Source organism: Blennius ocellaris, assembly GCF_963422515.1.
Source record: "Blennius ocellaris genome assembly, chromosome: 8".
NCBI classification, from domain to species: domain Eukaryota; kingdom Metazoa; phylum Chordata; class Actinopteri; order Blenniiformes; family Blenniidae; genus Blennius; species Blennius ocellaris.
The window spans coordinates 29,244,038-29,367,242 of NC_137657.1; the positions used below are offsets into that span (position 1 = coordinate 29,244,038).

The 123,205-nt window shown below is 46.9% G+C and overlaps 1 protein-coding gene across 1 annotated transcript; it reads right to left on the minus strand.

Moving 5' to 3' along the window:
- Positions 1 to 4,780: 4,780 nt before the first annotated feature.
- Positions 4,781 to 82,996, minus strand: LOC308133301 (activating signal cointegrator 1 complex subunit 3-like; the record flags this gene model as incomplete). The annotated part of the gene is made up of 12 exons (XM_080500604.1): positions 82,955 to 82,996; positions 82,196 to 82,320; positions 77,030 to 77,180; positions 71,831 to 72,402; positions 59,949 to 60,060; positions 45,183 to 45,384; positions 44,575 to 44,710; positions 40,781 to 40,906; positions 21,196 to 21,399; positions 17,845 to 17,985; positions 4,870 to 5,034; positions 4,781 to 4,786 (listed from the first exon to the last, which is right to left on the minus strand). Exons 2-12 carry the CDS (start codon positions 82,283 to 82,285, stop codon positions 4,781 to 4,783), a joined length of 1,905 nt encoding a protein of 634 aa, XP_080356730.1. The 5' UTR covers positions 82,286 to 82,320; positions 82,955 to 82,996.
- Between the last annotated feature and the right edge of the window lie 40,209 nt (positions 82,997 to 123,205).

The following is a 123,205-nucleotide window of genomic DNA, read 5'->3' on the forward strand; positions in this document are numbered from 1 at the left end:
GGAGAGGTTGTGAGGAGAGGTTGTGAGGAGAGGTGGTATGAATCAGCCTCTGTGGTACGGATCTGGGACTACCTGAGACCAGGAACCTGGACGAGACCTGGAACTGTGTTGTGTAACTGAAATCCTGCTGAATGTTATTTATCTATACAACCTATTTCTCATCGTCCTGAATGAGGCCTCTACCACGAGGAAACACTGAGAAGTGGTCTTATAGGATTAAAGTAATTACAGTTATATAATATCCAGGACTTGCTGGTTCTCACGGTTCAGCCTGCAGGCAAGAAGACGCTTTGTGAAAATGTGACGTTTCCACAAACAAGTGTCGGGAGTGGAGATCCAATCAGAACACTGAAGACTGAAGACGCTGGATAAACAGGGTCCTGCTGAACCAGGGACTGAACCAGGGACCGAACCAGGGACTGAACCAGGGACTGAACCAGGGACCGAACCGGGGACCGAACCAGGGACTGCTTCATGTCCATCCTCATCCTGAACACCGTCCAGACACACTGGTCTCCATGGTAACAAGCCCTCTTCAACACTTCCTGGTAAACCTGGATATGGAGTCACGTGATCATGTCATTATGATGACGGATCCAGAGGCTCGGTGGGGGGAGGGGCCGCCGGTCAGTCGGGGTGCTGCAGGTTTGATTCCCCATGTGGGCGGATGCAGCGCCGGCCAATGGGCTGTGGATGTGTGAATGTGACGAAGAGTCTAAAGTTCTCTGGGGACGTGAACTGTCTTTACCAAACCTTCACCCACTGGCTGGAGAGGAAGAGATGCTCATGAACCTGATCGCTTGATTCAGCCTGAAACTCTCAATCACAACCAATGTAAATCAAACTGCTATGCTACGCTACGATGCGCTACGCTACGCTATGCTACGCTACGCTACGCTACGATAAGGTAAGCCTTTATTGATCACAAAGGAGAAATGTACTTGTTCCATTCTGCTCTAAGGACTCTTGAGTAGGAAGACAAGAAATGTGCAAAGAATAGAGGAATCTTATATACAATGACTATCAAGAACTCTAAGGGCCAAAAGTATTTACAGTAGAAGTAATAATTAGTAAAACTAAATAAAATAGGACTAAGATAATAAGATAAAAATCACAGACTATAATAAAGTATAATAAGTTCTAAGGGGAGCAAAGTTTACGGTAAGAAAGGGACGATGGAACCGCAGCTCTCGTCTCTCCGTCTTGTGGACGGACGTCTCGTCACACAGTCCTTCAAACGAAGTCCGTCTGTGGATCTTCGTCAGGAGAACAACGGTGTGTTTGTGCACACTGGTCAGCGTTCAGGCCGACAGGCAGCCGGTCGTCACGTCGACGGTCGTCACGTCGACGGTCGTCACGCCAGCTGGAGAAACACACTGATGTCTGGGAACGTTTGTCTTCTGATGTTCCTGAACAAGAACCGGTGACTTTCCAACGGGACCAAGTCTTTCCAAACGGGTGACGCCACCGGCGGCAACGGCGCCGGCTGACGACAGGATGACGATAGGATGATCCCACCAGGGCAAGATGGCCGAACGCCCGCCGCTCGCTGATGCAACACCGTCACATGTGGGTTTCTATCCTGGCCTCTCAGATCTTAACACGTGTGAATTTATCTTCCACCTCAGACATCTCGCCTCGTTTCCTCCGCTGGAGCGCGACCTGCAAACTCCGCAGAGCAAGATCGTCTAATTTAACTGCGTTTGATTTTGAAATGACGGCATTTCTCTGCTGGGCTTCTTTCTCTCATCTACAACTCAAGCAGTTTGTAAACTCGTTCGATATAACCGAGGAATCTTTATTTATGACCACGGCGGCGTCTTGCAGTGATGATGAGATATTACCGTGGACGATGCTTTACGGGTCAGGTGGTGAGTTATTAACTCTGAGAGGAGCTATAAATAAACGCTAAAGAACGGGGGCGTCGTGGGTAGGGACGGCTGCTCTCGCCTTATTGCCCATGTGATTTACACTCCATCACGTCAACTATTACATCCCGGCTTCGCCGCCGCGCTCCGGGGGGGAAGCAGGGCCGAGTGTTCACGTGTGAGTTCATGTTCAATCTCACAGACTCTCCAAACACGAAGCGTCCAGACGGAGTCGCGTCGCACCGAGGACGACGACCACGACGCCGTTCAGCAGCGACGGAGGAGGATTGAAGCGTCAGAACGTGAGCTGCAGAGCGGCGCCGGGTTCCGTCACGTCATGCATTCTGAAAACAGCCATTTGCATCTCCTAATGCCGCCCGGCTTTATTAATTTCCCTCCGCAGAGCGGCGCGCGACACGGCGGCTCCTTCCCTCCACTCGCCAGGACGAATCTACATAATCACTCGGGAAGCGCTCGCCTCCTGCGCAGACACATGCCAGTCATCATCACGGCCAATCAGCTGGGAGGACAGCGCACTGATTATTTCCCTACTTCCAGCAGAAAGGTGCCGCTGGGACATTATGAAGGCGATGATAAGGAACTGAATGAAAATCCGACATTCTGATTATCGTGGACAGAATTATCACAGTTCCTAGGACGGCCTGGTTCAACTGGTAGGTGCTGGAGGAGTGGGTGACGGAGGAGTGGGTGACGGAGGAGTGGGTGACGGAGGAGTGAATCAAAGCTACTTTACAGGCCTGCAGATACAGGCCTGCAGTTACAGGCCTGCAGTTACAGGCCTGCAGTTACAGGCCAGCAGTTACAGGCCTGCAGTTACAGGCCTGCAGATACAGGCCTGCTGTTACAGGCCTGCAGATACAGGCCTGCTGTTACAGGCCTGCAGATACAGGCCCACCTGAAAGAACATCCAAACAACTCTCTATTAAAAGACGGTCCCGTTTAAACGACAACATTTTACAGAGAAAACGGAAAACTTTGTTTGTGTCAAAACGAAGCGTCTTCAGTAGAAGCCACTGAAGACGCCATTTTTTGAAACGGCTTTCAAGGTGGAAGTTTTCCAAAACACTCCCACCCCGTTTTCATGTAAACACAAGTTCAGAGTGAAGAAGTGACGTCTTTGTCACGTCTCACGTGTTACAAATTCAGGCCGACTTGCAATTAACAAGCTGCGTTCCTCCCGCTGCAGCCTCAGCGTGCCTCCTCCCTCCTCCCGCTGCAGCCTCAATGTGCCTCCTCCCTCCTCCCGCTGCAGCCTCAATGTGCCTCCTCCCTCCTCCCGCTGCAGCCTCAGCGTGCCTCCTCCCTCCTCCCGCTGCAGCCTCAGCGTGCCTCCTCCCTCCTCCCGCTGCAGCCTCAGCGTGCCTCCTCCCTCCTCCCGCTGCAGCCTCAATGTGCCTCCTCCCTCCTCCCGCTGCAGCCTCAGCGTGCCTCCTCCCTCCTCCCTCTGCAGCCTCAATGTGCCTCCTCCCGCTGCAGCTTCCTCCCGCTGCAGCCTCAGCGTGCCTCCTACCTCCTCCCGCTGCAGCCTCAGCGTGCCTCCTCCCTCCTCCCGCTGCAGCCTCAATGTGCCTCCTCCCTCCTCCCTCTGCAGCCTCAATGTGCCTCCTCCCGCTGCAGCCTCCTGCCGCTGCAGCCTCCTGCCGCTGCAGCCTCCTGCCGCTGCAGCCTCAATGTGCCTCCTCCCTCCTCCCGCTGCAGCCTCAATGTGCCTCCTCCCTCCTCCCGCTGCAGCCTCAGCGTGCCTCCTCCCTCCTCCCTCTGCAGCCTCAATGTGCCTCCTCCCGCTGCAGCTTCCTCCCGCTGCAGCCTCCTGCTGCTGCAGCCTCCTCCCGCTGCAGCCTCAGCGTGCCTCCTCCCCTCCTCCCGCTGCAGCCTCAGCGTGCCTCCTCCCTCCTCCCCGCTGCAGCCTCAATGTGCCTCCTCCCGCTGCAGCTTCCTCCCGCTGCAGCCTCAGCGTGCCTCCTCCCTCCTCCCTCTGCAGCCTCAATGTGCCTCCTCCCGCTGCAGCCTCCTGCCGCTGCAGCCTCCTGCCGCTGCAGCCTCAATGTGCCTCCTCCCTCCTCCCTCTGCAGCCTCAGTGTGACTCCTCCCTCCTCCCTCTGCAGCCTCAGCGTGCCTCCTGCCACTGCAGCCTCCTCCCGCTGCAGCCTCCTGCTGCTGCAGCCTCCGCCCGCTGCAGCCTCCTGCTGCTGCAGCCTCAGCGTGCCTCCTCCCTCCTCCCGCTGCAGCCTCCTGCTGCTGCAGCCTCCTCCCGCTGCAGCCTCCTGCCGCTGCAGCCTCCTGCCGCTGCAGCCTCGGCGGAGGGTTTACCACAGCAGCTGGGACGTTTGGGGGATAAATGTGGGTAAACGTGGACTCTGACGTGCACAGCTGATGCAGCGACGTGCTGCTGTCTGGGAGCCGCTCGGTTTTCGCTCTGAAATGTTATTTGTTGCAGCAAGAATGAAGAAAAAGTGCAATTTGGCAGAAAGGCACTGGGGCCGAGGGGAAAACAAGCATCTTCAGCACATCAGTCTGAGCGGCGAGGAAAACGTACTCTCAATGTGTTGGGAACGCTTTAAATGTAAACTTTGCTTCCAAAAATGCTCAATACTGATGTGAACATCAGCTTTGTACTGTGAGGTCAATCAATACAGTGAGTCTATAGATAGAATAACAACTTTGCATCTCTGAGACGGTGTGGCGTCTGCACGATGTTGGTACAACCGACACGTTCGTCCTGTAACGACTCAGTAGTGTTGATCTTACCGGCACGTGTGAGTTAACGGATGTTATTCCTCAGTGTGGACCAACACTGCACATTATTCACCAAACCTGCACCACCACGCCATGTTGGCAGAATTCACTGGGCAAAACCTCTAAAATCCTCAAATCCAAGTGTTGGAGTCTCGTCACAGCTGGAATGAGCGCTGAACTACTTGGGGATGAAAATGTGAAAAGTGCGTGGCCAGGACAGTTTAGAAAATAAAGTCAAACCGACCTGTCGGATGGTTCTGGCCACCAGGCTCTCCAGGACCGGCCCCCGGTCCTCATGCAGCAGGTGGACCTCGTCCAGGATCAGCAGGCGGACGATCTGGGAGAGCGCCACGTCGCCCACGCTCTTCCTGGTCACCACGTCCCACTTCTCTGGAGTCGTCACCAACATCTGGAGTCAAACATCGACAAACAAACTTCTCAATCCTCAAACGCCGTCTCGACTTCCTCGAACGTCACGAGCTGCTGGGAAGACGTTTATATAAAGCAGAGTTTCTCAACCGCTGGTGTTTCCTCCAGATCGTCAGCTGAGCCGAGGGAAATTATCACATTTCACATTTTATTCTATAAAAACATTCACTCACAGCGACAGTGTGTTGCAGAGTAATCCTGTATAAATACTCTTCACCACTAGAGGGCAGCACAGAACTTTGCCGGTGAAATGTAAAGTGACAGACGTCAGTGTGGTTCATCTCCACCTCCTGCTACCATCTTGTATCAAAGTACTGTGTCAGTGACAGTGATGGAGAAGTTTTTGAAAACCAGGATCTCAGCTCTTCATCCATCAGGTCCAGGTTTCACACTGAGGGAGGCACTATTAAAAAAAGTCCTTGTTTCTGGATTTACTGGATTCCTGTTGATAAAACTGTGATGAGAAAGACTTTATATTGTTAATAGAGGCTACAGAGTTTAACATTTTCGGGTGGAGGTGTGCCTCCAGATGTTTCCAAAGAAAAAAATGTGTCTTGGCTGAAAAAGGTTGAAAAAGACTGATATGAAGGACGACTACAAGTATGAGCAGCAGCCTTTCGCTCCTCGGTGATACCGTGGAGGTGAGAGGGGGGCGGAGTCACGTCTCTCACGCAGTACAGCGTCTTAAAGGGACAGACTCCCTGGACACTCATAACCAACGTTTCTTTTTCTTTTTTAAACAGTGAAAATACCGACATGGACAAAATGACCTCGGTGATTTTCAAAAATGTTGGTGTCGGTAAATTTTCGGTTTGTTGCTCAGACCTACAACATCGAGCGAACAGCTGGTCCAGATGTTCGCTGAAGCTGCTGCTGAGGAAGTTGCTGTTCGTGGTCATTCGTTTACCTGCCAGGAAGTCAAACGGAACGAAGTTCTCGCCGAGTCTTTATCAAGCTAAACATGCAGGATCGGACTCAGAACCCTACACTGGTATCGGCGTGTCACTTCAAAATAAAGCTCCCAGAAGCAGTCGTGGAATCCAATCACTGATGACATCACTGATGACATCACTGGGACGAAGGGATCATAAAAACTGCAAAGAAATCAAATGTCTTCCAAGACATCATTCGTCCACTCGTCCCGATTCAACCGCTTTGATTCACCAAAAGGACTTTTCTTTTAATGAGCGCCGCTGGTCCCGGGGTCATCGTCTCAAACAGAGAGGAAGAGTCACGACGCGAGTCTCAGAACCAACAACGCGACTCGTTTGTCACCACGATAAGAGGAACCGGGGAGAAACATGAAGCCAGTTAAAGTAAAGTGACACGTGTTGAAGGAGGAGTTCTGTCCTCCCAGTGGAAACACCGGGTGCCATCGATCCACCCCCCCCCCCCCCCCCCCCCCCTAGGAAACCACCTCACCGGGGGGGGGGTGGATCAGGATGAGTCCTGTAAATCGTAGAGTAAACAAATGAATGGAGTCTTATCTGGCGGTGGGGATTAGAGCCAGGAGCTCGCTGGTTGTTGGAAACGTTGACGGATGCTGGAGTTTCTCTGTGAAAAACCAGCGACTGCAGCTTTTAGGCCTCAGTCCCTCCTTCAGCTCTTCAGATGTAGGAAATCAAGGTGATAATGACGTCTCTGAATTGGATGCGTCGCCACAATTAGAGACACTCCAGGCCTCCTGGAGGACAAAGTGTGGGGAAGGACGAGCTCAGCAGGGAAGCTTTTCAGCTGAAAACCCAAACCCTTGGTGGATTGAGGCTGTTTACGACACAACGCTGCTCAGAGTGACTGAAGATGGTGGAACTGTTTTAATAAAACGTTCCTTTGTTGGCCTTCGTGGCTGTCTTCATCCACTCACTTTGACGTAAATGTAAAAATATATTAGAAGAATAAATCTGATAATCTGATAATCAACCTCAGTCCTGGTCAAAAACTGACAAATATTACTATTATTATTATTTTTTTTAATTAACTCTTTAAATGCCAATTTAGAAGAAGAGTTCACGGATTTTGGGAGGTGAAAAACACGAAATTACCTTTTTTCAATATAATAAATGATCAGAGACAAGACATGTATTACATGTTATTACAGTCTTGGTTATGTCAAAGGTTAGTTATGTAATTGACTTTGAAGCACATTCGGTTTTTGTGGAGCATCAGATTTAAAAAACAAAACAAAAACGTCCCTTTGGTGGCGTCGTTCCCGTTTTCATCCAATAACTTTGCAGCTGAAAAATACATTTTTTTTTCACATTTGTTTGCATAAATATGTTAATCCACCTCAGTCCTGATCAAAATTTACCAAAAATCAAACTTTTGTAAAACTAAATTAACAATTTAAATGCCAATTTAGACGAGTTAGTGGATGAAAACGGCCTCTAGCGCCACCAAAGGGAGGACATTTGCTGACAGTGTATTATTGACCGAGCGAACATTTTGAAATCAAGTTTTTAAATTGAATGTAAACGTAAACTTCCTCCGCATAAATCCTCCCATTTGAGCCAATATGGTGAAAGTTAAATATGGTGAAAGTTAAATATGGTGAAAGTTAAATATGGTGAAAGTTAAATATGGTGAAAGTTAAATATGGTGAAAGTTAAATATGGTGAAAGTTAAATATGGTGAAAGTTAAATATGGTGAAAGTTAAATATGGTGAAAGTTAAATATGGTGAAAGTTAAATATGGTGAAAGTTAAATATGGTGAAAGTTAAATATGGTGAAAGTTAAATATGGTGAAAGTTAAATATGGTGAAAGTTAAATATGGTGAAAGTTAAATATGGTGAAAGTTAAATATGGTGAAAGTTAAATATGGTGAAAGTTAAATATGGTGAAAGTTAAATATGGTGAAAGTTAAATATGGTGAAAGTTAAATATGGTGAAAGTTAAATATGGTGAAAGTTAAATATGGTGAAAGTTAAATATGGTGAAAGTTAAATATGGTGAAAGTTAAATATGGTGAAAGTTAAATATGGTGAAAGTTAAATATGGTGAAAGTTAAATATGGTGAAAGTTAAATATGGTGAAAGTTAAATATGGTGAAAGTTAAATATGGTGAAAGTTAAATATGGTGAAAGTTAAATATGGTGAAAGTTAAATATGGTGAAAGTTAAATATGGTGAAAGTTAAATATGGTGAAAGTTAAATATGGTGAAAGTTAAATATGGTGAAAGTTAAATATGGTGAAAGTTAAATATGGTGAAAGTTAAATATGGTGAAAGTTAAATATGGTGAAAGTTAAATATGGTGAAAGTTAAATATGGTGAAAGTTAAATATGGTGAAAGTTAAATATGGTGAAAGTTAAATATGGTGAAAGTTAAATATGGTGAAAGTTAAATATGGTGAAAGTTACGGCAAAATCAGGAGGAAAAAGTGACGTTTTTGCCCCGAATGCCAGAAAGATTGGAATAAACTTCACCAACAGACGTGCAACTTTCCTTAAATGTCATGTTTTCACACACACACACACACACACACACACACACACACACACACACACACACACACACACACACACACACACACACACACACACACACACACACACACCCACACACCCACACACCCACACACCCACACACCCACACACCCACACACCCACACACCCACACACACACACACACACACACCAACAGGCCCAGATCACTTCCAGGAAAGTTGTTTATTTTGACTGAGTGTGGTTTCCTGGTCACGACGTCTGCGTTTGCTTTGCCGTTCGCCTCGCAGTAATTAGATGCAACAATATGAACACGTCTCATCTCCATCAAATGTCAGCAGACGGCTTCTTTGCACGTCGCGTCGCGCTTTTGATTATCGAGAGGTTTTCACTCCATCTTTTCCAGAATGGAAAGAAAAAAAGCAAGCAGGCATAATTAATGGCGTGTGAACTGCTCGGCAACCTGTCCAAGAGTGCGCAAATTCCTATTAAACTCCTCCTGTAAAAGCAGTTCATTAAATCCTCTCTAGTTTGCATTTAAATCAATCCGTGCAGCCATTAGAGACGGCGCGCTCGCAGAAAGGGAAACGTCTGCCCCTAATTGGAACGACTGGTTAATCTAAGTGGAAGCTCCGGCGAACGGAGCGCCGGCCAAAGTGCTTTTTTTAATTGCTTCACAAATACACACAAGGAGGTGTGGAGAAAACACGCCATTGTTTGGCTGAATGCTGCTATTTAGCTTATTTATCAATGGATCGCAGCGGGACTGAAATCAATCCGGCGAGTCCACGGATCCTCGGCGCTGCAGAGAAAGAAACGCGAGCTAATGCATCCGAAAGGTGATCATTTAATCACATTAGAGCTCAATACACCTGAAAACCAGTGACGAATACACTATTAAAACTATTACGCTTAAAACGTGGCAGATTAATTAAAGAGCACCAGGCAAAATGAAAACCTGATGACTTGTACATGTCTATCTAGAAGAATCAGTAATAACTCATTCATTTGAGTAAATGTATATTTCTGTTATTTATATCAGTGCCATGTAATGGGAGGTAAGGCAAGGGGTGGTATGGGAGGTAAGGCAAGGGGTGGTATGGGAGGTAAGGCCAGGGGTGGTACGGAAGGTAAGGCCAGGGGTGGTATGGGAGGTAAGGCAAGGGGTGGTATGGGAGGTAAGGCCAGGGGTGGTATGGGAGGTAAGGCAAGGGGTGGTATGGGAGGTAAGGCCAGGGGTGGTATGGGAGGTAAGGCAAGGGGTGGTATGGGAGGTAAGGCCAGGGGTGGTATGGGAGGTAAGGCCAGGGGTGGTATGGGAGGTAAGGCCAGGGGTGGTATGGGAGGTAAGGCCAGGGGTGGTATGGGAGGTAAGGCAAGGGGTGGTATGGGAGGTAAGGCCAGGGGTGGTATGGGAGGTAAGGCAAGGGGTGGTATGGGAGGTAAGGCAAGGGGTGGTATGGGAGGTAAGGCCAGGGGTGGTATGGGAGGTAAGGCAAGGGGTGGTATGGGAGGTAAGGCCAGGGGTGGTATGGGAGGTAAGGCAAGGGGTGGTATGGGAGGTAAGGCCAGGGGTGGTATGGGAGGTAAGGCCAGGGGTGGTATGGGAGGTAAGGCAAGGGGTGGTATGGGAGGTAAGGCAAGGGGTGGTATGGGAGGTAAGGCAAAGGGTGGTATGGGAGGTAAGGCCAGGGGTGGTATGGGAGGTAAGGCCAGGGGTGGTATGGGAGGCAAAGGCCACCCAGAGCGCAGTCCCTACAAAGAGTAGGGTAAAATGTAGGGTCGTGAACGACGCAGCGACGTGACATCATTACAACAATAAAGGATGAAGAACGTAGAATTGCGGCTCAACTGGTGTCTGAAGCTGGGAGCTTCCTGTACCTTTCACAGTAAAAGCCCACAGTTCCAGGAGGTTCATTCCAGACTTGTTGAGAGTGACGGAACATTCTAGTGAATTCCACAACAACTACAGGACATTAAAGACACACCATCACACTCATGGTTCTAACAATCCAGATCTCCCACATTTATCTTCCATTTTAATAATGTGGAGCGATAAAGGAGCTGAGAGCTGCAATGCATTATGGGAGCTTCTGTTTGTGGTGTTTTAAATGTAATTATTGGGGGTTATGTTAGGTTTGTAGTGTCGGTAGTAGTTGTGTTTTTGTTGCTTAGTTCATGTAGTTTAGTTTATTAGTTGTAAGTCGTCAACCAGCAGTGAAGAAGGTTTTGTGTGTCGTGTCCTCCTGGCATGGTCTTCCTGTGGGACTGTCAAAATAAAATACGTGCGGCTCTCTGGGTGTTGCGTTCAGTGTTAACTGGGACCAAATGGCTCTTTGAGCATTAAAGGTCGTCGACCCCTGGTCTAGACAATCTCGATCGTCTTTACAGACCCCAGCTGACCAGAGTCATCGAAGGAACCTGAACTTTTACCAACATTTCAGAAACATAAAGTGCGTTGGGTGACTTCCAGAAGTCTTTTTGAACTAATCAAGTATTGCAGTGAAAATAAACCAAAAGGCTCCTCTGTGGCGAGGAACTGTTAGAGTTTGTGCTTCACTTGGTTTCAGTCCGAGTTGAAAGGTCACCAGTGGGCAACGAGTCATCCTGTCCTGCGGGGGGAGCTAGCTAGCTAGCTAGCGCCGCGGGGAGGCGCCCGCAGGGCGAGTTCTAAAAATAGTCCTCAGCACTGCAAACAGCCTGATTTCAAACTTTGATTATGCAGGAAGTTGGTAACAAGCTGCCGTCGGCCTCAAGCAGCTTGATGATCTCGGATATATTCTCATCTCAACAAAACTCTTCTGTACTGGATTTGCAGTTTAAAGTGTTGTGATTAAAATTTCAAGCATTTGCATCAGTTCAAATTCAGAGTTCAGGACTTGTTGATCTGCAGAGGAAAGTCTCTCCTCCTCAGTGAACCGCGAATATCTTAACTTGATTAATTCAACATCCAGGTTACAAACCATTTGAAGCCGGCAAATTGAGAGGATTTTCAAACGTAACTGAGTAATTATTTCAAACTCCGCCGTTGTTGCCCCCCCCCGGCCAACTCCGGCTCTCGCATGTTTGTGATTCCTGGACTTTGCCGGTGAGCCACTTCCACTGACGGACAACTTCTCGTCTAACGAGCGGAGTGGGAGTGACGGCTCGCCAATTAAATGCTGATGACTTATGTTGCTGGGAGACCGTCTGGTAAAGTGATCAACGCTTTGAACTGGAGCGACGTGTACAGTCAGAGCAACGGCGCCACACCGCGTGGCGTCTCCACACCGCGTGGCGTCTCCACACCGCGTGGCGTCTCCATAGTGACTTTTAGCTCCTTTCTGCTTGCATTTGGTGTTTTTTTGTCCGTCGCCGACGGCGTCTTGCTCCTCGGTGTTCTTTTTCCAATCCAATCTAAGAAGGGTGAAAATTGGCCGAAAAACATCTGCGGCTATTTCATTTTCCCTGCGTGCGACTCCGCATTACTGACAGACCCCGACGCGTCGGCGCCGCATCCCGCCCGCTGCATCCCGCCCGCCGCGTCCTGCCCGCCGCGTCCCGCCCGCTCCGCTAGCGAGGCGTCTTTGTCTTGGATGCCATTAACTGATACTTCCTCTCTGGACGGAGACGGAAGACGGCCTGGAAGTCCCCGGACGCCGCCCGCCCCCACACTGGCATCCGCACGGGAGCATCCCTCCAAAAGCCTTTCTGTTTCCATGGCAACCATCGCAGCCGCGGCGCGAGGAGGTTGCGAGTGGATGTGGTGGGCGGGAGGAGAGACGGAGCGGGGAGGATAGAAAGAGACGTTGGCCGGATGGCGATATGTTAACGACTCACAGCCCGTCGAGGAAATCGGTAACGAGAAGCTGCTCGCCGCTGCGTCGTTTTGTCTGTCGGTTCCCCGGAGAACCGGAGAACCCGCTCACGACCAGACAGACGTGAGAACGCCTGGTTGCGGAGACGACGTGTTAAAGAGCAGGAGGCGTAACGGAGTTTGGTGAAGCGGCAGGAAGTTCACCGATGCGATCAACAGACTGTCGGCTCCGGCAGAACGTCGACCCTCCACTCACACATGCAAAACTCTGATTTAATCAGACGGCTGCAGCACGTGGAGGAGGACCGATCGGGGTTCATCGCTCAGAGCCGCTACAATATTTAAACTTCAAAACGTTTGTGAATAAAGTTCCTCCCCCCCGAGGCTCCTGGACGCTCATGAAATCACTTTGCAAAGTCGCCACGCGTTTGTACATTTGCATGTACACATGGAGAAAAAACAATCACGTAACAATACAGACAGTCACAACCTCATACACTTGGAAAAAAAAAATAGAAATTAAAAAAAGGAGAACATATAACAGCAACAAGCGTTTTCTTTTAAAAATGTCTTGCGTTCATGTGCTTGTTGCTGAAAAAACACATTTTCCTCAAGCCAACAAACGCATCAATTATAAATGGTGACTCAGCAGCCAGACGATCTCCGGGTGACGCAGCAGAGTGAGGCAGGTGCTAAATGACGACTGCGTCTGGGGGCCTGTCAGTGTTGAGGGGATCCTGGCCGTTTCTTGAAGGTGTAAATTCTGTGTGGAACAAATGGGCCCCCAGTAAAAACTCCAGCATGAGGAATTCTAGAGTTTTTCCTGTAATTCAGGTGAAGTTTCACGTTTCTATTGAAGTGTGACGACCATCAGACTGCAGTGTGAGCCGGATTAACAACATCAATACACACAACTCACGTTTGCATGTGTGTTTATCAATAGTTGGACGGAAATGAGGGAATGATGAGAAGAAGATGGCGCCCAGTCTGTCCACTGAGAGCAGCTGGAGGTTCAGTGCCTTGCTCAAGGACACTTGGACATGTGGAACCGAACCAGAGTTTCAACAGTTCTTTTACTATCTTCTGGGAAGAATTGCGTCACTTCAGCTTGTTTGTAAAACATCAGACGTTTCACACCGCGGTGCTGAAAAACACGTGTGAAAGTGAAAAAGTGAGTCTGGACCTTGAACGCAGCCTGATACTCTCTTCTCATTGGCCGATTCACAGCGACACATCTTGACCCTGGAGGAAGCCTCGAGACAAAAGCAGCAGTCTTAAGGTCTTCAGGTTATTCAGTGGAATATGCATTACCCCCCACCCCCCCCCCCCGAGCGCTGAAGGCCGGTTCCACGGTCAACATCAAAAGAAAAGATGAAAGAAGAGTTGAGGACGGTGACTGAGAGCAGAAGACAAAGCCTGGCGTCGCTCCGGCCTCAACGCACCAGTGTGTGTAAAGGTACGACGCCAATCAGCCCAATGGAGGGATCAGGGGGAGGACGAGAGGACGTCTGAGGGAAAGGGGGGGGGGGGGAGTGGGGGGGTCCTCGGAGCTGCACTGAATCTGACTGATCAGTCTCATTGTCAAATCTTTTCAAAGAACCTGATTGAAATGCAACTTTAATACGTCTTCAGATTAGCTGGAAGTGGCCTCATTTCTCACACACACACACACACACACACACACACACACACACACACACACACACACACACACACACACACACACACACACACACACACACACACACACACACACACACACACACCTTCCCTTTTTGTCTTGTTAAGTCCCACGAGGCTTATAAACTTGCACTCTAAGCTGTGACTCTCCAAGCCTCGTCTTTGGGACTGAACAGATATGAAGCTCCGCAGCCTTTCAGGTGGGATCCACTTCCCTCCCTGCTGCTTCATATTCTCACTGCAATCACATTTTTTCATCCCACTTTGTTTGGCTCGATGTCGCGACAAATCCGTCTGCATGCCAGAGGAAAGAGATTCCCGGGGAGGAGGAGGAGGAGGAGGAGGAGGAGGAGGAGGAGCTCTAATGTTCCTCCTGCAAACACCTGAACCTGCACAATGATTCAACTTGAGGGGAAAGTTTGGTTTGAGATTGTAAAGCTCTGGAAGAGTCAAATTACTTTCTAGTGGCTCAGTTCTCAAGAGGTTGAACCGTTTCTCCGGCGTCTCGGGGGGTTTGGGCGTAACTTCGTGGGATCTGAGTGACATCGGGTTTTTTCCTTTTATTTTTAAGAAAGGTGATAAAAAAGAAACAAGCTTAGCAGAAGACTTGTTGTACGGACTGGGAGTCGTGACGCGAGGGAGGAAACAAGCCTCTGATAGGACAAGCTGCAGTGTGACTGCACGGTAGCTGCGTTTCCCCAGTTTACATGGAGATGTAGCGTTTTCAAAAAGTTGTGTTTTCAGAGGCTCTGGACGTCAAAAGCAGTGTCATTGTGTGAAAATACAAGTGCTACGTGAAATGTGTGGCGTTCAGGGCCGCAGAGGACTGGACTGTGTTGTGTTTGCTGCTATACACTATAAATAAAGTTGAATTGAAAGAGATCAAAGAGCGTCCTCTAAACTGGCGTCTGGCGACGACGGCGACGCGGAGAAACACGGGGGTTTGGATTCACACGCGTACAAAGCAGCTCTAACGAGACAGGCTAGTTGTTGTCTTTGCTCCTCCAGCCGCCGACAGCAAAAACATCAAACCTCCGTCTGCGTTAGCGACAAGAACACAATCCGCCTGATGAAACGCAGCGCCAGGCGAGGCCACAGGTTTGCCGCCGTCTCACTTTTGCAAATGCGGCGATTCTGTCAGTCTGGGCGGGAGACGACGGCGTCGCGCTCGGCGCTCCCAAGTGGTTTGTAATCGTCACGACGGTTTAATAAACGTCTGCAGACGGATCGGTGGAACGTAAGAGCGAGGAAGTAAAGCGAAGGGGAGATTCTCCAGTCTCACTGAACACCACCTGGGTGCCACTCTCAAAACCAGCCGTCCCTCCGCCTCTCACACCGACAGCCTTACAATCAGACGCCAATATTTGATTTCCATCCCGGCTGGACTTGTAACTATGGCAACGGATATAGTAAGGGCAAGCGCAAGTGGCGCTTTGAACTTCCTGCATGATGAATGAGTGCGTGTGGGAAAAGTAAAGTTGTGCGACTACTTTACTTCCCGTCCTGCATTATGCACGAGGTCGTCCGTCACAAAGAGACGATATGATTGGAGGACGATATGAGGAAAGTAAAGCTCGGGGTTTATGGTCCAGGAGAACCTCTCCATGCCGCGGTTCAACTCCCTGAGCAGCGGAATGAAAAGCTCTCCGTCGTTCTGCTCTGAGCTCTACGCTCCGGCGTTCCAACGATCAGCCGCCGCTTCTTTCTCTCTTCAACGTTCAGGCTGGGGAACGAATTGTGAATTCATCGTCGTCGCACAAGACTGACACCACGGGGGAATGGAGTGGAGCGGGTTAAAAGGCTGACACGGCGAAACACGGGGGGGGGGTTAGGGTTCTGCCTCACCACGCTCTGCCTCACCACGCTCTTCCTCTCCACGCTCTGCCTCGCCACGCTCTGCCTCGCCACGCTCCTCCTCGCCACGCTCCTCCTCGCCACGCTCCTCCTCGCCACGCTCCTCCTCGCCACGCTCTTCCTCTCCTCGCTCTTCCTCTCCTCGCTCTTCCTCACCTCGCTCTTCCTCACCTCGCTCTTCCTCTCCACGCTCTTCCTCTCCACGCTCTTCCTCTCCACGCTCTTCCTCTCCACGCTCTTCCTCTCCACGCTCTGCCTCACCACGCTCTTCCTCATCACGCTCCTCCTCATCACGCTCCTCCTCACCCCGCACTTCCTCACCACGCTCTGCCTCACCACGCTCTTCCTCACCACGCTCTTCCTCACCACACTCTTCCTCTCCACGCTCTGCCTCACCACGCTCTTCCTCACCACGCTCTTCCTCTCCACGCTCTGCCTCACCACACTCTTCCTCACCACGCTCTTCCTCATCACGCTCCTCCTCACCCCGCACTTCCTCTCCCCGCACTTCCTCACCACGCTCTGCCTCACCACGCTCTGCCTCACCACGCTCTTCCTCACTACGCTCTGCCTCACCACGCTCTTCCTCTCCATGCTCTGCCTCACCACGCACTTCCTCTCCACGCTCTTCCTCACCACGCTCTTTCTCACCACGCTCTGCCTCACCACGCTCTGCCTCACCACGCTCTTCCTCTCCTCGCTCTGCCTCACCACGCTCTTCCTCACCACGCTCTGCCTCACCACGCTCTGCCTCACCACGCTCTTCCTCTCCTCGCTCTGCCTCACCACGCTCTTCCTCACCACGCTCTTCCTCACCACGCTCTTCCTCACCACGCTCTTCCTCACCACGCTCTTCCTCTCCACGCTCTGCCTCACCACGCACTTCCTCACCACGCTCTTCCTCACCATGCTCTTCCTCACCTCGCTCTGCCTCACCACGCTCTTCCTCACCTCGCTCTGCCTCACCACGCTCTGCCTCACCACGCTCTTCCTGGCAGGTGCAGACCAGCCTTCAGTCCAGACCCTCGCAGGGGAAATTCTCCTTTGTAACGACGGCTGATAGATGAACTGACGTCTTCAGAGCAGAATACGGAGCTACAATAATGTTTGCGATGAAGAGAAAGCTGTGGCCACAGTTCAGTGTGGGAAATATCCTCTGATGTAATAGGAGCATAATGGGATTCACTTCATGACCTCGCTCAATAATCTAAATAAGACAACAATGCGGAAATCCTCTAATTATTCAGTGAATATCGGAATAATCTCTATTGGAAACCTCGGCGTCACAGCAGGTGGCGGCTGTCTGTCCCAGCCCATTTATTTCTAAATATTCGCATAAACTTCCATTTTCCATCAATTAAAGCGGCTCGTAAACCTCCAGCAGCAGCATGTGGTCGGCGTGTTCTTCTGCATTTAGGAGAATCGCCCATTCGTGTCACCCTGAGTGTTTCTTTAGAGATGAATTCAGCCTGAAAAGGTCTGCAGGAGGGCGTGTGAGCCGTGAGTGGGGGGGCACAGGGCTGCACAACATATCCCAGCTATCACCAGGGACATTCAAAGGGACACTTCCTACAGGTTTTCCTGGACCTGCAGTAAGAACCGTCCCCACACTGGGAATGTCCCTCCGGAAGTGGCGAAAGTCGCCTCTTGTCCTCTGGCGTGTTTAATTGTTTCTGTTTCAACGTCGTACAAACACGTTCTGGAAATTATGTTTTCTGCTCTGGCAAACGGTTTGTGCAGCAAAAGTACTTTGAACGCCGTTTGGCATTTCAGTTTTGTTTTGCTTTCCACATAATAATCAAAATGTTTAAGTGGACAAGGTCCTTAACTTGAAGACGTTTATTTTCAATAACTAAAGGACTGGTGTGTCTCTAGAACCTTACTGGTGGTTCTAGTTGCTCTTTTTAGCAACAATCCAATCCACACGGGGGCGCTAGAGAACACTCCTGACAACTCCATTCTGACTGTGTGTGTGTGTGTGTGTGTGTGTGTGTGTGTGTGTGTGTGTGTGTGTGTACCTGGGTACGCAGGATCTCTCCCTTGGTGAGCTGCATGTCTCCGGTGAGTTCCTTGACAGCGATGCCCAGTGGCTCCAAACGCTTACTGAAGTAATTAGTCATCTCTGCTGCCAGGGCCTTCATCGGAGCTACATACACTATCTGGAGGGGGGGGGGGGGGGGGGAGGGAGGGGGGGGTGGGGGGAGGGAGGGGAGAGGGAGAGAACCATGAAATAAAGAGTGTAAAGAAGAAGGAGATGGAAAGGTAGTGGATGGAGGGAGGCTTTTGGGGGCAGCAGGGAGGAGGAGGAGGAGGAGGAGGAGGAGGAGCAGGAGGGGGAGGAGGAGGAGGAGGAGGAGGGGGAAGAGGAGGAGGAGCAGGAGGAGGAGCAGGAGAAGGGGGGAACTGGAAGGACACTGTGGTGATAAATGAGGAAACAGAGGCAGGATCATTTGTTCCCTGGCAACCAGAAAAAAAAAAAAATCACAATTTATTGAGAAATATGATTCCGGCGACGAGCGACGAGGTAAAGTTTAGCGGCGAAGCGTGAAGAAGTGGCCGACACGGCGGCTCAGACGTCCACGGTGGACGAGGAACCTCAGGGTGGAAGAGGAACCTCGCGGTGGACGAGGAACCTCAGGGTGGACGAGGAACCTCAGGGTGGACGAGGAACCTCAGGGTGGACGAGGAACCTCAGGGTGGAAGAGGAACCTCAGGGTGGACGAGGAACCTCGCGGTGGACGAGGAACCTCAGGGTGGAAGAGGAACCTCAGGGTGGAAGAGGAACCTCGCGGTGGACGAGGAACCTCAGGGTGGACGAGGAACCTCAGGGTGGACGAGGAACCTCAGGGTGGACGAGGAACCTCTGGGTGGACGAGGAACCTCAGGGTGGACGAGGAACCTCAGGGTGGAAGAGGAACCTCAGGGTGGACGAGGAACCTCAGGGTGGACGAGGAACCTCGCGGTGGACGAGGAACCTCAGGGTGGAAGAGGAACCTCGCGGTGGACGAGGAACCTCAGGGTGGACGAGGAACCTCAGGGTGGACGAGGAACCTCGCGGTGGACGAGGAACCTCAGGGTGGACGAGGAACCTCAGGGTGGAAGAGGAACCTCGCGGTGGACGAGGAACCTCAGGGTGGACGAGGAACCTCGCGGTGGACGAGGAACCTCGCGGTGGACGAGGAACCTCGCGGTGGACGAGGAACCTCAGGGTGGACGAGGAACCTCAGGGTGGAAGAGGAACCTCGCGGTGGACGAGGAACCTCGCGGTGGACGAGGAACCTCGCGGTGGACGAGGAACCTCGCGGTGGACGAGGAACCTCGCGGTGGACGAGGAACCTCGCGGTGGACGAGGAACCTCAGGGTGGACGAGGAACCTCGCGGTGGACGAGGAACCTCAGGGTGGACGAGGAACCTCAGGGTGGACGAGGAACCTCGCGGTGGACGAGGAACCTCAGGGTGGACGAGGAACCTCGCGGTGGACGAGGAACCTCCCGGTGGACGAGGAACCTCGCGGTGGACGAGGAACCTCGCGGTGGACGAGGAACCTCGCGGTGGACGAGGAACCTCGCGGTGGACGAGGAACCTCGCGGTGGACGAGGAACCTCGCGGTGGACGAGGAACCTCGCGGTGGACGAGGAACCTCAGGGTGGAAGAGGAACCTCGCGGTGGACGAGGAACCTCAGGGTGGACGAGGAACCTCAGGGTGGACGAGGAACCTCAGGGTGGAAGAGGAACCTCAGGGTGGAAGAGGAACCTCAGGGTGGAAGAGGAACCTCAGGTTGGACGAGGAACCTCGCGGTGGACGAGGAACCTCGCGGTGGAAGAGGAACCTCGCGGTGGACGAGGAACCTCAGGGTGGAAGAGGAACCTCGCGGTGGACGAGGAACCTCAGGGTGGACGAGGAACCTCGCGGTGGACGAGGAACCTCAGGGTGGACGAGGAACCTCGCGGTGGACGAGGAACCTCGCGGTGCCTCAGTTCAGATCTACTTTTCCTCTTGGCCAATCTGTGTAATGTAACAAGTACATTTCTCCATTGTGAGATCAATAAAGGCTTATCTTATCTTATCTTATCTTATCTTATCTTATCTTATCTAAATATCCTGCAGGCTTTGGTCGCTTCTTTCTCATGATGACAGACAGAAGAAGGTCTGTAGACGTCTGACTTCGTCTGCCGTGATGCTTGACGTCAGAGAGGATCGTTCACGTGTCCCAACAGACACGACGCCTCCACGGCGTTTCACAGGTTGAGCTCACGAGTCGGACGGCGAGTCTTTTCCTCCGCAGACCCGAGTCTCTTCGTCAGGCTGCTAAAGGTCAGTCTTGGTCTCAACGGGCCACAGAACCTCGGCTCTGCGCTCGCTAAATCCCAAACTTGTCTTCTTGCTAATTATTGCTTTGCGTCTTGTGCCGAGGCCGAGACTTTATTCATGAAGTCAATCGCAAACAGTAGATTGTGAGACCTTCATTAACCTTTTGTCTCGTATCGATTCCTTCACGTCCAACTCAGATGTTTTCGGTCTACAGGTAAAAATAAAGGGACTGACTGTTGATTCACTGTTCCAATACTGTGGAGGGAAGTATTACGTCCAGAGGAAGGTGAGGGGTATTAGATAGATAGATAGATAGATAAATACTTTAATGATCTCCAAGAGAAATTCACAGTTCCAGCAGCAGCAATATGGAAACACAGGGGCATGCAGGGTTAAAAAAAAAAGCAATAGATAAAATAGAAGAAATATAACTTCAGTATAAACAATAATTAAGCAAATAATTAAGCAATAAACAAATAATTAAGATAAGTAGTGTGTGTGTGTGTATTATATATATATATATATATATTTTGCTTTTTCTCAGGGCAATTTAACATCACAGTTTTCACTTCAAAAAAAAAATATAATTTTGGATACTTCCAGGTGTAAAAACAACGGCGTGAGGAAGAGTTTTTACCGTCACTGCACTGATAGAAAAGGTAATAATCGTCTGATAAACATATATTCAGTGGTTTAACAAGCACGGATCACGGTTGTATTGGAGTCCTGAGAACAGCAGAGCCGATTAAGCCCTTTGGAGAAAAGAGTGTTTTGATCAATCCAGTTGTCCTTGACCGGCCAACATCCCAAAGCCTCTGCTGGATCCCAGCTGCTGAACCTCTGCAGCGGCTGTTTGAGTTCCAGCAGAGCACATTTGGTTTTCATGAGGCTGCAGACTGAAACAACAGCCGGCAGTTACCGAGTCCTCAGAGGTACAGCAGCTCTTTAAAACATGCTACAGGAGCTGTGTGTGTGTGTGTGTGTGTGTGTGTGTGTGTGTGTGTGTGTGTGTGTGTGTGTGTGTGTGTGTGTGTGTGTGTGTGTGTGTGTGTCGCACCTTGAACTCGTCCTTCTTGATGACCCCCCCAGGCTGCAGATGCTGGCGGATCTCGTGGAGAACGGTGAGCATGGCGATGTTGGTCTTGCCGGCGCCGGTGGGGGCGCAGATGAGGAGGTTCTCGTTGGTGTTGTACGCCGTCTCAAACACCAGCGACTGGATCCGGTTCAGACGCTTCAGCCCCTTGAAGACCAGCTGGCCGACCTGAGGCAGCGAGGCGAGGGCGGGAGGAGGGAAAGGAAAGAACAAACATCCATGTGAGGAGGACGACAAAAAGCGAACGTCTCAACCAGAGACATTGGGAAAGGGAACCATCCAGGGAGAACATGGGAACCAGAACTGTGAGGGTGCAGGAAGTCCAAACTGGGACAAAAAAAAAGATTCAAAATATGGAAGTCAAACTGTGCCGTCAGATTCTGAATTCGAATTTCTAACTCTGAATTTTTTTACCATGGAAATCAGACTTGGAATTTTAAAAGTTGTCGAATTTCAAGTACGTATCATTTTTTGGCTTCTGATTTTTTTTTGAACATCGAAAAATATTCAGTGTGTAAAAATTCAATGTGTCTAAATATTCAGCTGCAAACAAATTCAACCGCAAAAATAAATTCAGCTGCAAAAAATTCATCTGCAAAAACAAATTCAGCTACGAAAAAAATTCAGCTACGAAAAAAAATTCAGCTGTGAAAAAAATTCAGCTGTGAAAAAAATTCAGCTGTGAAAAAAATTGTGCTGCAAAAAAATTCAGCTGCAAAAAAATTCAGCTGCAAAAAAATTCAGCTGCAAAAAAAATTCAGCTGCAAAAAAATTGTGCTGCAAAAAAAATTCAGCTGCAAAAAAATTCAGCTGCAAAAAAAATTCAGCTGCAAAAAAAATTCAGCTGCAAAAAAATTCAGCTGCAAAAAAAATTCAGCTGCAAAAAAATTCAGCTGCAAAAAAAATTCAGCTGCAAAAAAATTCAGCTGCAAAAAAAATTCAGCTGCAAAAAATTCAGCTGCAAAAAAATTCAGCTGCAAAAGAGCCAGAATCTCTGTGTCATCAGGACGATCAATCGATTCCTGTCTCCTTCACCCAACATCCAATCAGCTGAATTTTTTTTCCGGTTGAATTTTTTTACAGCTGAATTTTTAGACACATTGAATTTTTACACACTGAATATTTTTAGATGTTGAAAAAAAAATCGGAAGCAAAAAAAGATACGTACTTGAAATTCGACAGCTTTTAAAATTCAAAGTCTGATTTCCATGGTAAAAAAAATTCACAGTTAGAAATTGGAATTCAGAATCTGACGGCACAGGTTCACCTCCATACAAAACATCTAAAATGACCCCAAAACACCTTTTTAAATCCTAAGACAGCATTAATCAACCACACTGGTCCTCATTAGTACATATAAGGAGTAAGTCCGGGGTTTGTATCTGTGATGCAAATCATATAATTGTTGCTGAGGAAATAATTAGGCTGCATTATCACGATCACACCAGAAGTCAAATTATCAACGAGCAGCATTCATTATCTTCAGTTTGTCCATGAACAGATGAAACCCAAAAAGCACCGCGACTCTCATGTCAGAAAAAAAGCGGAACAAGAAAATGATGAGTCAAGATTCTGGTCACGACCAAACGTCTGTTCAGGGAATAATTGTGCAGGTGAGGAGGCCCGAGTGTTTCAGTTCTGCTTATTTCCATCTGATTGAGGACTGAGGTAATGTCATCTGAAATGACTCCACAAAAATAACAACAAAACAAAGAAAACAAACCCTAAGATGAAGCCACTCATGTCACGATTGTACCGATCTCTCTGTGAGAAGAGGATTTTCACCAGGAAAGAAGAACGTCAGCGGCTGTTTGCTGTGGGTCGGTTTGCTCAGTTCAGAAGACTCGAGTCAAACATCAGAGCAAGACTTCAAAGACAAAAGAAGTCAGACGTGGACAAACCGCTACGTGTGGGACGAGAAGACCACGTCCGACGAGATTCATGACAACCACTGGAGGCGCAACAAACTTCCTCCGTCGACGATGTGATTCGACTTCACGATGCTAAATATGTGTTGAATCCACGATTCTCCTCATAACTGTTGTTTTCTCATGATTTACACTTTGACCCCTTCAGACAAGAATAACCGGCGTGAAAACGATCAACTTCCTGTCCTGATTTCAGAATAATGGCCCATTCATAGTGTTTTAATGACACTTGCCACAGAACCGGAGACGCCACACACTGAAAGTGCTGCAGTTTGCATGCCAGGCCACTAGATGGTGCTCTGTAATGAAACCACACACACAAGCATGCCGAGAACAGTTCACACTCTTGTTAAGCTGTCCTTTCAAAAAGTGTCTCCACGTATGCAGATGATGGTGTAGTTAAGAGTAACTATACACTCCGTTAGAGAAGTGTGGTTACATTTTTATTTCCCCATTCAGAAGAAGAAAAGGACCGACACTGCCGACTCGTGGCCTCACATGGAAACTGCATCGTCTTCAGCAGTTCTGCCGTTTCCATGTAAAGAGAAATCCTTTTTACAACGTCGCCGGGGAAGCATGAAACTTTCCTGACCCTACAATGCAGAAACGATGCTTTTAAGTTGAAATGTCGGGTGACCCGGGACTCAGAACCTCCTCATGTTGAGACGAGCACAACGACTTTTCAAAACAGTTTTCTGAGACGTGCAAACACTCAAGTCATCGAAACAAAAAAGCAACACGTTGGGCGAGAACATCTTTTCTGCCGTGAAACATTGTGAGAGCAGAGCCTCGGTCCGTCTCTCCTCAGAGGTCAAAGGTCGATATTGAAGGGAGGGTGGAGCAGAGGGGGAACGACACGTCCCCGAGGCTTCCACCGACCGTCGCTGCTTTTTCAGCCCGTGATGGCGAGCTGCGGCTGCACGGCGAGCGGCATGGTGAGTAGCGGCCGCATGGCGAGTAGCGGCCGCACGGCGAGTAGCGGCTGCACGGCGAGTAGCGGTCGCACGGCGAGCAGCGGTCGCACGGCGAGCGGCACGGCGAGTAGCGGCCGCACGGCGAGTAGCGGTCGCACGGCGAGCGGCACGGCGAGTAGCGGTCGCACGGCGAGCGGCACGGCGAGTAGCGGCCGCACGGCGAGCGGCGGCGGCTGTAGAGGAGGTGTGAAGGAGGAGAAACGTGTGTGGCAGGATCAGCTGTCACTCAAGCTGCCCTCCGTCTGCCTTCGCCATGGCAACAGAGTGGCTGATGGCCCTCAATCTCACTGTGCTGCTGATAAGCTGAGAGACGGTCACTGTGAAGGACAGCAGGACACACACACACACACACACACACACACACACACACACACACACACACACACACACACACACACACACACACACACACACACACACACACACACACACACACACACACACACACACACACACACACACACACACACACACACACACACACACACACACACACACACACACACACACACAGGTGACTCACTCTCCTCCTGAATGTGTCCAGAAAACACCAGAGCACACAAACATCTTGATTTCATTCCGCCTGTGGCTTCAGTGGAAAACGTGGAGGCGGAAGCTTCGAGCATCAAAATGTCTTCTTTCAAGATTCACACAAAAAACCATGTGTATTTGGATTATGAAAGTGATCTATTAAACACACAATCCACACGCCGCCGTACGTCTCCACTCTGAAATCAGACGGTAGTGAAATGCAGATGAGCTGCTGGTGATTCTGCCGGCGTCCCTACAGGTAATCACATGTTTTCCGGCGTCCCTACAGGTAATCACATGTTTGCCGGCGTCCCTACAGGTAATCACATGTTTGCTGGCGTCCCTACAGGTAATCACATGTTTTCCGGCGTCCCTACAGGTAATCACATGTTTGCCGGCGTCCCTACAAGCAATCACATGTTTGCCGGCGTCCCTACAAGCAATCACATGTTTGCCGGCGTCCCTACAAGCAATCACATGTTTGCCGGCGTCCCTACAGGTAATCACATGTTTTCCGGCGTCCCTACAGGTAATCACATGTTTTGCGGCGTCCCTACAGGTAATCACATGTTTTGCGGCGTCCCTACAGGTAATCGCATGTTTGCCGGCGTCCCTACAGGTAATCACATGTTTTGCGGCGTCCCTACAGGTAATCACATGTTTTGCGGCGTCCCTACAGGTAATCACATGTTTGCCGGCGTCCCTACAGGTAATCACATGTTTGCCGGCGTCCCTACAGGTAATCACATGTTTTCCGGCGTCCCTACAGGTAATCACATGTTTGCCGGCGTCCCTACAGGTAATCACATGTTTGCCGGCGTCCCTACAAGCAATCACATGTTTGCCGGCGTCCCTACAAGCAATCACATGTTTGCCGGCGTCCCTACAAGCAATCACATGTTTGCCGGCGTCCCTACAAGCAATCACATGTTTGCTGGCGTCCCTACAGGTAATCACATGTTTTCCGGCGTCCCTACAGGTAATCACATGTTTTGCGGCGTCCCTACAGGTAATCACATGTTTTGCGGCGTCCCTACAGGTAATCGCATGTTTGCCGGCGTCCCTACAGGTAATCACATGTTTTCCGGCGTCCCTACAGGTAATCACATGTTTTGCGGCGTCCCTACAGGTAATCACATGTTTGCCGGCGTCCCTACAGGTAATCACATGTTTGCCGGCGTCCCTACAAGCAATCACATGTTTGCTGGCGTCCCTACAGGTAATCACATGTTTTCCGGCGTCCCTACAGGTAATCACATGTTTTGCGGCGTCCCTACAGGTAATCACATGTTTTGCGGCGTCCCTACAGGTAATCGCATGTTTGCCGGCGTCCCTACAGGTAATCACATGTTTGCTGGCGTCCCTACAGGTAATCACATGTTTGCTGGCGTCCCTACAGGTAATCACATGTTTTCCGGCGTCCCTACAGGTAATCACATGTTGGAACAATTAAGTGGTAAAACCACATTGACTATTAAATCTTCAGAGGGGTTTTTCCGTTTTGGGATTCCTGTCAAGCTTGAATTGTTTTCCTACAAAACTCAGGTGCATGTGACCAGGGACATGGCGGTCCTGGTCTGCACGGTCTGCAGACTGAAGCTCCAGGCTGGAGTCGGTCTGCAGGTTCTCCAGGTTCTCCACGAGCTCTTTGGAAGGTTTTCCCTCGTTTCCTTTCGCCCTTTTAACACGTGATGGAGTGACTGCTGACTTCTGGAGGTGCAGTGGTGGACGTGCCAAACACCATGGGACCCTTCAAGACCTTCAGGCCTTCAAGACCTTCAGACCTTCAAGACCTTCAGACCTTTGTTGACTTTCAAGACCTTCAGACCTTCAAGACCTTCAGACCTTTGTTGAGCTTCCAGACCTTCAAGACCTTCCAGACCTTCGTTGACCTTCCAGACCTTCAAGACCTTCCAGACCTTCGTTGACCTTCCAGACCTTCAGACCTTCGTTGATCTATCCAGCCAACACGGCAACCTTTGCTGCTCTGCTGTTCATTTCACGGCACCAACATCTTTATATTCTGATCAGAACTTTGCTTTGGGAGAAGCCTGGTGGTCTGCCGTCCCACTGCTGAGTCAGGCCGATGGCGACCAGTTGTGTTGGGCTGAACCCCAGTGGGACCACCACACAGTGACTCCAGGTGTGCTCTCTACCTCCGTCACTTCTCCCCCTCGCTCCTTCACTTAATCCACCGCCTGCTTTCCCCCGTGTTCCACCTCTTTGCTGCCTAACGGCGGTTCAGGGTGCCTAAAGCTTAGACAGCACTTTTATTTATTCAACAGTTCATTAGAAGTATGTCATCACTTTCCTCTTCCTCCCTTCGTCTCGCTCCGACACTCGGAGAAAGAAATAATTCAAGCTTGTATGTCAGGCAGGGATTGGCCGGGCGCTGCTGGGGAGTCGGCCCCGCAGCCCGGCGGGGAGGAAGACGTTATTAATGCATCAAAGAGCAACTTCATTAGAGTCCACTTCAGCTCCGGGGGGGGGTCCAGAGGTTCCTGCTGAACAGCTGCATGTACATGTGGACATGACGACTTGGTCAGTCCGTGTCCTCTGAGGACGGAAAATCACAGCAACACACGTCTTTCTTCCCCCACGTCTGCCGGTTGACCTGTCGAACAACAAGCTGATGATTAAGGTTTCCACTTACAGGCAATATTGCTGAAACGCTGTTTTCCCATTTCTTAATGGCCGAACGACTGAAACATTATAAAGCTCATTTACAGGTTTCTCGTTCATATACACACTGTGTTTGCTGACAATGTTGTTAATTAAACCCTGGAAACTTTCTTTACCCCAACAAAAGCAGCATGATCAGGTGAATTAGCTTGTTGCGTTAATAATTGAACTCATCTTCCTGACTTTAACTTCAGGTCGTGACCGATCCAAGCAAACTCATTATTTTAGTACAAGTTGTTCTTTATGGGATCCACACTGCTGCTATGTGACAGGATTTCTTCTCCTGAAGTCAAATTATGGATCATCCATCATCCATCCGTCCATCCATCCATCCATCCATCCATCCGTCCATCACCAACACGTGGTGTCATAAACCTTCTATCACTAAATATGAACGTAGAGCAAAGAGAAGGCTAAAGGACTTAGTTGCATAATTAACCTGAAAACAAACGTTACGTCAGTGAATCACTTCCTCCATCAATCACTGGAACATTTATTTATAAAACCCTTTCCAGCGCTCAAGCTGACCAAAGTGCTGTCCAGTAAAAACGGACGGCAAAATGAGAAAGAGAAGAATTAAAAGTGAACCAGAGTAAAAACGTATGTTTGAGTAAAATCCCGGCGGGGGTGAATTGTGATTTGAACAAATGATCCCAAAGTTTCACCTGCTGATGAAGGCAGCCTCTCTTCTCCTCCCACTGTTTACTTGTGACTAATGCCACCTAATTACTTATTGATGGCTCATTTACAAAACCTGATCTATTGCTTCCAGCTCTATCTGGAGCCGGTCAAACTCCGCCGCCGCCGCCACACCCAGCCTTGCTAACGAGGACCAGGTTAGAGGCAGCACACAGCGAACAGGCCGTCCCTGGTGGTTGCTGCTGGGGCACGACAGCTGCGGGGCTGCGGGGCTGCGGGGGCTGCAGAGCTGCGGGGCTGCAGGGCTGCAGAGCTGCAGGGCCACGCTGATCCCAGTCACCGACGGCAGGTGACTGGGATCAGCATGGCCCAGTCACATAATTGGGCCGACGGCAGGTGACTGGGATCAGCATGGCCCAGTCACATAATTGGGCCGACGGCAGGTGAGCATGGCCCTGCAGCTGAGCATGGCCCTGCAGCCCTGCAGCAGAGCATGGCCCTGCAGCTCTGCAGCCCTGCAGCCCTAGGCTGCAGGGCTGCAGAGCTGCAGGGCCACGCTGATCCCAGTCACTGACGGCAGGTGACTGGGATCAGCATGGCCCAGTCACATAATTGGGCCGACGGCAGGTGACTGGGATCAGCGTGGCCCTGCAGCTCTGCAGCCCTGCAGCCCTAGGCTGCAGGGCTGCAGAGCTGCAGGGCCACGCTGATCCCAGTCACCTGCCGTCGGCCCAATTATTTCCCCCCAAGCCCAAGTCCACCCAGCGCTCACTTATAAATATTCATTTTGGATTTTGGACTTACGGAGCGCTGAGCTCCGTCCAGGCGTCGCCAGGCTGCTGCACCGAGCCCCGTCTTGATTTATCGACTTCGCCCGTTTGTTACGAAACGCCGGCGTCCCGCTACTTCTTAAACATGCTAATCAATGCAAATGCATGCCTGCCCCGGTGTTCACCTTGAGGTAACGCATACATGTCGTAAATAGAACGTCGTCATCATTTAATGATCTTTGGAAATCTTCAAGCAGTGTTTTTGTTTGATGCTCTCTGTGAAGCTTCTCCAGCTTCATTGTTATGCTAATGGCTGCACACGCGTCTTCCGGTTGGAGAATCCAGCTGCGGCTGCCAAAACGTCTCTCAAGGGTGTGATGTCCGTGTGGCGGGGAGGTACTTACTGTGCTGCGACGGACGTTACGCAGCTCTTAACGTATGGAGGAAGCGCCGCTAAACCGTCGCTCATCAGGAATGAGCACGGGAACAGAGGTGAGCGGCGAACGTCCAGCTGCACCTCGTCTGGACGACACAAATGTCCCTCCTACATTATGCAGGTGAGTGGGGCTCATTACCCACCGGCTTGTTCTTCGCCATTTATCCATTTTGAACAATGAAATTAACGTAAATCAAACCAACCACGAGAGGGAAATATCAAACTGGAAAAACACCATTAGCCGCATCTATTTTTGATGAGAACTTAAAGGGAATGTGGCAAATTAGAAGCTAATTTGACGATGAATGCTCTTTGGAAAAGCCAAACTCGGCTTGAGCTGGACACAAAACTTGCTACAGGAAATTCTCGCACACAAACTTTTCTCTGGTGGCGACAAAACAAGACTTGCTGTAAAATATTATAATTATTTATAGTTTTTTCAAAGTTAATGTCTTCGCAGCAGAACAAGGTAAATGTCAGGACTTGACCAGGACTGAATTGTAATGTCTTAATGATCGGCTGCGGGCGTCTCTAACGCAGCTCTGGCGGAATCTCTCCAGCCTGGAAAGGTTAGTATTGATCAAGTCGGACAAAGGGAGGAAAAAGCGGCGAACCAGCAACAGGGTGAAGGGTTGATACACAGGAGGAGAGGACGATGGCCCAGCAGAACACAGGGCGGCAGGTTGCCTTATTGGGGTTCCACTCCACAGAGCATCCGTGTAAAAACACCCACGACGGGCAGGTGAAGGTCACAGCTGGACCGCGGAGCAACAGAAGAAGGGGGTCTCATCTGGGTATTCAGGTGTCCATTAAAGTCCAGGGATTGGGTAAAGAGGGAATGTGTCTCTGGGGAAACGTCCTGGGAAACCTTGGCCACTGCCACTCCGGCGGATCTTTGTCCGCCACGTCTTCCCCACATCAGCGCCGCTGCAGCCATGTTGGCTCTGAGTAAAAGAAGACAACTGTCCCTGAAGCCTGCAGTGGAGCCCAGATGGTTCCAGCACCGTTGGAGGAACAGCCACTTCCTGACCTCTGCTTCCATTAAGGCTCAATCCACTGCAGTATGTGGGACATGTCCGACCAGGGGGGGTCCAGCCTCGGTCCTCCGGGGCCCCTTGTCCTGCAGGGTTTAGCTCCTCCCACTTCAACACACCTGATCGCAACGAGGGGCTCCATATTGGATCTTTTTCACTGCCTTGGTCATGACATTTTTGATTTTATGACATTTTGCACTGCTGTTATTTTATTTTATTCTATTTTCTTGTGTTTATACTTATTTATTTATGTATGTCAGCACCAGGGCAGACGGCAAATTTCATTTCACTGTGAAACCTGGCTTTTACTGTTGAAATGACAAATAAAACACCTTGAACCTTGACATCATCATTAGACTCAGGTCTGCTGAAGCAGGGACAGACTAAAACCTGGAGGACGCCGTCCCTCCAGGACCGGTTTGGACGTCCCTGTGCGAGACAAACCAATCTGAACAACCTCCGGGACATAAACTGCACGTCTTAGTGCCACACAAAACCTCCAGGTGTAAAACGGGTCAAGTCTGTTATGGCGGCCACCATTTCTGCTACTTCACAATATAAATTGGCCATTTTTAAAAATGTTTCCACCAAAATTTCCACCAGAAGCTTTTTTCTGACCAGGGCTCTAGAACACTTTAATCACACCTCAGATAACAAACTGCCCATCTGATCAATCAGCCGCTGACTGAAGCTCATCACGCCGACATTAAGCCGCGGTGATGACACAGACGGCAGAGCCAAGTCCAATTGGCATCATCAGGAGAGACGCCAAGTTAATTAAGCTGACAGGAGTTGAGAAGACTTTATCAAGTGGAAATGGAAAGAAAACACATTTACAGCCAACAAGCTCATTTATTCTCTTTTCCCCAAACTGCACCCGGTAGTACAGGACGCCCTGCAGCCGGGAATTCTCACCAACAGTCACATTGTCGAGGTCAGAGGGAGGACAAGCTCCGTCACCACCACCAACTCACGACTCAGACTGCACTGGCCTGAAAGCAGCTTCATTTAAAAATATATTCTGCACACATATATATACGTTAGGACCTCGTACATCTGCAGTCAACCCTTTAGCATGGGGGTTAAATAAAGTTTGTAATGAGAGCAGCTGTTAAGGGGGGGGGGGGGGGGGGGGGGGCAGCCGCCTCCAGCAGGACTCAACAGTTTCTTCCTTACGAGGATCCTCAGGCACTGAGCCTTCTCTGGCTTCACCGGAAACATCTTGCTGAAAGTTTCTGTATAAAGAGACGGATTGATTGAGTGGGTGACTCACATAAAGCCATCATTCTGGTGTGTGTGTGGGTGTGTGTGTGTGTGTGTGTGTGTGTGTGTGTGTGTGTGTTTGCTACCCATAAGCCCATCTTGGTCCAATGCTGAGTGGGATAGAAACTGACAGGCTCATTAACACAGCGGATCCACAGCCTACGGCCATATGGGCAAACTGGGAGGACTGGGAATACCCCACCAATCCACCAGCCACTTAAAATACACTAATTGGTCCAAGATAGATTGCAGTAAATGATTCAGCGGCTGCAGTTTAACACCAGTGTCGTCCACATCTATTGGCGTCCTGTGTATGTGGGCTGAGCTCTGAAACTGAGACTGACAGTCTGTGTGTGCATGGAAAGCCTCCGCTGCCATATTTATTCATTTATTGATATTTTTGCGGGCTGTCTTTGCAGTTTGTGTGACTGCGTGTTTACTGTAGGAATCACTATATGCGCGCCTAAACTAATTAAATTCCTCTGTGCGTCGGCAATGGGAGGCTAACAGATATAATTGTTGTCGTTTTCACGCCGTCCTTTTAATTACTTTCTGGTTCCATTTCATTCCATTTGAATTGACAGCCTGATCAACTTTTAATTGCCAGTTTTTTGCAAAACGGCTTATCGGCCTGTTCCAAACCTGCATGCGGAGAACGGAGTGACCCGGCCAAACACACTCAGGAACACACACACACACACACACACACACACGCACACGTCCATCCCAGGACCTATGGATTCCCGTGCACGTGCACGTGCACGGTGGCTCCCACCGCCCTGCAACAGATGCACGGTGGAGTTTGACAGAGTGAGAGTCGGATGCAGCAAACAGGAGGCACATTCATTTCCCTACTGAACAGCAGCAGGAGGAGGAGGAGGAGGAGGAGGGGGAGGAGGGGGAGGGGGGGGGGAGCCGGGAGGACGACGGAGATAGCGAGGAGTGAGGTAATCCATCACTTCATCCGTAAGCACCTGCTGAAGTAGCAGAGAGTCTTGGGAGGCCGAGACCAGGGAGAAACAAGGAAGCGTCCGCCTCACAGCCAATTATTCAGATTTCACAGCGAGTCACAAGTAGTGCTGGGAGAGTGAACCCATGAAGCAAACACCATGTGATGTGATGAATCTGTGCCGGGGAAAAGAAGTTTGCTTTGCGGCGGCTGTGGCCCAGTCCCCACGAGGGGAAGGGACTGCCCTACGTGTACTACAGGCTCGGCAGTATAGAACCTGCAGAAACTGCAGAACGTCTTGCAGAACGTCTTCAGCCCCTGAGCCTCGTTCAGCAGTTTCTTCCTGTTAAAGCCACGTTTTTATCCGTTCCACAGTCTTTTCTGCTGCGGAGTTGTTGGCAACGTGCCAAGAAGTGACTGAGCCACATAAGAGCCACGTAAGACGGTCGGCCCATCGCTCAAGCCAGGCTGTGTGACAAACGTATAAAAGAAATGTTTAACTTTCTATTCAAAATTTGGAAAAAAAACAAACATTTGGTAGGGAAGAAGAGAATTAAGACAAAAGTCACTAGTTTAGTCAGTGAAGGAGCTAAAATAGTAAAAAAAGGTGGTAATAGTACAGTTTTGTATGGAAAACCTTGCTGGACATACAAAAGAGATGAGAATGAAGCAATAGTGACGTTGCAGCAGCTTTACACGTCGATGACATCAGATTTCACAAGGTTTTGATTTGTCGTGTCTGATGAACAGCCAAACGTTAGAATCTCCTCCAAGGCCCTCAGTCACGAGTCTCTACAAACCGAACGACACTTTCTCTGAAGTTTAGCAGCAACGACAGCCGACTGTCACACGTCGGCGTCTTCAGCAGCATCAACATGCAACTGGTTGAAGAAGAGAGGAAGAAAGAAGAGAAGAGAGCAGCAGAGAAACTCAAGCTGAACTCCGTCCAAATCTCCTAATTAAGACTTTAATCAGAAACAGCTCATTAAACCTGCAGGTGACACTTTTGCCTCCCGTGGCCTCGAGGGGCGTCGGTGATAATGAGGAGAGGCAGAGCGACGCCTGTCAGACGGAATATTTACCTCCGTTTAAACAACAACAAAGAATTGTTCAGGGCTCCACTGCACTCGTGACGATGCAACGACTCACTCTGAAGATTCAGAGCGTGAATAAGAATTATGAAAGAACTGCAGCAAACCTGCCTTGGAGAAAAACTAAATGTTGTGGAGGAGCGGCGAAAACAAACAGCGCCCACTAGTGGCCACACGGAAGAACCAAACAAAATGTCGAAGAAAGGTCAACGCGATCTCAAGTTGTGAAGATAACTTGGCATCAATACCAACATTTGAATATCTCATCATGATGCTGTCCAACATGAAAGTGTTTTTTTGTTTTCTCAGGAAAACTCAAACATTGAATGTTGAACTGCCATAATAAAGCACAACTAAAATACAATAATTGTTATTAGATATTCTTTTGTCTGTCAATTAATCAAAATGTATATGTAACAGTCAAAACCTTAATATATAACTAAATAAAGAAACTAAACAATGAAAATGCACAGCAGGTATATTTCTATGTGTGTGTCATTTGAGTGTATTTTCACATACAAACGTAAGATTTATTGACTTATCGACTATTGATTTAATCACTTTTAAATTGCATTGGGAACCTTGAATACAGGCAGTTTGTGTTTAGTGAGTCCAGGCATGTGTATGTATAGTGTGTGTGTAGTGGGGGGGGGGGGGGGGGGTACGTCAAACCTGGATTAGGAAATGCAATCAAGGTGGATTAATTATGGATGGAGGGCTGTTCACTTCTGCCTCATCTTTGCTTTCCGCGGAGGGAGGAAGAGGGGGGGGGGGGGGGGCAGCTGTCAGCAGCCTGGAGAATCAAAGGCTGCTGAGCCACGGAACAATCTGGAAACCAGGCCTGCTCACCTGTTGGCATCAGGACTTCCCCTGATTGGACACGGCGCTATTCTCTACATTTAGATTTTAATCACTGCACTTTGGACTTCAGGCCGTCAGAACAGCTTCAGGAAGTGGAGGAGGACGAGCTTCACTCCTGAACCTTCACCCAACTCGTGCTAGCAAGCGCACGACGCCAGTCAGAGTTCCACGTGGAGGCCGGATGTGTCTGGGCCGTTCAGAGGAGGTTCTTCAAAACAAGGTGAGCTCAACACAGCCCGCCAGCAGCCTGATGCTCTGAGCCCCTCACATCCCGTCAAACTCCTCATGAAGCTCAACACCAAATAAATGTGTTCCGTTTCAATCTTCCCAGCAGTTCGGAGTTGAAATTCCAGCTTCTGGCGATCAGTGCATGACGGGAATGTCAAACTGAACGCCTCTACGATCGCGTACGACAATTCTGTTTGATCAACGTCTTTAAATTAAAGTCAATTTCTTTACTTTTCCACAGAACAAAAGAAGGTTTTGACGGTTCTCTGTAGCAGATTCAAGGACAGTCAGGCTGTTTGTTTGGAAAAGCACTCAGAACCCAGACAGTGATTGAAGATGTGCTCAGAAAGTGAACAAACACAGACACAGGCCACGCCGGCCATGTGTGAATGCTGTCCGTGGACTTCAGTTCAGCATTCAGCTCCATGATGGCCACTGGGACTCACCTCCTCCCAGTGCAGGAGGGGCCACAGCAGGGGGTCAAACTGGTTCCAGTTGAGGAGCCACATCCACCTGATCTGACCTCTGACCTCTGGAGGCCGACGAGTCCAACGTAACACGTTAAACTGCAGATCTGGACAAATGCAAAGTCTTTCCTTCTTTTCATCCTTTTGTAACTGCAGGAATTTGCCTATTTGTCTATTCTGAAATTTACATATTAAAGTTAATGTGATATTATTATATTTGCAAAAAAAAACAACCCTCAGTCACCTAATCTGGACGTCATATTTTTATTCAGGATTAAAACAATTTGTCATCATCTGGAAACATTTTTGGAGTTTACATGTCTAAAGTATCACTTCACATGTCTTATCCATTCACTCACTGGGGGGGGGGGGGGGGGGGGAGGGGCTCAGGGTTTGTCCATCTTCTTGTGATGTTTTTCTTTGCTGCTGTTACCATTAATCTAAATAAATACTTTTTAAAAGAAAGTTTTCAAATGATTAGGCGGCTTAGTGTTAAACATTTCTTACATTATCTGTAGCTTTTGCATTTTGTGTCTTTTGAGAGTTGAGGCATTAACATTAGTGATGTGGTTTTACTGATCCTTGTTTTAATCTTTATTTGTTCTCTTGCATTCGTGTCAAAGGGTAAACACTCATGTTGCTTTTATATCCGTTGTAGGAATTTGCATTTGTGTTGTACTATTTGCATTCCGTCATGACTTATGTATTTTTCTTGTAGCTTTTGCATTCATGCTGTGGATTCTATATTCATGTTGTGGATTTGACATCCATGCTGGGGCTTGTGCAGCGTGGTGAAGAGCTCCGGAACGCCCCGAGGGAGGGATGCAAGTAAAAGATAATTTAGAAACAAAAACATAAAACAACTTTTGATGAATCATACGGTCCCCGTTTATAAAATCCCGTTGAAAAAGGCTCCGCGTTTCCAGATCTCTGAGTGTCAAGCTGCAGATATTCCCGCACAAAGTGGGAGGGAAGAGTCATTCATTATTTCTGCCTTTCAAGCAGCCCACGCACGCCGAGGCTCTCCTGTAGCTGCTAAAGAGCAAAGCTCTCTGTGTTCCTTAATCCCCCCCCCCCCCCCCCTCCGCAAACCCCTTCTCGCTGGAAATGTGTCACTTCTCGCACCGCGTTCGCAGCCTGAGTGGTTCCTATCAATTAGCATCGCGGTTCAGACGCGGTGCAGTGGCGTGTTTGCCGTCAACGCCGCCGTCTCTATGTGAGCTCCGGCGCCCGTCGGGCTGCGAGGAGCAGGAAGTACATCACCGAGGAGACGCAGCGGCTCCGTTTTGATCCATCAGAACCACCGAGGAGTTCCACTCGCTCCCGCACGGCAACACGTCTATTTGGTGGAATTAGGGAGGCTTTTACCAACGTGGCGAGAGCCGGACGCCCGCACCCCGACTCATTAGTTAAAAAGCATCTAATAAATTCCCCACTTTTAATGTTTGGCAGTGCTATTAAAGACCCGTTTCCCTTTCAAGCTTTCAATAAATGACAATCGGCACTCAGTGTAAACGGAAGGGAGGGGGAGGGGGGGGGAGGGGGGGGGAGGGGGGGGGGGGTGTCAGACTTTGCAGGCTGCCTTTCAAAGCCCTCCTAATAGCACGTAAAGACTTATTAGGTATTGTGCGTTGGCGCTTCGGAGGAGCGAGGCACTTTGTTCCAGAGATGCCCAGGCTTAAGCTAATGAATAGAGCCGCTGCTCGACTGGAGCGAATTCACATCGCTCAGCAAGAAGAGGCTCCATATCAATCTAGATCAGTTACACTGGAACTCTCAGAGATGAAGGGGGAGGCTAGCAGTGGGCTGGGGAGAAACTCTGCAAAGAGAGAGAGAGAGAGAGAGAGAGAGAGATGGGCCTTTCACAAAGTGAGAGAAGACAGAGATGGAGCGTCAGATCATTTACTCCAGCCTCCTCTCGTCCGCCTCGCCTCGGAAGTCGTTGCAGGATCTGCAGAGGCAGGGATCCGGCGACGTGGGAACGTCTGACTGACAGCACACACACCGACTGACGGACAACTTCATGCGGAAAAATAAACAACTTCATGGTTTGTTTTCCTTCCAGGAAATGATTTCTTCTTCCACTGCAAAGACGCCGGTCCAGAATCAACCAGTGAGGTTGAGATATAAGTCAGAGGGCCAAATGCAGTGAAATAGGTGAGAAAACGTCAAGCTTTTGTATTGAAGACAGTAAAAATATCTGAATCTATAGATCTTAACCGTGGAATTGTGACAAATCTATTGATGGATTAAATTGAGCTTTCTGAAAATGCTGGGACTCCGTGGAAACGTGGGAAAACCCAACGTGTGTGAAACGCTGCTCCTGTAAGTGTGCACTGCACCGGCGCATTGATCCGCCTGGATTCTGATCCTGGACTCTTGAAGTTGAAGCAGAAGGTTCAGGACCGGAGACGAACACGTGTGACTGCATGGAAACCTTCTAGCTGCAGCGGCAGCGCGTCTCCGTGGCAACGGGCCGGCGCCTAATGGAGGGACTAATGCTGGGAGCCTGGCAGACACACCTGACGAGGATCGGAAGTGACAGGCGTCTCACACACACACACACACACACACACACACACACACACACACACACACACACACACACACACACACACACACACACACACACACACACACACACACACACACACACACACACCTGAGCCGCGTCATAAAGTGTGGGAACAAGAGCAACAGTGCAGGTGTGATTAAACCGTCCGTTCATCAATTTGACACGGCGCCGCCAGCGTGCACGTGCACGTGCATCCGCAGACCCTTAATTACACACACACACACACACACACACACACACACCCTGGCACCGGATCCTCTTATTATGACGCCCATTAGCATGAGTGACGGGAAGGTTAAGGGAGGAGAGCAGCTACACCAGTGGCCTGAAGTGTGACAGAATGTGTTTGAGCTTCGGCGGGACGAGACTTTAGTGGCTTCATAAACAAAAGGCCAGACTGAGAGAGGAGGTCGACCTTTAGCTCCTTTAGCTCCTTTAGCACCTTTAGCACCTTTAGCACCTTTAGCAGCGCCGCATCTTCACCGCTGACGCAGTAGTGATGGATTACTGAGGATTACAGAGGACACTTCAGCAGACAGGACGGGAGCACAGCTTTTAAAAGACAATGATGTGTGCTGGAGTCCTCCTCTTCCTCCTCTTCTTCCTCCTCCTCCTCTTCTTCCTCCTCTTCTTCCTCCTCCTCCTCTCTTCTTCCTCCTCTTCCCCTCCTCCTCCTCCTCTTCCTCTTCCTCTTCTTCCTCCTCCTCTTCCCCCTCCTCTTCCCCCTCCTCCTCCTCCTCCTCCTCTTCCCCCCTCCTCCTCCTCCTCTTCCTCCTCCTCCTCCTCTTCCTCCTCCTCTTCTTCCTCCTCTTCCCCCTCCTCCTCCTCCTCTTCTTCTCCTCCTCTTCCCCCTCCTCCTCTTCCTCCTCCTCCTCCTCCCCCTCCTCCTCCTCCTCCTCCTCCTCCTCTTCCCCCCTCCTCTTCCCCCTCCTCTTCCCCCTCCTCCTCCTCCTCCTCCTCCTCCTCTCCCTCCTCCTCCTCCTCCTCCTCCTCCTCCTCCTCCTCCTCCTCCTCCTCCCCCCCCCCCCCCCCGATACAGTGGGAGCTGTAGGCCCAGTATGAGTGTGTTAGTCGGTGCAGCTGCCAGTCAGGCTGACGGGTCATTGTGTGTGCTGACAGGCGGCTGAGAGCTCCAGCACTTCCACTAAGCGAGGCCATCAGTCAGCGGCCGTCCGGCCTGTTGGCTCCGACGCGGGATAACAGGGAGCGCATGTGTCCCGGGGAATCAGCAAACTCTCCTGGCAGCCCAACAGACGCGGCTTGTTGTCGGTACAGAGGTCGTCCAGACCGACGTACAGCTGCTGTCGTGACGGCCCGGGAGGGCCTCCGCTCTGGTTCTGTCATTACCCCACCGTGCGGTCACACACAACACACCGGACACAGGTGGAGCAGGTGGAGCAGGTGGTGCAACCAAACAGAGAGTCGGGACTTCACAACACTTCCTGACGACCAATTCCTCTGTTGGCTAAATAAATGTTTTCATTACAAATAAAAAATAAAACACCGTCGAGCATTTTGAACATTGTCAGAGTTTAAAATGTTCCGCCAGCGCTTCATGCAGGAAGTTAGCACGTTAGCACGTTGCAGTTAGCCTCCCTGCACCTTTAGCTCCCTGAACACTTCAACCGTTCAGCTGGTAGAACTCATGAGGTCAGTCCAACAATCCATGGGATTATTGGTTAAATGATGAGGCAGCAGGTGGGTCTGAGGCGGGGGCGTCGAGTAGGTCCACGACGGAGCCGCCATACCACACCTGGAGCCGCCATACCACACCTGGAGCCGCCATACCACACCTGGAGCCGCCATACCACACCTGGAGCCGCCATACCACACCAGCACCACCTCCGCGTGGAGCGGTTGAAGCGGAGGCGTCCCGTCGTCGCTCGTGACGCCGGAGAACAGAAGGAAGTAACGTTACCGTCGCCAACGTTTGCTAAATTCATTTACTCTCAATTGTGCAACGTGAGCTTGAGCTCTGCGGTGCTGCTAGCTAACCGTGTTTGTGTTTGGTTGCTGTTTGTAGCTAGTGGCTAAACAGCTGTGTTTAGCTAACGTTAGCTAGAAATAGCATATAAAGCTGGCATGAATGGTAACGGTGAGCATACAGCTAGCAGAACACCGCTATCGAGCCACAAGCACCATAAAGGTTAGAGCTGCTAGCGACGGTAGCAAGCAGATTGTAGTAACTGTTCAACGTTACGTTCGCCAACTCATGATTAGCGTTAGCTCAATCACGTTGTGGTCGTTTCCCAGTGAAACGCATTATTAGACGTTTGCTAGCTTAGCATCATGATTCACTACACGGATGTTAGTTCACCAATGAATGTCAGCTAACGGAGCCGAAGCGATGACCGTTAGAATAGTTCACTATTCCATTAGACCAGAGTTTTTCAACCTTTTAGAGCCAAGACACACTTTTTTGTTTGTAAAACTCTGGAGTCACATCTCCACCTGAAAATGTTAAAATGTTAAACTCTGCAGCCTCTATTAACAATATAAAGTCTTTCTCATCAAAGTTTTATCAACAGGAATCCAGTAAATCCAGAAAGCAAGGACTTTTTTTAATAGTGCCTCCCTCAGTGTGAAACCTGGACCTGATGGATGAAGAGCTGAGATCCTGGTTTTCAAAAACTTCTCCATCACTGTCACTGACACAGTACTTTGATACAAGATGGTAGCAGGAGGTGGAGATGAACCACACTGACGTCTGTCACTTTACATTTCACCGGCAAAGTTCTGTGCTGCCCTCTAGTGGTGAAGAGTATTTATACAGGATTACTCTGCAACACACTGTCGCTGTGAGAGCAAAGGTTTTTTTCAGAATAAAATGTGATAATGTCCCACGGCTCAGCTGACGATCTGGAGGAAACACCAGTGTGGTTGAAAAACACTGTTGTAGACAATCGCCCCAATAGTCGTTTTAAAAATACTCGTTCACCCCAGCCCTCAGTCGGTCAATTCAACGTGTGAGCAAAACCTGACAAATGAATAAGGACGACAGTGTTGGAGATGTGAGGTTCTACCATCAAGCAGTGTTCTCAAACAGCAGGAACACATGAACCCCAGTTGGCTGCAGTCGGTTCTGACAGTTCAATGTAGACCAGCAGAGAGGCGGTCCTACCTCGTCCAGGTCCGAGATGTAGACCGGCTTCTCTTCAAATCCGATGGGCATGGGCTCATTGGGCGGGATGGACACCTCTTCATACATCTTACAGTTATCTCTGAGGATCCCCTCCGGCAGCATCAACTGGATGTCAAGCAGAAAGACACAGTCTCACACACGGGACTTTAGAGATCCAGAAGGCCTTTTGAATCAGAACATTCCGTCTCACACACGGGACTTTAGAGATCCAGAAGGCCTCTTGAATCAGAACATTCCGTCTCACACACGGGACTTTAGAGATCCAGAAGGCCTTTTGAATCTGAACATTCTGTCTCACACACGGGACTTTAGAGATCCAGAAGGCCTTTTGAATCAGAACATTCCGTCTCACACACGGGACTTTAGAGATCCAGAAGGCCTTTTGAATCTGAACATTCCGTCTCACACACGGACTTTAGAGATCCAGAAGGCCTCTTGAATCAGTCCATTCCGTGATCGCGGCCGATCCTCCATCAGGCCTCTGTAAGAGTCGACTGATGATGAGGATTATTTGTCAGCTTTCTGGTACACAGAGTGAAAGGTTGTTGTAATTCCAGGTTCAGAGTTGACCACAGTCACTGAGAATAATTCTAGGAGCAGAATTTGTCACCTCTTTTAAAAGATAAATGTAAATGAGCTGCTCTCACAGGCCCTTTTCACCCATTTCAGTACATTTAGCTGTTTCAGCTATTTAGCTTTTTCACTTCACCTGCAGCAACTTGATTAACATTTAAGTCCACCTAAATCAGATTTGCACTTTTAGTTCATTTCAGTCATTTCTCGTTGTCTTAGGGTTTGCTTTAAAACCTTTAACGTGTTTCTCTGCACATATCAAACACCCGGTAAAGCAGCAGGTTCTCGGTGGAAGTAAATGAGAGAAACTCTGAGATTTTCCTTTATTTGGATTAAATCCCGGTTATCTCACTTTGGAAAGGCGGCGTGACGCACATACAGATTTTACTGCATCGACTATTCAACCTTTCTTTAGTTTTCATCTTAAAACTGTGGGACTGGTTTTACTGTAAAAGACAATTTTGTGCGCAAATAAAATAACGTTTTAAAGAAGTCCACAAAGAGCCGCTGACTTTTAAAACTAAGCTGGAACCAAAACTTGCATACTCCCACAGCCTTCTGCCCGCCGAGGGATTTTTTCACCGGGCGAGTTTTGTTTCTTATCTTTAAATACGATTCATCTGAATGTGCATCACTTCTGCTGACGGCCATTTAAAAGCAATTGAAGAGAGCAGGAACAGCCAGAGTCAGAAATCGAAGCCCAAATCCTCACATGTCAGGCTGCATACCAACGAGCCAGCCAATCAGGAGACGGCAGCAAATAATGCATCACTGCATGCGACAGCGTTCAGTAGGAAACAAAGAAAAGCTCCTCTATTCAACATGTAGGGTGATGTTCTGCTGCATTCCTACCCCAGTCCTTTATTTTGACACATTCTCCTCCATGTAGCGTGCAATAAAGCCGTCAGACCGACGTGATCGCAGTGCAACCGTTCTCTTGACTGTGGATCATACCAATGCACTTTTCTAATTATTGTTGAACGTCTGTTATACCACTAATATACTAATATGTGTATAAGAACTGTAATTCTACACTTTCCCACAAGATGCTGTCGCAAATAAACCTGCTGCTCATGTGGATCCGTTGGGTTTTTCTCTGTTAAAAGCACTGAGAGACGACTGTGTTGTGTTCGGTGCTTTATAAATAAAGTTGGATTGAATTGAATTGTAGAGAGTCACTCTAAGGTCCAATGTATCCGACAACACTTTGGGTGAAAATGCACCGTTTTTACGTTTTTGTTGCCACCAAGTTCGGTTGTTATTGCAGCGACTGTCAAAATAAAACTACCAAGTTGGATTGTTTTTGTGGCGACTGTCAAAATAAAACTACCAAGTTGGATTGTTATTACGGCGACTGTCAAAATAAAACCGCCAAGTTGGATCGTTATTACGGCGACTGTCAAAATAAAACCGCCAAGTTGGATCGTTATTACGGCGACTGTCAAAATAAAACCGCCAAGTTGGATCGTTATTACGGTGACTGTCAAAATAAAACTGCCAAGTTGGATTGTTATTACAGTGACTGTCAAAATAAAACCGCCAAGTTGGATCGTTATTACGGCGACTGTCAAAATAAAACCGCCAAGTTGGATCGTTATTACGGCGACTGTCAAAATAAAACCGCCAAGTTGGATCGTTATTACTGTGACTGTCAAAATAAAACCACCAAGTTGGATTGTTATTACGGCGACTGTCAAAATAAAACCGCCAAGTTGGATTGTTATTACGGCGACTGTCAAAATAAAACCGCCAAGTTGGATTGTTATTACGGCGACTGTCAAAATAAAACCGCCAAGTTGGATCGTTATTACGGCGACTGTCAAAATAAAACTGCCAAGTTGGATTGTTATTACAGTGACTGTCAAAATAAAACCGCCAAGTTGGATCGTTATTACGGCGACTGTCAAAATAAAACCGCCAAGTTGGATCGTTATTACGGCGACTGTCAAAATAAAACCGCCAAGTTGGATTGTTATTGTGGCGACTGTCAAAATAAAACCGCCAAGTTGGATTGTTATTATGGTGACTGTCAAAATAAAACCACCAAGCTGGATTGTTATTACGGTGACTGTCAAAATAAAAGCGCCAAGTTGGATTGTTATTGCGGCGACTGTCAAAATAAAACCGCCAAGTTGGATTGTTAATATGGTGACTGTCAAAATAAAAGCACCAAGTTGGATTGTTTTATGGCGAATGTGAAAAAAAAAACACCAAGTTGGATTGTTATTACAGTGACTGTCAAAATAAAACCGCCAAGTTGGATTGTTAATATGGTGACTGTCAAAATAAAAGCACCAAGTTGGATTGTTTTATGGCGAATGTGAAAAAAAAAACACCAAGTTGGATTGTTATTACAGTGACTGTCAAAATAAAAGCACCAAGTTGGATTGTTTTATGGCGACTGTCAAAATAAAACCGCCAAGTTGGATTGTTATTGTGGCGACTGTCAAAATAAAACCGCCAAGTTGGATTGTTATTACGGTGACTGTCAAAATAAAACCACCAAGTTGGATTGTTTTATGGTGACTGTCAAAATAAAAGCACCAAGTTGGATTGTTTTTACAGCGACTGTCAAAATAAAACCGCCAAGTTGGATTGTTAATATGGTGACTGTCAAAATAAAAGCACCAAGTTGGATTGTTTTATGGCGAATGTGAAAAAAAAAACACCAAGTTGGATTGTTATTACAGTGACTGTCAAAATAAAAGCACCAAGTTGGATTGTTTTATGGCGACTGTCAAAGTAAAACCGCCAAGTTGGATTGTTATTACGGAGACTGTCAAAATAAAACCACCAAGTTGGATTGTTTTATGGCGACTGTCAAAATAAAAGCACCAAGTTGGATTGTTTTTACAGTGACTGTCAAAATAAAAGCACCAAGTTGGATTGTTTTATGGCGACTGTCAAAATAAAACCGCCAAGTTGGATTGTTATTGTGGCGACTGTCAAAATAAAACCGCCAAGTTGGATTGTTATTACGGTGACTGTCAAAATAAAACCACCAAGTTGGATTGTTTTATGGCGACTGTCAAAATAAAAGCACCAAGTTGGATTGTTTTTACAGTGACTGTCAAAATAAAAGCACCAAGTTGGATTGTTTTATAGCGACTGTCAAAATAAAACCACCAAGCTGGATTGTTATTACGGTGACTGTCAAAATAAAAGCACCAAGCTGGATCGTGGCGTCAACGGGGCCTCACCTTGGCTCCTCCCACAAAGGCAGACGACTTGGTGGCCTCGGCGTAGCTGTCGTACACGTTGGGGTACCGGACTGGTTCGTAGACTCGCTCCCGGCCCAGGACGGGGTCCCGCCGGGCCGTCAGCAGGGCCTGCTCTCTGCAGGAAACAGGAAACAGGAAACAGTCAACAACAGGAGGGGAAAGACAGCACGGCGTGGACACAGAGGCTCTGATCCTTCACCGGTTCTCCTCTCGGCCTGCATTCCTGCCTGGAAGACAAATAACGGTGGATGATTCAAACGAAGAGGCATTATGTTCCTTCCTAAAGTGGCTTACCTCTCCGCTAATCTTTTCCTTCACACCGCATTGGATTTGGCCGTGCTAAGTTTTTAATTAAACAGATCGCTGCTCTCCCCCCCCCCCCCCTCCTCCTTCGTCCTCTGAAATTAAACTTTTAGCTGAATCTCCGACAAAGAGAAGATGGCGACAAGCTGCAGAGTCGTCCCTTTCCTCGGCCCCGGGGCCCGAGCGGCCAAGCTTCATGAAAAATGCAGGAGTTTATTTTGTTGAGCGTCTCTGAGAGACGGGGGAACAAAGCTGAGCGGGGAAGGAAGAGGAGGACGACGTACCGCTGGGCTCTCATCTCTCGGGGGTCGAAGGGCAAGGCGGCATCTGAGGAGTCGCCCTCGTCCCCTCCTCTGCCTCTCCTCCGCTCTTTCTTCTCCTCCCTCCGGTACATCTTCATCATCTGCTTCTCCTGCTCCGACAGGATGGTCACCTGGCAGCCGAAGGCCGGCTTGGTGGCTTCGCCGCCGACCTTCCAGCCGACCTCTGGGGAGAAGCACAGAGGCGGAGGAAGGGTGACATCAAAGACTCTGGGATTATTTCCTTCCTTTGATCTGCAGATCTCAACGCTCCTCAGTCTGCTTCAGACTGGAAGAAAATGTTTGTTTTAACCAAAACGGGCACAAAGGGAGACATTTTAACCATGGAATGAAAAGTTGTGCCATAAATGATGTAATGATGGTCAGAGAGGAAAAACACGATGGAGCCTGAAGCAGAAGACGACTGACGTCAACTGACATTTTGAAAAAGATGTTCGTTTTTCACGAAGATGGAAACACTGAAGAACATGGAGTTAATAGTCTGACCACTAGTGGGTGCTGTTGTTTGATTTCCTCATAACACACACCCACACCCACCCACCCACCCACCCACCCACCCACACACCCACCCACACACCCACACACACACACACACACACACACACACACACACACACACACACACACACACACACACACACACACACACACGAAACAAGAGTCCCGTGTTTCTGCGTCAGCAGTTTCATGAAGAAGTGAATTTTGCACAGACTGAGAAGATCAGCGTTCCATAAGTACTACACGTTGGTTTCCTGGTCTCTGATTGGACGAGAAGACGGCACGTCACTGAAAACCCACTAAAGAGTGGCTCACTGTTGGACTCCCTACACTGCCACACGTCCTCCGTCTCAATAAGCTGGACTGTGTGAGGTGGACCGGCCAGAGCCAGCTGGGACCAGACTCCGGGGTCGGCCCGGGACCCGATGCAGGAACTAAATGTCCCCGTGGGCCTCCGAGCTGCTGGGGACCCCCGGGAGGAGCTGCAGGTCACTGCCAGGAGCAAAGACATGTGGTCCTCTGAGATTTCCTCCTTTTACAAAGAACTCAGGGATGGATGGATGTTTTTTTTTTTTTTACAATTTCTTCTCTTTGCTGAGACCAAAGACAAACTGAAGCTTTAAAGTCCCAGTGAAATGAAGGTTCCACCTCCGAAACACTCTGGTGTCTCTTCTAGAACATTTTCCTGCTAACTGGCTGAAGGTCAAATGTTAAAACGCGGCAATCTGCGAGAAAATAGCCGATAAACGGCGCTATTTCCTCTGCTGGGCGGAGCTTCTGACAATAACAGAGTGACATCACGAGTTGTGCACACGCCCAAGTTGTGTTTACATTATGGAGGATCAGAGTTTTGACCACAAAGAGGCTGAATTGAACCAGATTTCATCATCATGGTCATTTCAAACCCAGTGATTGATGAAGAAGACACAGAAGGTGGTTCTGCCATCGGTGACCCCGTCTGGAACATGTTTGAGGAAGCAGAAGACGCTTCGTCCTCCATTCGTCCTCGTCTCCTCGCCTCAGCAGCCGCCACTTTTCACCTTTGAGGCTCCTGACTTTTGGCAGAACGACCGGCTTCCTGGATCCAACACGTCCAAGAGCTAGAAGACTGTGGAATCACCGAAGACGAGTCCAGGAATTACTCGACAGTCTACTAGCCGCCTGAGCTAGCGGCTCCCGCTAGCCGCTAGCCGCGCGAGCTCGCGACTCCCGCCGCCCGTGCTCCTTTCCTCCTCTCTCGGTCTCTTCCAGGCTCAATCTTTCGTCAAGGCTCATAAAACGCCGACTATAATTTCAAAACACTGTAAAAACTTGGATATTTAAGAGTGTTTATACAGTGTATTTAGGTAGGTAACACAGTATTGTCAAAGTTGCATCAGATGTATAAGATGACATCAGATGTGTAAGTAGGACTGTCAGAGTTGCTAAGAACTAAAGTTTCATAGAAGATTCCAGAGGAACTGCTTGTGGAACAGTGGGGTCATGATACAAAAACTGCAATTTCTTAAAATTAATGAAAAAATAAATAAAAATGTAAATAGTCTCATGTCACAAACATGTTTTATGAGAAATACCTGGAATGTGAAAATATTAAAACTCTTTGTTTTAAAGATTTTGAAGAATAACAACCAAGTTTATTGCAAAAACGCATTGATTTGAATTGGGGTGATTTTTGACCCCACTTGTGGACGAGTGGCGGTTCTGGGAGGTTCTGGGAGGTTCTGGTAGGAACTGGGCGGTTCTGGGAGGTTCTGGTAGGAACTGGGAGGTTCTGGTGGGTTCTGGGAAGTTCTGGTGGGTTCTGGTAGGAACTGGGAGGTTTTGGTGGGTTCTGGTAGGTTCTGGTGGGTTCTGGGAGGTTCTGGTGGGTTCTGGGAGGTTCTGGTAGGTTCTGGTAGGAACTGGGAGGTTCTGGGAGGTTCTGGTAGGTTCTGGGAGGAACTGGGAGGTTCTGGGAGGTTCTGGGAGGTTCTGGTGGGTTTTGGTAGGTTCTGGGAGGTTCTGGTGGGTTCTGGTGGGTTCTGGGAGGTTCTGGGAGGTTCTGGTAGGAGCTGGGAGGTTCTGGTGGGTTCTGGTAGGTTCTGGTAGGAACTGTGAGGTTCTGGGAAGTTCAGGTGGGTTCTGGTTCTGGTAGGTTGTGCATCCAGGGGTTAATCCAACCGTTTCGTGGTCGAGCCAGGAAACAGCTGATCTCCGTTTCTTTCTTTCTTCCTTTCCATTTCCACTCACTGTCTGCCGAGGCTCGGCTCCAGCAAACCCTCTTCCAAACACCAGGACGTAGATTTGATCCCCTCCAGGTGCCGAAGGCCCCGTTTACACCACTGGTCACCTTTCTGAAGCGTCTGACATCGAGGCCTGTTTTGCTGCATCGTCACTTATTCTCTCCAGCACAGAAAGTGTGAACTGGAGACGCTCAGGATTACACAAAGTTTGCCATTGATCTAACCTTTATTTCTCTCCTTGTCTCCCAAAGAGCAGATCAATGAATTCACCTTTAAAACGTGTTGACTTTTTCTTCAGACGGAGCAAATCAGTGGACTCCCAAAGAGGCTCGGATAAATATTCTGAAAAGGGTCAATGGGAAAAAGTTGACGCTGCCGATGGAAAACAACTTTATCCGTCTGTATCTTCCAACACTGAAGGAGTACCTCCCCAACCTTTCATTTGTACTTCCCACCAAGCGGCCCGTCAAAATCTGGCTGCACGAAACCCGATTCCCATTTCATCCCGGCATCCTGCCGACGTGGCTGCGGGGGCGTGCGGCGCGGCGCGGCGAGGGTGAACGTTCCCCGCGGCGGCCCGCCTGTTAGAGACACAACAGCTCAATAAAAGGCAGGATTGCTCTTGAAAACAGATGAGATCTGATGATTGCACCGCGGCCCGGCCTGATTGACTGAATGATTTCTCCTTTATCTCGTCCAGCAGCGAAGCCTCCCTCCCTCCCTCCCTCCCTCCCTCCCTCCCTCCTAACAGCTCGCCTCCCACCCTGTCACCCCCCCCCCCCCCTCCCCCTCCCATTACCTCCCCTAACTCCCAACCCCGTTAACTCTGTCACCCTCTATGCACCCACTCGTCTGTCTAAAGCGTTCCCCATCCTTCACCTTCCCTCTCTCTCCGGGAGCGATTGTGCCTTGTTACGCGTCTCCAGTGGCGATTGCCTCCAAATCTCCAGGAATCTCATTTCCACAAGCGATCACGCTGCTATAATTGCGGCGAGGAGCACAGCCCAGATAGATCATGTTTGTTTACAAGTTGGTTCCAAGGTGTTTTCACACATCTGAAACTGTTATATAGACGGCGGCCGTCAGACGTGGAGAACAGCTGTGTTCCACATACAGAAGGTTGTTTAAAGACCCGCGGCCTCTGAACACAGCGCTGCACATGACAAACACGCAAAAGTGAAATATTCCGCATGCAGACCATTTGTACTGGCAGCTTTACTTCTTTTAACCAAGAGCTGATGGAAAGCCATCGCCCGGGACGTGGTGAACAACCTTCACAACACTGACGAGGCTCTCGTGTTCATTGTGAGAAGCTGAAGCTCCGTCAGCGCCAAACACATGTTAAGATGGGAAACTATGAGACAGGAAGCATAAATCCAAATATTAACATCACAAACACAAATATATTTGTATGTAAAGTTAAGAGACAACAAACAAGATCAAAACAGCTGAATTCAGGCGAAATGTTAACAATAGACAACGTTTTTCAGATAAATGGAACAAGAGAGTAAAAGTATATTTTGCTTTGGGAGAAGATGAGCAGCACTGAAGAAGAGCGACACCTGGAGGCAGCAGCCAATCACAACTTGATAGAAAAATACAAAATAAACCCACCATGAGCCGTCGGGAATTAACAAATCAAACTGATTGTTTCACCAGTAGAGAAGATGAGCCTCACTATCGCTCTTACATTGTCCTATAGTTACTATATAATATATACTTATAGCTCTTACATTGTCCTATAGTTACTATATAATATATACTTATAGTTCTTACATTGTCCTATAGTTACTATATAATATATACTTATAGTCCTTACATTGTCCTATAGTTACTATATAATATATACTTATAGCTCTTACATTGTCCTATAGTTACTATATAATATATACTTATAGCTCTTACATTGTCCTATAGTTACTATATAATATATACTTATAGTTCTTACATTGTCCTATAGTTACTATATAATATATACTTATAGTCCTTACATTGTCCTATAGTTACTATATAATATATACTTATAGCTCTTACATTGTCCTATAGTTACTATATAATATATACTTATAGTCCTTACATTGTCCTATAGTTACTATATAATATATACTTATAGTTCTTACATTGTCCTACAGTTACTATATAATATATACTTATAGTCCTTACATTGTCCTACAGTTACTATATAATATATACTTATAGTTCTTACATTGTCCTATAGTTACTATATAATATATACTTATAGTTCTTACATTGTCCTACAGTTACTATATAATATATACTTATAGTCCTTACATTGTCCTACAGTTACTATATAATATATACTTATAGTTCTTACATTGTCCTATAGTTACTATATAATATATACTTACAGTCCTTACATTGTCCTATAGTTACTATATAATATATACTTACAGTCCTTACATTGTCCTACAGTTACTATATAATATATACTTATAGTCCTTACATTGTCCTACAGTTACTATATAATATATACTTATAGTTCTTACATTGTCCTATAGTTACTATATAATATATACTTATAGTCCTTACATTGTCCTATAGTTACTACATAATATATACTTATAGTCCTTACATTGTCCTATAGTTACTATATAATATATACTTACAGTCCTTACATTGTCCTACAGTTACTATATACTATATACTTATAGTTCTTACATTGTCCTATAGTTACTATATAATATATACTTATAGTTCTTACATTGTCCTATAGTTACTATATAATATATACTTATAGTTCTTACATTGTCCTATAGTTACTATATAATATATACTTATAGTTCTTACATTGTCCTATAGTTACTATACAATATATACTTACAGTCCTTACATTGTCCTATAGTTACTATATAATATATACTTATAGTTCTTACATTGTCCTATAGTTACTATATACTTATAGTCATTACATTGTCCTATAGTTACATATACTATATATTTAGAGTCCTTACATTGTCCTACAGTTACATATACTTATAGTTCTTACATTGTCTTATAGTTACTATATAATATATACTTATAGTTCTTACATTGTCCTATAGTTACTATATACTATATATTTGTCTGTGGTCGTCCATCATGTCTGCAGTAAACATCAAAATGTCCCCCGAGTCTTGGACAGACGTGCTCATCGTCCTCTGATGGGACGAGAACACACGACATTGCATTTCAATGAGAATGCCCACAGAGGTCAAAGGTCGACGGTTCATATCCAGACATGTCCAATGTTGTACTGAGACGTTCTTCCCCTGCGGCTACAGGTGGTCGTCCTGAGACACAGGAAGTTGGCGAGCCGATGAGGACGGTGGAGGACATGTGTCCCACCAGAGTCCAGCGTGTGAACCAGCAAACAAAGAGCAGGATCACGTCTCGTGTTTTTCCACTTCAAATGTTTATTCTTACATATGAAATGGTTTTCAGTGTGTCCGACGGTATTTGGACCAAAGCTTTTGATGTTTTTTTGATATTAGATTGACACTTTTTTCCCCACATATTAACGTATTATTGCAAAATAAATTCAGTTCGTGGAATTTTAAATCTTGAAATCACTTGTCCTAATGCCATGTTATTTTCTCGGCAGCTGAACATGACGACAGCAAATACATTTCTCACAGATCAAAATGTATATATGTTTTATTCATCGCACAGAAAATGTTAATCCTGTCAAAATAAAACAGGACCTGTTGTGTGTGTTTTCATACACCGCGTCCGTGATCTGCCCTGTGGTCAGACGTGCTCAATATTGAGAATCGAGGCCGTGGCTCGGTTTGAAAAAAACGTTGTTTGTTGACGGTGGTGGAAGGAAACAATCGGAGGCGCTCGGCGGAGGAAACCGGCGCCCCGCGCTTTCTCAACTCATCACGGAACCATTTGGGAGAGTGGAGTTCAGGAGTTGTGTCCCGACACCTCACTGTACTCGATTCCACCAGGAAAATAAATACGCCTAATGACCCAGTCAAAGGCATTAGCACATCCAAACACAAACACTCAACAGGAGGCTTCCTGTCGGGAGCCGGAGCCTCAGCGTCCTGCAGAGTTCCACCTCACAGTGTGTGTCTTCTCACTGCTTTGGACAACTTTATTCCAAATAGCCTAGACCTGGGGTACGGCCACGCCACGGAAAAAACTAAACGATCTCTTCTCCCCAGCCTTCTGCAGAAAAGTGGGTGGTTTGGGTGAACTAGACCAGAGTTTCTCACCCTCTGGTGTTTCCTCCAGATCGTCAGCTGAGCCGGGGGAAATTATCACATTTCACATTTTGTTCTAAAAAATCATTTGCTCTCACAGCCTCAGTGTGTTGCAGAGTAATCATGTATAAATACTCTTCACCACTAGAGGGCAGCACAGAACTTTGCCGGTGAAATGTAAAGTGACAGACGTCAGTGTGGTTCATCTCCACCTCCTGCTACCATCTTGTATCAAAGTACTGTGTCAGTGACAGTGATGGAGAAGTTTTTGAAAACCAGGATCTCAGCTCTTCATCCATCAGGTCCAGGTTTCACACTGAGGGAGGCACTATTAAAAAAAGTCCTTGCTTTCTGGATTTACTGGATTCCTGTTGATAAAACTTTGACGAGAAAGACTTTATATTGTTAATAGAGGCTACACAGTTTAACATTTTAACATTTCCGGGTGGAGGTGTGACTCCAGATGTTTCCTAAGAAAAAAGTGAGCCTCGGCTCAAAAAAGGTTGAAAAACACTGAACTCGATGTTCCTGGTGTGGACGGACCCTCAGTCAAGAATTCCTCAGACAAGTCGAGTGTTTGAGCTCAGATATCAGTAGAATCATAAAGTTGCTTTGCTGTTAGGTTAGCTTTGGATTAGCATTGTGATGAAAACTGCTGCATTTCCATCTTCTGGTCTCTCAACAGTCCTCTGGACTGAATTGAAGTGCTGATGTCTTTTGTCTTTAGTTTCTGGAACATTTCTGTCAGAAATGAAAATAATGTGACTTCAGGTTTTCTCTCAGGGACTCAGAGTTTGTGGAAAAACTCCACTGGGTCTTTACTGCACAGTTTGTTTTTCTTGTTTGCGCTTCAGTCATGTATTTTCACAGTACAAAGACAGTTTTCCAAATGGTATAATAACGTTTCTTCACAGCGAGCTTACAGGATACGAGTTTTGTTCTTAAAGTTCCAGGTCCATTGGTGTGTGAATGTGATTAACAGTGTAAAGCGCTTTGGGACTGCTCAAGCAGTTATATATATATATATATATATATATAAATATATAAATAAGAGAAATCAATTTAATCCACAAAAGGAGATATGTCCAATAAATCCCTGTCGTTTTACAAAATTCTATCTTTCATTGCACTCAAAACTACAATAAATGTACCATAATGATTTGTGACTGGGTATGAGACTGGTGACATAAACATCTTTTTTTTTGAATGATGTATGGTTTCCTATCTTCACAGTTCAAAACTATGTCGTTTTTATCGGGATGCAGCGATACGTTCGTCATTCTCAATTTCACAATATCTCCAAGCCGCTGACATTGCTCATGCTCACTGCTCCCGGCTGAGGTCATGCAACACTCACTGTGGGTCTGTTGTGAGTACTCTGTGCAGTATCGGACCGAACACCCGACACTGGTATTGCACCCCCACTATTTTCCATTTATACATGTCAAAATTCAACAATACGAGTTAAGCTAGTAGTTTTTTCTGGCACCAAGAAACAGTCAGTTATTTCGCCAGGTGGAGAAGGTCAGTAACGTATTTTCCGCACTATAAGCACCTAAATACCTCAAATTTTCTCAAAAGCTGCCAGTGCGCCTTATAGCCCGGTGCGCCTTATATATGGAAGAATTGCTCTGCTCCAGACTGCTATTTGACAGCTGAACAACTGGAAGCTTTTATTTTGCCAACCGGATGTTCAGAGCGGACGACACTCCACACAACACCTTCATCACTCATGGTTGCACACCAACATTCTAACAAACCAAAATAAACTAGATGAAATAATTACTCCCTAAACTGGGGAACAAAAACACATAAACACAATCAACACAACACCAAGCCCAACAACAACCCACAATAACCTCCGACAACACAAAACATGAATTCCCATCATGCCTTGCATCCTGAGCTCCTCAGTGCAGCCGACAGCTGCAATGAATTATGGGAGTTTCTGTTTGTGGTGTTTTAAATGCAATTATTGGGGGGTTCTATTTGGTTTGTGGTGTCGGTAATAATTGTGTTGTGTTGTGTTTTTGTTGCTTAGTTCATGTAGTTTAGTTTATTATTATTATTATTATTACCGGTAGTTGTAAGTTGTCAACCAGCAGTGAAGAAGGTTTTGTGTGTAGTGTCCTCCTGGCATAGGCTGCAGGTAGGACTATCAAAATAAAGTGTGTGCACCTCTCTGGGTGTTAGAATCAGTGGAAAATGTAACCTAATGGCTTTGAGCTATAAAGGTTGCTGACCACTGGTCTATTGCATGCGCCTTATAATGCGGTGCGCCTTATAGTGCGGAAAATACGGTACTTTTTCCAACCTCTACCGCTATAAAAGGGTTAAATGTACTTATTGTGATCAAACTGTGAGACAGAAGGTGTGTAAAAGTGAGTTTGCCGAGTTGGAGAGAGCAGGGCGAAGCAGCAGCCCCCCGGAGGTCCTGCTGGGCGTTACAGTGTGTGGCAGTGACTGCACCGTCACCTCGGATGCCCCTCCGACGCGCCGATCCAACATCTGTCGCAGCCCTCCCTGGATGTGATGTCTCTCTAACCGCCCGTCCCGCCGGGCGCCGCCTCCATCAGCCGCGGAGACGTGGAGAGGAGCCGCCGACAGAATCTGTTCTCTGATAAACATGCAAGTGCCGAGCTGCAAAGCGCAATTTAAAAAGCTAATCAGCAGGAGACAGGCGTTCCCTCTAAATCCCACTCTTCCTGATGGCATGCAAATAGTGGAAAATTTAATCAGCCTCTTTTTTAACCCCTCCTGACTTCGCCCTCTGTCGCCAAGGCAACGCTAATCTCAAAAGCTGTCTGGCGAGTGAAATTTCCGACGCCGATCAAGAGTTCTTCGCAACTGGAAGGGTGTCAGCTGGTGTTTGAAGCGGCGTCTGGGCGGGTCCGCCACAGACGCTCTACACTGGAAAAAAAAAAAAAAGGCGGCTGAATTCCTCAACTTGGTTTTGCTTCCATGATGGACGACGCACAGTGAGCGGGAACGTCACACTCCATCACGGCCACCAAGTCTTATACACGCCTGCATCCGTCAACGCGGGTGACGGATATTGAAAATGATGGTGAGCGCCATCTAATTGTATTCCCTCCGTGTTCAGATAACTGACTGCTATGCAAACGCACAAGCATGCATATTGTGTAAATATATATATATATACAGATGCAGATTCAGTCTTCCCAGTCTGGTGCAGGTCTACAATTTGGTTTGTGGTGTCCTTTGACAGCTCTTTGATCTCTTTCATACTGGTAACCAGTTCAAACTGGTGCATTAATACAGGTAAGGAGTGGAGGACAGATGAGCTACAGTCTGTGAGAGACACAAATCTTGCTTGTTTGTCGGTGACCAAATACTTATTTTCCACCATCATTTGCAAATAAATTGTTTAAAAAAATCAGACAATGTGATTTTCTGGATTATCTTTCCTCATTCTGTCTCATAGTTGAGGAATAGCTATGATGACCATTACAGGCCTCCCTCATCTTTTTAAGTTGGAGAACTTGCACAATTGGTGGCTGACTAAATACTTTTTTGCCCGACTGTATGAGCAGTCGTCCCCCAATCAGAAGGGTGTCGGTTCGATTCCCCGTCTCCACCTATCTAAGAGTCCTTGACCAGGACACTGAATCCCAAATTGCTCCAAACAGACTGAGCACCCAGCACAGCGGCCGCCTCCATTAGTGTGTGAATGGGTGAATGTGATTAACGATGTAAAGCGCTTTGGGGCTGCTCAAGGAGTTGAAAAGTGCGATACTCCATCCATCTTCTTATTTGGCCCAGTATTCTTTTTCCCCCACACTCCTTTTATGGACATTTTGTGCACTTGGACAACTCACGGATTATTATATTATATAATATTATAACAATCTCAACATAAAGTCAACTTTAATCAAACACTCTGGTGCAAAATACAATGAAATGTCAAAATAAAACTAGTATAGATCCTCTATAGGCGTCTTGGTGGGACCAGATTGGAGCCTCTTGGTGTATTTATGTTCTCTGCTGTTAAGGGAAAGTCAAACTTAAGTATGCGTGACGTCAAACTGGTCGTCCAACTGGTCGTCCACCCTGTGCGCTAGGCTCCGCCCCTCTGCGGGGATGTTCAGTATCGTTGCGTTATGGAACGTTAAGGAAGTGAACCAGAGTGTAGTAACGAGGGAATCATGCATCACCTGCAGCCTGAATATTCCAATAATCATGTCCAGTCCAAGTATTTTGGCCGTTTTCAGCTTGAAATGTTCCAGGAAATCCTGTCTCTGACTTATTTACCCAATATAATTCCACTTAAACTGAATTTTTCATTCATCGTCTTCATTTCCTACCCCTGCCCTCCAGCAGCCGAACCCGACTCCCGTTTCCATTCTAAACTACCTGGTATCGGCGAAGTACTTGCTGCGTGGCGCAGTATTTGATGGGTGGAGAGTGAAGCTGACGGAGGACAAGTGAGACGCGTCAGTAAGTTCAGTGTGAAACTGAGAACAAGCTTAAGGGGTAAACGAGAAAGAGAAGGTGTTCCAGTACTCTGGGGGGGTTCTAGTGCGGTGAGGAACTGATGTTCTGGAGGGAAGAGGAGGCGGACCACGTGATACTTTTGACAAGAGTTGAATAAGCAATGATTAGAAATGAGAATTTAATTAAGGACAATTCATTTATTCATGGTGAGCCCAGCTTTTTTTTTTTTTCTTTTCTCCAAGGCTGCAAATGTGTTCATTGTATTTTAAAAGCGACGCTTGTGGCTACACAAACTGCTGGCTTATGCAAGTGGAATGTCTGCATGAATGATTTAGCCAACAAAATGAATGAACAGAGTTAGTCGTCGACATTAATTAGCCTGTGTGCGGTGTCACTGCTTCAGCGTCTATATTTAGGGCCTGTGTGATATCGCCCGCTTCGCGATACGTTAAAGAATGAGTGTGCACAACTTGAAACAGGCGCAGGGACTCCTCTGACAAAGCAGCAGCTCACGCCTCTAATCTTCAGCTGCTCCTGGACGCACACCTCGAATATTGATCAGACAGCGACTCCAGCGCTGATGAATGATCCATCCTTATCTTACATCCAATAACAGCCGGCGACTTCCAGCCCCACTGTGGAGCCGCAGGAAGAGGAAACATGCTGGTTCAGGACAGAGAAGCGTTTTGAAAAAGGTGGGGACTTTACAAGCCGGGCTGTCGGATCACTCGACACGACGGCGCCTCCAGAGATCTCACATGAAACCCAGGAACTCGGATTCCAACTGTTCGAATAACCAGATAAGCAGTGAAAAGCAGTGTTTGCACACCGCCATGTATGTTTTCTTCCTTTATGTTCTGCATGGATGGATGGAGCAGAAACGCTCAAGTCGTCCGTTTCATGGCCAGCACACTGCTGTGCACCGTGACTCGGAGAAGCATTGGGCAGAATTAGAGCTGAATCTTTCCTTTGTGGCGAAAGACTGGCAGGAAGGTTTGAACGTGTGCGAGCTGAAGCAGCAGCAGTCCACCACACACACCCCGAGGCGCAGTGCAAATCCTCAAAGTTGATCCTCACAGAAGAGGGAACTCGATGTTGGAGAATCTAGCAAAGAAATTGCATTTGTGGGGGGTGGCAAGGCTTACAAAGGCTAAAATGAGGGTCCCTGAAGGATGAAGACGTGACTCGGTGGCGTGCAGGAGGACGAGGGAACCAGGAGCTGTGCTCAGTTATTCACACTGAAATGACTTGGTTCTTCTGTTTAGTGTCTTTAGTTGCACTGTCTGAGCTCAGAACTGTAGACCAGTGTTTTTCAACCTTTTTGAGCCAAGACACACTTTTTTGTTTGGAACAAAATGTTAAAATGTTAAACTCTGTAGCCTCTATTAACACTATAAAGTCTTTCTCATCAAAGTTTTATCAACAGGAATCCAGTAAATCCAGAAAGCAAGGACTTTTTTTAATAGTGCCTCCCTCAGTGTGAAACCTGGACCTGATGGATGAAGAGCTGAGATCCTGGTTTTCAAAAACTTCTCCATCACTGTCACTGACACAGTACTTTGATACAAGATGGTAGCAGGAGGTGGAGATGAACCACACTGACGTCTGTCACTTTACATTTCACCGGCAAAGTTCTGTGCTGCCCTCTAGTGGTGGAGAGTATTTATACAGGATTACTCTGCAACACACTGTCGCTGTGAGAGCAGATGATTTTTAGAATAAAATGTGATAATTTCCCCCGGCTCAGCTGAGGATCTGGAGGAAACACCAGTGAGCCGCGGAGCAGAGGGTGGAGAACTCTGCTGTAGACACTCCACATTTAGTCAAGAGAATATTTACAGTGAAACTGGCTGAACACGCCCAGGACTCAAATTGTCGCCCGCCTCCGTCTGCAATTAACTGCGGGATGAAATTTCCGGCAGATTTTTCATGTCAGTCATTAAACCCTCGGATTTGCATGAGATGAAAATAACCGGTCATCAGTGCCATTATTATTAATCACTGCGAGTTGTGTGATAATGTCAGGCCAGCGTGCGCCGCATGTGTCCGCGTCCAACGCGCCTCATCATAGACTGGGATCACAGACGGAGAAATGGCCGGTCTTCTCTGCCGAGGCTGAGGCACAGGAGGACGCGGTGTAATCTCACCGGCTCTCCACAAGCAGCACGCCGATTACAGCATGGAGCGATCGCCGGCACGCGACGGGACGAAGCCGCTTGACGGCTTTGTTCGGGTCATAGCGATATGTTATGCAACGACTACGGCGATGGTGAAACAGCAGATGGCTTTTAATGAGGCCTGATGTACTTCAGCATGCATGAACACTGCTGCACTGTTCTGTGTAGGAGCTCTGGAATTCAAACTCCAGTCCTGCTCCCAATCGCACATGCATCGTGTCGTTGTATTAGCATGCATTAGCATGTATTAGCATGCTCATCCCATCAATCAATAGCCTTCAATACAACGTCATCAGTCTTAATAACCTCTGTGTGTGATCAGGGCCAGAGGGGTTGGAGTGGATCACAGCTCCCTACGGCAGCACCGGGGTCAGGCCACCGACGCTCAGGGTACAAATACAGAAACACAAAAAGAAGCAGAGTCCCGCTCATTTCAGAGACACGTTGACCTGAAACACGTCGTTGGACTCTGAACCCTAAATGCAGAGAAAGAACCTGCAAAAACACCACGTGACAAAGCAAATGTCTTCTTCTACCGAGTTGAGATGAACGTTGACTTCAGGACTAGTGGAGCCGATGGGAGCTGCCTGGCGAGGGCGGGACACACCTGGACAGGTGTCCACTCACACCCACGCCTCAGGGTCACCAGTTCACCTCACACACAAGGTTGTGTACCTGGAGGAGACCCACGGGGAGAACGTGCAGACTGCACACAGAAGAGCCTGGCCAGTGTTCAGATCCACCACCGTCTCACCGTCACGCCTTGGACAGGGTGAACGTTTCGCTACCGCCACTTCATATAGTGAATTCATTGTAGTTTGAGTGTACGTACAGGCAGACGTACACTGGGACTGCACAATACATCCCCACATGTATTTAAGATATTTACATTTAAAATACACACACAATGCAAGACCGGCTAAACTTCCCGATAGATCCTGTTTCACTTCATTATTTACCTTCAGACCTTGTGGCAATAGGAATTCTATCACGTACCTGAATGTAGCCTCACAACGGCACTACTGGACATACAATATTGAGCTTCTATCCGTTTTCCTGTTGCTATTACAACATGTTGTGGGTCAACATTTACGTACGGAAAGAAACAAGTGTGTGTGTGTGTGTGTGTGTGTGTGTGTGTGTGTGTGTGTGTGTGTGTGTGTGTCTTACCTGCTGGGTACCTGTCGGCTGGGGTGGACAGGAGGGAGTCCACAATGGCCGCCCTTCCCTGGAGGAGAGTGGAGATCATGTCCAGCCCCTCGGGGCCCAGCAGCTCGAACAGCTGTAGGGAGGTAGAGAGGGACCGGGGGGGGGGGGGGGGTGAGAATCAGCAGCCCCCAGCCTGAAGCACACACCTGAGCTTGTAGACACGTCCTACGGCTGGCTCCCACCCCCAGGCTGGCTGCTGCTGCCAAGCCTGAACACCTGGTAATTACCGTCTCGCTGGGAGGAAGATGCTCCGGCGCTTAGCCTCCCAAACAGCCACCTGGCACTTAGAGCCACAAAAACAACAACAACAAATCCCACACACAATTAAAAGCAGAGCGGAGCAAAGGGCTGCGCAGCCCATCATCATATCTGGAGCGGAGGAGTTGATGAAGATTGGGTTTTGTAATTGGGAAATAGCAGACGAGCCGGCCTGGGGGGGGGGGGGGGGGACGCCGAGGGCCTGACGCACAATCCACCATTCCACCATTGTTTTTTAATACCATCAACGGCCTGGTTCCTCCTGTCTCATATTCTAACTCTGGTGACCCTGGCAGGTCCTGGTTCTTCAGCTCTGCTTCTTCTAGACCAGGGGTCGACGACCTTTAATGCTCAAAGAGCCATTTGGTCCCGTTTCCCACTGAACGCAACACCCAGAGAGCTGCACGCTTTTATTTTGACAGTCCCCCAGGAAGACCATGCCAGGAGGACACGAAACACTAAACCTTCTTCACTGCTGGTTGACGACTTACAACTAATAAACTAAACTACATGAACTAAGCAACAAAAACACAACTACTACCGACACTACAAACCTAACATAACCCCCAATAATTACATTTAAAACACCACAAACAGAAACTCCCATAATGCATTGCAGCTCTCAGCTCCTTTATCGCTACACTTTATTAAAATGGAAGATAAATGTGGGAGATGTGGATTGTTAGAACCATGAGTGTGATGGTGTGTCTTTAATGTCCTGTAGTTGTTGTGTGATTCACTAGAATGTTCCGTCACTCTCAACAAGTCTGTAATGAACCTCCTGGAACTGTCGGCGCTCCGCAGCGCAGCAGTTTTATTATAAAATATAATTTTCAGAACAATGTTTGCACGTCGTTGAAACAGAAACGTCCGTCTGTTTATGGAGTCAAACTGTGGAACTCTTTAAGTGTGTGTGTGTGTGTGTGTGTGTGGTGGGGGGGGGGGGGGGGGGGGGGAATGAGGAATCACATTGATCTGGTTTTGTTGTAAAGTTGCTAATAGGAACAGAAAACACAAGATGAATCTTCTCTGTTCCTTTTTTTTCATGTATGGATGACACACACACACACACACCACACACACACACACACACACACACACACACACACACACACACACACACACACACACACACACACACACACACACACACACACACACACACACACACACACACACACACACACACACACACACACACACACACAGTGAAATAGCATGACATAACACATAAATAAATAAATAAATAGATGGTCTCAGCTGAGTTCTGCCCTGGTTCTGATCAGAGGCTCTGCCAGGACCGACGAGCAGGCTTTTCCTCCCGTGGAGGGATTGAGTACAGCCTCCGTCCTCCCAGCACAGATGTGGAATGACTCCACGTCTGCAAGGCGACGGGTCGGGAGAGGAAAGACCCCCGTCCTCCGCTAACGTCTCTTCACCCGCTCCAGGTGAGTGGGAGCAGTAAAACACTGCAGTGGAGTCAGCAGTGTGCGGCGCCACGTCCTCCCTGCAGCAGCGACAGTAGAGAGAAACTCTCCTGGGTCACTGGGACGTTCATGTCGTGAGCGGCGCCGCCAAGACAATCACTGCTGCTTCTGCCTGGTCTTCTGGAGGTCATACTGTTTTCATGGAAAAATGTCACTCTGCACGAGGTGAAATCATTGAAAATGCCAAAATCTATTTTAATTTTTAAGTGTTTAAGTTCAGGTTTTCTAAAAGTGTCTTATTGAAACGTGTTGACAGTACCAGTACTGTATTATCTGGACTAAAGATATTTAAAGAGGCATGGACTAGAGGTTGTGTTGTAATGCAATGTAAAATGCCTAGAATATAAATATACACTGAAAGCTTTGCCCTTTTTCTCCACTTCCTGTTCTCCTGTGGCGCTCAGCCTGGGAGCTTCTCGCTTGTATTTATCTACATTATATATCTTTACCTATATTGTTGGGTTACATTTTTGTCAGTAAATCTAGATGTTTTCTAATAATAAAAAAAAAGCTGGAAAAAAAATTTTTTTTTGATGATGATGATGAAAAGATAAAGTGAAAGTAGGTTTAATGACTGAATGCCCCACATGGAAAGAACCTATATGAGGATATATGCACATATATGAAACCTATATGCAACATATATGCACATATATGGCAATATATATGCTGCATATATGCGTATATATGCCACATATAGGAAAATTGAGGTGCATATATGCACCTATAGGTGTGCATATATAAGCACCTATATGTACCTATATGTACATATATGTACATAAAATATAGGAAAATGGCCAATTATATATATGTCACATATATTCAAAACCTATATCAAAACCTATATTAAAACATATATGTTTATATAGGTTCTTTCCATGTGGGGAATACCAAAGCCAATAAACTGATTAAAAACTACATAAATATACCTCCATAGAAATACAGCACCAGTGCTCTTGACCTTTGACCTCCACAAAGTAATGTAATGGTCATTGAGTGACAGTAAACCCTGGAGGCGTTGCATTAAAAACAACGAGACGTACAAACAAAGTCAGAAAACAAAAAGCCCGGAGCTCGCAGCTGCGACCGATTCAGAGGCTTTAAAAACAACAACAACAAAAAAAAACCCGTCCTTGTCAACTCTCCTGCTGACGATTCCAAAACTGTCTGAGTAACCTTTTCAAACAAAGAAGTGCTTGTTGGAAACGGGCGACTTGTGCGCTCATTAGCGGGTCCCAGGCGGCGCTCGTTAGCTAAAGAGACGACCGCCGCCACATCCCAACGCCGGGGGAAAGTCTACCTGGCCGCTTGTTCAAACAAACCAAAGATATAAAGCAAATTTAATCACAACAATGTGCAGCATCTCGGGTGAGTTATCACCCATTGTTATTGAGTCATCTTGCTAGAGTCCACAGTGTCGGGCTCCCAGAACACACAGCGGCGCCGAGCGGGACGTGGCTAAAGGCTTCCAGCGGGACGCGGCGGCGGCGAGCAGCTCCGCTCTGCTGACGGGCTGCTTGCACAACGCCGCCTGTGTAAACAAGCCGCTGCTGCCAAATATCACTCGTGACGGGACATTTAGGGGTTTTATTGATGGAGAGGGAGGGGCAATCGTCTGAAACTGCCCCCACCCTCCCGGGGCAGGAAGTTGGAGGATTTAGATCAGAGGCGTCAAACTGGTTTCAGTTGAGGATCCACATCCACCTGATCTGACCTCTGACCTCTGGAGGGCCGACAAGTCAAATCTAACATTAAACTGCAGATCTGGACAAATGTCAAAGTCTTTCCTTCTTTTGATTCTTTGGTAACTGCAGGAATTTGCCAGTATATTCTGAAATATACATATTAAAGGAAATCAGATATTATCATATTTGGAAAAAAAACCCTCAGTCAGCTGTATCTGGATCTCGTATTTTTATTCCGGATTAAAACAATTTGCCATCATCTGGAATTTTTTTTGAGTTTACGTGTCTAAAGTATCACTTCACATAAATTGGACTCTGTTTTATTGTGAAAGGCGTTGCATCATGTGACATCCACAGACGCATTAATTAATTCTGACCAGGGGCGGTTTTGAATGTCATTTTTGCCAATCTAGTGTTTTTAGATCAGCCTCTGTCAGTTTTCATTTTTATACTTAAAAAAAAAAAAATAATAAAAAAATCCCCAGGCTGCCGGATTAGATCCTCTGGCGGGCCGGTTCTGGCCCCCGGGCCACAGGTTGGACCCCCCTGGTTTAGAGGCCATCAGGAGAAGTTGTGTCACACGTTAGATGTTCTGCAGAGTCCTAATGAAGGTTACTGCTTCAATTCAGCTGCTCTTTGGCTTCTAAAAGAAAAACGACCACTCTAAACAAGTTTACTCAACAGGAAGAGTCATTGACTTGATTAAGATCTATATAGAGAAATATAAATTGGTAGTATCATATTTGAATATACTTTGAATGCATCTTACATGTATAAAACTGGATATTATATAAAGAATTAGGAAACTGGAAATGATCAAATTCTGAAACAATAATTGGTGGAAAAGGGGCGGGGTTAAATAAGTGTTTACTCACTTCTTCTCGCGCCTTTTCCAATCTATAGAATGTCGTCCATTAATGTCCAAGGTTTACGACGGAGGTTTTCATAAACACTGCCTTGCAAATGGGGCCTGAGGCAGGTGGCGTTCACCCCCGAGACCGAGGAGCAGCAAACTCGGAGTTCGTCTGGATTCAACGTGAGAAGCTTCTTGCAGAAACAGCAGGTTTGTCTCAGGGAAAATCAGACACAGTGTCAACAAGAGCAGCCTCACATGTATGACCTTCACCAAGGGGAGAAAATCACAAATATTCCACACCTGGGATCCAGGTTTTGATCCAGATTACCACCAACATTTAATGGGTTCCTCCTTGAATCCAAACGCACCAATGTTCCATTTTCCATGAAGATCCACTCATTAGTTTCTGAGCCACCTTCTTAACCGTCAGACAGCGAGGGAGATTATAGAACCTCGGCGGAGGTGACGGAGCTTTGTTCACTGGCAGGTAGACAATCCCTGCGTCACCACAGATACAGAAATTAAACAAATGAAAAATCCCCCTCCACCAGTGGAAAGACCTCCACCGTGAGCTCTTTAAGTAGGTGATCAGTTTCGAGGCTACGCTACACGAGGGGCGAGGATCTATTTAGAAACTGAAAGCTACTTCAAGGTTGAGCGATATGAAGGATTACGCATTAAAAAAAAACCTTGTGAATAAGACTTCGACATCACGAGCAGACTATTTTTAGAGACGGCCTGAGGACGGCCGGCAGGAGCTGGACAGACCAACGCTGCACCCGGCTGCATCGTTAGCTAACACTTTTTATGTCATTGCCGGAAAGATTGGTCAACGACAGAACGTTAGGTCAACCGCGGAATCGTTAGGTCAACCGCGGAATCGTTAGGTCAACCGCGGAATCGTTCGGTCAACCACGGAATCGTTCGGTCAACGACGGAAACGTTCGGTCAACGACGGAAACGTTCGGTCAACGACGGAAACGTTCGGTCAACGACGGAAACGTTCGGTCTACGAGGGAATCGTTTGGTCATCGACGGAATCGTTCGGTCAACCGCGGAATCGTTCGGTCAACCGCGGAATCGTTAGGTCAACCGCGGAATCGTTAGGTCAACCGCGGAATCGTTCGGTCAACCGCGGAATCGTTCGGTCAACCGCGGAATCGTTAGGTCAACCGCGGAATCGTTAGGTCAACCGCGGAATCGTTCGGTCAACCGCGGAATCGTTCGGTCAACCGCGGAATCGTTCGGTCAACCGCGGAATCGTTCGGTCAACCACGGAATCGTTCGGTCAACCACGGAATCGTGGGGTCAACGACGGAATCGTTCGGTCAACGACGGAATCGTTCGGTCAACCACGGAATCGTTCGGTCGACGACGGAAACGTTCGGTCGACGACGGAAACGTTCGATCGACGACGGAATCGTTCGATCGACGACGGAATCGTTCGGTCGACGACGGAATCGTTCGATCGACGACGGAATCGTTCGGTCAACCACGGAATCGTTCGGTCAACGCGACCTCTGAACCGTACGGCGTCCCACTTCAGTGCCGCCTCCCGGACGCAGCCACGACTCGGGAAATGTCAGAAATCCAGGTCACAAATGAGAAATAATAAGAGGCAGGTTCTCTCCATTGTTAGCTTTAACGGCACCGAGTGCAGAGCCTTTAAACTTTACTGTGGAGTCACACAGAGGTGGAGGCATGGACAGCCTGCAGGCGCGCGAACACACACACACACACACACACACACACACACACACACACACACACACACACACACACACACACACACACACACACACACACACACACACACACACACACACACACACACACACACACACACCCCCCCCCCCCCCCCCCCCCACATCTAAGGATGTCAGTGGGAGAGTACACCTCCAAATGTCAACTACGTGAGGAACATTGGAACCAACTGTAACAAGCGAAGTTGGACGATTTTGCTACTGTGGTCAATAGAAGGACGGACGGACAGACAGACAGACAGACAGACAGACAGACAGACAGACAGACAGACAGACAGACAGACAGACAGACAGACAGACAGACAGACAGACAGACAGACAGACAGACAGACAGACAGACAGACAGCTCAGGTATATAAAGGGTACTGAATAGAGGTATGGGGGGGAAAAGAAACCTGAGGGACAAGATGATGAAAGACTTTCTCCGTCCGTCGGTCAATTTAATGGATCGTGGTGAGAAAACTTCCATCGGGTTTCAATACTGAAAAAATGACAAAGGCTAACAAAGACAACCCTGAACTTGACCTTTCTATCTTTTTCAGCACGTTCTTTCTCTTCACAGGGGGAAAGATGGGAGATCGAAACGGAAGAGGAAGCCTTTTCCGTTATCGTGTCAGTGGAATCATGAATTCCCTGAAAGACGCCTCAATAGAGGCCGTCCTCGTCCACTGCCAGAGACCTTTGTCTTTTTATGACCGTGTCTTCCAGATGTCCAAGATCAAACAATCAGTATTATGTTTTCTGCAACTTCTCAAATGAAACCACAGACGAACCAGCAACAGACGACGGATTCAATTGTTCACTTCACAGGAAAACAAATGGTTTCAGTGCGTCGTTTTCACAAAATTCTTTCAAATATTGATGAACAAGCTAAACAAAAGAGCAATTGGAAAAAAAAATATATGAAAAGAAAACCGTGTCAAGGTAAGAACGTGATTATTGCACGTCTACAAAATCATGCTTGCTCATTTTTTGGGGTCAACACGGAGGGACACACATGTTGGACTCATTAAAATGTATGGACGTGGTGGATTTTATGACCACACAAATTATGTACAAAGCTAAAAACATAGTACTCCCAAATAATATCTAAAAATGGTTCAAAGAGAGAGATGGCAGATACAATTTAAGAAGGAGAGGAAATGTCTCTCACACTCAAAAGCATGTGTCTGTCAATGGCTGTGGAATCGTCTCCTGCAATAATCAAAGAAAACAAACACATTGCGCAACTCAAAAGAAGGTTTAAAATGTTTACATTAGAAAAGTACATAAATTAAGGTGGACATGGGACAAATGTCTCATTTGAATTTGAATCGCCATACAGTCTGATTTTTGCCATTTTGCATATATTTTTTATAAAATTATTTTATTTACATTATATGTTGTTGGGTTTTTTTTTCAGACTAATGTACCTCAAATGGTTAAGTTTTTCTCAATCAGGAGAAATGATGACATCTTGACAGTAAACAGTCGCCGTTTCAAAGTTAGACGTGTAAAAGGGGGAAGGCAAACATAAGCTAGCTGCTTCCTCCTCCTTTTTTTGAACATTCTGAGACTTTTAATTTTCTTATTTTCTGCTAAAATATGTTTTGTTACTAATAATCATGTTCATGTTCAAAAAATAAACTTCATTAAATCATTAATTCATTAATTCATACAATACACGACTGCAAGGCCAGTTTTCAACGGTGTTCCACCAATTCAAGCCGAGTTCTGAGACGATCATCAGGCCAGTGAATGGCGTGAGGTAAAGTCTAGTAGGACGTGTCGGGGGAAGCGTGAAGAGTCTGAGACGATCGTCAGGCCAGTGAACGGCGTGAGGTAAAGTCTAGTAGGACGTGTCGGGGGAAGCGTGAAGAGTCTGAGACGATTATCAGGCCAGTGAACGGCGTGAGGTAAAGTCTAGTAGGACGTGTCGGGGGAAGCATGAAGAGTCTGAGACGATTATCAGGCCAGTGAACGGCGTGAGGTAAAGTCTAGTAGGACGTGTCGGGGGAAGCATGAAGAGTCTGAGACGATTATCAGGCCAGTGAATGGCGTGAGGTAAAGTCTAGTAGGACGTGTCGGGGGAAGCATGAAGAGTCTGAGACGATCGTCAGGCCAGTGAATGGCGTGAGGTAAAGTCTAGTAGGACGTGTCGGGGGAAGCATGACGAGTCTGAGACGATCATCAGGCCAGTGAACGGCGTGAGGTAAAGTCTAGTAGGACGTGTCGGGGGAAGCGTGAAGAGTCTGAGACGATCGTCAGGCCAGTGAACGGCGTGAGGTAAAGTCTAGTAGGACGTGTCGGGGGAAGCATGACGAGTCTGAGACGATCATCAGGCCAGTGAACGGCGTGAGGTAAAGTCTAGTAGGACGTGTCGGGGGAAGCGTGAAGGGTCTGAGACGATCGTCAGGCCAGTGAACGGCGTGAGGTAAAGTCTAGTAGGACGTGTCGGGGGAAGCATGAAGAGTTTGAGAAGATCATCAGGCCAGTGAACGGCGTGAGGTAAAGTCTAGTAGGACGTGTCGGGGGAAGCATGAAGAGTCTGAGACGATCATCAGGCCAGTGAACGGCGTGAGGTAAAGTCTAGTAGGACGTGTCGGGGGAAGCGTGAAGAGTCTGAGACGATCATCAGGCCAGTGAATGGCGTGAGGTAAAGTCTAGTAGGACGTGTCGGGGGAAGCATGAAGAGTCTGAGACGATCATCAGGCCAGTGAATGGCGTGAGGTAAAGTCTAGTAGGACGTGTCGGGGGAAGCATGAAGAGTCTGAGACGATCGTCAGGCCAGTGAACGGCGTGAGGTAAAGTCTAGTAGGACGTGTCGGGGGAAGCATGAAGAGTTTGAGAAGATCATCAGGCCAGTGAACGGCGTGAGGTAAAGTCTAGTAGGACGTGTCGGGGGAAGCATGAAGAGTCTGAGACGATCATCAGGCCAGTGAACGGCGTGAGGTAAAGTCTAGTAGGACGTGTCGGGGGAAGCGTGAAGAGTCTGAGACGATCATCAGGCCAGTGAATGGCGTGAGGTAAAGTCTAGTAGGACGTGTCGGGGGAAGCATGAAGAGTCTGAGACGATCATCAGGCCAGTGAATGGCGTGAGGTAAAGTCTAGTAGGACGTGTCAGGGGAAGCGTGAAGAGTCTGAGACGATCATCAGGCCAGTGAACGGCGTGAGGTAAAGTCTAGTAGGACGTGTCGGGGGAAGCATGAAGAGTCTGAGACGATCATCAGGCCAGTGAACGGCGTGAGGTAAAGTCTAGTAGGACGTGTCGGGGGAAGCATGAAGAGTCTGAGACGATCATCAGGCCAGTGAATGGCGTGAGGTAAAGTCTAGTAGGACGTGTCGGGGGAAGCATGAAGAGTCTGAGACGATCATCAGGCCAGTGAACGGCGTGAGGTAAAGTCTAGTAGGACGTGTCAGGGGAAGCGTGAAGAGTCTGAGACGATCATCAGGCCAGTGAACGGCGTGAGGTAAAGTCTAGTAGGACGTGTCGGGGGAAGCATGAAGAGTCTGAGACGATCGTCAGGCCAGTGAACGGCGTGAGGTAAAGTCTAGTAGGACGTGTCGGGGGAAGCATGAAGAGTCTGAGACGATCATCAGGCCAGTGAACGGCGTGAGGTAAAGTCTAGTAGGACGTGTCGGGGGAAGCATGAAGAGTCTGAGACGATCATCAGGCCAGTGAACGGCGTGAGGTAAAGTCTAGTAGGACGTGTCGGGGGAAGCATGATGAGTTTGAGAAGACGAAAAGTCAATGAGGGTCCATAAAAACCAGCTTTTACTGGACAAACTGCAGGTGTCACGTCCTCGGTAGTTTGTACAATATGCTCAGTCGTCCCAGGATAAGAGGGACGAGACTGTAGTCATCTGCACTAATTGAAGACATAAATAGATTAATATAAATGACAGAGATTCAACCTGAGACTGACTGGTCTGATCCGGCAAACATGAAAAACAGAGCCGAGCTTGTCGCTCTTTGAACCGATGAAACACAAGCGAATGTATTTCTCTTGCACCAGGAGCAAGATGCACTTTTACCTTATCTCTCGTTCCCCACAACAAAAGAAATTGAGTTTACAGGGAATGCTTTAAAACGGGATTTATTATGCGAGCATATTAAGTTGCCCAAATGTCCTGAGGGCCTTTCAGGTCAACTGAGGGAAGGCGAGTCGAGAGCGTTTTCAGAGGTCTTGAGGTAAAAGCTGAAGATGGCGAGGAATAACAGCCGGGACACGGTAAGTCCAGCATGTGGATCAGACATGGAGACCTTTCTGCAGAAGGTCAAGGTTACATAATCAATACAAAACTGAAATATCCAACGTGTCACTGAGACAGAATAAACTTTACGTCACAGAGATGCAACGAAAGGGGAAAAGCGATGACTTCTGGAATTCCAATGGATCTGGTGCTGCTTACATGCAAGTGTGTCGTGTTTTATCAGAAGCATTCAGGCCTGCATGTACAAAGCAGGCAGAGAGACTCCTCTTAGCGCTGCCCGCTGAAGGAGGAACGCTTTAGGAAAACTACATTTCACCTCAAATCCTCATGTTAATGCTTCAGAGGTTACACGTCAGTGAAATAACCATCAAGGGCATAATTGTTGGACAATATTTTCTTGGTTCAGACGTATGTGTGTTTGTGAAACTATGGATTCCTTCAGTATTTCATTTAAACCTTTGTATTCATTGGTCTCGTCACCACCTTGAATGCTTTTCTTGCCTTAAAAAACCCTCAAAAGCCTTAAAGTCCCAGTGAAATGAAGGTTCCACCTCCAAAACACTCTGGTGTCTCTTCTAGAACGTTTTCCTGCTAACTGGCTGAAAGTAAAATGTTAAAACACGACAATCTGCCAGAAAATAGCCGATAAACGGCGCTATTTCCTCTGCTGGGCGGAGCTTCTGACAATAACAGAGTGACATCACGAGTTGTGCACACGCCCAAGTTGTGTTTACATTATGGAGGATCAGAGTTTTGACCACGAAGAGGCTGAATTGAACCAGATTTCATCATCATGGTCATTTCAAACCCGGTGATTGATGAAGAAGACACAGAAGGTGGTTCTGCCATCGGTGACCCCGTCTGGAACATGTTTGAGGAAGCAGAAGACGCTTCGTCCTCCATTCGTCCTCGTCTCCTCGCCTCAGCAGCCGCCACTTTTCACCTTTGAGGCTTTGAGGCTCCGGACTTTTGGCAGAACGACTTCGAGGATCATGTCGAAGCTCTTTTCCGACTGCGCGGAATCACCGAAGACGAGTCCAGGTGTTACTTGACCGTCTACTAGCCGCCCGAGCTAGCGGCTCCCGCTAGCCGCTAGCCGTGCGAGCTAACGGCTAGCCGCTCCCGCCCCCCGTGCTCCTTTTCTCCTCTCTCGGTCTCTTCCAGGCTCAATCTTTCGTCAAGACTCATAAAACGCCGACGATAACTTCAAAACACTGTAAAAACTTGGATATTTAAGAGGGAAACAAGCCGATATAAGCACAACTCGTGACGTCACACATAGGCTCCGCCCACAATGGCCCACGAAGAAGGATTCCCTCGACTTCGTCGGCTGGAAATTCAAAATTCAAATAACTTTATGTGACAACATTGGTGGGGCAGAGTCAGAGGAACCTTACAAGTAGAACCACAACTATCGTTTTTACTAGGACTTTAAAAAAGTAGGTGTAAGTCTTTCATATTTCTTCACTTCAGCCCGAGTATTTTTCCCTGGTTCAATATGTAAAGTGTTATCATGACACACACAGATTTCTCGATATAAAACCCAGTGTGTAAGAAGCCCTGGCGGGTTGTGAAGGACTGCCGGACCCAGTGGTCTCACCTCGTTCTGCAGCTCGTCGTCACTCCGGGGGGAGGCCAGCATCTCGAACAGGGAGCTGCACAGCTCCTCTGGGTTGGATGAAATCATGTTGCCTCCGCTCAGGTACTTCTCTACTTCCGTCCGGAGGATGGTTCCGTCCCCGGAGCTCAGGTCTTCCCGTCCTCCGGCTGCGTCGCCCCCGCCGGCCCCCTTCCTCCCGCCCTGCTGGGGGTTCAGGAAGTTGATGAAGTCCAGGTCTCTGTCCTGGACGCTGGCCTCGGACAGGGCCTCCAGCGGGTCCAGAGCGTAGCATTCATGGGAGAAGGCGATGTTGCGTCCAAAAGAGGACGCTCTCTGGGGGCTGTGCCGGGACCTCTGAGTCTGGATCAGCTCTTCCACTCCAGAGTCTCCGAGCTGAGCGACCAGCCGGGCGACGCAGGAGCAGGAGGCTTCGGCTGCAGAGGAGGGGAAGGGGCCGAACATCTGCTTGATGGCCCGGGTCTCCTCTGTGCCCACGTGGTCCTTGTTGTGGAAGGTCTGGAACAGGAAGACTCCCGCACTCTCAATGGCCTCCTGGCCGTGTTCATCTCCAACTGCCAAACCAGAAACACATCGACAGCTTTAACCCTTCGGGGCCTGAAAGCATTTTGTGCCGTTTTTCACTACAATTGATTTTTCCTTTATATCTCAGATATAAAATCCTTAAACCTTGCGCCTTTTCTGGTGTCATTTTGTTCAGGACAACCTCATAAATGCATTTCTGAAGTATTTTCATCACTTTGGCATTCTGTATTAAAACAGTGGATCTAAAAACACCATAAAATTACAAATTCGGGTGGTAAAAACAGATTTATTGACTATAAAAGTCACAGACATGGTTAACGAATCATTTTGTTTAGTTTTTGAGTAAATCTAAACTATAATTAACTAAAATTGATCAAAACAGGACTGAACAAACAGTTCTATACAGATATTTACAGTGAAATAGAAGCACTGCCACAGGCGTTTTTGTAAAACTATTTATAAAAGGTCACACATATTTTTCCTCATAGCTCTTTTATTTGGGCTATCAACGTCATTTAAAAACGAGCTTGTAGTTTTATATCCGCACTTTCGACATGGATTGAAACACTGGACCAGACGACGCTGTGCTGTGACGCTACTGCCTTTTCAGACGGTCATGTGACGAGGACGCACCGGTGAGTCCACAGGCCCCAGAGGGTTAAGACGTCAATTTCTGCCCGTGCCCTCAATTACCTTGGGACAATTTTGATACGCTTTGATCACCATTCTTTTCTAATCACCACCCACAATTCCAGGTAATTTGGAATTACCCCCCCCCAGACGAGTTCGCTCGAGAAAATTCTATTTGGTCCATAAATCTACGATATATTCCAAAACGGCGGACTTCCTGTTGAGTTCTCGGTATGTGTGTAAAGAGACTTTTTGTCTGTGTCTTGGGGTTTTACTTATGTGTCCTGAATTCCACAGCTGGAGGTGACTGAATCTTCTCGGTAGTGCCGTCGAACCATTCCTCCAGTCACGTGTGACTCCCTTTACAAATTATCACATTTTTCGCCGGACCTGACGACTGTTCAAAGTGTCGCATAAAGTTATTTATGTTTAGGCCCTCAGAAACGTGTTTTCCCAAAATGAAAAAGTACAAGTTAATAATAAAAATAATAATAATACTTAAAGTTTCAATGGGGTCTTTCGTCAAGTTTCAGTGCTTGGACCCAAACTAAGATTACACTATTTTCACTCGGAATTTGTTAGAATAATATTTTCTACAATTTCTCAACATGTTACATTTAAATCCCGTCATAGGACGATGGTATTCATACGGCTAGTTCTCCATTTGATTTACAAGCACGCTGCATTTTACAGAACTGGTGATCCTTTTGTTTTGCAGTTCATCAGTGGATTTCACTCAGGTGGACGATGCTAACTAACTGTTGTACTTGTACATCACATTAGGATGGTGTGTAGATTCAGTGTGTGACGGTGAGGCTCTTTGGACAAACACACTCAATATGTATTTGAAGGAAAAGTCCCCGTCACCTCCACGCTGTTAAAGTTCGGCCCTGACCGCGGCGTAAACGAGGAAAACCAAGTGACGGAACAGTTAAAATTCATGTAGTGGTCATCATTTTAATGATGATGGTTATTAGAATTGCTGCAACAATCACCTTCACCCTTTCTATTATCATTAGTGGTACCAAGGTAGCAGCGCTGCTTTATATGGCCATTAAATGAGAGCCGTGCTCTAGTCAAAGCTCCAGACAAGAATCTGCTGCTTGGAGCTCCGAAAGGCCGCGGCTTGAGCCCCCTCTTTAAGGTGCCGGCACCTCATTTAAATAATATTCAAACAATCCATGCTTAACCAGAACTGCACTTAACAAAAAAAAGGAATACAGAGTAATTGTCCAATTAGAGAAAAAAAAATGTCAGGGGGACACATGGAGAGGAGAGTGAAGAAGGCTGCAGAGAACGAGGGAAGTAAAGCAGATGAAAAGGATTTAAGCCAATTAAAATGCAGTGGAAAGCCCGGGACCGGGTGCCTCGCCGAGCGGGGCCGAGTGGCTGCTTTCATCCCCTCAAGAGTGCGTTTAGGAGCGTCTTCTCATTTGGATCCAGCCGAGCAGGTGGAGGGCAGGTTTACATCAGACCGCGGCGTCGCCGCAACAAATGCTCCGAGCATCTGCTGGCGGCGGAGACGCACAAAGCGCGGCGCCAACAAAGCAGGAGGAGGTTTAATGAACACCATCACAGGCTTCCGCGAGAGAGCTCGCCGACTGACTGACTCAAAAGTTCCGCTTGAAGTCGGAGAGAGAGAAAGTGGCACGTGTAGATCACGTGACTCAACCTGGATTTTAAGTCTCTGAAGTAAACAGGAGCGTTTTCAAATGAGCCCACGCTGCGAAAACTTCCAGCCATATAGATACTCGGTCTGTGCCAGACTTCTTTGTGCAGTCGTCCATCAAAACTAATGAGTGAGGAATATGGATTCCACGTGAGCCGGCGCCACTGACAGCAGGCGCCCACTATGAGTTCCTGGAAACACAAAAGACATTAGAGGCAACGCGCTGTGCAAACAATTCACACTGCCGTCTGAGTGCCTGCACAAAAAAAAAAAAAAAAGCAATGAAGTAAATATAATTAGGTAGAAATAATGAAGTGGACTGATTTGAACTCGCGCTGTGCAGGGTGAGAGTAACTTTATCAGTGTCCTCCGTCTCATTTTCCATCACTTGCTGCTAATTTCAAATCAACAGCAAGCGGCGATTTATCAAAAAACACAAGTTTGGAAGAAACAACGGTACCAAATCAAATCATCCCGCCATCAATGCACGGATGTGCCTTCAGACCTGCTCCACTTTATGAACCTGCAGAAAACAATGTTGGCGTCGTCTGCAAATAAGCTAAATGTTTGGATTTCCACACCACAAACTGTCCAAATACATTTACCAGGATTCTCCAATGTAAGTAGGGTCTGAGGCCAAGCAGAGCCGGCGAGACGCTATTGGAACGCAAGAGATAATAATTATTATCGTCATCACGATTATCTTTCCGAGGGTAAAGGTGCATAATGTTTGTCTTGGATGGGCGTGACATTCCTGTTATTCCGCGAAAATCAAGAATCGCTTGGATTGGTGAGGTTTGCAACTGAGCGTGTGGATTAGCTGTGATGCTTGTTGACGCGTTGAGCAGTGTGACGGCATTCGCTCCGCTACAGCAGCATTCGCTCCGCTACAGCAGCATTCGCTCTGTGCAGCTCTGGAGCGTGTGGACGGTACGGCAGCTGATGGTAGAACGGCTGGGTTGTGTGTGGAACCATAAATATACCCCGTCGGTACGGTGGCCCTGAAGTGCAAACCACAACAACAAATCACTAAACACAACAACAAATTCAAAAACACAACAGCAAATGAAAAAAACACAACAACAAATTGAAAAACACCAGGACAGTAACTTCAAAGGAAGAGCAGCAGACGATCTCTGATTGGACGACGGAGCCGTTCAGCCTTTGAACCAGAAGTTTTTATGCCTGGAGAACGAATTTCAAAACCTGGAAAAGTTTGTTGACTCCTCTACCGACTCTTTCCTCCAGTTTGGACAAAACCTTGTTCCTCCTTTCCTTCCAGGTATTTTCTCCTCGTGAAACTAAACGAACCACGAGAGAAATGACCTCCGGTTCATAAGCGCTACTGCCATCGTCCAATCAGAGAGATCAGAGAGATCAGAGAGATCAGAGAGATCAGAGAGATCTCTCTGCCAACTGGTACCGACCTTTTCTGTTTAAGTTACCGTCTTTGTGTTTTTGAATTTGCTGTTGTGTTTTTTCATTTATAGATTAGATAGATAGATTAGATAGATTAGATAGATTAGATAGATTAGATAGATTAGATAGATTAGATAGATTAGATAGATTAGATAGATTAGATAGATTAGATAGATTAGATAGATTAGATAGATTAGATAGATTAGATAGATAGATAGATAGATAGATAGATAGATAGATAGTGAGTGGTGATTGTTGAGACATGAGAAGTCAGAGACTCAGGTGGACCTGCTTTGTGACCAACGGTTCGAGGCATTAATGTAGATTGTTGATAAAAGGAAGGGCGGTGGTGGCAGTGTGTGTTACAGACTCTAATTCAGGGTCTTCCCCGCCTTTGGCCCCAACAAAGCAGCGCCGAGGACGGGCTGGATGCTGCAGACAACATGGCATCAGACGGTCCACAGCCTATTTTCAAAATCTGTCAACGCCACCAAAGTTTCTAATCTACTACTCTATCCCCCGTCTCCCCCTCTCCTGAGGCAGAACTGAAAATATCAGAAAAAGTTGGCATCGGTGAAGTCAAACTATGTCAGCCCGCCGCCAATCTGCCAGCAAACAAACAGGTTTTGATCTAATTCAATTGGTGATGTGCACTTTTAACGGTCCTCTGTTAAAGCCAGACAACATGTTGGCCACTTAAACTGGCTCTGATGCCTAATAGCCTCAAAAACCCTCAAACCCTCAAACAGGACGGCGCCGTCTGAGCAGCTCTTCGGTGCGTCATCGTCACTTTCAGACGGCCGTCTAAAGCTCACCAGCAGCATTCTGCCACTTCTGACAGTGTTTTCATCAGCGCAACACAAACACACACAACAACAACAAAAAAGAAAGCGGGATGAAAGACAGGACAAAGGACGGGAGGCTGAGGAGTTAATCACCGATCTGTTTGGCTGCCACGAGGAGGCTCTTCAGCTCCTGACTGGCGGCGTGCCGCTTCACTTTGTCCTGATGCTCGGAGCAGAGACGGACAATCTTCTGCCACGTCAGGCCGGCGCTGGCAAACTGCTGCTGCCTCTTCAGACGCTTGGCCTGCCAGGATGCACGGGGAGAGACACAATCACATTTCAAGGAAGACAAACGGCGGCAGCGGCGCGCTGGTGATTCATGGAAACACATACAGACACAGAAGATCATGTGGTTTTTGCCAGATATTTACAGTGACGACGCCGTCGCTCGCTGAGATGTTTAAGATGTTTACACATTTCCAAGTGAAAACGTAATCCAACTCCGCTGGGAGCCACTGAAAACGGAACTTTTTCCAAACGCTGGGGCCCGTCAGAGCGTTTGGATGGTCGCATGTCACTGCCGGGTGGCGTCGCAGTAAACGAGTTAACGCAGAACAAGCAACAAGCTAACGTCCATGTTGTGTTTACAAAAAGTTGGAGGAAGACGGTCGTCACTTCAGGACGGACATCGACTTCTACACCAGTCCCTACTCTCCTGCAAGGTGCGACTTTCATAGCGAACAGTCAGAACAATCCAACTTGAGTGTCGTTTCATTACAGAAACAACCAACAGCACGAACTCCGGGTCTGGAAAGTGTCTAAGAGTTCCAGTTCCAGTTTCCAAAGAAAAGCCACAGAAAGATGAAGAGAAAGTCGTTAAAAGAGAATCAAGACATTTCTACACTTCAGTGCTTCATCATCTTCTACCACAGTTTCATACTTTAGACCAGGGGTGTCCAACATGTGGCCCGGGGGCCAGAACCGGCCCGGGGGCCAGAACCGGCCCGGGGGCCAGACCATCTCATCCGGCCGCCAGGGGATTCTCGAGTATAAATATGAACACTGACAGATTCTGATCTAAAAACACTAGATCGGCAAAAATGACATTCAAAACCGTCCTTGGTCAGAATTTGACCCCCGACATCAATGCGTCTGTGGAGGTCACATGACGCAACGCCTTTCACAATAAAACAAAGAGTCCAACGTATGTGAAATTACACTTTAGACACGTAAACTCAAAACAATTGCCAGATGATGACAAATTGTTGGAAAATCCCTGCAGTTACCAAAGAATCAAAAGAAGGAAAGACTTTGTCCATATCTGCAGTTTAATGTGTGATGTTTGACTTGTCGGCCCTCCAGAGGTCAGAGGTCAGAGGTCAGGTTGATGTGGCCCCTCAACTAAAAAGAGTTTGACAGCTGGTTTCCAGTGACGAAACGCCGTCTGCACGTTATGGAGCTCTACTCCGTGGCTCCAACTGTCGCGTCTCCATTTCAAACTCACTGGATCTGCAGTGAAGCTGCAGACGACTCAGCCAGACATCACCACACGTCTGCTGACACAACACTGAGGCGATGCGCGGTACTTTTGCGTCTTCATTAAACGTGCAGCGTCGTCAGTATTTCTTCACAGGTGAACGAGACTCTTCCTCCGCGGGGCAGCGAGTCGTTAAATGAGGGCCGGCCTCACAACTTCACGCTCCGAGGTCACCAGCACCATTAACACCACGGCTCCATTACAACGGGCGTCTTCACGTCTTCTGAAACTAAGCATTTCGCCAGAGGAGATAATCTCAGCCAGCCTTTTCTCCTGCAGAAGCACTTTTTCTGCTCAGAGGACTGAAGAGGAGCTGAGCCCGGGGAACGTGAGCTTCGGGGGGCAGGCGGCGCAGAAAGCAGCCACATTTACACGTGTGACCAGAGGAGGGACACGCATCGCAGTCAAACTCATACATACACCATGTCTTTCTTTATTTGTTGATTTATTTTAACCCCTGGATGCACAACCTACCAGAACCTACACTCTCCCACAAGACCCCAATTCAAATCAATCAATGCGTTTTTGCAATATACTGGGTTGTTATCTTCAAAATCTTTAAAATAAAGAGTTGTAATATTTTCATATTCTAGGTATCATGATACAAAAACTGCAATTTCTTAAAATTAATGAAAAAATCAATAAAAATGCAAATGGCCTCATGTCACAAACATGTTTTATGAGGAATACCTGGAATATGAAGATATTACAACTTTTCATTTTAATGACGTTGAAGAATAACAACCCTTGGGGTCATTTTTGACCCCACATGTGCATCTAAGGGTTAAACATACTGTACGAATCCCCTTGGGCCACTTCTGACCCGACGACCCGCCGGGAGCAGCGCTCTGTGAAAAAACTCCTAAAACAGTAAGCTGTGTCTTTAATACACTACTTTTCTGGACGCTCCTGGTCGTTCCCCTCATGTTCTTGGAGAAAAAATGGGGAAAAAACCTTTTACACATGTATCGATAAACTAAAGGAGGATTCCAGCTCACGTTCCTTCCCGTCACTATAACCTGGTCTGCAGATTGTCAAGTTACAAAACATTTCATAGAGGCGTCATTATCAGGTAAATTCTACCAAAGAAGTTTAAAGATGATTGGAACGGTACGTAAAAGGTTAAAATATTGTATAAATGATCTGGAACTTGCTTCAACCTAATTTTTTACTATAAATTCAATAACCAATGTTGAAGGTAAGATATTTTACGATTGAACAGGTTGAGCCTCTCAGTCCTTTAGAACAACTAAATAAAACCTCCTTCCCTCTCCGGCACACCGAGGTTGTCACGACCGTGGGAATGTTTTCCTGTTCGGCTGCCCTCCTCTGACCTCCACCTCCAGATCTCACTCTTCTCCTCCACCTCCAGATCTCACTCTTCCCCTCCACCTCCAGATCTCACTCTTCCCCTCCAACTCCAGATCTGACTCTTCTCCTCCACCTCCAGATCTGACTCTTCTCCTCCACCTCCAGATCTCACTCTTCTCCTCCACCTCCAGATCTCACTCTTCCCCTCCACCTCCAGATCTCACTCTTCCCCTCCACCTCCAGATCTCACTCTTCTCCTCCACCTCCAGATCTCACTCTTCCCCTCCACCTCCAGATCTCACTCTTCCCCTCCACCTCCAGATCTCACTCTTCCCCTCCACCTCCAGATCTCACTCTTCTCCTCCACCTCCAGATCTCACTCTTCCCCTCCACCTCCAGATCTCACTCTTCCCCTCCACCTCCAGATCTCACTCTTCCCCTCCACCTCCAGATCTCACTCTTCCCCTCCACCTCCAGATCTCACTCTTCCCCTCCACCTCCAGATCTCACTCTTCTCCTCCACCTCCAGATCTCACTCTTCCCCTCCACCTCCAGATCTCACTCTTCTCCTCCACCTCCAGATCTCACTCTTCTCCTCCACCTCCAGATCTCACTCTTCTCCTCCACCTCCAGATCTCACTCTTCCCCTCCACCTCCAGATCTCACTCTTCCCCTCCACCTCCAGATCTCACTCTTCTCCTCCACCTCCACATCTCACTCTTCTCCTCCACCTCCACATCTCACTCTTCTCCTCCACCTCCACATCTCACTCTTCTCCTCCACCTCCAGATCTCACTCTTCTCCTCCACCTCCAGATCTCACTCTTCTCCTCCACCTCCAGATCTCACTCTTCTCCTCCACCTCCACATCTCACTCTTCTCCTCCACCTCCAGATCTCACTCTTCTCCTCCACCTCCAGATCTCACTCTTCTCCTCCACCTCCAGATCTCACTCTTCTCCTCCACCTCCAGATCTCACTCTTCTCCTCCACCTCCAGATCTCACTCTTCCCCTCCACCTCCAGATCTCACTCTTCTCCTCCACCTCCAGATCTCACTCTTCCCCTCCAACTCCAGATCTGACTCTTCTCCTCCACCTCCAGATCTCACTCTTCTCCTCCACCTCCAGATCTCACTCTTCCCCTCCACCTCCAGATCTCACTCTTCTCCTCCACCTCCACATCTCACTCTTCTCCTCCACCTCCAGATCTGACTCTTCTCCTCCACCTCCAGATCTCACTCTTCTCCTCCACCTCCACATCTCACTCTTCTCCTCCACCTCCACATCTCACTCTTCTCCTCCACCTCCAGATCTCACTCTTCTCCTCCACCTCCAGATCTCACTCTTCTCCTCCACCTCCAGATCTCACTCTTCTCCTCCACCTCCACATCTCACTCTTCCCCTCCACCTCCAGATCTCACTCTTCTCCTCCACCTCCAGATCTCACTCTTCCCCTCCACCTCCAGATCTCACTCTTCTCCTCCACCTCCAGATCTCACTCTTCCCCTCCACCTCCAGATCTCACTCTTCTCCTCCACCTCCAGATCTCACTCTTCTCCTCCACCTCCAGATCTCACTCTTCCCCTCCACCTCCAGATCTGACTCTTCTCCTCCACCTCCAGATCTCACTCTTCTCCTCCACCTCCAGATCTCACTCTTCCCCTCCACCTCCAGATCTGACTCTTCTCCTCCACCTCCAGATCTCACTCTTCTCCTCCACCCCTGCAGTCGCTGACCTCTGTGGCTCTCACACTCTATGCAGCGACGACGACGTGATGCCAATCACTTCTTCTTTTTAAAAAAAAATCAGAAGCCACGACTGGGAAACCAAATAATATGTTCCTGACCTCCACAACTATTTCACTCTTGGTGAAATTCCTTGTCTTTTCTGCCGTGATTGATCGTAAAATGAAATCGATCGGCAAGTTGATTTATGCAAAACATATTCCTGAGGTACGTTGCGTCGACTGTTAATGGTTGGGGTTGTTGGGTTAGTGGGCGTGTTGAGGGGCCATGTGAACTGTGCAACCTCCCAGGTGGAGTGGGATTTATAAAGGGAAAAGTGCACGCAGGTGTGCATTCACATGGTTCTACAAGCCATTTGCAGCTTTTGGGCACATGCAGACTTTTAGCTTGGATTCTACACAATGTTTTATTCATGAGGTCATTACCATCCTGAGGCCGACTGTTACAGTGGAACCGACACTAACCTCAACCCACTCTTGACATGCCGTCCTCACATTCCTCCACCTCAGACATACGGGTCCCATCCTGCTCTCAGGATGTCAGCACCCTGTTCCCTCGCTTCTCACCCAGTAATTCTGCATCGTCCACCTGGAGTCACCTCCAACAAGACTTTAGAATTCATCACTTCCCCCAAAACTTGACAATCATGTATTCCTAGGTTTCATTTTGAAAGTTTCTGTTGTCGGACTTTGGAAGGTAAGTTTCCGGTGGTGGTTTGGTGCTGACCTTCAGGTCGTAGAGCTGCTCAGTGACGTCCTCCTTCCGACTGACGTTGGAGAAGGATCTGAGGGCGCCGGTGAGCCGAGGAGGAGACATGCTTCTCTCTGGATCTCCTCCACACGCCGATTCTCCTGTTTGACAGGCACAAACTGAACTGTGACGGCAGAATGACTTCAACAAATCACACATCAAAAACTGCCTGGGGTGAATTTATGACAAAATGAAGCTACTCAGCAGAAGACTGTGACATCAGGGCAGATTGCAGGCAGATGATTTAGGTACTGGACCACAGTCCAGATCTAGTCTTCTGCATGTTTTAGGTCTGCAACACACCTGATTACAATGATTGGCTTCTTATTGAGCTGTGCTCGCAGCTTGATGATGATAATCATTGGATTCAACTTGTAATTGAAGAGGAAGACCTCTAATACATCCAGGAAAGGGGAAAGGAGGGTAAACACACCCCCACATTGTGAGAAAACATGTTACCACATCTCAAAAAGGCAGATATTTAATCATTTCTCTCGTCCCATACATAAACAATTGATAACCACACAGTCTCGCCAGCTTTGTAAACTTTAAAGCATGCAGAAATAAGCATGTTGTGTAAGTTATGATGCTAGCTGAGTTAGCTTGTCTGACTACTGCTTCCCTAGCCGCGTTAGCTTTGCCACCGGGCGGTATTGAGCGATTCGGCCCCAACTGTGGCAAACAACCTATGTCAGAAGGAGATAAAGCACGTAATTCACATTTCCGATTCTGTACCTTTTTAAAGTCTCCTGTGGAGTCTACTGTCACGCCGTGAGTGGCAAACCGGTGTCAACAGTCGCTGCGTGTTCGAGGAGAGCTGGGTATTGTAGTTTTAATGGCGGCGATTCGTGGGGCGGTGGACGGGAAAAGAACTACATTTCCCAAATCCGTAGGCGAACATGGACGCTTGCTTGTGACACTCACCGGCGTACACCTGAAGGCACGGAACTGAATGAAAAAGGACTTAAAATGAGGTCGAGCTTCAATTTGTTGGAATACATTTTTTTAAACACAGCTGTGAGGGCGAGTTTATCTGATGTGGGGTCACGTTTTATCGGCATCTGCTTTTATCAGAGTGATGTGTGTAAACTCCACCCGCCCCAGCGGGCGCTGTATCATATCAAAACGAGCATCCATGACAAACTGAGGCTGTGGGTTTCTGACTAAATGAAACTTGACTTTACTTTGCATATTAAAAGCGTAATATTTATGGAGGTCAAAGGAACCGGAATGAAATAAATAAATACGCCATTAAACAATTAATTAAACGTGTAATAAATGAACATTTGAATTAACATAATTAAATGTGTCATTAATTAATTATTATTGGAATTAAATATATAAATGTGTTATTAATTGCGTCATTAATTAATTAATGTACTAATTAATTTATGTAAAACAATTTTTTTATAATTTCACCAATTAGTTAATTATGTCATGGTCTAAATGAAGATGAGTTGTTGTTGTTGTTGTTTTCCAACATGTTTTACTGTGTTTAAATGCCAGAGACATGAATATGTATCAACATTTTATTTACTCTAACAGGAGAACCCTTGATTAGTTTGGTATTTATTCATCTATTTATATACTAACACACACACACACACGCACACACACATGCACACACACACACACGCACACACACACGCACACACACACACACACACACACACACACACACACACACACACAGACACAGACAAAGCATTTGTGGAATAAATTAAGAGCTAATGACTTTACCCTTGTTCTCCTCCCTCGTCATTAATAATGTGCCTGATAACAGAAAACAATTGTTTTTCTTTTTATTTGTTTTTCTTTTGCTTGTTTTTGTGTGTGTGTGTGGTTTCATTACAGAAAACTAAAAACATGCTCACTACCTAAAGAGTACTTCATTGTTTTCAGCGTTTCTGCCGTTTCCATACAGACAGACACTGCTTTTATAAAGTTGCTATACAAACATGGAATTTGTCTGAAATAAAAACGTGAAAATGAACATTTTCACTTGAAACTCTGTCGCGAAAACGAGCCTCAATGAGACGTGCTTTGGTCGTGATCCCCACGGTGACCTGACAGGCCTCCTGCTGTGTGCATTTAATCAGACGCTCTGCTTCAGAACTCACCTGCTGCAACTCTGACTAATGTCGGCGACGTCTCACCTGCTCTCTCGCTCCATTTGCTTTTTAATCTCAGTATGTTTGTCCTCACCGCCGGGCCAGAGCGCCATACACCCGCTTCTACTGTATGCATGAGTGGTGTCCAATGAAATGTGGCTGAAAGGATGGTACACACACACACACACACACACACACACACACACACACACACACACACACACACACACACACACACACACACACACACACACACACACACACACACACACACACACACACACACACACACACACACAGTCCCCGGGACCACACTAAAGGGCAGGGCTTGTAGAACACAATGCATCAGTTTGAGTTTTATTTATATGAATTTCTCATGTTTGACTTGTCATCTCTGATTCCGTTGTTTCTCCACCGACCGCATCCCAAGTGAGTATTCTGCGGATGACATTACCACGGGCAAAGACAAAGCAAAAACAAGCCAAACACAATGAAAAGCATCAGATCTTAACACGAAGCGCACTCCTCATGTGAACGCCACTGCTGAGCAAAACCAATACAGAAGCTAATCGGCTCTGCAATTTGCTTTTAAATGGGAAACAAATAGTTGTAATTCTGTTTGGGGAAAACTTGATGAGATTTATTCTGCAATGGGGTTTTGGTACATTATATTTCCATGTCATTATGCTAACACTTCTTCTCAGTAAATCATAGTTTGCTCTGTAATGATGCATATTCGTATCTAATCAGGGCTTGAATTAAATGTGCCATTAGTCACCACGGGGATTGTCTGAACTGAAGAAAAAATCTTGAAGAGCTCATAAACCGTCGAGAAATTGTCCTTTGACATAGAAAAACAAATCCCTTGGACAGTGTTAGTTAGTAACCCTGTACCAGCTGGTTCTGAGAGGATTGTTGTGAATGAAAGATCAGCGACGGGAACCGGCGACTTGGTTTGTGATCAAATAACCACTTGGAATCCTCTGATACCTTGTAGAAGGAGATTAAACCGTCCGTCCATCATTTAGTACCGGGTGCAGAACAACTGGAAGTTTAATTGTGAAAATGTACATTTAACTTTACATTAGTTTGGCTGATTCACAAACATAAATACATGTTGTATTGGTGTATTTATTAATTAACCAGGCAACAAATTATAATCTTCACACATGAAACCTCCCCCAAAAATAAACCGCTTTAAAAATAATCACATTCCTTGGGGGTGCTATGGCGTTTCTTTGGCTGTCCTAGGGGGCGCTGCAGCACCATAAATAATCTGTTCAATACAAGCGCTCTGTTTCTGGGTCAAATGCTTCATTGATCTTGATCAGACCTCGTCAAATTGAAATCAGATTTAGGATTTAAAGTGCTGGAAGATTTCACGGTTTGGAAGTGAGCTGTGCTGTCCGGGAATAAATGTCTCCAAACATGAGAACCAGTGAGAAGTGTGGGGGGGAAAAACGACGACTTGGATGAGACAAAGCATGTTGCCCAGGAGTGTGAGAGTGTGTGTTATGGAGCGCTCAGCCCTGCTCTTCCTCTCTTCCCGTGCAGGGAGCCCTGGTGACGGCCGGCACATTAAAGAAGACCGGATTCAACGGAGTTTAACAGAGAGACTCTTCTGGCTCTCAGCAGAAACAATAAAAGCGCTCCTCGCTATCTCCTGTGGCATACGGGGGCCATTTGTTTTTGTCAGAAGGCTTCTCAACACCCCGCTAATGTGCTTCCAGGATGCTGCGGCTGGCGTCCCCCCCCCCCCCCCCAAAGGCAGGAATCCGTCCTAATTATTCGCATTTTGAAGTGAGCTCCACAGCGAGGACCTTCTCCCACGGCGCAGCCGCCGTCGCACACAGCTTAACTCACCTCCCTGGAAGCTGCAGCCAAGCTGCTCTCCACGCTCCCGGCAACTCTGCGCCGAGGAGACGCAGTGTGAGTCTGTTGATGGCCGTCGACGCACCTCTAAATCTGGATACGACGCCCGAGTCGGACCGGCGAGACACAATTAATACTTCTGCTGGTACCTGCGCAGGTTTCTGAAGTGCAACCGACCCCACCAGTTACATTTTTCCTTTTACGACGTGGCAATCTAGTTATTGAACCAGACTGGTGTGTGTGTGAATCTACTGTCACATCAAACCGCCCAGCCGCTACAACAGTCGGTTCCCCTCCTTCCACTCAAGCAGCCCAATTAGGAACCGTACCTCGTTTCAAACTTTAAAACATTTTAACTCTGAGAAACAGAAAAAAAATTAATAAATGTGAGGATTTGTGGCTGTTGAACGGCTCGTCCACATCATGTAATAAACTGCGTGCGGGACTTGGACGTTGTTATCCCCCATTCTGACAAAGACGACGCTCAGTTGTTCATCATTGTTCATCATTGTTCACTTCAAACCTGCCAGTTCTGGTGTGAAGGTGCAGGTACAGGCGCTGTGAGGTGGACTCAAGGGAGGCCACACACCGCCGAGGAGCAAAGAAAAACACCTTTATTTAAACAAGACAGAAACGAAAAGTCCAACAAAACAAACAAATCCTGCAGTCAGATGAGCAAAAGTCACATAAACACAGAGAAGCTCAGGGGAACAGAAACACTGAAGCACCAGCACAGAAACACAGCCCGAGGCCACGTTTACACCTGGGTTTTCACAAAAACTGATATTTCACGCTCTACCTTGAAACAAAGAAATCTTCTTTTACACAGAACTGCATGTCTGCAGCCAGACCTGTAGGGGGCGGTAGGGAGAAGGACGACAGCCAATCAGAGTCCTGGAAAAAGAAATACCACGTCATGAATTGTGACGTAAATATCCGCCTCCCCCCCTTTAGACGCACCTGGAGACGCGGAATCTATCAAATCTATCGTTTGTGGGGAGTCGGAGCTGGTTTATGTGTAAATGAATCATTTTAAAATTCCCGGGTTCACGTCAACGTAGCCTGAGTCGCCGTCCACACACAAACACTCACCAACCAACAAACCACCAAAAGAAACCCTTAAATACTAAAAGCACCAGGTGCCGCTGATCGCAGGTGAGAGACCTCGGGGGGGGGGGGGGGGGGGCAGTCAGACACCAGGAGAGGAAACAGTGAGACATTCACACAAACACTAGAACAAACGTGAAACATGACATCTGGACTGGTTAAGACAAAGCTTACAGTGTGACTTCATATGTGACCCTCTCGTCTGGTCTGGTCTGGTCTGGTCTGGTCTGGTCTGGTCTGGTCTGGTCTGGTCTGGTCTCGTCTGGTCTGGTCTGGTCTGGTCTGGTCTGGTCTGGTCTAGTCTAGTCTAGTCTAGTCTAGTCTAGTCTAGTCTAGTCTAGTCTAGTCTCGTCTCGTCTCGTCTCGTCTCGTCTCGTCTCGTCTCGTCTCGTCTCGTCTCGTCTCGTCTAGTCTAGTCTAGTCTGGTCTCGTCTCGTCCTGCAGGAAGTCAAGAACAACAAATTAATCTTGATTTACGTTCAATCAGAAAGTTCCCAGATTGTAGAAATTGTATTTTTCCCAGCAAAGTTTAGGGACCAAATGAAGAAGGAAGAGTTTTCCCAACACGTGGACATGAACGTCGTTTCATGATGAATCCGAACGGATCACTGTGTTCAAACTGAAAAACGATTCCCTATAACCAGACAACACACTGGAACGGACCCAGAGCCACTTCAGGAGCTCTTTTAAACAGTTGTTCTTTATTCTGATCCACTCAGTCTCGGTTTTGAAGAAATAAGCCTCGTCTCTACATGTGATGGTGCCGTAAATGTTCATTTTATTGGACAAGAGGTCGAATTCAAGAGTGCATTCATTGTTGGTAATGAATGAATCCTTCGGTTCAGTTTTCACCCGTTTCCATGGCGATGGAGTCGGAGCGTTGTCACAAAAGCCCAGTGCAAAATACAATTGAAACATAAGAAAAGAAAGCCTTCCAGATGCAGATAATTGCAGCTGTAGTTTGCAGGGATTTACGAATGTGTGACTCTGATGCTAATGCTACTTGTGTTTGTGCAGGAAACAAGACGTCTCACTTTCACTTTGCAAGACCAAGAGCCAGAAAAGTAACGAGAGGGAAGGCGAAGTCTCCCGAAGCATGACACGACACCGGAAGTTCTACAAGCCTGAAACAGTTCGACAGGAACACAGGCTGCAGAGAATAGAAGGAACAATGAAGGAAGACAGAAAAAAAAAAGATGAAAACAGCCAATAAACAAGAGAAACTTGAACAAACGAACCATTGACTGCAATTACATTTTCTTTTCCAAAGTAATCTTTCTTGAAGCTTCATAAAAATCCCTCATTGACAATTTAATACTTGTGTGACATTGAATTATGTTCGAACAAACGTCCCAGTGACGTTCTTCTTTGTTCAAACTGAAACAATTGAGCTCCAGTCGTCCAAGAACATGTTGCAGCTCAATGTTGAGGCACAACAAGGACTTTATTTCAAAAACAGCCTGAAACAAGAGTCTCTCGTTCCCCGGATCGACTTCCACACAGGCACAGTCGGTTCCCTGTCGATTGTGACGTTCTTCATGTTAACCACACCAAGGTGATGTTGCCTCCTGGAGCTTCTCCTCCTCTTAGAGCCTCTAAGGGAGGAGAGACGGCGTTAAACACTGATGGGCATCAGGTGTGTCGGCTCTCCTCCCAGACCTCCCTCTCTCTCTGCGTCGCCGCTCGGCCACGCCCACACAGAACCAAAGAGTTTTAGCAGGACTTTAAAATGTTGCACTTTAAACCATCTTAGATGTCGAAGCCGAGTCTTTCTGAAAGGTTCTTGTGTGCAAACATCCTTTATGTGGACTGTCCTTGGTTTCTATTATCGGCCCCCCAATAACACATGAATTAATTTGAGACTGTGTGACTGTACAGGGCTTGACTTGTTCAGATACTTTGTGGATATTGTTGGAATTCGTTCCCGTGTTCCCCTGAATTCCTGCGTGTTCATTTGATCCTGAGAGGCAGGAACAGAGGTAACTTCTTCAATAGTGGATTTAATAATCACACAAACCAGAGATTACAAAAATGCATATATCAGATTACATAATGCTACAAAATTCCATATATCAGAGATTGCGTAATACGAGCTCGGACCGTTCTTCCTTGCAGACCAAGTATAGAGGCTGGGTCTACAGTGAAGAAGGGCCCCGCTGCAACGCGGGGTTCATATTTACACCTTTACATACGACACCTCAACTCACACTGGTCAGTTCCTGGTGATGTCTGCGTTGCTATGGTGACGTTGATATTCCTTTGTCTCCCAAACTGCTTCAAACTGGTTCTTCTCAGAGCTCGACGTTCTGGGGGACAAAGTGACCTCTGACCTCTTATCTTAGCTTGACCATGTGTTTGCAGAGTGGAGCGCTGAGGAGACGTCGCCGACCAACGTGGAAAGTCCCCGAACAGGATTTAAGAGCTTTGTTTTTCCCAACTTTAGCAGTGGGAGGAATCCCAGCTGTGTAGAAACACAACTGAATACAATATGTTCACTTGTCTCACAGAAAACAAATGTTTAACTTCTACATTCCTTCAATATAAAACCTTGAAATGGCGAGCAGGTGGAGGTTTTCCCACACGCGGCCCTCGTTCTGCGTTACCTGTTGGAGGCACAAGACTCATTTATCAGCGAAACACCAACAGCTTGCTTTGCACCGCTTGATTTGAATGAGCCTCCCACCTGTTTGTGCGCCTTGTACTTTCTCTTGTTGGCACCAGAACACCACACAAACAAACAAAACAAGCAAAGTGAACATCTGCCAAGAAAGGAGCCCTCTCTTTGTTCACCTGGCCCGAGGTGGACGGGTCGCTCTGCTGAAGCCGTGGAAACACTCGTCCCGTGCCTCTTCCATCACGTCCTCCGGTGTCTCCGTCTTCCCTGGACGGCCAGATGTTGAGGAGCGCCGTCACCTGCAGCAGCTGGAGATCCAGATAAACGCTCAGACAGTTCAATATGGCGGCCACGGCCTTTCAGTTGACTTCTGGTCAAACACAATGAGCGTTTCAACCCAAGCTAAGTTTGATTACTGCCCACCCAGCAAGCACGGGTATAACAGCTTGTACCAATACTTTAAACTTCTATTAGTATAGTTCATTTTTATTATAAAAAAAAAAACCCCGTCCTAAACACTGATTAGCATGTTTCAAAATGAAGAGCACCTCTGACCAAATTTAATTCAGTGAATTCATTAAAATTCACGAAATTCATTAATACTTTCAAATAAATGTGGTTTTATTATTGTAATGAGAGCGTGTAGAATGTAAATAAGGTTCAGATGTGCTTAAAATTAGTTCTCCATTTGTCTGGATGCAACTTTAGTTTGTGTGTGTGTGTGTGTGTGTGTGTGTGTGTGTGTGTGTGTGTGTGTGTGTGTGTGTGTGTGTGTGTGTGTGTGTGTGTGTGTGTGTGTGTGTGTGTGTGTGTGTGTGTTTTGCTGGCAGCTTGTTCAGAAGAATGGGCTCTGCATTATTTAGTTTTCTCTCTCTGGAGGAATGTTCAGACCCTCCTGGGTTTTGGTGTTCAGATGGAATTCCCCGTCGTAGAATTACTTTCAGCTGGAGAAGATTTCAACGTACAGAAAAGTAGATTATTAAATGTGATTGGTTGAAAGCTTTGATATGGACGAACAGTAGAACCTGTGAGGAGGAGACCTGGTCAGAGGGACACGTCCCTGAGCACCGACACATTTAACTGTTCACACCTTAATGAGGACAACCTGATGAGGACAACCTGATGAGGACAAACTGATGAGGACAACCTGATGAGGACAACCTGATGAAGACAACCTGATGAAGACAACCTGATGAGGACAACCTGATGAAGACAACCTGATGAAGACAACCTGATGAGGACAACCTGCCTGACGAGGACAACCTGATGAGGACAACCTGCCTGACGAGGACAACCTGCCTGATGAGGACAACCTGATGAGGACAACCTGATGAAGACAACCTGCCTGACGAGGACAACCTGCCTGATGAGGACAACCTGATGAGGACAACCTGATGAAGACAACCTGATGAAGACAACCTGCCTGACGAGGACAACCTGATGAGGACAACCTGCCTGACGAGGACAACCTGCCTGATGAAGACAACCTGATGAAGACAACCTGCCTGACGAGGACAACCTGATTAGGACAACCTGCCTGACGAGGACAACCTGCCTGATGAAGACAACCTGCCTGACGAGAACAACCTGATGAGGACAACCTGCCTGACGAGGACAACCTGCCTGACAAGGACAACCTGCCTGACGAGGACAACCTGCCTGACGAGGACAACCTGATGAGAACAACCTGCCTGACGAGGACAACCTGCCTGATGAGGACAACCTGCCTGACGAGGACAACCTGCCTGATGAGGACAACCTGATGAGGACAACCTGCCTGACGAGGACAACCTGCCTGACAAGGACAACCTGCCTGACGAGGACAACCTGCCTGATGAGGACAACCTGATGAGAACAACCTGCCTGACGAGGACAACCTGCCTGATGAGGACAACCTGCCTGACGAGGACAACCTGCCTGATGAGGACAACCTGATGAGGACAACCTGCCTGACGAGGACAACCTGCCTGACAAGGACAACCTGCCTGACGAGGACAACCTGCCTGATGAGGACAACCTGATGAGAACAACCTGCCTGACGAGGACAACCTGCCTGATGAGGACAACCTGCCTGACGAGGACAACCTGATGAGGACAACCTGACGAGGACAACCTACCTGATGAGGACAACCTGACGAGGACAACCTGCCTGACGAGGACAACCTGCCTGACGAGGACAACCTGCCTGATGAGGACAACCTGCCTGACGAGGACAACCTGCCTGATGAGGACAACCTGATGAGGACAACCTGCCTGACGAGGACAACCTGCCTGACAAGGACAACCTGCCTGACGAGGACAACCTGCCTGATGAGGACAACCTGCCTGACGAGGACAACCTGCCTGATGAGGACAACCTGATGAGGACAACCTGCCTGACGAGGACAACCTGCCTGATGAAGACAACCTGATGAAGACAGCCTGATGAGGACAACCTGATGAGGACAACCTGCCTGATGAGGACAACCTGCCTGACGAGGACAACCTGCCTGACGAGGACAACCTGATGAAGACAACCTGACGAGGACAACCTGATGAAGACAACCTGACGAGGACAACCTGATGAAGACAACCTGCCTGATGAAGACAACCTGATGAGGACAACCTGCCTGATGAAGACAACCTGCCTGACGAGGACAACCTGATGAGGACAACCTGCCTGATGAGGACAACCTGCCTGATGAGGACAACCTGCCTCACGAGGACAAGGGACAGGTTTTCCTGGAACATTTCAAGCTCAGCGACAGTAAAACGGCCTCAATACTGGACGTGATTATTGGAATATTCAGGCTGCACATTAATAATGTGTGTGACACATTAATAGCCTATATACGCCTACAATAATATATGTCTTAATCTCTGAGACTCGAGGTGAGTTTTCTGCATCATATTAGAATATTAATTAGAGAACACAGCGTCTGAGTCTGAGTCTACACATTTGAAGCAGTAATGACATTGAAGTTCGGATTTTGACCAAAGTAGGAGCAGATTGTCGGCTTCAGAGAGAAAAAAGCACTTTGGTGAAACTCCTGCGCTCGTTCTGCAAGAAAACATCATGTGGCTCAGCAAAGGTGTCACGTGGCAGTTTGTCAAAGCTTGTCTTTCAAATCAGTCACACTCACTCCTACACACAATCATTCCCTTTCAATTCCTTTCTTATCGCATCAAATCACGACGGCACTTTGCTCACTGTAGTGCGGTCAAGGCCTCATTGTAGAGAGTCAAACCACTGTCTTCAGCGCTCCACAACAGCGACAGAGGAATATTCACTCCTGAACCAGGAATCACGATTTAAACCTACAGTGTTGTGCAGACTGGGGCACAGACACACTTTTATCTGCTTTGTATTGTTGATTTGATCTTGAAACCTGACAAATGTGACTGAATAAGAGAACGGCTCAGTAAACTACGCATTCCATCGTAGCATGTCAGGGAACAACAAAAGGTGACACTCAGAGACCTGGAGTGGAAATCGAGTGTCTCTAAAACACTGAATGTGGTGAAAAAAGCCCAACGTTGTCAGAAGAGCTTTCACTGATCAAAAGGCTAAAAATGCTAAAAGAATGAGAAACAGATCAAAAAGCTCTGGAGCGCTAAAATACTGCCATAAAGGCAAACATATATAAGTGCTGCATTCTGGGGGTTTTTACCGACTTCCCCTGACGGCGCAGCTTTGAGGCTGTTTGATAGAAACTCGGAGCTGCTTTCACCGAGCCTCCGTCACTGATTGGGAAATATTCCTTCACATTCAATCAATTCCGATTGCTGGTTGACTGTAACGACACATGGGAGCAAAAGGATTTGATATTTGTCAGATTAGAGCAGGACTGGGGTTGCTTCAGGGATTTCTGCAGAAAAACAGAAAGATTTTTGCCTTTAATGGCCTAAAAGGTGTTGAATTAAAGTGACACCTGTAACACTATCTATTTGATCTGGCAGTGAACACGTGTAAACGCAAACTGTGACATGTTTCCACCAAACAGAGGACGCAGTGACCTTGCTGTGCTGCTGCAGTGGCAGAGCCGCTGTCCAGCTGCACCAATAATTGTGATTGATAGAAATCCAATGGGAATGAAAGGCCCGATTCTTTTAAATCTGCCTGTATACAATTGATTTTCAGCTGTGACACTTCCCGAACGCTATTTTTCACTCGTCTGGAAGCAAAAGCAGCACTTCAACATGTGTGATCTCAGAATTAACAGCCACGAGCTTCTCAGCAGAAAATGGGTTTGCGTTCTCAGATGATCCGTTTGACAGAAGCTAAATGAACAGATTGGTTTGAGCCCGTGAGCATCCAGACACCGCCGCACTGATAAACTTCATCCATCAACCGGCGCAATTGCTTTCTTTGGTGTGTCACAGGTGAGACGTACTCCATCACGCTCCATGGACGGAGCCGTCACATTATCGAGAGCGAGCTGGAGCGCCGGACAGATGGCCAATCAGACGGACCTTCTCCAGGTGAAGAATGACCGTATGGATCCACGTGTGCCGGACTGCGGTGCACAGAGGAACCACAACACGACCACGGACGTCAAAGCCTTTCTATGTTGGTTTTTAAAACTTCTGCCAAGTGTAAAAGCTGCCTGTTAATTCCATCGATGCGAAACGACACGTACTGTATGTTAACGCCACATTGACACAATGGCTGGACAATCACTGTCTCCAAAGCTTCCTTTCTTCTGATGACGGATGTCCAGGGAATCATCTGATGCTTCCGTCGTATCCGAAGTCGAGGAAATGACAATAAGTTGGATTTGCTGGAGGATTTAAAACAGTAAAGTCTTTGGTTTCATGGTTCACATCTGGTTTCTGGTGTTGTTTTTGAGACTCTGACCACCATAGAGAGAGAATGAGCTGACCAGCAGCCTCTCCCTGTGGGCGTCTTCACTCCCAATCCATTTCCTCCCGGGACTTGGTCGTTTTGTAGTTCAGTGTTTTTCAACCTTGTTTGAGCTGAGACACACTTTTTTGTTTGGTAAAATCTGGAGTCACACCTCCACCCGAAAATGTTAAAATGTTAAACTCTGTAGCCTCTATTAACGATATAAAGTCTTTCTCATCACAGTTTTATCAACAGGAATCCAGTAAATCCAGAAACAAGGACTTTTTTTAATAGTGCCTCCCTCAGTGTGAAACCTGGACCTGATGGATGAAGAGCTGAGATCCTGGTTTTCAAAAACTTCTCCATCACTGTCACTGACACAGTACTTTGATACAAGATGGTAGCAGGAGGTGGAGATGAACCACACTGACGTCTGTCACTTTACATTTCACCGGCAAAGTTCTGTGCTGCCCTCTAGTGGTGAAGAGTATTTATACAGGATTACTCTGCAACACACTGTCGCTGTGAGAGCAAAGGTTTTTATAGAACAAAATGTGAAATGTGATAATTTCCCACGGCTCAGCTGACGAGATCTGGCGGTCACGAATAACCATCCAACTTCGTCCGTCCACTTTGTTTGCATTTGTGCTTGTGTGCGATCTGAGAAACAACAAGTGTACTTAAACTGCAAACAAGGGGAATAAAGTTCCCTGGTGAAACACTGGAGGCTGCTGGTGTTTTGGCTCAACGGCAGCTTGATGGATATCGTGTGACTGGTGTAGAAACATTCCTCCTCATTTCCCCAGAGAATGTCCCACTACTTCAATCTGACTTTATTCTGAAAACTGCTGACTCTTCAGACAAAATCATTTCCTTTTTCTGAACAGTTTCATCTGTTTTTGTCATCAAACGCTGTTTTCAGGGGACAGACAGAGTGAGTGAAACAAAACCACTCCTGAGCAGTCATTATGCACCGCAGAAATAACGACAGGTTTTTTTTATGGGTTCAAAACAGTTTGGTCCGGAAAAACACTGGTGCAAGTTTATGGCAGATGTTCTTCCTGATGCAACAAACAAAACATTCCTAAAAACCTCATAGAGCTACATTCAAACCTCCAAAACAGATGTATTGTCTCCCAGGGCCTGTGGTCCCTGAAGAAGAGTCTCTGACGGTCCTCCAGGACGCCTTGAGGTCCACTCAAGGCTCACGTCACTTTTTCTATTCGTGTCCAAACGTCAAATGTTTCCTGAGGAAGCTGCAGCGCTCTGGGACTGCTTCTAGAAGTCTTAACCAATATCCAGAGTTTGTGTCATTTCTTTGAAACTATAATTTACATTTTGAAGAGCTATGATCAATATCATCTTCCTGGTGATCACAGTCAACACAGTATTATTATGTAATGGCAGAAACATTAGGTACACCTTGGTAGTAAAAAGAACCACCACAACTGTTTGCTATAATTCTATATAATCATTTATGAAGCAGCTCGTTGCAGTCATAAGTGAAAGCTGTGTACGGTTAGAAATTCCAGACATTGCAAGTCATGCTTTACTTCTGTTTGTGGAGTTTTTGACATTAAGGCTTATAAACTTTGTATTCTTGAAAAGTACCAGTTTACATGAAAGTTCTAGTGATTTGTTTAAATGCTTCATGACCTAAACCGTCTGCGAATAAGAACAGGAAAACATGACACATAAATAAACATATTGAACATTTCTGACCTCCATTTCTGAAGTATAAGCTTAACTTCAAAGTAAGGGGGGGGGGGGCTATTCTCTCAGAAGCCCCTCCCCCCTCTAGATGCACCCGGGGACATGGATTTTATCCAGATCTCCACTGTGGCTGCAGTTTTCAGGAATCATCGTTTGTGGACAGTCGTCGCTGCGTTTATGTGTAAAGAAATATCACCGTTTCTTCAAATAGCCAGGTAAACGTGTAAACGTGGCCTCAGGCTCCTTGGCTCCGCCTCCTCATGTCTGAGTGTGTGATTGTCGTCGCCTGGTGGCTTTGACTCATATTGGGCGTTTGTCTGAAATGAAAGTTGCTGATGCGTCTGACCTGGAGCGCTGAGCCTCGGCCCGGGTGGCAGAACGAGCCCACAGATGTGTGCTGCTGTTTAGATGTTTGCAGGTTTGAATCCCCTCCTTCTGCAGATCAGGCTCATGACACAAACAGTCCAGTGCTGCCTGACGTGCGTCGTTGTCTATGAGTTGTTCATGGAAACAGTGAAAAGCAGGGAAAGACAAGGGATCACTGCAGTCACCATTTCATTATTATTGATATAACCATTCTTTGATTTAAATGTCACGTTTGCCAGCTTCAACAGGGAGACAGACACACGTTCTTCTGAAAGGTGAGCAAATAAAAACAAGATAAATCTGCTGCCGGGACCCGACAGAGAGACTGAAGTGGCCCCAGAGTGCCACTTGCAGACGTTCTTATTGGTGATTACAGTTTGGAACCAAGACCATCAAAGACTCTATATGTGTATCAACTATTTCAGGAATTTACAAGAGACGGAGAAATAAACTCTATTTCTTTCCTTTCTCGAGTTTTCTACTGCCGCGAGCTCGAGGACTGTAAACTCAGGCTTGACTCTTGGTTATTGACTTTGCATGTTCTCCCCATGCATGCGTGGCTCTTTCTTTGGGTACTGCAACTTCCTCCCAAGCATTGTCGGTTGATTATTGTAATTTGTCTTTTGTCTGCTGTGAGGCAGGATCACCAGCAGCCTCCCACTGCGACTCCAATGTGGATGAAGATGTGATCGGGGTCAGACTGCTGAAAAATCTGCAACAAAGCTGCTGTGTTACTTCCTGTATTAGCATCTTAAGCACGCCTGGATTTTAAGCAGCCGACACAGTGGGAGTTTGTTTCCTTTATATATTTAACGCAACTGCTGAAGTGAGTCGTGCGACCGAGCAGAATCCACAGCGGCTGTCAATCACACGGATCTCAATTCCAACATATTATTTGGCCCTCAGATATGTACACTGCTCCTGCCACACACCGGTGCAACGTGAGCGACTGAACACAAGACGGAATTTATTTCGGATTAATAATGTTTCATGTAGCAACTGTCACGCATCAGTTGTCACAGGGAGTCTCCATCTGCATAAACAAAACACCACTGCCAATTAGATAGACAACTGGCATTTCTCCCTGCAGCTATTGCTGCGAAAGCTCACTTCTTCCACCAACAGAAAATATTTGAATTTCCTCACCATGTGAACACTGCCTTCACATGAATCACAGGCAGGACCAATCTAATACGTTCCCCTGCACAAGAGCTGAAAAATACATTCTTTCCACAACATCGTTCTTGTAATGAGATTTCAGTTTCGTATGGGATGAGATATAATATATATATATATTTTAAACATGTATACATAGGTTTTCTCTGGAATTGTCAGCAGCATTTACAATACTATCAAGTACTCTTGATCATGTCGTCAGTGGTTGTGTTGATGCAGCGAGTCCCAGCCTGAAGCGTTGAGCTGAAACGTTCGCCTGCTGAAGCTCCGACTCCCTTCCACAACAATATTGTTCTCCCAGTGACCAATCCCTGCATCATAAATGTTTAAGGGAGTGGAAAATGAACCAATTTACAGTTGTGTTTCCCGTTCAAAGCCTATATGTGTAGGCGGGGTGCAGGGAGGAGGGACGTGGTGTGAATGTGAATCCATGCTGTCCAGGGACAGAGTCTCCACTGGGAACCGTTCAAGTGGCTTTAACCGCCACAGATCCTTCAACCTTCCATCAGGAACATGTGAGGAAAACTGTTTTCCACCAACATTTAAGGGAACCGTTCTAACTGGATTGAATATTTACCTGAACGCAGAAAGTAGAAGACGTCCTTAACAAGTGAACCTGACCAACACTGTCCAGATATCACAATAAATGCAGTATCAAACAGGTAGACAACAAAAGAACAACAACATAGCTTGTCAACTCAGCAGTGTTTGTCACGGCGGCTTCGTGTTTGAAAGCCTTTTTAAACGTAACCCTCTGGTGCATTGTTAAAGTCTTTTTTCTGAACTGCTCTTATTCTTCTCAGGCCTTGAAAAAACGAAGTTCCAGAAACATCCACCGCAGTGGACGACATGCGCCGGAGCATCTAACACAAAACCTGATGAACTTACTGCAAAAATTAGTAATTTGTGTTTTATTATAAATACACAAACGTACAAAAGGAACATCGACACTTCTACGAGCAGGTTGAAGGTAAACAAGCCCCCAAAAAGCTCAAAATTCCTCTCTTGGCTATCGAATTATCGCCGGTTTCTGCTGGACGGCTTCGCCACGGCTTCGCCACGGCGTCCCCGAACATCATCCTCAAAACTCAGACGCATGTCTGCTTCGCCGTACGGAAGCTTGCTTCCAGCCGGGGACAGAGGACGGTGAAGGACAGTGGACAGAGGACAGTGAAGGACAGGACAGTGAAGGACAGTGGACGGAGGACAGTGAAGGACAGGACAGTGAAGGACAGTGGACAGAGGACAAGGAAGGACAGGACAGGGGACAGAGGACAGTGAAGGACAGTGGACAGAGGACAGTGAAGGACAGGACAGTGAAGGACAGTGGACAGAGGACAGTGAAGGACAGTGGACAGAGGAGAGTGAAGGACAGGACAGTGAAGGACAGTGGACAGAGGACAGTGAAGGACAGTGGACGGAGGACAGTGAAGGACAGGACAGTGAAGGACAGTGGACAGAGGACAGTGAAGGATAGGACAGTAAAGGACAGTGGACAGAGGACAGTGAAGGACAGTGGACGGAGGACAGTGAAGGACAGGACAGTGGACAGAGGACAGTGAAGGACAGGACAGTGGACAGTGAAGGACAGTGAAGGACAGGACAGTGAAGGACAGTGGACAGAGGACAGTGAAGGACAGGACAGTGAAGGACAGTGGACAGAGGACAGTGAAGGACAGGACAGTGAAGGACAGTGGACAGAGGACAGTGAAAGACAGGACAGTGAAGGACAGAGGACAGAGGACAGAGGACAGTGAAGGACAGTGAAGGACAGTGAAGGACAGTGAAGGACAGTGAAGGACAGGACAGAGACAGAGCAACAAGGAAGCGGACCTACATGGACTTGCTGGAGCGTCAGACCACCAACTTCCAGTTCTCCCGTCAAATGATTGGAATTCTGCCTCTCTAATCCACGAAGGTTCCGTGTTTCAGCTGAAACGTATTCTAGCTCGGTGCCCGTCGGCCTGCTGGACCAGGTTCTAATAAGCCGGTGTCCCCGGGCGTAGAGGTGGTGTAGAGATGTCCCCGGGCGTAGAGGTGTTTAATCCAAACCAAGCTCTTCCTCCAGCCACGTGGCGAGTCTCGCCGGAGTTCTGACGCTCCGGCAGCCAAAGTTTCACGTCGGCAGTAAAGAGGAGAGCAGCAGCTTTGAAGCGGCTTCAAACACTTTTATGTAAGACGAAATGGGAACTTTTGCTTTTCCTCCCCCTAAAAAAACCCCGATGAGATCAGGGAGCTTTGATCAGAGGTGGATCATAAAGGTTCAGCCAACACTGCACTGATCTCCAACAAAGCCCGGAGCTCAGAATGACCATGATATTACCTTTGCTAATGTCTCTGACGTCCACCTGTTGGACGTTTGTCCTGGAACGTCCCTCAAACACGTCATATCAAAAGAAGAAACATAATCAAGACTCCATTTGTGATTAAACTGATGTCAAGGTTAATACTGTAAAGCCAAAACTTACACTTTTCATATTTCAACGTCATTTCTTTTCGACACAGTCTTTTCCAGTCCGAGATGAATAATTCTCCCCGCTGTTCATCACTTTGTCTAAAATGACCTGCTATTCACAGGAGAACCTTTCATCATTTTTAATCAGGCCTCTTTTGAAATGTTTGTGTAACTAGAGGCCAATAGAATCCGACACTGAGGTGGGAGTCCTTTTTAATTCTGAAGATTAATTGGCGCTGGCGGCGCGAGCTGAGCGATTGTCCACCGTCCCACAACAAAGCTTCTGGAACTTCACAGGTTCGTCTCCAGTCAGAGACTGGCGTCCCCAGGAAGGTGTTTATTGAGCTGAAGGATGGTGTTTGTCCTATTTTTGGATGGTTTAGTTTCCTATGAGTCGGCACTCTCTCTCTCTCTCTCTCCCGCCTGGCTGCTGCTGCTGCTGCGGTTTGAAGTCTTCGGCTGCGATTGCTCACCGACGTCCCGGCAGATTCAGAGGTCAGGGAGCTGCTGAGGAAGTGGAAGGATTCCTCTCAACAAACACCAGGACGTACAACTGTACCACACACACACACACACACACACACACACACACACACACACACACACACACACACACACACACACACACACACACACACACACACACACACACACACACACACACACACACACACACACACACACACGGAAAGAACCTATATAAACATATATGTTTTAATATAGGTTTTAATATAGGTTTTGAATATATGTGACATATATAAAATTGGCCAGTTTCCTATATTTTATGTACATATATGCACATATATGCAGCATATATATATTGTCATATATGTGCATATATGCAGCATTTATGTGCATATATATTGTCATATATGTGCATATATGCAGCATAGATATTGTCATATATGTGCATATATGCTGCATATAGGTTTCATATATGTGCATATATCCTCATATAGGTTCTTTCCATGTGCACACACACACACACACACACACACACACACACACACACACACACACACACACACACACACACACACACACACACACACACACACACACACACACACACACACACACACACACAGTTCTCCCTCCCCATGCAGACCACGGGGGGGAAACATGCAAACTACAAAGAGAAGGACTCTCTTGTCCTGCAAGTTTGAATCCACGACCCTCGTTCCATTGAGCAGCAGCTCTCCACGTCTTCATCCACTTTCTTTCAGCTCCATTATGTATATTTGCTGCTTTGACACTTTTCTAACCACTCTGCTCCGTCACTGGTTCCTCAAACTTCCTCCAGCCTGAACGTCACTAAAGCGGCTCCCGGCGATCAGGTGGGAGACGAGCGGTGGCGTTCACGTCCTCACTCCACTAACGTGCAAGGCGCCGCTGCCACGCTGCTCATTTAGGGCTTGGTAAGGATCCCAACCGTCTCCCAAACAGGAAGCACGTCGATGCTTCAGTGGACACCTCTACCACCTCTACCACCTCTACCACCTCTCCCACCTCTCCCACCTCTCCCACCTCTCCCACCTCTCCCACCTCTACCACCTCTACCACCTCTCCCACCTCTCCCACCTCTCCCACCTCTACCACCTCTCCCACCTCTACCACCTCTACCACCTCTCCCACCTCTCCCACCTCTACCACCTCTACCACCTCTCCCACCTCTCCCACCTCTACCACCTCTCCCACCTCTACCACCTCTACCACCTCTCCCACCTCTACCACCTCTACCACCTCTCCCACCTCTCCCACCTCTCCCACCTCTCCCACCTCTACCACCTCTCCCACCTCTACCACCTCTCCCACCTCTACTACCTCTACCACCTCTACCACCTCTCCCACCTCTCCCACCTCTCCCACCTCTCCCACCTCTCCCACCTCTCCCACCTCTACCACCTCTCCCACCTCTACTACCTCTACCACCTCTACCACCTCTCCCACCTCTCCCACCTCTACCACCTCTCCCACCTCTACCACCTCTCCCACCTCTCCCACCTCTCCCACCTCTACCACCTCTCCCACCTCTACCACCTCTCCCACCTCTACCACCTCTCCCACCTCTACTACCTCTACCACCTCTACCACCTCTCCCACCTCTACCACCTCTACCACCTCTCCCACCTCTACCACCTCTCCCACCTCTCCCACCTCTACCACCTCTACTACCTCTCCCACCTCTCCCACCTCTCCCACCTCTCCCACCTCTCCCACCTCTCCCACCTCTCCCACCTCTCCCACCTCTCCCACCTCTCCCACCTCTCCCACCTCTCCCACCTCTCCCACCTCTCCCACCTCTCCCACCTCTCCCACCTCTACCACCTCTCCCACCTCTACCACCTCTCCCACCTCTCCCACCTCTACCACCTCTCCCACCTCTCCCACCGCTGCCAGGAGGAGTCGGCCTGCGTCTCAGTGCAGGGAACGTTTTAATGAAATGTTAATGGAGGGATGATAAGTACTTTGTGTGCTCCACTTGGATGTGCAGTAAAGTGGCCTGGCCTCTATCAAACCTCACTCAGCAGTGGAGATCGGCTCTAATGAGAGCAGTGAAGCTGTGAACCGGACTGAAGAATGGCTCTCAGGTCAGGTGCAAGTCTTGGACCTGATGTTTGTTGGGCACCACAGTTCAGTTCGCTCCCGCTTAATGGCATTAAAAGAAGTTTGGTCAAATGTATGTAAAGTCATTAAGTGAGGCTTTTTTTTGGCGTGCCGCCCCTCCTGAGGAAGTCTGGACTCATCCAGACCTCTAAAACAAACTGCTGGCAGAGCCTGTTGTCACATAATCAATACATTCATGTCTTCACCCGGCGTTCTCCGGCCTGGGAACGCCGGGAGCTGCAGCTCTTCCTGCAGCAAGACGAGTCAACAGACAGAAGAGACGCTGCAGATTCATCTGGACTACGTCGTGTCAACAAACGTGCAGGATGTTTCCTTCTTGGATGAATCTGTCCAGTCTTGTTGCAAATATAAGATTTTTGAAAATCGTGACAATAAAGAAACTTATCTACTTATTTATTTGTCTCCATTGTTGTGAATAGGTACAATTGTTTGCTCATTTCATTTTCTCAGGAAAGGTTTAATTACAAATGTAAGTAGATGGTTCCATAATGAATTAAATTATGTTTTTTTATGTAGCAGTCACTTGATCTCTTGTTTCCACAGTTTAAAATAAAACCCCACATTTTCTATAATTGTATTTTCTTGTGCTCTGTGTATTGTTTTGGGTATTTTCTTTTAAAATTGTTGAACCTACACTTCCAAAATATTTACAGAATTCATCTGTATTTTTTTTTCTCTTCAGATATTTCTAGATTGTCCTTGACAAAATAACTTGGGTAGCCTATGTGCTTTGATTTTGTTTTCTTTAATAATACTCTTAATTATTCCCCACGTTGCCTTTGTGGTCATTTAGTTTTTCACTATAATATTCTTGGTTTGGATAATTTATTTAACAACTTTAATGAGTATTTTAAAGAAATGATGACATATTTATTTATTTACGTCCAATTTTAATGAATTATTGACATATTGAAATCATTATTTAATGATGTAATTTTTAAATGTAGTTTTGGTCTATTTCGTCCTCCATACATTGGCAGCATATTGAGGTTAAAGCGTCAAAGCCAGTCCATTAGGATGAATTTGTAAAAACATTCACATTAGAGGAGGCAGAAATGTTGTTTTGTGAAGGAAACGTCAGAAGAAGAGCTTTTCATGTAAAACACAATGTAAATGTGTTCATTTACAGGATGTTCTCATAACATAATGTAGAAAACTTATGTATTTATGGGTGATTTTGCCAGTTTTTTCCAGTCTAACAAATTTTGATCGTCACAAATCATATTTTCACCCTGCTGTGCCAACTGAGTTTCATTGTGTAATATGTTAACTGTTATAGAGACAACAATGAACCGTCTTTAATTCCTCGTTAGCTTACAGTGAACAGTCTTCCCGCGGATCTCGCGCTGCTGCTGAATTTAACCATTTTTTGGCAGCGGAGTTGAAACGTGTTCTTCTTTTGTGTCTGACATCAGTGGCTGGTTTGTGTCGTACAGCGTTGGTCCGTAACGTGACCAACCTTCACTCGCCTGCCAGCGGCCTCGTGAAAGGCCGTCGCCACCGACTGATCTTCTCAGAGTGCGTCTGCCGTTACGTCAGCGCGAGGCGGATCTGTGAAGGGCGACGTGTGTCCTCACTCCTTCATCCAGGGAGCGGCGGGGCCCAGCGAGGCTCCGCGGGGGGTCGAGCCGGAGGCGGGTTGTTCCAGCTGTGGGGGGGGGGCTGAGGATTCCTGTGACAATATTAAATACTGGCTATTTCCAGGCAAACACGGAGCCATAATCATGAAAGCATAATCACAGGGTGACGAGCTGCACTCCCACCAGCTGATCTGCCCTGGAGCCGGAGGGGGGCTTTTTCTTTTTACTGTAAAGAGACCTTATGGATCGGGATGTGGAAAATATACGTAGAGAAGGGATATATAGATATATAGAAATACCTCGGCTGCGTCACTTGAAAAAAATTATCGAAGCAGTTTTTCATTTTACATATCAGAAATATGTTTGATGAGCATAAGCATATTGACTTTCTTGTTGTTGAGTGACTCATTCTCATACATGCTGTTCAGATAATGTGAATAAAGGCGATTAAATCTACTTAATATGAATAGATGGGAATGTGAGACATGATTAAATGACATTAACTACAACTCTACAGGTTCCTCCTCTTCCTTCTCTGGTTCTGCAGGTTCCTCCTCCTCTGAGTCTGGTTCTACAGGTTCCTCCTCCTCTGGTTCTGCAGGTTCCTCCTCTTCCTCCTCTGGTTCTGCAGGTTCCTCCTCCTCTGGTTCTGCAGGTTCCTCCTACTCCTCTCTGGTTCTACAGGTTCCTCCCCCTCTGGTTCTGCAGGTTCCTCCTCCTCCCACTCAGGTTCTGCAAGTTCCTCCTCCTCTGGTTCTACAGGTTCCTCTTCCTCCTCTGGTTCTACAGGTTCCTCTTCCTCCTCTGGTTCTGCAGGTTCCTCCTGCTCTCAGTCTGGTTCTGCAGGTTCCTCCTCCTCTGGTTCTACAGGTTTCTTGTTAAAGTGGAGTTCCACCGTTCCACCGTCTCTCCTTCTTCATGTGAAGTTGTTGGATTTTCTCTGTGAAATTGCCTTGAAATGACCGTTGACGTGATTTCTGTCGTCTCTGAATCGCTTGAGGAATTGATCAATAAAACAAGTTGAAAATGTAAATTTCACAACTGGTGTATCATTTTGAATGTATATTATCTGCATTAAACACAGGCCTTGTCCTCTTTGAGAAGTTGTTGTTGTCAGCTTTCATTTTGAAAGTGACTGAAACAATCCTCCCATTTTCCCTTTTGTTCTGGTCGCCCCCCCCCCCCCCCCCCACCTCCCTCTATCCCCCCCCCCCCCCCTCCCTCCTCCTCCTCTTCTTCAACCCCTCTGGCTGTATCTCATCTCTGCCTGTCCACGGCGTAGACCTGAATTAAACATGGCTTCATATAATGTGAGAGGCGATTGCAGCGGCCGGTCGATAGGCTTTTAATCCCCGTCCTGCTCTCCTCTCATCTCCATTCTCACGTTTTCGTCTCCCAGCGAAACACAGTCGCTCTCGCCTCGGCGTCCTTCAGGCCGTCTCTCAACACCCCCCTCCTCCGGTGGTGCCCCGGCCTCACGCCGTCTCCTTGCTGTCGGGTGTCATTCTGAGGAAGCTCCTTTTGTTGTCCCTCCTAATCTGCTCCTGTGTATGTGTGTGTGTGTGTGTGTGTGTGTGTGTGTGCGTGTGTGTGTGTGTGTGTGTGTGTGTGTGTGTGTGTGTGTGTGTGTGTGTGTGTGTGTGTGTGTGTTATCTCTGATCCACACAGTTACAGTCTAAAAACACTTCAGCTGCTTGATTTTAGCACTTGACCCGCGGTGCATGTGCTTCCTGGTCCGCCGTGTTTCCTCGCCGTGTTTACAGCCGACCTCGGCCGCCGCCGCCTGACTCACTGCTGCAGCTAATCAAACGCCCCTCTGGCCTTTCTCTTCATATCGGAGTTAGAATGAATAACCCTCGTTTCCCTGGTGCGTGTTGCATTGTGCTTGATGCGGCTGCAGGCTCACTGTAACAAAGGCTAACAACTTTCTGCTTACTTTGTGGGCGCCTGGAAAAGGTTTCTGTCAACCTTTCTACTTAATGAAAACACTCCATGAAGAATTATGCTCACACTTGAAAATGCTCTTGGTCTGATGTGTAAAAAATGAAAATCCCTGTTGCAGACACTGTGGAGATAAATAGGCCCTTTTCAACACATACCAATACGGTTCATCCATTCTAACTTCCAATCTTGTGGGGACGAAGACAGACAAGGCTGTGAGTTCCTGTTCTCCAGGAACTTGTCCAATTCATTTGGAGGCTCCGACTCATCGTCTCCAGGATTTGGACGATCTGCTTTTGACTAACTGCTTTTGCATTCTGCAGGATACTTTCAAAGGCTCAAGGAAACCGAACTGTTTTCTCGGGGAAGTTTAAATGTCAGGCGTCGTGAGTAGATATATAATCAGACTCCACAACTTCTGCAAGCCAATACACTCGGCTGTTGACTCCAAGAGAGGCAGGTTAAAATCACTTCAAACCTGTGCTTGGAGTGTTAAACGGAACTAATTATACTTTATTAATCCCCACGTCCTTTTTCTCGGATGCAGCCACCACATGAGGGCGCTGATGAGTCAATGGGACCCACAGTCATGATCTGTCCACTGCTGGAATTGGACCTGCAAACTCCTGATTCCATTTCTGATTCTGATCTCATTAACCAATAACATTTGTTATTCTGAAGGTTCTCACATTGACAGAGGCAGTATCTGGATGACTACGACTCACTTCAGTGGAAAACTGCTCACTTTAATCCCAAAGCTCACATGCAATCTTTGGAAACTCTTATCTACTCAAGCAGACTTGTGTAGATTTGCTTTATTTATGCTCAGTGCAGAAATAGAGAAATCTATTTTGTGAAATAATCTCAAACGATCCCACGATCTGAGCAGATCATGTGAACAGCAAAACCATTTTACAGGTGAAAAAAAACATTTCCTATGTCTTTAGGTTGTCGTTAATAGTTGATCATGTGATGCTCCGTCTTGGCCCTGATGCTCGCGGGAGGACATGAGACAACATGGCTTCAGTGGACATGTGGTGTCCCCAGGCTGCAGGTTTTGTCTGAATCAAATGAACCCGAGTGAGATTCTACTGTCGATGACGTGAGATTCTACTGTCGATGACGTGAGATTCTACTGTCGATGACGTGAGATTCTACTGTCGATGACGTGAGATTCTACTGTCGATGACGTGAGATTCTACTGTCGATGACGTGCAGCTTGGAGGCGTGGATGTTGCTGCCTGAGCACAAAGACACAACCAACAGTGTCCAGACGGTTCGAGGCTTTCCTCTGCATCCAAACACGTGTTGTGATCGTGTGATGTCATCAGGCTAGGCTAATGTCTGAGCAGACCAATTATAGAAGGACACATTTCAGACCAATGAGGTGAAATGAGACCGGATGGACTCGTTCATGGTGGGAGAGCGACTCCGTTAATGTGCTGCTTTGCTCGAGACGCCGCCGGGTCCAGAGGGAATGAAGAGAAGGTGTGAGAAGGTGGTGCCTCTGCTCTGATGACGTCCTCATAACGGCCTCCAGGCTGCACCGGAAACCTTCACTGATGGCGACACAAACCCTCCAGGGCTGCGACAGCATCACCAGCATGATCCAGCTGCAAGTGAGTTGGTTGTCATGACAACCAGCTGATTTGGCGCCAAGTTTGACCAAGTAGAGACAAATTGTTCCAAGTAGGATGGTTTTAGATGAATAGAGCTTCATAGAATAAAGTTCTATTCTATTCTATTCTAAAGAAGGTGAATATGAATATGAGGGGTCGTGAGTTCGCTGGTTCAAGCCAGGCATCGGACAGGTCACCACTGAGGGCCCTTGAGCAAGACCCTTATTCCCCGGAGCTTTGTGACGTGGCTGCACCTCTGCATTAGCACCTCTCAGGATTAATACATGATCACATTTGTTGCACAGTGACAATGTTTGTATTTGTATAATACTGATTAGACTGTTCTGTCTGGGTATTTTGTTTACGGGCACTTTCACAATATTGTGAGATCAGTAAGCATGGTGCTAACAGGATTTAAATATACTGAGCATTATTTAGATTTTATTCTCTGGAGGAGTTCTATGTCATCCGCTCCAGATGTTAGTCAACCACCAACCCCAACTCTCCGTACTTTCACTCTGACCCCAGGTGGACTAATGTGGAAATAAGGTGGAGGGACGGATAAACACAGTGATGCAAACACATCTATCTCTAAAGAATTCCATTTCTTGTCTGATAATATCATTTCCATCAAATTTAAGAAATGTGTATCAACTATTATATAGTTATATTTGCATCTTTCTTGTTTAAAGAAAGATCCTCGTGTGAGAAGATTGATTTTTAATCCATACTTTGGATTTGTGGTATGTTCAAGGTGTCACTGCTACTCTGAAGTGCCACAGCAAAGCGGAGAAGCAGAGTAAGCTGGAAGGAATGTAGAGATTTCAATATAGCTGTGACATGTCGGAGCACAGTTTCAACATTTCTTTCACCCGTCGGCTGTAGAAAGTACATTTTAATTCCTGCTATGAGCGAGTGAGCTCAAAGCAGCTTTTCCACATTCCCTGACATGTTCACAATGTTTTCAAGCTTGCGATATATCAACTGGATTGCTGCAGCCTCTACCCCATCACTCTTTTCTACACGTTGGTATCAGAAGTAAAATATGTGCTATAATAAAGGGACTCGGTGGTTCACAGCTCCTCACACTACAGAAGGTCTGACTGGTTCCCTTCTTCTGACGGATGGTCTCGGGGGAAGTGGTTGCAGGAGGTCGGTCTGGAGCAAAGGAGGGGAAAGAGAAATGCCAAAGTTAGTGTGAGTTAATGACGTTCTCTCAGTTCCTGATCCTGCCAAATCCATCAGGAAATCCTCCTCACTGTCACTCTAGACACAATAAATGTGTCAAGGTCACTTAATTATAAACCTGGAAGAAAAAAGCCCATTGGTCACGTTTCAGAATGAGAATGGCATTCTGCTAACGGCGCCTCTTTCTTGATTCCTGCCGCTTCGTCTTCTGAACCTTTGCCCACCTCTGTCCTCTGACCGCCCCCCTCCCTCCGCCGCCCCCCTCCCTCCGCCGCCTCCCTCCCTCCGCTGCCTCCCTCCCTCCGCCGCCTCTCATCCCGCGGCTGCTCGGTGTCGTCGCCGGTGGACAAAGTGTGGCTGTGCCGTTGATCTGCTCTGGTATTTAGAAAGCCCACGTCAGACGCACAGCAGTGGCCCTCTGTCTCATTAAGATGGAGCCGGCTGTTAGGCTTGAACCTCCGCTGGAGAGGAGCAGCAGTAATTGGTAATCAGAGCAGGATGGGGGAAGCCATGTCTTGCTGGCTGCGTGACCTCTCTGTGCTCCTTGACGCCGATGTATGCAGACAGCTACACCTTGCCATGGAACATGAATGAACATTGTGTTCGACAAGCGCCGGGCCGGGCGGCTGCAGACACTACGGTCTGGATGAGGCAACGTTTTATTCTTTGAAAAGAGAAAGACAAGCATGAAAAACCCCGAAAATAAACTTCTTATAGTTGAGGGTGATATAAACAACTGCGTTTAGATTGCTTCCCGTCAAGTAATACATTTTAGTTGAATCTGGGACAGGTTAATAAAATTCTAAATAAAGTCTATTGCGTGTCACTAAATGCAAATTTCCACTATAAAACAAGCTTGAGTGCAAAATTCCGTGTCGCCAGGAGTGAAGAGGGTTTTGTGTGTCGTGTCCTCCTGCCACGGTGTTCTTGATGGGTTCAGTGTCAAAATAAAAGACAGCACAGCTGTGCACACTGATATAAAATAGAAGCTAAAGGATCGTTCACCCCTGCGCTACGCCAAGGACACATTGCTGGTCAAATTAATTCTGACAATCATTTTGTATGACAAACTTAAAAAAAAATACTCGATGAGACCAGCAATGTCCCGTAAATACCATTGATCCATACAATTCTTTTTTCACTCACTTACTACATGTGACTGTGAAGAAGTGAGTGAGTGTGTGCGTTTTTGCTGTGAAGGACTGGAGACCTCGAACGCAGTAAACTGGATTGGCTCCAGCACCTCGCAACCCTGAACAGGATTAAGTGGGACAGAAGATGGATGGAATTTATTAGGATATATCAGAAGGCCAACTGGCGGCGACTCGTGAGAGGCCCGGGGGGGAAGTGGTATAACTTCAGCAAAAGGTTTTGCACAAACTTTACGGTGCCAGTAAATAACGTCATAATCAGCCGTACATGTGTGACGTTCTACTCTCCCGATTACCGGTCGCGCACGATATCCGATTAGCTTGCGCTAATGCTACCTGGCTGAGATGCAGTCCTGTCCGTCAAAGTAGTGCCGACGTGAGTTTTTATTGCATCTCGTTAACTTCTTGTGTCTCTGTTTGGAAGCTGTGGTTTGTCTGTCGTCTCACAGATTCCCTGGGTAGAGACACTCAGGATTCTGTCTCCATCAGTCCTCAACACCATTACTATTCCGCTGTTCAATCATCATTTACTCATTTATGTTCTCCATTCTGTCATTGTGCACCTCCAGTGTCTAACAGATCAACTCAAAGTTGCTGGAAGTTCTTGTTTTCTGGATTGTTGTGGAGTTTTCCTTTTAATGTGAAATTCTGTGAAGTCAATATGTTGTACATGATGCATCACCAATAAAACTGGACTAAATGTCATGTTATGTTACGAAACATTATGTTGTCTGTAGATGTTTCTTTTGCCCCAAGAGGGACTGATGATCTGTCCAAGAGTCACCCTGCATTTCTATTGTTACCTGCAATGGATTCCAGCGCCCCACGACCCGGAATTCAATAAAGTGCTCTAGAAAATGAATGGATGGGTGGATATTTTTATAAATTGAAATAAGTGCTTCCATTGTTCACTAAAATCACTTCACCATTATCTGACACAGCCAGAATCTCACACACTGCACCAAGCACGCACCTTTCAAGCTGAGGTCTGCGTTTGAAAAACACAACAAAAGACGTGCCACAGTGGAGGAAGCTGTGTTTTCACAGTGACGGTGACTCATCGGGTGAAATCCAGCTCCCAAAGCGCCCCCCCCCATCCGTCGGTCTCCCCCTGCTGATGTGCCCTTAATGAAGGTGTTGTGTGGCTGAAACGACACGAGCAGTCCCCCTGGAAATACTTGTCTGCAATCAACAACTAGAAAAAAAATAATTGTTTATTTCTTAACCTGCAATTTCATTTCATTATTTTGGCTAACAGGATGGAGGAGTGGGTGTTGAGAGGGCGGCGGGGGCGGGGGAAGCTTTTCAACCTGGATTTGCGTCAGGCGATGTTTCCTCCGGGTGTTCAGGCCCTTCTCCTTTTAATCACCAACACTGAGCTCCACCGCTCATTATCGGCTCTGCCGGGAGACGAGCGCTCGCCGCACCCATGTGAAAGAAAGAACCTTCTGCTATGGCACAAAATGTTTGAACTCTAACGGAATAACATCTTCGAGTTAAGAAGCCTGATCCGAAGAACTTTGTGTTCGTCTACAATTAATGGGAACGTCTTCACACGATGACAGTCTCAAGTGCATCACACATCTGTGTTTACTGGAATCAACTTTGACTCCCAAGTGTCTCTTACCTTACCTTCAAATCCATCCATCCATCCATTCATCCATCCATCCATCCATCCATCCATCCATCCATCCATCCATCCATAGAGATTAAACCAGAGGTGTCCTGCATGTTATATTGTGATGATGTCATCAGCAAGGTTGTGAGAAAGCCCAATAACAAGCCACATTGCAATATATATATGTGTGTGTGTATAAACTGTGTGTGCAAACATGACTAAAATACCCATCTTTCTCCTTTGGCTCCAGCGACGGAGTGATACTGAGTTCGTCAATCTGCTGAGCCGCTGGTTCAGTGAGGTAAACTTGACATGAGCATTTGAACACGTCAAATCCAGTCGGTGTCTCTTTCTGGAGACAAACTGTTCAATGTGCTGGGTAGCTGGGTCTGCTATAAATAAATGACAGGGGGAGACCAGCTATTGAGTAAGTACCTGGCTAACAGCGGGCTCCTCGCTTACCTATCATAATCAAGTGGTTCTCAGCAGGTTGGCGTCATCAGCAGACCCACTGAGACACTGCTGTTCAGGCTGATGTGCTGGATGTTGACGGGAGGCTCAGATTAAACAAATCTGCAAATCCAGTGTGTCTCTGCATCGCTTCGTATCTCACAATGTATTTACTTTTGCATGAGAATGCCAGTACATCAGTGAACATCACAGTAAATAGATGCACTGATATACTTGTCAGATGAAGTGTGACGTCGGACCTCTGCTCCGTGCTGCATGCTAACGAGCTAACGAGGCTACATGTTAAACAGCATTGGAAAATGAGGAGGGAGAATTTCTATTTAATTAAAAAGAATTAATTATTGTCCAACTTGGAACGACATCTCATGCCCCTTTGAGTAAACAAACCTGTGTGTCTTGTGCTACAAAGGTAAACTTCTGGGTGAAATTCCCAGAGTGGTGATGTCAAGTCCTTTTCTTTGGTAACAATATTAGTTCTTTAAATCCTTTTACCTCGTCCTCGCCACAGACAGAAAGTATTCGAAGGAATTCCAGGTTTACAGCGAATGCAGTGAGATTTCTGCCCACTGTATCTGTGAGCTCCTGAAACGGCGAAGCTGAATAGTTCTTTCATCTCCACACAAAGGAGGAGCTGAAGTCGCTGGAGGCATTGAAAGATGTGTTAGCTATGTGTTGTAAAGAATATTATTTATCAGTGAAGTGACAGGAATATAAGTGAAATAACCGTGCAGAGACGCCTTCCATCCATCCTTCCATCCATCCATCCATCCATCCATCCATCCAGCCATCCACCCACCCACTATTTCCACTACACCAATGTATATTCAAAAAGAGGTCTACCAGAAGACCTTCACCTGTGAATGTGTGTGTGTGTGTGTGTGTGTGTGTGTGTGTGTGTGTGTGTGTGTGTGTGTGTGTGTGTGTGTGTGTGTGTGTGTGTGTGTGTGTGTGTGTGTGTGTGTGTGTGTGTGTGTGTGTGTGTGTGTGTGTTGGCCCTGTTATTATCGGGTTGAACCAGTCATTCACCTGATTGGCAGACACCCGCAGGGAGAATTTCTAATGGAAATACATTTAAGAAGATGGTTGGCATGGAAACCGAGCTAACCATGCAATCACGGTTTGTGAAGCTAAGCTGAGGGACGGACTGGACTTATTTTGGTGTTTTGTGTGACGAACGGTAATGACGGACATGTCATGGTGCCTCAGGTATAAAAGCTATCGTCAATACATGTTCATAGAAAGTTCACAGGCCTGACGGTGTGACTCACCAGACAGGAAGTACCAACCTGAAAGGCTTTGATCACGTTATGTTCAATCCATTATTATTCACATGGCTGAAGAAGTCAGAGTGTAAAAAGTACCATTTGGATAAATCTTAGTGAAGTACTCATCTGTACTCTGCAACTACATACCCAATTAAAGTCATTGTGAAATTGCTGCATTGTGAACAATAATTGTCATTTATTATGTTTATTCATGTTTATTTTAAATTATTTTGCTCTGCTTGCTCTGTTCAAGGCCTCAGTCTGAGAATCGGACCTGAAACAGTATTTAACTGACTGGTTTTCCTCATGGACCTGCAGTTACAGGTTCTCAATCTCCTTCTGGACTTTGAGCCCAACATGACTGAAAGTTACTGATTGTGAATGTCTTGGGTTTCCTAATGTTCCACCAATCATGTCAGCTGCTCAATGGCTGTGGATTTTTCCACCCAAAAACGAATACTGACAGGGTTTTTAAAGAGTTTCTGACATGACAGAGATCGTCATGTTTTGTTTCACAATTCATGTTGTCATGATTCAACTTTTTCAAGCTTTCACTGTACATTCTGAACTGGAAGGGACCAAGGCCTGATGTACACAGCGACGTTTCAAGTGAAAATGCGTTTTGGTGCAGCGGCACGCTGTGCATTCCAGACCGAGGCCTTTACCAGTGCCGGTCTGAGTCAATCCACCCCTCCATCACTTTCTTATTGCTACAAAAACCACATTACCATGCAAAAATGCAGCCGTCGCCTCACAGATATATACTCCTACCCACAAGAAATACCTTTACTGATGAAAACAAATCTGGAGTTCACAACTCTCCTGCTGCTGCAGCTACATCAAAAAGCGGCTGCTATTACCGAGGCTTCTGGGGGTCGAGGCGGGTGACGAACGTCTGCCATTCCACCTTTACAGACTAATTTTTCTTATTTATACCAAGCAGACGTGTTTACCTTGAAGATTTTTCTTTAATTTCCTAAAGTTCCATCTCAAGATGATTCTTTGTGATGGTCATGAGAACCTGAGCTGCGACTGCTAAACTACTAATAGCACTCTGTGTTACTTCATTGTATAAAAAAGTGCTATATAAACAAAGATTGATTTGATTTTGATTTGAATAAACATAATGAAACGGGTCATATTTGATCCGATCATCTCGGAGAACAAAACGTGTTGTTTGTTTTGGTGGCAAAGTTCAGTCCGTCAAAAAGAATGCAAAGGCTCAAAGGAGCATATTATTAGCTTTGCTCTTGCGGCTGTTAGAGGTCATGAGTACCTTGAAGGGGGGCGACGCCACAGTGGTGTTTTCCTCCACCGGCAGATGACAGACACCCTTCAGACTGCATTACACGAAACCCACAGACTATCAAAGTACCATCGCTGTGCGCGAGGCTCTGAACAGACGACTTGGCGGTGGATTGGCAGTGACATTGAGAATCCCTCCCGAGAAGAAAGACGCAGTTGTTTACCTCGGTGTTCGGCCTGATTTGTATGGTCACTGAGTATTTGTTTCCTCGCTGAAGGGCCTATAAAAGCCCATTGTCGGGGACAGTACAGTCTCGCCACAAGCAGAGACGTGAGTGTCATCAGCAGTCCGCCGTTAGATGTGGGAGCAGTCAGCGGGGACGGTCTCAGTCCAAGGACGCCACCGACGATTGTTCAGTCGTTGCGTGAGACTCACCAGAGAAGCTCACGTCTCCCGACGAGCGGGACAGAGAGCAGTTTTAATTCTTGCTGAAATATTCTAAAGTGTCATCATCTCAGCAAAGTGGACTTTGATGTCGCGCTATAATTGGCATCAGAGTCTCAGAATTGTTAGTGGACTGGTTGATGTGAGAGGAAAAAACAAACAAGTCTGACAGAACTGAATATATCCCCACTTTAATACCTGCATGAATATTGAATGACTCAGCAAGCAAATGCACCACTCAAATTAGTTTTTCAAATGTACCTGCAGCTAATTTAGGCTGTTGTGGTTCGTGATAATGGCTTGTTGTACTTTTCCTCATGGACACAGCCTTTCCTCAAGGAAATATCTGTTCAAACTGACCATCAGTTAATTCATTATTAAAGTTCTACTTCTGCTATTATACAGCAAATGTTTCACTCATATGAACATGTTAATACCTGATCATGCAACTTCTATAGCGGGGCGGGGCGGGGCAGTAAGGTACGGTAAGGTACGGTTAGGTAGGGTAAGGTAGGGTAAGGTACGTGAGGCAAAGCTCACCCGCTCACTGTGCTGTGCGGTTCCACCATAGAGAGCACGGTTAAGAAGTAGGCGGGGTTGTGAACAACAGGTAAGGATGCAGGGATGTGATGTCACTACCCTACAGGAGAGTCACGGGACCAAGGTGGAAGTAAAGCCGGGAGCCTTACTGCTCTGGGACACGGTTTGGAAAACGTGTTCAGGTCAGTGTTCAGGTCAGTGTTCAGGACAGTGTTCAGTTCAGTTCAGGTCAGTGTTCAATGTTCAGTTCAGGTCAGTGTTCAGGTCAGTGTTCAGGTCAGTGTTCAGTTCAGTGTTCAGGTCAGTGTTCAGGTCAGTTCAGGTCAGTGTTCAGGTCAGTTCAGGTCAGTGTTCAGGTCAGTGTTCAGGTCAGTTCAGGACAGTGTTCAGGTCAGTGTTCAGGTCAGTTCAGGTCAGTGTTCAGTTCAGTGTTCAGTTCAGTGTTCAGGTCAGTGTTCAGGTCAGTGTTCAGTTCAGTGTTCAGTTCAGTGTTCAGGTCAGTGTTCAGGTCAGTGTTCAGTTCAGTGTTCAGGTCAGTTCAGGACAGTGTTCAGTTCAGTGTTCAGGTCAGTGTTCAGGTCAGTGTTCAGGTCAGTTCAGGTCAGTGTTCAGTTCAGTGTTCAGGTCAGTGTTCAGGTCAGTTCAGGACAGTGTCCAGGTCAGTGTTCAGGTCAGTTCAGGACAGTGTTCAGTCCAGTGTTCAGGTCAGTGTTCAGGTCAGTTCAGGACAGTGTTCAGGTCAGTGTTCAGGCCAGTGTTCAGGTCAGTTCAGGTCAGTGTTCAGGTCAGTGTTCAGGTCAGTGTTCAGTTCAGTGTTCAGGTCAGTGTTCAGGTCAGTGTTCAGGTCAGTGTTCAGATCAGTGTTCAGGTCAGTGTTCAGGTCAGTGTTCAGGTCAGTGGGTCACGGGTCCAAATGGCTGTTTCAGTGTTGAAGGTTGCTTCTGTTCTCTACGGATCGTTTGCAGTTTGACACTGGAACCTTGTTCCAGCAAACCAGAGCAAGAAAACACAGAATCTTCCACAGTTCAATATTATTGCTGTTAAATGTCTATTAATGATCTTTTATTATTATTTGTCCGTCGCGTCTGACATTCCTGAATCAACTCGCCGTCTTTCTTCAATATTCAGCCGTCGTTTCTGGCGACGTGCAGAGAATCTACCTCCTGCCTGTTCATGATAAGTGACCTTGTAGTTTTTCAGAATAAAGCTTGTCTTGTGATCAAAGGGGAAATGCCTGTGAATACAGCTCCACTGCAGTAACACGTCTCGCTGGTGTAGATATGTTTTGAAGCATTTTGGCTCGCCCGTCTTGCAGAACAGATAAGCGATGTTGTAATCAAATACATCACCGACGCCGAGACACATGCGAGTGTCGCACGTCACTGAAGAATCTCCTCCTGATGCATCTTTCTTACTCCGGCTGCTGCTCAGCTGTTAATCATAAAAAGGGTCCTGTTGTTCCTGTGTTGTGAATTTATTGATGGTATCTGTGATGACTGATCAAAGCTTCCCGTCTCCTCCATACAACCCCGATAACTTACTGTCTGTGACGTTTCCCCTGCTTCTTTTTAGGGTCAGGGTGATTCTTCATATTCAATATTCATTCACGAAATGAAAGAAAGACAAAGTGAGAGATGATATAGTCACTTCTAAACATCTGATAATATATATGATTATTGTAAACACCCAGTCTCGGGGCCACGGCGCAACATTAAAGTACCAGTGAAACGTAAAATACTACTTTGCAAAAAACGATAGTTGGGGTTCTACTTGTAAGGTTCCTCCGACTCTGCCCCACCACTGTTGTCGCATAACAAAGTTATTTGAATTTTTAATCTCAAGCCTACGAAATCGGGGGGATCCTTCTCGTTCGTGAGCGTGACGTCACAAGTTGTGCAGATCTGGATCTGTTGTGTTTATATCGTCTTGTTTCCTCTTAAATATCCAAGTTTTTACAGTGTTTTGAAGTTATAGTCTGCGTTTTATGAGCCTTGATGAAAGATTGAGCCTGGAAGAGACCAGAGAGGAGGAAAGGAGCACGGGCGGCGGGAGTCGCTAGCTTGGGCGGCTAGCAGGAGTCGCTAGCTCGGGCGGCTAGTAGACAATCAAGTAACACCTGGACTCGTCTCCGGTGATTCCACAGTCGGAAAAGCTCTCCGACATGTTGGATCCAGGAAGCCGGTCGTTCTGCCAAAAGTCAGGACTCAAAGCCTCAAAGGTGAAAAGTGGCGGCTGCTGAGGCGAGGAGACGAGGACGAATGGAGGACGAAGCGTCTTCTGCTTCCTCAAACATGTTCCAGACGGGGTCACCGATGGCAGAACCACCTTCTGTGTCTTCTTCATCAATCACTGGGTTTGAAATGACCATGATGATGAAATCTGGTTCAATTCAGCCTCTTCGTGGTCAAAACTCTGATCCTCCATAATGTAAACACAACTTGGGCGTGTGCACAACTCGTGATGTCACTCTGTTATTGTCAGAAGCTCCGCCCAGCAGAGGAAATAGCGCCGTTTATCGGCTACTTTCTCGCAGATTGCCGCGTTTTAACATTTTACCCTTCAGCCAGTTAGCAGGAAAATGTTCTAGAAGAGACACCAGAGTGTTTTGGAGGTGGAACCTTCATTTCACTGGGACTTTAAAGAGTAAAAGGAAGTGAAGAATGCAAACTTTGTCCCAAAACAAATGCCGACAAAATAAATTGGGTGCGAGTTCAAATGGAACTTTAGGATTTATTAACAAAAAGAGGCTATAAGGATATAAGCAGCGTAACAATAATCAGCACTTCAGGGACAAACTCTCAGAAATGGAACACAAAGCCGCTGCTGTCACACCGAAATTAGTGGAAGTCAGCTCTTTTTAAAGAAACACATTCATGAACTCCCGACTGTGTCGTTTCTACTGTACTGAAGAAACGAGCTTCATCTCGTTCGCATCTGTTGAGCAGCTCTCGCTCTAAACCAGGTGTCAAACTGGTTTCAGTTGAGGGGCCACATCCACCTGATCTGACCTCTGACCTCTGGAGGGCCGACAAGTCCAACAGAACATTAAACTGCAGATATGGACAAATTCAAAGTCTTTCCTTCTTTTGATCCTTTTGTAACTGCAAGAATTTGCCAGTCTATTCTGAAATTTACATATTAGAGTTAATCAGATATTATTATATTTGCATATATATATTTGCCGGTTCAGGCCCCCGGGCCGATTCTGGCCCCCGGGGGCCACATGTTGGACACCCCTGGTCTAAACACATGAATGCAGTGGAGATGCTCTGCAGGAACTCACCTGTTGTTTCTCCACTGCTAAGAAGATGCAGTCATATTTTTCACGACACTGACGGTGAGGAGGAGTCGTGAAACAAGCAGCTGAGATAAACCAGCAACATGCAGACGGACCGTAGAAAGAGACGCTAACCCTTCTCCCCGCTGCTCGTACGTCACAGACGCCGCAGATACAAGCTAATCATGCTAATGCTTCTTATAGTGGGACATTTTTCATCTTATCCAACTGTCAGGAGTTGAGATTAATGAGGTGTTGTGTCTTATTTAAAGGGTGTTTTGTTCATAATGCTGCTCCTGAGTGGAGACAACGTCGATACAGAATGCTCACGCTAATAGTGGAACCAAAGCCGGTGGTGTCACAACAAAAGACATTCATAAATGAAAACAATTATAACTTAAAAGCTTAATTTGTTCAGAAAAGGGATTTCAACAGAAGGTTGTTTTTTTTTTCTAAATAATATCTTTAAATTATGATCATTTACATTGTGGTGTTACAAAATCACTGGGTCATTTGAGCAACTCGATCAAATTGTGATTCAAACATCCTCGAGGAAAGAAAAAGCCTGAATGATGGAGGTGTGGAGCCGTTTGGATGGAGCACATAATGACATTCCAACTTGGTACTTTTATTTTGACAGTCACGGTAATAACGTTCCAACTTGGTATTTTTATTTTGACAGTCACCATAATAACAATCTAACTTGGTACTTGTATTTTGACAGTCACCATGATAACAATCCAACTTGGTACTTGTATTTTGACAGTCACCATGATAACAATCCAACTTGGTACTTTTATTTTGACAGTCACGGTGATAACATTCCAACTTGGTACTTGTATTTTGACAGTCACCATGATAACAATCCAACTTGGTACTTTTATTTTGACAGTCACCATGATAACAATCCAACTTGGTGTTTTTATTTTGACAGTCACCATGATAACAATCCAACTTGGTACTTGTATTTTGACAGTCACCATGATAACAATCCAACTTGGTACTTGTATTTTGACAGTCACCATGATAACAATCCAACTTGGTACTTTTATTTTGACAGTCACGGTGATAACATTCCAACTTGGTACTTGTATTTTGACAGTCACCATGATAACAATCCAACTTGGTACTTGTATTTTGACAGTCACCATGATAACAATCCAACTTGGTGTTTTATTTTGACAGTCACCATGACAACACTCCAACTTGGTACTTGTATTTTGACAGTCACCATGATAACAATCCAACTTGGTACTTGTATTTTGACAGTCACCATGATAACAATCCAACTTGGTACTTGTATTTTGACAGTCACCATGATAACAATCCAACTTGGTACTTGTATTTTGACAGTCACCATGATAACAATCCAACTTGGTTACTTTTATTTTGACAGTCACGGTAATAACATTCCAACTTGGTGGTCTGTCCACCAAGAGTGTGTGGTTTAATTACAAAAACAAAAAATAGCACCTCTTGTGGCCAGCATGTAAAACCTACATTGTTTCTAGTGTTTCTGCCGTTGCCATGGAAACAGACATTATTTAAACACAAATAAACCCTGATGCGTTTTCACTTGAAACGCCGTGTAAACTGAACTTTAGACCAACTTTGTTGGGTTCCTGCAGTTTAAATTGGCGTTGAGGTTATATAATATATATATATATATATATATATATATATATATATATACTGTATGTATATATCTCGATATCAAAGTCCTGAAACAGCCCAATAAGAAGCCTCATGCCCCAGCAGACGTCCCCGGTCCTGTGTCTGTTTCGTCAAACCTTCCAGCCTGTTGTCTGGAAGCAGGAAGCAGAAGTCCGATCTGGTCTCTTCAGGACCCACAGCTTCCTGCTCGTGCTTCATCACATCCACACTGTGACTCCTTCATAAATCCATTCAGCGAGTCTTCAGATGTTCTCACTCCTCACAATGATCGCAGTCAAAGCAGGACGTGATCTCTGAAGTATCCCTCGTGTTTATCATCTTTCATACATTTAATATATGTTGTGGGGAGCTTGTTAGACTCGTGCCCTCTGAGTTATTTAAGACGGGACTGAATTCCTCCGCGCCTCAACAAACTCTGTAATGAGCTGAACGGCTCAGACTCTTCCTCAAATTAAAGCCTTTTTCAATTCATTATCACGTCGACCTCATCGCTTCTCATCGCTTCTCATCGCTTCTCAGCGCTTCTCAGCGCTTCTCATCGCCGAACTGAACGAGAGGCTTTTCAGCCTGAACCCTCCTTTTCATGGAGAACCTGGTGGGAGGTTCTATCTATCTATCTATCTATCTATCTATCTATCTATCTATCTATCTATCTATCTATCTATCTATCTATCTATCTATCTATCTATCTATCTATCTATCTATCTATCTATCTATCTATCTATCTATCTATCTATCTATCTATCTATCTATCTATCTATCTCTCTCTCTCTCTCTCTCTCTCTCGTCTCCTCTCGTCTCTCTCTCTCTCTCTCTCTCTCTCTTCTCTCTCTCCTCTCTCTCTCTCTCTCTATCTATCTATCTATCTATCTATCTATCTATCTATCTATCTCTCTCTCTCTCTCTCTCTCTCTCTCTCTCTCTCTATCTATCTATCTATCCATCTCACTCTCTCTCTCCATCCATCCATCTATCTATCCATCTCGCTCTCTCTCTCTATCTCTCCATCCATCCATCTATCTATCTATCTATCTCTCCATCCATCCATCTATCTATCTATCTATCCATCTCGCTCTCTCTCTCTATCTCTCCATCCATCCATCTATCTATCTATCCATCTCTCTCTCTCTCTATCCATCCATCCATCCATCCATCCATCCATCCATCCATCCATCCATCCATCCATCCATCCATCCATCCATCCATCCATCCATCCATCCATCCCTCTCTCTCTCTCTCTCTCTCTCTCTCTCTCCTCTCTCTCTCTCTCTCTCTCATCTCTCTCTCTCTCTTCTCTCTCTCTCTCTCTCTCTCTCTCGTCTCTCTCTCTCTCTCTCTCTCTCTCTCTCTCTCTCTCTCTCTCTCTCTCTCTCTCTCTCTCTCTCTCTCTCTCCAGTGAGGAATCCTGAAGACTTGATGGTTCCAAAAGCACAACATCGTCTTCAATTCATTATGGGTAGAATGTTTTTTATATTTCATTCTTGTCTCGTGTTGTCAGACATAATTTATGCTCATTTTAGTTTCATCCTGTTCTTCGTTAAAGTTTGTAATATTGCAAAACATAGTTTTTTTGTGAAACAACCTCTCAGTTTAATAGAGCAGTAGCTGTATTAAACTCTTCGCTCTATGCTTGGTTCATTGTGACGCGTCGCCTTGCTTATCGGTTATGTATGGCGTATGGTTGAGGCATTATTTGAAGCTGCGCTGGCTGGAGGGTGTAGAACCTCCACCTGCTCCTCCACCCAGCAGGACGTTCAGACGTTCTATTAGCACATGAAACGACCTCACCGCTCGCCAGAGGAAAACACACTGCAACTGGGAAAAGTGTGGCGGCGCCACAAACCATAAACTCTTGGTACATATATACTGTAAGTAATACTATTAAACTTGAAAGTTTTTTGTTTTTTTCATCAGATGAGTTGCAAACATGAGTTTAAACTGGTGTCAAATGTTATTTTAAATTTAAAATCATCAGGTGAAAATAAAATATTATGACAACAATTATAATAGTAATGGCATTTAATAAGTATCAGAACGTTGGACTCAACTCGTACTCGTTCTTAAAAGTGGAATTGGTGAATCGCTACTGGAAAACCCCTCGGAGA